The following is a 108,927-nucleotide window of genomic DNA, read 5'->3' as shown; positions in this document are numbered from 1 at the left end:
AATGTAGTTTATATAATTTAATTGAAGTAATAGGGATTTTAAAGGGGTATTTTTAGCCTGGGTGAAGATTACTAAGGGAGCTGCAGAAAGGAGGAGAGGAGAAAGAAACAGAAGATGAAAGGAGAAGAGAATGATGGAGGAGAGGATGGGCAGGGTGAAACTGGATTACACCCTTGTGCAGTGAAAGAGAGGGATTATCCAGCCTGTGAAAGAGGAGAGGAGTCAGCGGATTAAACAGATAACGAAGAGGAGTGGTGAGGGGATTACGCTGATGAGAGCTGGATTCACAATAATCCCTTCTGAAAACCAACATTTTATCAACTGCCAAACACACTAGCACTGATTGTTTAATATATTCCTCCATAACCTCATCCACTCTGTTTCTTCACCTGAAATTAATTTGCCATTAGATCATAATGCTCTTCTAATCTCACTCTACGATAACATTCTTGTCATGTTTTCCAGCAGACATTTAATAGAAATGATGCTTCATTCACTGTCTCTCCATGTGCCTCCATCTAATGTCAGCCTCCCTACCGTCTTGCTCTATTTTCTGAGCGAGCAAGCTCTAATTTAAGAGACTGTGGTTATATAAGACAGATGGTCAGAAGGTCAGTGATTGTGTGTGTGTGTGTGTGTGTGTGTGTGTGTGTGTGTATCACATAGAGAAGAATAAAAGATAGAAAAAGGGCTGCTTTTGAATGAAAATATGCAATTCAAGACTGCAGGAAGGTGAGGAACAGACTCTGAAACAGGAAAAGACATCTAAACAGAAGAATAATGAAAAGGGTAGCAATGCTTCTGGAGTGGAAACGTTCATATATATACCCCAAGGAGGTCTGTTTTGACAACGCTGCACAAACATTGAAAGGCTAATTTCCCCCCGTTCTCTAAAACAGGGAACTCAGTTTAATGCGTAAAAAAGTTGGAAACAAGACCGAGATAAAGTCTGAGAGAATCAAAATAGTTCATGATGGTATAGGAACAACAGTGTCATTCAAAATAAAGGGGCATAAGTCTAGAAAAAGAGAGTTATGAGAGATTAGAACAAAAGAAAGCAGAGGCTGGGAAGAAGGAGTGGCCGCGCAGGAGGGAGTGAAAAAACTTTCTGTCAGCTTCCGTGCATTTCCGCTGTTCTACTAACCTACATACTATAATCTCTTCTCTCCTCATTTCATAATGGAGACTCCCTGGTTACATCATGCCCTTTCCATCCTTTCCACTTTCGCACATCCTGTTATTTCATCCCACATAATTATTGTCATTGTAAGAGTAGCATCCTGAAGTAAACTCAGTCTCCCTGCCTTCTCTCAAACTTTGCTTCAACTCTCAGTCATCCTCACCTATACACAAGATGTTCACAGAAATTAGATTTATTTTTTGATAATGTTCTTTGAGATGTGAGAAGTGTTTTTATGCCATGCAAAAATATTTGTTCAGAACTCAAACACAACCTGTGCTGGTGTATCCAGTGGATAAGAGCTCAATATGCATGTCAACATTATGCATTTATCCAACATCAGATGAGTTTCTGATTCAAGATATAAAAGAAGATAATTGGCAAATCTGTATTTATAAACTTGTTTATATTTAAAAATAAAGGTTCTTTATTGGCATCTATGGTTCCATGATGAACCTTTAACATCCATAGAACCTTTCCATTGCGCAAAAGGTTCTTTATAGTGGAAAAGGATTCTTAAAAAAAAATTTGAAAGAAAAAAATTATTTGGGGAACCCAAAAATGGCAGTCTCTTTTTGGACCCTTCATTTGTAGAAGTGTCTATGTTTCTAATTTCAATGTTGTCTCCTTTGTCAACATTAAACACTGCATTTTTGCAGTGCTTATGATTAAATGCTATTTGAATAGAACAAGACCAGATTTAATTATTTGCATGCTTCTCTGAATAAAATTGGATGATAAAAGAATAAAGGTAATTGATTAATAGATTTGATTTCCATTTGGCTAACTTGGTATAATCCACACATAACTGAAAAATATCCACACCCTAAATAAATATATGTGCAGATTTGCTAAAATATTGTAAAACTATGGTATATTCATGCAATGTCTCAATTAATCAAAACCACCTAAAAGCACACAATAATACTGTTACTTAGATGCCTTTTTAAAATGGTTTTTAACCGTTTTTACTGTCTGTATGGAAGAAAGAAATACACGGGCACCTATATGATAACCCTCTGCTGGTCTAGTCTGTTTTAATTTGCACTTTCTCTAACCTTTTTGAATTAGCCTACTTGACTATTTATCACTAGGGAAAACTGTGTTGAAAGAGCCTCGGTAGCAGTCAAGCACATTTAGGTTTATGAGGAAGGATAAGAATTCTGTGATTGTTTAGTTTTTTTCAACGGGCGCTGTGCTGTAATCGCAAACAATCGCAGCCGCAGGAACCGCGAAAGATTCCCACGATTCTGTTGTGGTGACAAACTGCAACACTTTCCCACGCGCGCTCGAGCTCTGGCCTACAATCTATGGCTCTGGCACACGGATCCTCCTTAAAGCGCGTGGCCGAGTGCGAGAGCGCGCGCCGCTGCCTGAGGGCACGAGGCGGGCCAGTGGAGCTGGATCATGTGAGAGTCCACGCGCCGAAAGTAGGTTAGACTACAGAGAGAAGCGCAGACGCAGGGAGAGGGAAAGAGAAGAGGGCATCATTTTATTGCAAGTCTGACAGTGCGCACATTTACGCAGGAAAAAAGCTTATGATGGAGCGGAATTTATTCTGAACACCCGGATGAGAAGAGCAAGTAGACTGTGCAAGAACTTACGAGTTATAGCAACGTTAGTTGTTTTCTTACAACCGCTCTGTTTTGGAGTTTTCAAAAATTTACCTGAGTTTACCTTTCGGCGCAGTTCAAATGTACTGGAGTTTTATTATCGTTCGCAGATAATATAGCATCAAAATGAGAGGTAAGTTAAATGAAAAAAATAATCCATTTATATAAACAAAATAATATTGTCTAATTATGGAAACAGTACATTACTGTCACTTTGACAGCGGTATCGCGAATGGGTTTGCTTTGATGTTGCAGGAACTGCGCAAAGTCTTAACCGAAGTAAAGCGCGAAAAACTGTTTGGTTGTTTGTAACATATGTGTTTCTTTACTATTTGATCGTTTTCCGCCACTCAGACATATGCAGAAAATAACCAGTACACGGAAATGATAAACTTTGCATAGTTCTGTTTTGTTTCTTCGCTTGTAAACGTGAAAGGGAAGCGATTAGCGTCATGTAGGAAACGTCTCATGAGTTGCCATGTCCGCTTTTAATAAGCAAGTGAGAGATTTATTTATTAAGTACATATTGTACATTTTCATTATTTTTAAAGGGATATAATTATTGAAATGACGTACCTTGCAGCAAGTTACATTTTAGACGTTTTATATATTTTGCTAGAATAAGTTATTCAACTCTTTTCTACACTGCTTATTTTGAAAAAAGAAAAAAAAATCTTGCGATATTTGGCAACACTCCTCTAACTGTAGTTACTGTTAACTGCCACTAAGCCAAACCCATTATGTAAGAATCAAACAACGTGTTTAAAAATGCTTAAAATATATCCCTGGGTGCTGTCATTTGAACTGAATTAAATCATGGAAAGTTCAAAAACTGCATAATGGTCGAACGCAAAATTGATATGCGTCTGGTCACGTATGTAAGCCCTTAGCCGCCATGTTGAACTTGAGCTCCGCTGAATGTGTGTGTCTTTATCGTGATAAAGGTTATCAGTAAGTTGAGGGGAGACTCTCAGCTTGTCAGTAGGCTGTGTGAGCTGTTGGGGCACAGAGAGTGGTGTGTATCTGCAGCGCTCTGCGTGTTGTTGTTGTTGTTTTTCAGTCTCAGCATGGCCGCCGATGTGACAGAATCTACCTGCTCCATTAACCTACTTCTGTCATTGAGGATTACACAGCTTATTACAACACTGAGAGATCAGGAAGAAAATTGGTCCGTTTATTGTTTTCCTTATTGGCATCTTATTTTAACCTTTACCCAGTGCTGCATCTCTGCATAACAACCAGCGTGTTGGCAAAGCGAAGTTAAACCTGAAATGCCGTACAAAGGAAACAGCGCCTCCTTTGGTGCAAAGGCGTAACAACATGTGCTCAGTTGTTGTCAAGCTTAGTTGCCTGTGATTTCAGTTTTATATTAACTGTTTATATAATCATAACGTTATATTTTTTTCAGTTAGTTGCTATCTTTATGCGTTTTCCACTGAATGTTGCAGACTTTTGTAAGATTTTCATCACTGAAATTCATAGCATGTGCTAAACCGTCTACAGTAGCAGTAGAACTGACAATGTGTAGTAAACCAGAGGCATTGAAAAATGTAATTTTAATGAGCATTGGATATTCAGTATATTTCTTTTGACTTTGTCCATGATCCTGAGGAAAGGCACTCTTCTGTATGCCGAGAGCTATAGACTATAAGCCACCATGGCTTTAAAGACTTAAGCAATGAGCCGTCTATAAATGAATGCTGAGCAGCTTAATGCAGTGGCACTTTGACACCTGCCCATGAAGTTTCCATTCATGTAAACCACAATTTAAGCCCAGGCAGTGGGAGAATGTGACCATCCATTTGAACTGTGAGGGATTAAAATCTTCTTTCAACTATTCAATATCTTCATTTTTTCATTCAGTTTTTTTTTTCAGAGTAATCCTTAACAATAAATACATTATAATTGTTACACGCCTAAGGTGTTTTCTTATGTTTTTTGTTAGTTAATGCGTCTTAAACCCAGCCTTTTTGTAATATGAAGCTTAACTCTCACTTTTTTTTTTTTTTTTTTTTACATTTTTCCTTCGTGAATCATTGATAATGATAATGACCAAACAATTTTCATATTTTTAGTATTTTTATACAAATTTATCTTAAAATCAATCTTCTTTCAACCTGGATTTATTATTTATTTATTATAGATTCAACATATAAAACCACAAGATGGGAAAAATGACCGTATGCATGTATTTGTGGAGACTTTTATTGTTTCCTAATCCCAGCAGGCATCAAGATAATTAATGCCCATCAAGAGTCACCTTACACTCCCTATCAGCTCATGTTTTTTAACTTGGTGTTGTTACTTATACCAAAGAATTACTCAATCCCTCTGTACATATTTAAAGAGAGTCATGTGGTGTCATTCCACCATCTCAGTTTACTTAGTATAGGTAGGTCACTTTTAAGTGATGTGGGAGAGGAAAAATCATTACAGCTGAAATCTCAAGTAAAAGTAAGCGGATGCTAATTGAACCCTGTTTGTGAAATTCAAAGCAGATCTGCTGGTGAGGACACAGAGCAGACTCCAAAATTGGCTCTTATATGAACTGCACACACACTTATATCATACAAGTTAGGTGGTTATACACTGTCCTATGCAAATACAAGGTAAATGGGACCTTTGGACGTTGCTGAACAAAGTTGTTTGATTATGTGAGATAAAAGGGCAAAGTCTCTGAATTTGAGTTGGGTTTTTCTTTGAATCACTCTGTGAAACTGCTGACTGTTGTTTGATGGACTGACACACTGACTAACTGACATAGAGTGGCCTAGAGAAAGGAGATAAGAAGAGTTAGATTACTAACCCCAGCTTGCCCGATAAACATAGCACTCTAATAAATCTCCTCTTAATTAGTTTTCGGTAGTCTGACTGTGTTTGCCTCCGGTTTCAACAGCAGTGCTCGAATCGGTTAATCAAACAAGAGCTGTTTGCTATACTTTTGATTTGACTGAGTGTTTGTGGGAGATTGGCTTGATATGTTATGAATAATGGCTTTTAAAAGATGTATTAACTAATTAAACTTTTTTTTTTAAGTGATAAATGGAGATTTATCAGCCTAAATATCAGAGGTTCCTGACTTGAACAACAGTCGGACATCTTGGTAATTCTGTCAGCCCTTTTGTCCTCATAGTTTTAGTCAGTGAAATATTTATTCCCATTTTTCATTGATGAATTTACCATAATTCATTGATACTACTATGCCAAAAACCTGTAATGTGTCTGGCCTTTACTGTTTGGTGAGTCATACTGCCATGTAGTCAGTGCAGTTTGCTTTTACCTGATATTTTGCTCTGTGATATTCTCAATATGAAAGGTTTTGTTTAACTAACACACAGCACTGTAAAACCAAGGCTTTATAAAACTCAACCACCATGCACAGCAGTCAAAACTTAAAAATAGTTTTATGTGAGTGCTACGAGACAGCTGGGAGTGTGCTCAAATTCTTGACAGGCTGCCACATGTTGAGGGCAAGTGTAAGTTACAGAGCCCTTAACGAGTGTACTGTAGATATTTAAAATGTACAAAAGTCATATATCACTCCTATGCCATTACATAAAAAGCACCTCTTGATCATGTGTCTGTGATAAAAAAAAATGATCCAGAGTCACTTGTAGAGGCCTTAGATTTGTCTGAAACTGAAATGACAAGTTTTCCTGATAATATAATGGTCTTTGATTTCTGCGGTTCCTCCTTAAACATGCCAAGAAGGAAAAAAAAAAGAAAAAAAAAATTAATCAGATTACAGTGCTTGCGAGGCTACCGCACAAGCGCCTCCCTCGGCTCAGTAGGAAAGTGTGTCAGTAGAACAGCTCAGCCCCATAGCCTGACTGTGCTACGCAGGTGAGTGGCATGTGATCAGACGAGTCTGAATCAAAGCCACGCTGTCACGAGCCAATGGGAAGTCGGGAGGGGCGGGATGGAGGAATGCTCGTCACTGCGTTGCTAGGGTGATCTCCTCTGAATGAGTGTGTTCATGGAATGTAGCCAGACAGCAGTTATATAACATGGGGCGGGTGGGGGCCAGGGGCTCAGAATGGGGTAGAAGGAATGACAGCAAGTGAAAAAAGACAGAATATGTTCCACTGAGTAATTTCTCTGACTTATTGCATTATGGAATAAATGTTATTTTCTTGATGCTTTGAAAAGTGCTTTAGCAGATTTTGTTTATCAACCGAGCTTCTGGAAACATCAAGCAAACTTGTCTCATGTTGACTGTTTTTTTTGCCCCGCTCTCAGACTCCATTGCTCAAATTTGAGGCACACATCAACAAGCATTCGGGCCGAAGTGTGAGTCCTCATATCATTATCTCTGGAGGGCCGGTTCCTTGTCACAACACATTAGCTGTTACCTGAGATATTGCGTCATTGCACAAAACATGAATGACATTTCCTTCATCCACATCAATTGAGAGGACCATGTTTCCTGGAAATAACCTTTATTGGGATCCATCCTGTGCCATTTGGCTCATCTGCACTAGGTGAAACTTCCTTACCATAGGCCCCTCAAGAAAAATGATAGTGACCTGTGTTCAAGGATAGCGCTTCTGCTTGAAAGAACAGCTTGTTTTAATGGGATATAGAGGACTTACTTGTGCAAATGTAAGTGTGTATGCTGTTGTTTGGTTCTGAGGAACTCTTTGCACTCAAAGGTTCTATTCATGAACCTGCAGCTGTTTATAATTCCCATACAGAGCATCACAATCCGCTTAATTCCAGCTCAACTGTGCCAAGCAGAGAGCAAGCTTTGTTTATAAAGCTGTTTTTGATCCTGTGGTCCAAGGACTTGTGTTATTATGTCATCCTGAGTGGGTCAAAACCTTGAATCTTTGAATATGAGCTGTAGCGCTTAACCTATCTCTTTATGAATTAGCAGTGTATTGTTGCTGTCGAAGGAATATGACACTAGCAAAGTTTTCACATCCCTGTGAGAGTCAGACCAGACCTTCGGGCACTGCGCCAGCCTGTATTTCTTTTAGTTTTTGATTGATTGCTCAAAGATCAGTTGGTCAAACAAAGAACACTGTAGCTGTAGCTCACTTTAGAACTGTAAGTAGCGGATGGATTTCAGTGCTTTGTGTGCTTTGAGTCAGGACTTTTCTATAGGCTGTGTATGGGAGGTGCTGGATAAGTGTGTCAAACTTTAGCTAATGTTTCATGTTCCACTTCTCCCTCTCTTAGCACAAATCGAAGTAATCCCATGCAAGATTTGCGGGGACAAGTCATCGGGCATCCACTATGGGGTGATCACTTGTGAAGGCTGCAAGGTAAGAGAGCATCCTTTCAATCAATTCATCTTCAATTCTGCTCAAGGTTTAAAGGGATAGAGCACCCCAAAATGACAATTTCATAATCATTTACTTACCCTCATGTCAACTTGCACATTGTTCTGTTTCTCTGTGTAGTGCAAATTAAGATATTTTGACGAATGTTTCACTGTTTGTCCATACAGTGAAAGTCAAATGGGCCCAAAACTTTGAACCCCTGTTTATTGTATGGACAAAAACACTGAGACTTTTTAAAAAGATTGTTTTCTGCAGAAAAAGAACATCATACAGCTTTGTACAGCATGAGGGTGAGTAAATGATTATAGAATTTTCTTTTTGTCTTTAAAAGACCCACATTTCTTAGACTTGGTTTAAAGGTATCTGTCAAACTGTTTTCCCCAAAATGTTCCCTTTTCTTCAGATAAAAAAACTAGAATAAACAGTATTGAAGTATACAAGACTTGCAAGAAAGTTAGAGTACCTTGTAGTTACACCCTGATGACGTCTTCTGACTGTTCCTTGAAACGGTAAACAATTCAACCCCTTTATCTGATTGGCTCGCTGAGGAGTCAGAAATCTCAGTCAGCTTGTATTTGACCACAAGACACAAAATGTGTGCCAGATCTGATCTAACGTTTCATACTATCTGCCCGAAAGTCTTTGCCAGATGACATGTGATTTGTATTGAACCACATTACTTCACATGGATTGCACATGGTGTTAATAAATGATCATATGATTGCACTGGTGTCTGAAACCCATGCAGCTAGTCCTTGAGATTTTGATACTATGAAAACAGTGAGGTTTTAGAGTTAATTCAGGAACAAGGAGGAAATGCGGCCACTTCTTGACCTCGGTTTTCTTTTTTTTTCACATTTTCATTCATCGGGCTTCTTCCGCCGAAGTCAGCAGAACAATGCGATATACTCCTGCTCCAGGCAGAGGAACTGCCTTATTGACCGAACCAATCGCAACCGCTGCCAGCACTGCCGCCTGCAGAAGTGTCTGGCACTGGGCATGAGCCGTGATGGTGAGTCTAATCTTATGCAAGATCGCATTTCCTACTGGAAATGGAGTCTCCTGGAGTCATATTAAACACAGCTGTGGTGTTAGTGTGAATGTTAGGACTTCATATTGCCACTGGCTGAAGAAACACAGCCAGGCATGAAAGTAGTTTCAGTTTTGATCTCCCCTGTGTGGTATGATGTTGGCACGTTCCATGTTTTTTAGCTTGCTTTTCAGTTCTTATCTACAATCGAATGTAACTGTTGTCTTTCTTTCCACACCCTCCTTTTCTCTGCAGCGGTGAAGTTTGGACGCATGTCAAAAAAGCAGCGTGACAGCCTCTATGCCGAGGTTCAGAAGCACCAGCAGTCCCAGGAGCGAACAGGGGGTTTAGGCAATGGTGTACCCAGCCATGCTGGTGACGAGGTCGGGGAGAACGGCAGCAGCCACAGCCGGGCCTACAGCCGAGGCTCCAGCACCACACTAAGTGACCTGGATGACATAACCACGCTACCAGACGGTCTCTTCTTTGATCTGCCGCTCACACCGGAGGAAGCTGCTGACTACTGCAACCTAGAGCTGCTGGGAGGAAGCGGTGGGAGCAGTTCGTCCTCCCAGAGTTCTCCTGAGCCGAACAGACAGGAGTTTAGTGACACGACACGCATCAAACATGAGTACCAGACTGTGCACGAGACGGGACTTTACACTCGCTCATTACTTAACCCACCTGAAGGCTGTTCCTTGATGGAAATCGGTTAGTATATTGTGATAATAGAAATGTATGCATATTATATTATATTACTGTATATATAATATGTACCAGTATGCACTACCGTTCATAAGATTGGGGTTGGTAAGATTTTTTTATATTTCTGAAAGAAGTCTTTCAATCTCACCAAGGCTTTTGATCAAAAATACAGTAAAAACAGTAGTTCTGTGAACTGTTATTACAGTTTTATTCTGCAAAGCTGAATCCTTAGAAGCCATTACAACAGTCTTCAGATTCACATGATCCTTAGAAATCATTCCAATTGACTGATTTGGTGATCAAGAAACATTTATTATTGTTGAAAACAGTTTTGCTTAATATTTTTGTGAAAATCATAAAGAACAGCATTTATTTAGTTTGTAACATTATAAATGTCTTTGCTTTTACTTTTGATCAATTTAATGTGTCCTTGCTGAATAATAGTATTATTTTCTCCCCCCCACCCCAAAAAGGACTAACCCCAAACCTTTTAAACAGTAGTTTATGAATATTATTGAATATGTCTATTATTTATTATTTGTTTTGCATTAGAAATTGATATTTTCTCTAAATAAATCAAAAATAAGAACAATTGTTTTACATGCTAAAAATTCCATTTAACAGTGTTATTAAATTATTATTTTTTGTGTTTAAATGTTAACTTTAAGCAAGCAATTTGAAAATGAACATGTATCATTAGATATCCCATATCGACTGATACCGCTAAATAATAATAATAAAAAAAAATATCTGCCATGTATCTCTATGTGACATGCTTCCATAGTCTATATTCCTTCATCGTTCCTTTAGAACGGATTACACAGAATGTGGTAAAATCCCACATTGAGACAAGTCAGTATAGCACAGAAGAACTGAAAAGATTTGCTTGGACACTCTACACACCTGAGGAGATACGTGTCTACCAAAACAAGGTACCACATTGCCCAACCTTACATTCCATTTTAATGAATCACATAGAATACTTAATATTTTAGAGGCTAATTAAAAATAGATTAAAAAGTACGTCAAATGCACATCATAATTATGAATAATCAGAATATGGGTGGAAGAGTCTAAAATGTATTGCTTTATCCAAGTCCACAGAGATAATGTGGCAGCAGTGTGCTGTGTACATCACGAATGCCATCCAGTATGTGGTCGAGTTTGCCAAGCGCATCTCTGGATTCCTGGACTTGTGTCAAAATGACCAGATTATCCTTCTCAAAGCAGGTCAGCATCAACTCTGTGCAATACAGCAACCAAATCAGTTATGTGTTATCCACATTAGTGAATACCTGCAGTAAATACACTTAAGTGCCCAGTTTATATTTCTGGTTAAACCTTCTAATACAGCATATTTATTTATGGCATGATAGTTGTATATTTGAGTTTAAACTGTAGGTAGTCTTCATTTCTCAACTGTGTTCTGACAAAGGCTCTGTTGTCGTTTTCTCTCACCCTTTTTCCCCCGCTTGTGTCCACCCTTTGTCCATTGTGTGGTGTGCCTTTTACCCGATTTGTTATTTAAATGAAAACAAAAAACACTTCTGTCTTTTTTTTCTCTCTCTTTAAAACAACCATCATTGCCATTCGCTTGAATGTTGACATCACTATTTGTTTGTGAAAATGATGACTGTTTTAATGAATCCTCAATTTGAAAACATTTCGTAATTTGTGCAATTAAATCCTAATTGTTTTTTGTTTTCCTGTGTGTATGTGTGCATCGTGGAGCATTCGTTTGCCTATTTCTTCCCTCTGCCTCCCTCTTTCCTGCCTTTCCTTTCTATGTGGTGCTGCCCATCCAGGCTGCCTGGACGTGCTGTTGATCCGAATGTGTCGGGCCTACAACCCCATCAATAACACATTGTTGTTTGATGGAAAGTTCGCAAGCCCGCAACTCTTTAAAGCTCTCGGTGAGTCTCTTCCCTAGACCTTTCACATAATTTAGCACCCTGTGGCATTTCAAAGGGCATGTTGGCTACTTGTTTGCAATTAACCTGAGCAATGGTACACCTAGTGCTGTAAAGTCACATGATTAAGTCACGGTTACTCTTTATATAGACTTAAACATAAATTAAATTGAAAATAGGTGAATTAAAATCTTTCCAGGTCAATTGAAAGATTGCTAAAGTTGGCTGGGTACCCATCTGGTGACATGTTGTGACATTTTTACAGCTCTTGGTAAATTTTGCTCTATTATTTTTCAAATGTGTTTTCTGTCTTAATCCTGTCTGTAGGATGTGATGATCTGGTGGGTGCTGTGTTTGAGATGACTAAAACCCTGAGTCGGCTACAGCTGTCTGAAGAGGAGATGGCTCTGTTTTCCGCCACTGTGCTTCTGTCTCCAGGTGGTTTTACTATAACATTAGTTTAAAGTAATCTTTTACTCTTACTGTCTTTCCAAAAGATACATAGCCAGACATTAGAGTTTACTCTTCCACTAATTTATTTCACAGACCGACCATGGTTGACAGATGCTCAGAAGGTGCAGAAACTTCAGGAGAAGGTCTACGTTGCGTTACAGCACTGTCTTCGTAAAAGCGGTGCCCCTGAGGAAAAACTGGCAAAGGTACTTGGAAAAAATCTTAAGAATGAATGAAAAACAAGTTCATACTCTCACAGCTGTTAAATGTGAGAAAATCAGGGCTGTCAAAATAAACACATGCGATAAATAAATATATTTATGCCATTCTGATTTTTATGCTGTTCACACACTTAATCAATTTCACATTTTAACAGTTTTTATTATGATTTGTGTGAATTCTGAAAACTGATCCAAACCTCCTGAGTTGACTATGACAGATCTATGACACAAAAGTCCTGTTTGTCAGTGAATAATGGAGGCGGCTTCATTTTATTCTAAATATTATAATAATAGATGTAATGTGTCAGATTCTTTATTAATAAATAATATTCATCTTTGTATCGTGAAACACATTATTATTTTTTAATCGTTACACATTACTGTTCAAATGTTTGGGGTCAGTAAGATGTAAAAAGAAAGGAATACTTTTATTTTACAAGGATGCATGAAATGGATCAAAGACAGCAAAGACAATTATAATTATACAGAAGTTTTCTGTTTCAAGACTGCTGAAAGGTTAACCAAAAAACAAAATCAATGTTGCTGTTTTTACTGTATTTTTATCAAATAAATGCAGCTTGGTGAGCATAAGAGAGAGCTTAAGAGAAAAAAATATTACCGACCCCAAACTTTTGAATCATAGTGTATATTATTATTTTCCCTAAAATTCATTAAAAAAAGACCCAAATGCATTAACGTTTTACTACAAGAACATTTACATTAAAATATTGAATATTTGATAATTGTATCAATCATGTTAAATAATATTATACATATTTTTTGTCAAGTTATGTAGGAAAATGTTATAACTGCGTTTTCTTTTTTTCTTGACTCAATAGATGGTGTCCAAGTTGCCCATGATGAAGTCAATTTGCAACCTCCATATTGATAAGCTGGAGTTTTTCCGTCTCCTTCACCCAGAAACGGCCTACAACTTCCCTGCTCTCTACAGAGAGGTTTTCTGCAGCGAGATCTCCTTCCCAGACTCCACTGAGGGCTAACATTCATTAAAGTGTCATATTGGCTCTGATGAGAAACAGAGAGAGGAAGAGACAGGGAATGGAAATAGGAGGAGGTAGATGGATATGTGTTTGAGAAAAACCAGCAACACACTGACAATCTTGCACATTACACTTTAGGACTCCATCTATAACCTCCTTCCTGATGGAGTGATTCACTCCTCTATTTGAACAGGACCCACATTTCTTATAAGATGCTGTTGAATATCAGCAGTCTTTTAATGTGCTGGTTACTCATGCTACCTACATATAGTGACTCGAACAGAGTAAATGAAGTATATTTAATTAAAAAGAGTACTCGAAGTGCTTGAAAAGTGGATACTTCCCATTTTCAGAGTACATTTAGGAAGAGAACTATGAATGTAACCCAACTGACGTGCGGCAAAGCCTCAGGATTAAGACAGAATGTATAATTTATTCCTGCCCCATATATAAAACAAGCTTTTAAGGCTTGGTTTCTGTAGACAAACAGTTTTGAATCCATGCAAAACTGTTTAAAGGGACCAATGCATGTACACCTGAGTTTGTAAACGCCACATGAGCAGCTTCACTTTAACAGACTGAACACTAACGCACAGCACACTGCACAGGCCATACGTGCACATGGTGTGTTGTCATTTGAGCTCTTTATTTTTCCATATAAATTTAAAAGATGCAACTAAACTAACGAAAACCTCATCCTTATTACCCTTTCCCACGCAAATGCCACTTGGATAAAGATATCAGATGATATTTTGATATCCTCATTTGATCCGAAACCACATGTATGTAGAACGATATTATATTTATAAACCGAGCGTGTAGATAGCGTATGTAGGCAGAGATAGAAAGTTGGCACCTTAGATTGAATGTTCTCGAGCCCTTTCAAAGACTTCCCAACCATAGGAGTTGAATTCTGGGCTGGAGTTGGAATTGGCATGACATGCAGATTTTGAAAGCTTTAGATTTAGATGCAGGTGGACAGCACTTAAATACTCCACACACACACAAAAAAAGGACTTTGCAAGAGCAGGTCTTTGCAGTCGCCCCACATTAGATGGCGAAAAGACAATGCCACTATGAGACTTTCTGAAGCGCAGCAAACCACTCAAACGGCTGCCGGGAGCAAGAACTCGGGATAAAGCAAAGAACACAGAAGGAACCTTATATTTTTGGAGACAACGGACAACCTGAGCTCACCGTCAGTCATGAGGACACCACAGAAATGTCGTAACTCAGACTTTTCTGTTTCTACAGCTGTGAGGATAAGTGGATCCACAGACCATACCTCATGCTTTGCATTGTGTCCGATGTGGGGATCAGTGTTGTGTTCCTGTGTGATTATCTCCCCCTCCTATCATCCATTTACCCTTTGTGTTCACTTATAGCACAACTATTGGTTGACAGAACCATCAGCTACCCCCCTGAGTTAGGGAACACTGATTAGTTTATGTTCCAAAACTCAAACCAAAGGAGAAAGATCTACTATCTGTCCGTTCTTCTGAGGATTGGTCTCAGGGGAGATGTAGGAGTGGCCCAGAAACCGGAATACAAACTAAAGCCCAAAGGAGGGCTTTTCGAAACCCTTTAGTGCCCAGTTCTAGCTTTGTGAGATTACAGGGAATAAAAGATGTTTTGAATGATTGATAAGTATCAACGTCCAGTTTCCTGACAGATAAACTTAACAAGCTTGTCTGATGTTTTATTTTTTGCACTGCTGGACCAGTGCCTAACTGTATATTTTCTTGTAAGATTTTATATGGTTGGTATAATACACATTTTCTGGGTGTTTAACACAATATCATAGTGTCTGCCTGTGCAATAGTCAGTCTTTCCATTTTTAGTATTGACAGCCCTCACAAGCCGAGGGTCTCCTTGTATTTCATAAGCACTCCAGCTCAGATCGTTTGACACCCCCTTGCTAAGTTCTGTCTACACATTATTTTTTTACTCTTTTCTGTTAGCTTAACTTAAACTGACGTGTGAAGGTGGAGAAAGATTGTAACAAAGTGCAAATACTTAGTAAAAACCATTTAGAGTTTTAGACAATGTATATTTTGGAGTGTTATTCGCAGCCCTACAAACTGCCACAAGAGTCCAGTCTGTCCTTGAGGCTAGTTCTGGAAGTGTGCGTTTACATCTACACTCAGTCACTCAGGGAGATAGCTGGGTTCTCTGTCCAAAAATGTTTTCTGCAGTTAGCCTAGCAAGACACCTTGCACCAAATAGAAGACCTTAAACCTTGATCACTGTGTTCTTGTGAATGTTAATCGCAGAAGTATCAAAGAATTTTACCCCTGTCTTATATCAGTGCTACTGTTTGACTTGCTTAAAAAAATGAATAGGATCAAAACTATAAGGTATATTGATATATTTAAGGATGAATTTAATCTTTAAATCTGGTGTTGTGTTTATTTGTTTGTGATATTTTCTTTCGTCATTTCTGTCCTTTTCTGTAACATTTTCTCACTCGCGGTTACATCCATCCTCTTTAATAAATAAAAAAAAAATTATTTTAAATAAAAATCATAATCAAAAAGAAAATCCCCTACACGAGTCCCTTATGTGGTTGTTTCAAATAAATAAATCATATTATAGATTTTAAGGAATATAATTTATGGTGTATTATGGATACAGAGAATAAAACAACCCCATGAAGAGTTATTATTGTACAATAAGAATTATACACATGGATTCCAGAATGTAATAAAGGTCTTTTTACATTATACTGAGTGTTTTGTGGCTACTGAATTTTTTTATGTAAAATGCAATGCAAGACCGAATTCCCCAAAGTTCCCATATCTTATTCATGTCTAGATACAGGGGGAGAAAAGTGTGTAGATGGGTAAGTTAAACCAGTAGTGCTCACTTATTTGATAATAAACATATTTATATAGAGCCTGCTGTTCAATGTATTGGGCTTAGTAAGATTTTTATAATTTAAAAAAAAATAATGAAATTTTATTTAACAAAGAAGCATTAAATCAATCGAAAATGACTATTTAGACTTACATTGTTACTAAAAAAAAGTGAATTAAATGCTGTTCTTTTGAACGTTTCATTGAAGAAGAATAAATGTTAAGACGCACAACTGCTTAACTTTAATAAATATTTGAGTTCCAAATCAGCATATAAGACAAATTTTTAAAGATTTATGAAAAATCAGATGACATTAAAATATATTAAAAATATAGTCTATTTGCTATTTAAAAATATATTAAAATGGAAAACGTTTATTTTAATAATATTTTACAATATTATTGTATTTGTGATCAAATAAATGCAGACTTGGTGAGCATAAGATAATTATATACTATATAAAGGCCTAATAGTTGTAGTTCCATTATTGCTGTTAATCTAATAGCTTTAGTTCCAAAGACAAAATGCTGTGCTCAGAAACCACATGCTGCCAAGATCATCTCAGCATAGTATTTAATAACAATAACAAACTAGGAGTCTTTTTGTAGAGCTCCACTAAAATAGACATCTGGCTCTATCATCTGGTCAATAGAAGCTGTGGGTGCAGTGCATTTCCTGAGCGGTAGCGGGCGCTGCTGTCCCGCTTCCAGTCCCGCTTCCAGTCCCGCTTCCAGTCCCTTCTCCGCTCGCGCAAGGAATGTGCTTGCGTTGCGCAGGAAACCGCTAGTTTCTGAAGACAAATGCGGTGGCTGCATTGTGAACCGTATTAAAGTCACAATTTAATAGAAAGCCACCAGAAGATTTAAAAACATAGCTTTATAAAACCTTTCCCAGCAGCCACTTGGAGTATTTTTTGTGGAGCGGGGTCGTTTATCGTTTATCTGAGGACTTGGGTTTTATATTTCACTCAGCGACCGTTGACTTTTGTCACACTGTTGTGTCAGTATAAAAACCTACTTTGCAAGTCTTTTTTTTTTCGTCAGAAAAGAGGATAACGCATTGAAGATGTCCGTGGCGGGCTTAAAGAAACAGTTTTACAAAGCTAGCCAGGTTAGCGAGTTTTTTCCCTGTGTTTTCTTTCATTGAACCGCAATGCTGTGCCAATTAGCTTAGCCTGCTAACGCTGCGCTAAACTTCAGTCCTGCACTTTAAAACTATTTTGTGTGTGTTTCTTCTATCTGTACTTAACTCTTTCAGAATATTTACAATGTTAAACCATGTTGTTGTTTTACTGTCATATCTGCTTGCTTTATGTATTTATTGTCGGTCTTGTCCTAACTTGCAGTCATTGCAATATTTAATATTTTTAACAGCTTTCACTGGTCATAAATAGTCAGCGTCACCTTTTGGGTGCGTTCACACGTAATTTGAGGTTACAATGTGTTATAAATATGCATTAGAGTGTCTGTTTTCTTTTAGCTTGGTATTGCAATACAACGCCCACGTCCTTACTATATCACTTCATTTGCCACGTTTACTTCAGTAAAATGAACGATTTGGCTCTAGGCATATGCTCATGATCTACTCGTGAATTAGGGTCGTTTTAAAATGTAAGCATATATATGCAAATTCTGCATACAAAGAATATACTGCAGCATTAGGTTTACCCGAGATTACCGCAGTTTCCTTCAATGCATCTGTTGGACAATCAGGTTTTGTTTGTGTCTCTTGTTTCTATGGTTCACACTTTGTGCTGGCCATATGTAGTTGGAAAATGTGGCTTACAGCACTGGCTTTCGTTTTCAAAATGAGCAAAAACCAGTCATGTAACTTGTCAGTGGGTTAAAGAAACCTGCATCTGATTATTCATAATTTGGGTCAATCCTGCTATGCAGCAACTTTGAAGCTCTTTCAGAATTAAATATACAAGTGAATATCTTGCATATATCAATGTGTGATATTTCTATAGAAAAGTATGGCAGTGTTTCAGGCATTTTTGGGTCAAGATCAGGTAGTTAAAATGTATTAATTATATCTTATTATTTACACAATGGCCAGAATATTAATATGAAATACAGGGAATATTGAGGCAAAGCAACCAATACCACAAAACATCACTGAATTGATCACTGGTGTTTTTGAAATAATGGGATCTTACAAAAGGCTAACAGGATAGAAAGTGAAATTGAAAACACAAAACTAAACCTATAAAATTAGTTGCAAGAACACATTTTGATTAATACTTTGATTATAGCGAGAGAAAAAAACATTTTTTCTCATGTTAACCGTTAGTATGCTCTTGATCAAAGTAGTGAAATTATTTAAAGTTTGCTCCCATTTTCATGTAATTGTCATATTATGGTAAAAGAAAACTGACCAATGTGGTTTTCATTGGTTTCCAATTGTGAGTTTATTATATTAACCAATATATTATTACATCTGATTATAAAAACCAAACTAAAACCATCTAGTTTAGTTGAACATTATCATATTAACATGGTAGAAGTGAAACAGAATGATGCATGTTTGTGTGCTCGCAGCAAGCAATGTGTTGGCTTAAAATGTGAGACAATCAAATGTGTTATCATGAAAACCTCTCCCTGATTTTGGCTGCTCTTGAGTTGTTGTGGTGGTGTTGTGAGAAGGTTCTTTGTCTGTGGTTTATGGTGTAATTTACTAAAGACTTAAAGAGTTTTTTGTCAATTTGTTAGTTTCTTGTTGCCAGTTGGTAGTGTTTTCCAAAGGGCACATGAGCACAGATGTAGGGGAAGCAGCACATCTCTGTCCCTGTTCGATGATCTCAGCAGGAAGGGACAATCTGTTGCCCAGTTTCCTGTTAGGAATATGCTCAGATCCCTGGTGGGGGGTTTACACAAGTGGAAGAGTACAGCAGGGCAAAGGAAAATGGCCAGCGTTTGGGCCTGAGAGGCGGAGTATGAATCATGCAACACTAAGGGGGGTTGCTAGCTGTGCTCTCTCCTGCTCCTGCCTGGCTCTTTTTATTGGACTGCAGTGCTGCAGCAAACTCTCGACAGCATTCCACAGTAATCAATACTTGACACAGGCTGGACACCCTGCCAAAAGACAAACTCTGACACTAGTCACACCCTCAGTCCAGCCTTCCTCTCAGTGTGCTGTCCGGAAAACTGTTTGAGATACTGTGTGGTTGCTTTTTTAATGTACACACCAGGGAATGTTTTTCTATTTGCTTTTTTCTGAGCAGAAACAGTGCTTTTATGACCTGGCATTCTCCAGCCTTGTTTACAAATGGTAATGGTTAGAACAAAATAAAATCGTAAGAATTAGAATGACTGACATGTGATAGATGGATAGTTCACCCAAACAATAAATAAATTAATTAATTGATTTTAAAAAACCTTTAAATTGACTCACCCTGTTTGTTGCACATGAATCCAGTCCATCAATTAATGTCTTGTGAAGTGAAAAGCTTCATCGTTAAGATGTTTTAAACTTCAAACTGTTGCTTCTGGCTAAAATACGAGTACTGTATCCATAATATTGCTTTCTCCAGGGAAGAAGCCACCTTGTCAGAATCAGGAGAGAAGTACGCAAATCAAGTACCATTTATAAGCAAAAATAGTCCAAAACGGTTATAAACAAATATGTTGGTGGATTTTGATGTGACAGGACAACAGGAGAGGAAGCGTTATTATAGATTACAGCTTTAATGTAAAAAGTTGCTCTTTACATTTAAATTTTGGGCTCGTCTGTCTGCTGCAGACATTGAGTTATCAATATTTTTAATGACAATTTTCTGTTGACAAAAAACTTAATAGCATGTGATATTTATTTGGTTATGGTGTCATTGTTTTGAAAGTGGATACACTTATCAAGTCTGTATTTGGAAATTGGAAAGTGGACTGGCTCCTGTAAGCTGAAGTTTACAGCTCTGACCGACTGCAGTCAGTGGGGTCATGCCAGCATAAAAGGTAGTAATTTCTGCACCACTACAGTACAGTGAACTGCTTTTGTGAATGCTCCCTCTGTCTTCCACTGGTCAGACAAACAGATGCCATTGGTTGCTCCATTGTTGCTGTGTTAGGCTTGTTGGGATGCTTCAACAACCAGCAGTGTTTTAATTGCGCCTCATTGTTTACACACAGAGCTGTAGTTCACTGACAAGCTATGCAATATCGCGTTCATTATCGCAGGCATTACATTGGCGATAATGAACGCGATATTGCATAGCTTGTCAGTGAACTACGGCTCTGTGTAGTAAACGCCGCTCCATTTGAAAGCAGGTGATGGAGATTTACTACTAATCACAGAACCGGCTTTACTGACGAGATGCGCATGATCATCACATTCGATTTTTTGCACAGCCCTACTCGGCATAGTAAGGTGATATTGTAAAAAGTATTTGAACTGAAGATCAATCACCTTTAAGCAGGTGTCTACCTAGTAACACATTTGCTTGGCATTTGTTTTGTTGTGTGGGGATTGCAAAAGTGGTATTGTTCTGAAATTCCTGCATTGTCTCTGTGGCAGTTGAATCACAGTCATGCATTCTTCTCTTTATTAGATTCACAAGCACAGTATTATCTTGTATTATCAGTAGAGTCTGGTCTTGGTTTCACTCTTCTTCTGCTTGGTCTGCTTTGGATGTGTGGCTGCCTGTTTGTGTGTATGCATATTTGTGTCAAAGTTAGCCGTACTTTGCATACTTTATCAAGAGTGTGTGTCAGAGCCAAGCCTCTGTATTATCTTTATAGCTGCTGATAAGGCCTCTTTCACTCATAAATATAAATAATCATGTTGCTCGCTGTCTGAGCTGTACAGTTTCATTGCGGGACTGTCTGATTGAGTTCATTACTCTTGGAGAGAACAAATGGTCTTTTGGTGTTCTTGGGATTTCTTTTAACGTTTTTTTTCTGGAATATGCATCAGATATAGCTTGTTGATTATTCTATTTTTTATTTGTTAGTTAATACAAAGATGCATTAAACTGATCAAAAGTGACAGTACTGACGTTTATGTAATTGTTATTAATAATCTGTTTTAGTTGTTATTAAAAAATGCTCTTTTGAACACTCTATTCATCTAAGAAAAAATTTCATGATTTCCACAAAAACATTAATTCACACAACTGTTTTCAGTGTTGGTAATAATAAGAAATAATTAATAAGCACCACATCAGCATATTATGATTGCTGCAGGATTATGTGACACTGAAAAATATAGAGTAATGGCTGCTTAAAAATTTTAGCTTTACCATCACAGGAATAACTTACATTTTAAAATATATTAAAACAGAAAATATTACTTTTTTGCTGTAATTTTGATCAAATATGCAGCAATTGGTGAGGAAAAGAGACTTATTTTGAAAACATTAAAAGTATCAGAAAAATGTAAACATTTATATAAATTATTTTATTACCACAATATTGTTTGCAAAATTTGATTTTTGGGAAGGTGGCACTGATAATATTTCCTTTATTGGAATGTTAAATTAAAAGGAACTTGAACACGTCAGTCTTTATCTGTGGCCTTAATCTAAGCTGTATCATGTTTTCCACCCAGTTTATGGTGTTGACTCTATCCAGTGTCTTTCCCCAGCTCAACATATTGGAGATGTTTGGACACGCCGCTTGATTTGCCACAAAACACTGGTCAATTATTAATTATTTTCTTTGTGCCCTGATCTGCCAACAAACTGAATTGCACAAATATGCAAACATGCTTGGAGGAAATAGAGGACTGAAAAGGTCACTGCAAGCAGACACCTCTGTGCCAAACACAGCTACAGTTGTAACAGAGTGTTCTTGTGCTGATGTGTTTGGCTTAAAATAACTGTTATTCATCTTGATGCAAGTTGTTTAGGGATGCTTTTGTGCATGGTGGTGGTAACACATTATTTATTGTGATTTTTTTAAATTTTTTATATGACATCAATCTGCTTGTGTACATTACATTAACAACTCAAAATATTGCAGGTGAAATGTAAGAATTCAGTTTGAAAGGCTGCCACAGACATATTGCAAATGGATTGCTATGGACAGTCAGTGAAAAGCTTACATTCTCTTTATTGACCTCTAAAGACACTGTTTGTTTTATGTGTTCACTGATTCTGCCACAAGACATGACACTTTGAATTATCTTAATTTGGCGGCTTTAGTGAATAAATGTTATGCAAATAATTGTGATTTTTAATTAATATCATATCATGTCAATAATTCAATAGACAGCCCTAGTTTAAATAATATTTTTTTTTCAAACCTAGCAGCAAGAGATGTCTTTGTAATCTACACAGCAGATGTTGCAAGAACCTCCCTTCGTGGATTTTAAAATGTTTTAAGAAGAAGTATTTTTAAACTTTGGACAGATTTAAACGATCAGTTGGATTGTGTTGTTCACAAACAAGTCCTGGATGTTTACAGTTTGAGTAGACCATAGAAAGTGCCTACAGTATAAATTAGGAGAAAAATTCACAGAACCAGGTGGTTATAGATAAGTAATCTTTAACACATTCATAGAAACAGCAAAAACACAAAATGAACTTCTCAACATTGCAAGTAACCACCATAAAATGACATGTGTTTGTGATTAATGTTCTTATGACGTGATATGACAAACATCCAGCGCTTTCCATGTTAAAATATACGCTTCCTTCAGTTAGGGTCAAAAAAACCAATGAAACGAATAACACATGTAGGTGTGGATTGAGACTTAACATGTGGCTTTGTTTCAACAGTTGCACAGTCACTGTCTTTGGTTCTCTATTGCATGTTCAGGACATTAAAGGGATACTCCATCCCAAAATGAAAATTTTGTCATTGTTCACTTGCCCCATGTCGTTCCAAACCCTTAAAAGCTTTGTTCATCTTCGAAACACAATTTAAGATATTTTGGATGAAAACCGGTAGGCTTGAGACTGTCCCATAGACTGCCAAGTAAATAACAGTGTCAAGGTTCAGGAAAGTATTAAAAGTATCGTCAGAATAGTCCATCTGCCATCAGTGATTCAACCATAATGTTATGAAGCGACGAGAATACTTTTTGACCACGAAGAAAACAAAAATAATGACTTTATTCAACAATTACTCTCCTCTGTGTCTCTCCAAATCAGCGTAGCGCCATTTTGGCAAATCTGAGAAGTACGCAGGCGGAGTACGCTCTTCTGTGTCAGCCGCGTCAAAAGGATACAATTTTTACGTGTATTTACGCTTTGGTTTAAAAGAAAACAGCGCATCGGCACAAAATGGTGCTACGCTGATTGGCAGATGGAGTATTCTGACGATGATTTTCATACTTTCCTGGACCTTGACAGTGTTACTTGGCAGTCTACGGGACAGTCTCAAGCCTACCGGTTTTCATCCAAAATATCTTAAATTGTGCTCCAAAGACAAACAAAGCTTTTACGGGATTGTATCAACAGGGGGGTAAGTGATTAATGACAAAAATTTCATTTTGCGGTGGAGTAACCCTTTAAGAGGAGTGAGACGAGCATGTGTCCTGAGTCCTGAGAACAACAACTGTTGTGGCAGACACAGGTTCTCACACAGAGCTTTTTTTTTGTTGTTGTCACTTACACGTATAAAGTTGAGTCTTGATATAGCCAAGTAATGCAGGATGTGCTGTATAATATTCACATTGATTTATGAAGAAGAATTTGTCTTATTGGAGCCAGTCAAAGTTTTAAGAATGAACGGTATGGAAATACAGAGGGGAAAAATGGTCCCTCCTAAGTGACCGCAATTGGAATTGGGGTGAGGGGAGGGCTAATTGGATTTACATGTGTGCAGTGCTAAAATGAATGCCTTGAGGAAGATAGCTATTTTCTGTACAGTTTATATATGGTAGTGAGGAATCTAGAGGTGGAGGGAAAGTGTAAATTTATAAACGTGTGTCACAGAAGATCCTAAGGCACATTTTTGTGTGCGTCATGTTTGATCTTGCCTTGGGCCCCTTGTGAGTTAAAACTGCCGCTGTCCTTTCTTTTATTTATCGTCTGTTTGATTACGTCTTTAATTGATTTTTCCGTAAATTTCTGCCATATGCACATAAACTGACAGTCACCACTGATAAGCTACTAAATATTGTAGAAACGTAATTTTCTGTAAAGTTGCTTTGCAACGATTTGTATCGTATAATTGAATTGAATTTAATTATGTGTGGTTTAGACTTGAAAAATGAGCTTCTGACACCATACAGGTTTTCTTTTACATAACAAATGAGTGTTTTTGTGTGAGTGTTTTCTCTGCCTGACATTCAGGGAGGTTGTCAATGAATTATATAATCACTGACAGTTCTAAAAGTGAACTGGTTGAATCATATTGTATTTTTAAATCAGTTTTAGATACAGAATCAGACTAGTTTTTCTAAAGTATAAGTATGATTATTTTACACATTTATTTTTTAATCCATTGTCAAATGATTTCAAATTTCTTAAATATTAATTTATTTATATGGGCTTTATATCGGCTATCTTTTTAATTAACGTCATTATACTTTGGATAAAAGCGTCTGCTAAATGATTAAATGTAAATGTAAATGTATACTTTGCACAGTCTTTGATTACACAGTGTCATATGAAACTCCAGTGAGTAATGATTCCGATGCAGGTTTCAGGAACCTTAACACAAAAATTGTTTCATTTTGACATATATATCTGTTATAAGTTAGAGTCACTAACCACCCTGACAGATTTACATGGCTCAATGAGAGTTCATGAATTGAACTTGTCACACTATGTGTTTTGTGTCTTGGTTTGATTTTGGGTTATGAACAGTATAACCGTATGTAATTTGATTACATTTATCATATTTTACTGTCATTTTAATACAGTCATTATACTGGATTAAATTGGCTTCTTTCTCTGTTTGTGTCAGATGGTGAGTGAGAAGGTTGGTGGTGCTGAGGGAACTAAACTGGACGAGGAGTTCAAGGACCTCGAGAGAGTAAGTGGAGAGTATTTTCCCACACTTCAGCCAACAGTCTTTCTAAAAACATTGCTTTAAACATTAAGTAATTCAAAGGCTTGACCTCTGTCCCACACATCCATCAGTAAGATTTTCTATACCAGCTGTGTTTTTCTGGAAAGTTCTTTCACTTACAAAGTGAAATTGGTGTGGTTTTAGTGATCCAGGATTGTCTGTTTTTATAATTATCTGAAATGTTTATTCACTGCAGTGTCTTAGAATTGTTTTATTTTTTTTAAATTTAGTAATCCTGTCCTCTATACGTTAGTTATGTCATTTGGTCTCTTGAAAACACTGCTCGATATACGTTCAACTAACACTAAACATTAATGACTTCACAGATTTGATATTGCCACTTCATTCAGTTCCTCTGTAATTATTTTAATAAATGGTTTCATAGAATACTACCAAATAAAGATTAAATAAAGACCAGTGTTTTTATAGATCTTATGTAGGGATATTCAGTACAATAATTATATATGATAAAGTGTAGTCTGCTGGTCATTATTGCAAAATACACCTCATCTGGAATGTGATACTAATGTTATTACAGAGACATTTTGTTAGATTATTGTAGGGGTTCTCCGATCAGGATTTTTGAGGCCGATCACAGAAAGCAGTATCTGCCGATCCGATCACCAATACCGAACTTTTTAAAGCCTTCTTTTTATCATGTAGAATTATTTATAGTGATGATCCCATCAAGATTTTTAGACATTTATTCAGGGCCTGAATTTCATTTTTGAAAATTAATTACTCTCTTATGTGACTCTTGTGAGAGGATTATTATTATTTATTTTCATTTGATGGGTGGAGGGGCCATTTTTTTTAAAAATATATATTTATCTCACCTAAATGTTTGATTATGCACTGTATTTTTTTTTTTACAATCGTGTAATTGTTGCACAATAGCTTACACAGCGCAAGCCTGATTTTGTGAGCTGTATGTGAGGCGAGGTTCATACATACTCTGTTTGCAGTGCGTAATATAGTCCATGTGTGGTCCAGAAGCAGCACGGACTGCGCTTTCACACAGGAGTCTGCTCCTGATCCATGGCTGTTTACCACAAACACAACATCTATCCATTATTTTGATTTTAAATCCAAGCATTGTTACTTAAAATGGTTTTTAAATATTGTGATTCTTTTTTTTTTTACACAGTACAGTAATACAATCTTTCATCAATTATTCAATGCTTTTTACTTTTGCATTTACTTTTAGATTTATATATTAAGTTTCTAAAGCAAAACATTTAAACTACTTTTCTTACGTTATCACAAACATTGTAAATTAAAACTTACCATTGACAGAAACAGTCAGCTCTACTGCCTTTTCTTTTGCATTTAAATCTTTATTACAAGCAATCCTGCGGTTCATAAAGAACTTTAAGAACTTTAAAATTATTGCCTTATCTAAAAGTGCTCCTTTCCTTTAAACTTAGCCACAAAAAAAAAAAAAACCTTGCCTATGTGTTGGCTGTGAAACACAGTAGACTTTAATTATATGCATTTATTGTGTAATTACTACATTTTTGTGTCAATGCATGTTCATATTTACCGCAATCAATGCGCTGTTACTTTAATACAGTGTGCAGCATAGCAAAAAATAGACTTGGTGTGGAAACTATCTCTGCACTGCTGCAGACTCATCGCTCCTGAACGCACTGCCAGACCGCAACCGTGTGTGCAATGTGAACGCTTTCATTCACGCTGCTTGTGAAATTACAGAAACTTTTTCAAATTACTTTATCAGTTATTTAATGAAGAAATATGAATTATAACTCACCTAAAGCATTAGAATTATTTCACCCGCGCCGGACAGAGACTGAGACAGTGCCGCTGCATGTCATCAATCAATCATCCCAAAACGATTATCGGCCGATTGTGATCGGTAGCCGATCAATCGGAGCACCCCTGTATTATTGTGTTTTGCTTAATGTGTGACTTCCCTTCTGTGTTTCTATAGAAAGTAGATGTGACAAATAAAGCTGTGATAGAAGTCATCTCTAAAACATCAGAGTACCTGCAGCCTAATCCAGGTAAGACCAAAAACACTCCTGGAGCTTTTATTTTATCTTTGTGTCTGTTTAAGATTTGCACACATAGTACTTAAGCCCGCCAGTTGAATTGGGAAATGGGACAAGGGAGGTCACATACGGGACACATCAGTTAAGCCCAATATACGGGACATCCCGGCTAAAACGGGATAGTTGGCAACCCTAGTCTTAAGTCATCCCAACTTTTTGCCTACTGTTTTATGAGTACTGTGAATTTGGACCTATTACTCTGCTCTGCTCACTTACTGTTTTTCAGCTACCATATAGTATGAAAGTAGATATATCCAGACACAGGGAAACTGCTGTAAACAACAAGAACAATAGATGCCCATGTTGACGAGTGCTTGTTTAAGGGGATTAAAAGATACCTAGAACTATAGTTTTAATGAGTACAGAGACCTTTTATTGATGCTTACTTCTGGAGAGATATAGGACAGACACTGAACAAGGATGAAACTTTGTAACATGCATGTGTTAAGCCCCTATGTTCACGTACACTATCAAAAGGAGTATGCTTTGAAATCTGTGTGTTCAGCTGTACGCATGAGATAAGCTTTTGCATCAAATACATGTATACTATTTTCTGGCAAAACAGATGCTTACAATAAATGTTATTGATCATTACTGTAAAATATATTTTTTCTTCTGTTCCTTTCACACAGCATCTCGTGCAAAGCTCTCCATGTTGAACACCATGTCTAAGATTAGAGGGCAGGTGAAGAGTCCAGGTTATCCACAGGCAGAGGGGCTGCTGGGAGAATGCATGACGAAGTATGGCAGAGAACTTGGAGAGGACACAAACTTTGGTGGGTTTAGAAAATTAGTGCAGCTTTTAAATTCTCAGAGATTTTGTTTGTAATTCTCCCAATAACCAAATGTACAAAACAACCACTTATGTGTCTGTAGGTGGTGCTCTAGTTGATGTTGGTGAAAGTATTAAGAGGCTAGCAGAGGTGAAGGATTCATTAGACATTGATGTCAAACAGAATTTCATCGACCCTTTACAAGGCCTGGCTGACAAGGACTTGAGAGAAATACAGGTTTGCTTACATTCTCTGTCTGTCTCACACACATACAGGTGCTTCTCAATAAATTAGAATGTCATGGAAAAGTTAATTTATTTCAGTAATTCAACTCAAATTGTTAAACTTGTGTATTAAATAAATTCAATGCACACAGACTGAAGTAGTTTAAGTCTTTGGTTCTTTTAATTGTGATGATTTTGGCTCACATTTAACAAAAACCCACCAATTCACTATCTAAACAAATTAGAATACTTAATAAGACCAATAAAAAAAAAACGTTTTTAGCGAACTGTTGGCCTTCTGGAAAGTATGATCCTTTACTTTTGGTAGGGGCTCCTTTTGCTTTAATTACTGCCTCAATTCAGCGTGGCATGGAGGTGATCAGTTTGTGGCACTGCTGAGGTGGTATGAAAGCCCAGGCTTTGACAGTGGATATCAGCTCATCTGCATTGTTTGGTCTCTTGTTTCTCATTTTCCTCTTGACAAGACAAGATTCTCTATGGGGTTCAGGTCGGGTGAGTTTGCTGGCCAGTCAAGCACACCAACACCATGGTCATTTAACCAAATTTTGGTGCTTTTGGCAGTGTAGGCAGGTGCCAAATCCTGCTGGAAAATGAAATCAGCATCTTCAAAAAGCTGGTCAGCAGAAGGAAGCATGAAGTGCTCCAAAATTTCTTGGTAAACGGGTGCAAGATGACATTGCACCCCAAATCATCACAGGCTGGAAACTTAACACTGGACTTCAAGCAACTTGGGCTGTGAGCTTCTCCACCCTTCCTCCAGACTCTAGGACCTTGGTTTCCAAATGATATACAAAACTTGCTCTCATCTGAAAAGAGGACTTTGGACTACTGGGCAACAGTCCAGTTCTTCTTCTCCTTAGCTCAGGTAAGACGCCTCTGACATTGTCTGTGGTTCAGGAGTGGCTTAACAAGAGTAATACGACAACAGCAGCCAAATTCCTTGACACGGCTGTGTGTGGTGGCTCTTAATGCCTTGACCCCAGCCTCAGTCCATTCCTTGTGAAGTTCACTCAAATTCTTGAATCGATTTTGCTTGACAATCCTCATAAGGCTGCGGTTCTCAGTTGGTTGTGCATCATTTTCTTCCACACTTTTTCCTTCCGCTCAACCTTCTGTTAACATGCTTGGATACAGCACTCTGTGAACAGCCAGCTTCTTTGGCAATGAATGTTTGTGGCTTACCCTCCTAGTGAAGGGTGTCAATGATTGTCTTCTGGACAACTGTCAGATCAGCGGTCTTCCCCATGATTGTGTAGCCTAGTGAACCAAACTGAGAGACCATTTAGAAGGATCAGGAAACCTTTGCAGGTGTTTTGAGTTGATTAGCTGATTTGCATGTCACCATATTCTAATTTGTTGAGATAGTGAATTGGTGGGTTTTTGTTCAATGTGAGCCAAAATTATCACAATTAAAAGAACCAAAAACTACTTCAGTCTGTGTGCATTGAATTTATTTAATACACAAGTTTCACAATTTGAGTTGAATTACTGAAATAAATGAACTTTTCCACAACATTCTAATTTATTGAGAAGCACCTGTATATAATTTAAAGATACCTGTATAATTTTTATGTGATACCCACATTTTAAGAAAAAAATAGCAAAAATGTAGGGGTACAACAGCTTGTCATTGGGGCAGTACTCTCAGAGTAAGGTTCATCGTAGTACCTTAAGGGTACATATTACTGCAATAAGGTACAAAGATTTCCCTTCAAGGGTACGGCCTCAGTTACAAGCTGTTTTACCCTAAAGATGCATTTTATGCACATTTTTTCCCTGAAGGTGCAGATAAAATATGCTCAACCATTTACAAGAATTAAATATCTGCAGTTTGTTTTTAATTAATGATGAGCTGAAGAGTAATAACCTAATATGAGTAATAAGTAATATAAGTACTCCTTTTCCTTCTTGAAGAATGGATTTTATATTTAGAGTTCATTTCCTTTACTGTTTCATGTGGTCTGTTCCACACTGGTAATATTGAAATGGAGAGTTTCCCTCTTTCGCAGCACCATTTGAAAAAGCTTGAAGGACGCAGGCTGGATTATGACTATAAGAAGAAACGTCAGGGGAAAATTCCAGATGAAGAGGTCAGGCAGGCTCTGGAGAAGTTTCATGAATCTAAGGAGGTGGCTGAGATCAGCATGTACAATCTTCTGGAAACTGATGTAAGGATTTACCATCTGACAGCTTGATGCTTAATTTGGTGTGTTTTTGTGCTTTTGTTTCGTGGGGGGTTGTGCTAATCCTATTAGCAGCACTGAATAGTTCAGTGTATATCTGGAACACCTTGCCTTACTGATTTTGTACCAACTGTCTCTATCTTAAGTACTTGCAAAGATTGTCACTTTAGAATTAGCAGTGTGGAAGATGAACATTTTTCTGTCCCTTTTTGACTCTAGCCCATCACTGGGGTCAAGACCGGTAATCCAGTAAAGCTGTAGTGCAGCCAAAAGGATAAAAATCCTCTTGCTTCTTGGCTGTAGCTTTTATCTGATGTTTTAATGGAGATGTCAGAGCGCCATCTATTGGTTGAAAATGAAACTTGATGAGGGAATAAACATCTGCTGGTGGTGTCTATGTAAAAATACTATTTTAAAGTCATCAAGTGCTAGAAGTAAAGTAATACACTGAAGACAGTATGGTACAGCTTTAAACCACAGTAAACATTTAGTGTGAACAGATAGCAGAGCTTTCAGTGTAGATTCAGCAGTCGAGTGAGACCCATGTGAACTCCAGGCCTTAGGAATTACTCATTAACTAGGCTATTTGCTTATGAATGTCAAGTCAAGTCACCTTTATTTATATAGCACTTTATACAATATAGATTGTGTCAAAGCAGCTTTACAGTGTTAAACAGAAAAAATGTGTGCTGATAATGCAAGAGGACAATAAAAAACATTCAATTTATCAATTAAAGTCAGTTCATTGTTGATTCAGTGATGTCATCATCCAGCTCAGTTCAGTTCTCTTCAAAAGTTGCCAGAAATTATATCCCCTAATTGGATAATAAAGCATGCCAAAGGCGACAGTGGCAAGGAACCAAAACTGTGTTGTTGACAAATGGAGAAAAAAACCTTGGGAGAAACCAGGTTCAGTCGGGGGGCCAGTTCTCCTCTGGCCAGATGAAACCAGCGTGGCGTGGTTTAATTCCAGGCTGCAAGTCCAACGCATATCAGATTGAGGACTTGTCTGGTTCTTGTGGTCTAGTGCTGATGGCCAATGAGGAATGTTGTTGTGCTTTCTCAGTGTTGCCATAAATACATCTTTATATATTTCAGTGTTTCCCATTCATTAATTTATTTGTGGCCTGCCACAATATCAAAATTGACCACAAATAGATTTTGCAAAAAACTTTGACTTCTGAAAAGGTTCAATGTCATTGTCATTTCACCTTTCCTGTAATGCCTAAGTAGCGTTCATGAGCACAAGTGCTGCTTTGTGTACAGCCATTACCGGAGAAATTGCTATTTCTGCCACTCCAAAAGCGGCTCCTGCTGGCATAGAATGAATTTGCATTTTCAATAAGACCATATGCTGTTTTATATATTTCCCCCGGGGGTAGTGCTGCCACACACAGTGTGAGTCTATGGGAAACACTGTATTTAATGTGTGTGTTCCTGTGCAGATTGAGCAGGTGAGCCAGCTGTCGTCACTGGTTGAGTCTCAACTGCAGTACCACAGGCAGGCTGTTCAGGTCCTGGATGAGCTCTCTGACAAACTCCGAGACAGGTGTGTATGTGAGCACATATGTCTTAGCAAAGCATATGTGTTTGTTCTTTATTCTGTCGAAAGAAGCAATAAATGACTCTTGTTTAACCCACCAGGATGAAAGAAGCTCAGTCACGTCCTCGTAAAGAGTATGTGCCCAAGCCCAAACCTATAATTGACTTTGGAGACACCAACGAACAGTCAAATGGTGGCTTCGCCCCAACATCTTCTCCACCCATGCGCAATGCAGGTAAGACCAGACACTTTACCTGCTTAACATGGTCGTAAAATACCCATTTCACCAAATTAGCTGTTCCTGGATGAGGATAGATAATCTTCATTACATTTGAGGAAATGCCTTGGACTTGAGACTAGTGAGAGAAAGGCACATTGTGCGGCCTGGTGGCAGGGTGTGATGAGACTGCCTGTACATGTGGCGGGATAGACAAGACAAATGGTCAGCTGTCAGCCAGTGACCCTGTTCTGTGTTCTCTTCCCATTACGTCATCAGAGCCATACCACCAGTTTGGCAGAATATCCATGTGGAAACCCAGATTGCGTGAGTCAGAGAGTGTGTGGCTCTGTATGCTTGCATGGGAATGTTTGTGTGTTTATGTGTGTTTGGGTGAAGGAAAAGCTTGGGGGGAAGTTATTGGAAAGGTGCAAAAAAGTAAAGGAAGTAGGAATGTGCAAAACGGCACATTTTCTGGGTGTATAATCATTATATTTTACCAGATTTTGGATACTTAGTTGTGTATTGTCCAGTGTTTGTAGACTTAGATTTCCCCCATATAATGCTCATTTAAAGATAATTTAATAACACTGTGCAATTTAATCATTAGCTATGAATGTCTATTTTCCATACTGTACATTAAATTGTTGTATGCGATTAACTTAAAATTTTAAGCTAATTGTTTAATATCTAGTGATTAATTTTAAATTTTTCTGTAGGCAAGACTTTATAAAATTAAAATATATATGGGCCATTTATCAGCCATAAAATAATTATAGGCTTATCGTATTGTGCATCCCTGATAGTTTTATATGGGGGGGGGGGGGTAGTGGTAGTTGGTAGTTTATTGCACTGACACACAGCAAATTACAGGTTACATAGTGTTTTGTTGGGGGGGGGGGGGTATGTGTGCTTGATGCATATGTATGTAAGAGAAGAAGCCTGTATGCGTTATCTCTGTTTGTGTTTGTTTGTGTGTGCGTGTGCTTGTGCGTGTGTGTGTGTGTGTGTGTGTGTGTGTGTGTGTGTGTGTGTGTGTGTGTGTGTTTGTGTGTGTGTGTAAAAGTGCACTTGTGTGTTGGCCTCAAGCACAGAGTGCTGCTCCACATAACAGAGTGGTCCCCTGCTTCAGACTGAAACTGGAGATCTTGTGTCACATGACCACAGACCCAGGCTTTGGCACCCCACCCCTCACTAACACAGAGCATCTCATCCTAACCCAGACGGTTGTAGTGGGATTAAAACTGTGTGTTAAACATTAACACTATGGAACTCCATGACTTTGGTTTGTCAGACTGGTCTGGGAAAAGTTAACATTTTAATTTACTGCTATGAAACTCTTATTTAAGTATAATTTTATTTTTGTATTTTTTTTACTTTTATTTTAGAATTTTCAGTTTTCATTTTAATTTTAGTTTTAGTAATTTTATTACTAAATTGTATCTTTAATTTCTATATAGCTTAATTTCTGTTTTAGTTTTAGTCATTTTAGTATTTCAACCTAAACATATCTATTTCAGTCGGCTGCCATGGCAGCATTTCTGATTTTTGTTTAAGTTTTCATCTGATATTTTTATGTATTCAAATTTATTTGTTACCAAAAACAATTGTACATTTTTTGATAACAATACCAATACTGCTATGAAGTGTTAAAATGTTCAGAAAGCATTTTATTGGTTCTTTATTGCAATTCATTTCAAATTAATCTCATAATGTTATTTTATTTTATTTATTTTCCAAAATAGAAATTAGAAAATATTTTAAAAATGAATTATTTTTGTCTTTTTCATAAAGGGTCAAATTTGTATTTCTACAATTAATTTGGGGTGTGTATACACAAGCTGAATATGACATTTTAGTATAAATAATTACTTTAGCACTCTAAACCTTGTCTTATTTGTTTCTTGAGAATTCAGATATTGGTTTAAAACTTTTTTTTTTCAATGTTGTTTTGTCTTTAGAAATGTCATTTAATAAAAAAAAAGTTTCTCCAGACAAGAACAAAATGTCTTTAAAATACTTATATTATCTGACCCATGAGGATGTTTTAGTTAAAATACTGTTTTAAGTGGCAACAATATATTTCCTTTTTCAGTTTTTACTTCCTCCAATGTATACTAACATCCCTCAATCTCTACTTAATATCCCATTCTCATTAAATCTCTCCATCTCTCCTTCTAGCAGCTGAGCAGCCATGCTGTAAAGCGCTCTATGACTTCGAGCCGGAGAACGAAGGTGAATTGGGCTTCCACGAGGGTGACATCATCAATCTGACCAATCAGATTGATGAAAACTGGTATGAAGGCATGCTGCGTGGCCAATCAGGATTTTTCCCTCTCAACTACGTGGAGGTGATCGTTCCTCTGCCACACTAAGAAGTCTTCATTGAGGAAAAGAGGGGGAGAGAGAGAAAGAGCAATAAAAAAGTGAAAGGGAGAAAGCTGGAGGGAAGTGAGGTAGGGAGAAAGGAACCAGTTGAAGTCATCTTGGTCTTCATCCTCACCACATCGTTGCCGTTGATCCAAATGTACCTGTACTCTGGCACTTTTACACATTGATTTATTTTTTGAAGGAGGGAACTTTGGGAAATGATGACCTTTCACATTCCAGGACTGACTGACTGACCGGTTGACTGACATATGGAAGTATAACCTGGTGCTTAAGCTAAAATTTCAGACACACTAACTCACTTCATTGTCCAGGTCTTTCTAATAATGTCTCATACTGTTTGTGCTGCATTAACTGAAAAGAAATGACTACAGACTATGATGTGCCTGTGATAAAATTATCATACTTTTAAAGAGTAGACAGGCTATTCTTAATCAGTACAAATTCTCAATTGTTGGATTGTGAAAAGTTGCGTTTTGACTCGACTGGTCCCCTTACTGCCCCTGCTGGTCAGGCTGCAACATTGACCTTCTTCAGATTAAGGAGAAACTGCCTTGTATCTGTGATGAACACGTAAGCACTGTGGGACTGTGCGTACAGTGTCCCAATGTGCAGCAATCCTGAGCCACAGACCTGTAGAGAGGAATTAGTCCTTTTTTACGCTCCATAATTTTAACACTTTTCTATAGCTATTTGTCATCTAATATGTTTTCATGTATATTTTTTACAAGATAATAGAAATTAGACGCTGAATTGCACCTTGCATTATGTGGTAAAGGTGAGCTAAAACACCTAAGGCAGTGATTTTCAAACCGGTCCTGCGAGCATCCCCAGCACTGCACATTTTCGATGTCTCCCTTATCTATCACACCTGATTCAACTCATCAGCTCATTAGTAGAAACCGCAAGACCTGAAATGGGTGTGTCAGATATAAGGAAACATACAAAATGCAAGTTGCAACTAAACCCAGGAGGATACCTTCCAAAACCACTGACCTAAGGTATGTGTTGTGTCAGGTAGAGAGGGTTTTACTGCACTACAGCTGTTTTGAAACACTTTGCGCCCCTCTTACAACTTCTAGCTCACTAAGGGCGGCAGACAAACCATTTACACACTGTGTTCTGAAGGAAACACAGCCAAATAGTTCTTTAAAGACTGAATAATAGAGTCTTCCTCTCTCTTTCTCCTCTTTTGATGTCGGTTTACAGTAGTCTCTACATCTGATGCTGCTGGCAGTGTCCCATTATTTCAGGTGTGTATATGTGAGCGTGTTTAGGGTGGATGTTGGCTCATAAGCCCCACATTAAAGTCTAATTAACACAGAATATTTTGATATTAAAAAATAAATGTTCCCATCTTCAGAAATGAAGGGATGGTGCTACATCTCTTGCTCTCCTCCATCACTGGCAATGTATTTTTAGAGCTTTAAAAGTGGTTGAAGATCTATTATCTTCATTTTTCATCAGTTTCTTTAGGATTTTTTTTCAAATACTGTACCATCACACTCCATAAAAGCATGGACCTACACACCGTCCACCCCGACTCCGAGTCCTGTCTGGATAGAGCACCTCTGTGTCCTTTTCCTCTCAACATCTGTTTACATGTCTTGTCCATGGTATGTTTTGCTCACCGTAACAGACTGTTGTAGATGTGCTGAAGCAGACAGGCTACGATCACTGTTTCATTGTGAAAAGAGTTTTAGTGCCTTTTCGATGGCAAGAATGAATCTAGAAAACCAAACAAAATATTATGATTTTTGAGCTAATATGTAGTTTTTGTCTGTCCTTTTTCTTTGTTTACAAAGGGCTTGTTGGTTTCAGTATTTGGCATGAGCTGTGACCAGATGTACAAGCATGTGTACAGATGTGCCTTTGCAACACTACAACTTTAAAAAAAAAAAAACAACAACAAATGGGTTATTTTGATCTAATCGAATGAGGGTACCAGAATGATTTTCATGAAAATAAATCATTCCGGTACTGTTCTTTTTAGTATTATATTATTATTTTTTATATGCATACAAAACCATTCAACCTTTTTATTAATGATTTTTGCATGTTAGTTTAATAGCAGGCTGATGTATGTTGTAGTTTTAAAGTCTCTTCTTGTGTGTTTCAGATTTAACTGCATTATATTGTTATTCTTAAATATCCCAAACCCTAAATATTTGTATCTTATTGTCTCCACTCGTCTTTAAGTAAATAAATTCAAGAAAGTACTCCATTTGTTTTACTTGTGTATGAACTGTTTCTTTAATTGTATGGTAAGAAAAACATTGTTACGAGGTTAGAAGCCAGAAGCAAATTTCATTTGTTCCAGTGTATATTTTAAGGTATTCAGCAGGTAAAAGGCATTGTTCCCATATTGAGTAGTCAACTTGGCACAAACAGATAAATACTATCCAAAAGAGAAAGAAAGAACTGAGTTACCCATCTTCTTCTCTTTCCCTTACTACCCACCAAGCATTTCTACCACAGAGGAAGACAAGTTTCACAGCACAGATATGGCAGAATCATAAACCACAGCCAGTGATACAGACCTAACAGTCCTAAAGGCAACAGTTTGGACGGAAGCATATATGATATATCCTCCATGAAGGCATTTCATATAGAGTATAACAGTGCACAGGGCGGGAGGTCCCAAGTCAACAGTTCTAACTGCGCCGGTCACTGAGTGTTGCACAGTTGGTTGTACACATGCTCCAGGATCTGTGCGTAGGCCTGGTCTTTGGGTGCGTGGCCACTCAGAGAAGCCTGAGGATGAGAGAAAATGAGCATTGATAGTCAGACATATATGTCATATATATATATATATATATATATATATATATATATATATATATATATATATATATATATATATATATATAGTCATGCTTTGCTTTGAGATTATTGTTAAAGGCCCTAACTCTGCATAATAGGTATAGACAACTTTAAGACATCAAAATTCTTTTTTCTTGCAATTGCCGGTTTATGAGTGTAAATCTCACGATTCTGTTTTGTTTGTTTCTGCCACATAACAAAAAAACTAAAGTAATTCTGACTTCTTTTTTCTTGCAATTGCGGGTTTATGTATTTATATTCACAATTCTGAGTTTATATCTTGCAATTCTGCATTTGTATGTCTCAGTTCTGAGCTTATATCTCACTATTCTCACAATTCTCACTTTTGTCTCAGAACTGCAAGAAACAAGAATGAATTGTGAGATGAAATTGCAATTACCTTTTTATTTTTTTTATCCTGTAGCAAAATAAGCTTTCATAGCCAAGTCTGTGCATATGCACTTTAAATGTTTTATTTCAGTCAGACTAAAGCAGTAATTTCTTATTAAAATGCCAATGAAAAGCTTTAGTCCTTCTGAAATGATACTAGTCTGATTTTTGCGAAGCTGATGCTATCAAAACATGGTATCCTGACCAGTGTGACAGCAAGATTGGTTCTAATGTGAGTTTGGACAAATCCCCTTTGTTGACACAAGTGGAATTGTAATTGCACACTTTACCTATAAGAACATTCTTGATGTTAATTGTAAATCATGAAACAGATATTGTATTTTGTTTGCATGCATGAAGGAAAGAAATTATGGCAGACCTTGATTTTGTCGAGTATTGAGGTATTAGGACTCCACATCTGACTGAACTGCACAAGGTCAGGAGCAGACCGATAAAACTCCACCAACAGCATCTACACACATATAAAAATAAGCACATCAGCCTAAGCTTCTCACAAGACTTTACACATCATACTAATTCATTCTACAGGATGTAATTTAGACGTTGGTTTAATCTAATATAGATGTTATCTATAGCTGCAGGAAACTGAAGAGACAACTGATTTGCTTCAAAAACTACTGAGTCCGAATCACACTGAACTGTTAAAGAGATCAAAATCCCTGTTTTCCCAAGATAGACAAAAATTTGGCATGCTAGTTGTTATCATACCATCTCATTGAGCACGTCTGTAGTGAGGAAGTGGTCTTGCACGTATGTGACCTCTACCGCCACTGGGATGCCATAATCATTGGGTCGTTGCTAAGCGGAAGAAGAAAATAAGAGCAAGCTACTATTTTGGCATCAACAGCAAAAAAAATTCAATAAATGATTAAGAGCAGTTACCTCAGGAGGGGGAACTACCCAGAATGGCGTGATGGTGGAGGCCACACCTTGGTTGCCTTGGTAATAGGGCCCTATTAATGGTGGACAAAGAAGACAAAAGACAGAACACATCATTCAATAAAAGACGGGCTGTGTTGTGTAATAATTATCTGTGAAATCCATCACGCACCACAAATAATCCCCAGACAGGGCTGGAAGCCATTACTGCTGCCTTGTAGGCGGAGCTGGTGATCCATCTGTGAATCAATGTCCTGCAGAGTCGGAAGGGCGGCGCCTCGTGGGTGACTGTGATACCATCCCACCAATGACAGTCCCCGCATGAAGAGATTTTGGCAAATCTGCAACACAGTTAATAAGGTAAACTCAGACTATAGTACTTCACTTTGTTTTTACAACTAACAATGTTTTTTGCAGACTAACCTCTTCTTCGACAGCTGGGGCGGCGTCTTTATCTGCCAGCCGTGTACGGCAAGGGAACGCCCTCAAGACGGTAAGCACTGAGGAACATGAAATATACATTCTGAGTGTTTCTAACCTCCAATTTGCTGTTCGTTTTTATAGTAGTTACAAAAATGAGCACTCTTACACTGTGTGTTAGTGTCCCATCGGCCCCCCAGATACCCCACCACCTCACTTGTGGTCAGGTGACAGTGAAAATCCTGTGAATAGAGGTGGGTTAAAAGGTTTATATTGGCTTCAGCTGTTGAATCTAATTGTCATATCATCAGTATTGACTTTACTTTCTATTGTAAAATCATAAATCCATGAGCACTTCATACCATTAGCAGCAGAACGTTGCTGGACACTGCTACATTGAAAGGTTGGAAGCGGTTGATCGCAGAAAAGGCAGACAGTTCTATGAGAGTGTGAGGATCCCTGTCAAGACAAGCACAGAAACACTCAGGTACACTACCACTCAAACGTTTGGGGCCAGTTAGAATTCTTTTGTTTTTGAAGAAAGTGTCTTATGCTCGCAAGGCGGAAACTAAATACTTTTGTATGTCAGTATGCCTTTCTGAATAAAAGTATTAATTAAAAACGGTAGGGTATATCAGAGATCATAATTTCCATAATGCACTACGGTGCTTTCTGTTTCTATCAGCGTTTTTCTGCCTCAAAACTCAGTACTGAATAATTAAGCTTAACTCTATAACTACCATATAAAAAAAGAAACATTATGTTTGTAATATAATAATTACCTTGCAGCATCTCTGGTGCCAAGAGTGCAATACCTGACTGGAATTCTCTCTCTGTCTCTCCTCTGCATCAGGCTAATGTCTGGAGAAAAAAAACAGGAAACAACAAATAACATATATAAAGGCCAAGTTATCTTTACTAATGCCTTCTCAGCTGTCCTGTTTTGATGTGAGGAGTCTAGGTGATTGTGAAGATGTTTCCGTGTAATGTTTATGTACTGTAGATGACTACGACATGCCGTGCAGCTCAGGTTTGGACTTTTTATTCTTGTCCTCTACTGGCATGGCTGTTTTCCCTTCCTCTTCATCATCATCTCCCATCTCATCATCTTCTCCTTCACTTACCAGACTCTGAGGTAAACAAATCAAATCATACACAAATTGCTGGCTGTTTATATTTATTGTAAAATTGCTACATTTTGCAACCTCTTTCCTTTCTTTTGACTATTTCAGTATTCCTCCATTGCTCACCATGTCGGCACTGGGCTGGTATTTGTGTAGCCAGGTGGTTTTGTACTGGACCAGTTTCTGTCCCCGGTAGCGCACCGAGGCCCAGCCACAGCCAGACTTCTTGGCCGGGTTCACCAGACGCTTGCAATGTGTTGCCCAAGCACTTGGAGAGTTAAAGATCTGCCCAGTCTCCACCCAACGAATCTTTCCATCATTCAAAAGATCTCCAACAAACTTTTTACCCTGTGGAAAGACAGACAGAGCCCTTAAACCTGACCACAAAAGTATTAAAGGCATACTTCACCCAAAAATAAAAATTCTGGCATTATTATTTAACCCTAATGACAGTCATGTTTACTATTCAGTTTCATTTTATGTAAAATAGAAAGGCGCCCAGCTATGACATTCTATTAGATCAGGAGTTTTGTTTTAATCTTTTAGATGTAATGGGCCCCCAAATATGATTATCTTTGTGGTTGGGACCCCCATCCTAGAATTTAAAAGGAAGCTATATATTTTCATGCATAAAGACAATTTACAGTGTGAAAAATCAACATTATATGTAAAATTTTATTTGGAAAATATTTCTATTACATTCCTTTTTTTTTTTTTTTTTTCTTGTACACACTATATGGCACACTAGTCGTGGCCTAATGGTTAGAGATTTTGACTCCTAACCCTAAGGTTGTGGGTTCGAGTCTCGGGCCAGCAATACCACGACTGAGGTGCCCTTGAGCAAGGCACTGAACCCCCAATTGCTCCCCGGGCGCCGCAGCATAAATGGCTGCCCACTGCTCCGGGTGTGTTTTCACGGTGTGTGTGTGCACTTTGGTTGGGTTAAATGCAGAGCACGAATTCCAACCACTTTCAAAAACACTTTCCTGTATGTCACTTTCACTTTCACTTTTATGTAAATGCAATGTTTTAAAATGTAATAGTTTTGGGTGAACAGATTTTCATTTCTTTCTTTAATAATAGAAGATGTAAGTGGTAATGGCCCTAATGATGTCATTTCTGGACAGTACCAGGTAGTGTATGGACAGAACTCCGTCTCCAGGCTCCACAAGACCGTCCTTTAAGAGGACTCTCAGTGTGATGCCTCTCCTGGTCAGGAGGGAACCCCTCCCAGAGGAGGCCCTAAGGTCTGCATCTTCGGCCCCGCTCAACTCCTCATCCTCTTCATCCGCTCCTTCCTCAACCACCTGAGGAGATGAGGGTGGCTCTGAGCCTGAAGGCAATCAACAGACAGAAACACTGAGTCAAGAATACATCATGCATATTTATTAAAATGATATTAATATTAATGAGCTGAAGTCATATCTTCAAACCCTTGCAAAGAGAATAGATATCTATTCTTTTAATCAAAGAACTGAAATAAAAAGCACAGGTTAATTTTTTTTTTTTTTTAATGAAAGTTTTAAGTCCTTAGATCAAGTTAAAACAGTTTTCAAATGTAATCTCACAAACTTGTACATCGTAAAATTATAATGTCCTTTAAACAAAGACTTTACTCGGGACTCTGGACTCGTATGTAGGGAAAAAACGGCGTTTATTGTGGGACAGAAATGGTAAACACAGCGAAGCGCTCATCAGGGAATCAGCAAACGTCCACTGCCATCACCTGATAAGCTTTTTTTCAGAAATGAAGACAAAACGGATCAGAAAATGTGTCGAGAAAGGGTCCTTCCTGAGCGTGTTTTGTTCTCACTCCTCTCCGCAACCCCGCGGCCTAGTGATTGTTAATTTCATCCGCTTATTAAAAAAAAACACTATTTTTTATTCTCACCCATTTCGCGATAATCGACGGAAAATGCTCTGAAACTTCTCCACAGACTGATATGTTGTCTTTCTTTCCGCCAGTTCAGCGGTGTTAATGTAACACTTCTGTGCGGACACTCGCCACCAGGCTGTTATTCAAAAACATAAAATGAAGGCGCGTGTGTCTGCAGTGTAGTTTCCTTGTGTGGTGTTTCTTTAATGTCAGTTCCCCTCCCCTTTCTCCCTCCTACCCGTCCTTGTCATTTACTCCCCTTTATAAATTAGCGGTGTTTGTGGTGGCAGCCTCTCCAGCACTGAGGGGATGGAGGTGTTTTGCTTTGCAATTACAACGGAAGACATATTCGCGGAAATATTACAAGCAAATTGGCTGCCATTGTTTGCCATTTTTGTTTTTATATCAGTTTAGATACAGTTTTGTAATGGCCCACGACCACGGTCAAAAGAGCAGGCGACTGGGACCCGGCAGTGGACAGATGGTTTGAATGGGGAACATGCGTAAACATTATAGGGTTTACGGTAATGAATGGAACGCAGTGTCTAAATCTGACCGCTAGATGTCGTCGTTCTTTGAGTTTTTCAATATGCCATGTAATAATAGACTGCATAATTAAAAACTCAACACATATATGAAAATTATCAGCACAACAGCAAAATCACCATGGCATCAGCCCAAACCTGAAATGTTTAAGTAAAAAAGGATACTCTGAGCACATACTATATTTATTTTAAACAATATAATCATTATATTTAATGACATGAATCAGGTTTTCCAGAGCAACCCCAATGGTACATGATCTAGGCCTACATATATTAGGCTACAGTACAGTTTGACTTAACCTACTTTTGTCATTTTTATAAGATACAACTTTTAGCATAGTGTTTCAGAGTGACGTCTAACAGTTCTGAAGATAATGAAAAGCCAGCCGTAACCTGATTATACCTTCTGGAAGTTTCTTGTTAAAATCAAAAGGATGTAAAATTGGTGTTTTCAAAGCGTTCATTTACCGGAAGCGTTTTGGAAATTAGCGTTACTGTAAACCGGTATTCCCCCAAATGCTTTCTATAGCTATGCCTAGGGGGTGGTTATTTCTCTGCAGCCAGCTTTACGGTTCTTCTCAATAGGCGGGACTTTCGTGCCTCCCGGCAACCCTCGAGCACATCCGACTCACCTGTATTCAGGTAAGGGGTGGGGGATGATGACAGCACGTAGACCTCTTCAGATACAAAGGCAGCTGTGTTACTTTTAGTCCAAAAGCTTTCTGTTCGTCAGTAACTTTTTATAAAGCTTTAGCACGTGAGCTCTGGTATGAATTTGAAAGTTTAAGAACGCATTAAACGTGGACGTTGAGGCGAACATTGAAGTGTCTTCTTACAAATACTCAACTTGAACTGTTTTCTAAGAAGTTTGCAGTTGACAGGACTGTAACTTATGGCAGCACCAAATCGCTTTAGACGAGTGAGGTCTCAGCTTCCAACATGTTATTACGAAGGATTTCTGGAAAAGAAATCAATCAAAGACAAGGTGAGTCAGTGTGTGCACGATGTTTAAGCTACGATTTTATTAGGGACATTTGTGTTCATTTCTAGGGGAAAATCGCTTAAAGAAATGAACTCCTTTGGATGGTTTAACTAGGTCTTTAAAAAGTGCACCCCAAAACCCTTAGGTTTAAGTTGTCATCAACAGGATTATTTTCTTCTATTGCTGTTCCTGTATATTCGTCATTTAGCCTATAGTTTAAATGGTTGGGTTGTGTATATATATAGTGGAAAAAGTGGAAAGTATTTTCATTACGAAACGATACGGCCTACTCGAATTTGTTTAACCCATTCAAGTCAGTTGTATTCAGTCAAACAGTCATTTGAATTCTTTCATAGTTAATTTTCAACATATATTTCGTGTCTTTAACTTAGCCTATATATATATATATATATATATATATATATATATATATATATTCCTAAATAAATATAGTTGCATGTTGTACTTGGAAATATGCAATTTAATTTGTGGAAATAATAACACATTTATATAAAAAAAAATCCCTAAGTACCCACAACCCTGTCCCTGAACTTTGTACAAGGAACTGTGCATTTCTTGAGCAGTAGGCTGTTTATGGGCACAGCATGTTCTATGAAATGCTTTACATTTTAGTGTAAATAGTAAATACACCTAATATAAAGATGTGATCAGTCACAGTATGTTATATGAAATGCTTTACGTTTCAACGTAAGTAAATAGTAAAGACACCTAACATAAAGGTCAGTGATCCTGAAGAAAGCAGGATAAGTTTTCTGTGACCATCAAAGCAGTGTTACACAAGTCTCTGTCGCAACATGAAAACCCTTTTCCTACAAATGTGGAAATGTCCAAAAAATAAAAAAACTGGTTTGATAGCATACTTGCGTGTAGATCTGACGCTATAGATAAAAGATTTGCATTTAGTGACGATGGTTTTAGTAAAGATGGATTTCTTTCATTTTACATTTTAGGTCTTAGCTCTCATCCAGCTGGTAGAGGACATTGCCACTAACCCATTTGTGAAAATTTGGTCATTTATTTGTTCATTATTTATTGCAGGTCAGCACAGGATAAATATTTTGCATCATGACATGCACTTTAACGATACACATTCCTGATAGTTTAGGTTTATAACTAATATAAGTCTTATAACAATCTAATTTCATATCCACTGATTAAAATTATTATAAAATAATCATGCCTCTAGGTTAAGTCTTGTTTCTGAAGTGTTTATTGTGAAGAAAATAATTTTCCATTGCTTTCTTCATTCTTTTCATTCTTAAAAAACTGGTTCAGTCTTTTCACAGGTATGTATTTTATGAATAAACTCAACCATTGTCAATAATGACAAACATATGCAGTTTGTGAAAACACTATATATATATATATATATATATATATATATATATGTGTGTGTGTGTGTGTGTGTGTGTGTGAATATGTATGTATGTATGTATATGTACACAATCTGTGATTAAAAATCTAATTTAAACCTGGAAATACACAGAAATGTGATAAAGTAAAATGAATACAATTTTTATTTTTCAGAAGTTATTGGTTTTTAATATTTTTATTCAGAAAATGTATTTATTTTCAGTAAATGTTTATTTTTCTTTGCACAGATGGGTCGTACACTCTGGACCAGTTTATGTGGCAATGCTCTCTTTTTTTACAATAACACCAAAGACAGTGTTGTAAGTGATTTTTATAGCTGCCTTTTCAATTTAATTTGACTAGCTGCTAGAAAATAATTTCAATGTGTGTGTGCATTTGGTATATTTGCATAAATGTATTCAAATGCAAGCTTGCAGGCCTGAAGGCTGTTTGAGTCTGTATATGTTTGCCTACATATAAAACAGATTATTTGTGCGTCAACTGTTTGCTTGTGCTTGTGAACGCAGTATATAGAGAAGCTGGAGCTCTCTGATCTCGTCTCCGTGAATGATGACCGCTGTCGTGACCGAAACCTGGATGCTGCTAGATTCACTTTGCACATGAAAAATGAAGACATCAAGATGATTGTAGGGCTTATTCCATCTCTAATCCTTTTATGTAAAACTAACTCTTTGAAAAATAATCTTGACTTTGATTTTACTGCTATATACTTACAGCTGTTTAATCTTGAGTTATTTAAATCTGATAATGCACAGGTACCCATGATGCATTTTCTCTGTTTTCTCAGGCCCCAAGCCTTGAGGCCCGAGAACTGTGGAAAGGCTTCATGCTCTCAGTATCTAAGGTTAGTTGGGCTTCTGAAAGACATCTTTAATATATAATGGGGTCTAAAATCGGTTAAAAATAAAAGTAAATAAATAAATGAAGCCAAAAGAAAATTTGTAATTTCCCCTTTTTTCATGTAACAGAAAGCTTTTGCTAAGTAAACCCACTTTACCAAAGTAAAATTATAAAGACATCACTAGAAATATGAAGGTACAATATTTAGAGGATATCTCCTCATATGCATTTACACTATAATTATTAAATAACTAGTTTTCAAATAACGCTGCAGACTTTATCAGCGTTTGTTCAGACAAGGCACAATGGCTTGATCTTTTTCATGTTTAAAGGTAATTGTGCTGTGATTTCTGATTCTCATCCTTCTTGATCTCAAAGGCTAATGTTCACTAAACCAGAGAGTTTTTTATTTTTTTAACTTGAGTTCATCTATGTGATGAACTGTCAGCATATGCCACAAGAAACAGTCCTACGTCATACCTAAATTATATAAATACAAAATAATAATTCTCACTGTTTCTGTCCTTCAGCTGTCTGTGCCAAGTTCTCTAAACCTGCTGCCTGGCCAGATTCACATGATGAAGGAAATAATAGAGAAAGAGAAAATAAGACAGCGGCTTCTATCATCTCCTCCACAACCCTCGGCTTCTGCCAATTATGTTACTTTACAGTCAGACATGCCTTCGTAAGTTAAAACCACTTGCTACATTAAAAATAACATAAACATCAAACACCAAAAATATTACACACATCACCTTTAAACTTTGATGTTTAAGTACTTTCTCCCGGCTTAATAAGAAGAGACAACTATCTCAATGGATTGGGAGGGACACAAGTATCAGTTTGGCAGAGCAGTGGCAGATAGGGAGGATGTGGGAAAACGCAGTATTTTTGACTGCGGTACAGAAATTACCCACTTAACCTTTAATAATGACTGTTTTGTACATTTGCATGCACTCATACAGATGTCATTTTGCTTTCCCTTATGCCGTTTAGTAATAATAACAAACTTAACTTTTATATAGAGCCTTTATTGCAGCTTATCAAGGCACTTTATATTATAAAACAAACAGATAAAAATACAACACACGCAGAACAAAACAAATTAAAAGAGCAGACTAGAATATAACATTTAAGATAATCAAGTAAAAGCTAACCTAAGATTTAAAAGTACTTAGATTCTGTGAAACAGCCAGTAAACCAGCTTGTGAGGAGTGCAAATGACACTTGGGTGTATATAAAATTAAAAGTGCAGACAAATACTGATGCCTTATATGTGAGCATTAACATTAAAATCAACTCAGAACCTGACCGGAAGCCAGTGCAAGGACTTTAGAATTGGAATTGGTCTTCTCCTGTCTCCATTCAGGATCCTTGAAGCAGAATTTTGCACACATTGCAAATTGTTGAATGTAGTTTTAGGAACCCCTGCAAGAAGTGCATTACAGTAGTCAATCTGGAAAATACAAAAGTATTAATAAGCCTTTCAGTCACAGATAGGAAAACACAGGGTGGAATCTAGCAATATTTCTTAAAAAAAAAAAAAAAAAAATTTAACAGTGTATTTCACATGTTGGTCAAAAGACAGAATTTTTTAAATTCAGATTGTAACTCCAAAACAGATCCATTTACACTTAAAATAAGTGAGCCAGCTTTACAAAGCTGATGAGAAGTGCCAAAAAGCAAGACCTTTTTTTTTTTTTTTTTAAGACACAAAAGGTTTTGAGATATCCATGATAAGAAAAAAATCTGAGTGTTGTCTGCATAAAAATGATAATTAAGCCCAAGTGATCTCAAAAGCAAAAAAAGTAAGGGGCCTAAAATTGAACCCTGAGGAGCATCCGTAGGGAAAGAGCTGACCTAAGACCGCTCATACAGATAAAATGGAGAGAGAACAAGAATCTGAGGCTAATAACAGGTTGTTGGTGACCTCGACCAAGGCTGTCTCAGAACTATGAAATTTTCAAGGCCACAATATGTTCTAAGATTTTTGCAAGAAAATGAAGGTTTGATAAAGGGCGATAATTATTTAAGTTATCCAAATCAATATTATGCTTTTTTTGGAACAGGTGTTATGGCAGCAGTTTTCAATGCTGCAGATACAAAACCAATATGCAGAGAATCGTTAACAATGCTGAGAACAAGATTTACAGTAAAAAAGCTTGTATGGAGGGGATTAAGTTTGCAAGTGGTAACTTTCATATGTGATACCTCCCTAATAAGCAGCTCAGAGTCCATTTGAGAAAAGGTAATCTAGAGAAACTAGGTAATCAAAGTGAAAGGAAAGAGGAAACAGGTGTAGACCTTGTCAATTTTAGAACTGAAAAGATGAAGGAAGTCATAACACAATTGATTTGAAGCAGGCAGTGAGGTGTCAACATTAGCGTTTAGAAGTCTATTTATAGAATGAAAGCGATGCCAAGAATTACTTTAATTATTATCTATAATGTGAGAGAAGTAAGCAGATCTTGCAGACACAATTTCAGCTCTATATTTACCCAAGTTGTCTTTCCAGGCTTGGAAAAATACATTCAAGCCTGAGGCACGCCATTTTACGACAAGCTGCCTTGTTAGAGTGCAGGTCATCGTTATTCCAAGGAGCAGAATAAGCAAATGAGACACTGCGTGACTTCAAGGGAGCAAAAGAATACAAACTAGAGGCAAGAACAGTATTCAACTGTAAAATCTTATCTTCAAGAGGAGCTGACGGAAGACAACTTAGAGAAGAAACAACAGTCTGCAAAATCTGACAGACGTATTGATTTCCATTTACAGATATTAAGAGTGTGTGAAAATGATGTACAAGGAAGAGGCAATTCCAGATTTACAAAGATTGCCATATAGTCAGACAGACCGATATCAACAGAAGACAGCTGTGACAGAGTTGCATCATTTGCAATCACAAGGCCTAAAGTGTGCCCTTTGTTGTGTGTTAGGCCACTGGTAAACTGTGTAAGATTAAAACAGTCCAGTAAGAATAAAAAGTACTTCGTCATCTTACAGTCATTTTGGTCAATGTGTACAGTGTGTTGAAATCCCCTAAAATAAGGATTCTCTTGAATTTAAAAAACAACATTGACAGCAAATTAGCAAACTCAAACATAAAAGCATGTTTAAGGGATTAAAAGTGTAGGCACAATGCACATTTCATTCACATACATGTGAAAATGCAAATTATGATATAATGTTTTGTGCAGGTGTTATCATAATGTTAATCGAGTCGAAGCTGAATACTTGTTGGAAAGGAACACTGTTCGGGGAAACTTACTGCTGCGGCCTGGTCATGATGGGACGTCTTTTGCCCTCACTACACGCCAAGATATTAACGGGTATAACACATGCTCTCATCTGTAATCAGTACAACACCATGTTGAATGCTGGGTAGACAGCTTGCACATGCATTATCAGAGATTTCTGGATGCCCTGAAGAACTTAATTTATTGTAATTTATCTTGATCATCTGAATTGCTGGTTGAAGTGTCTTGAACGTTAGACCTTGATCCTTTGACTAAAGCATGTTACCCAATAGTCGGCATGTTCTGGGAAGTTAAGCTTTAATAAAACGGAATATAGCTGTATTAGTTAAGAATGAATAAATCCTAAAGACTCTTATCTTGTGCCCAGCAGACCAGTATTCAGACATTATCGTGTGTCTCGGAGGCATGAAGGAGGATTTGCCATTGCCCTTGAGACTCCTGTAAGTAATAGTTTACGTTCTTTGATTTTCAAATTATTTAAGATTAAAAGCATCTGATAAATAAATTACATTCACAATATGCTCAATAAAAGCTTTAGTCTAATAGGAAGACTCTCAGAACATCAAACTATTTTTTTAACCATCTGCAAACTGGTAATTTTGCGTGAATTCCGAGCTCTTGTGCAAGGCACTTTGTACTTTGTGTCTTAATGTGTGATTGCTCTAAAAGAGAAGAGGAAGTTCTGATAAGACAAAGTTTTATGGGTCAGTGTTGGGAATCAGATGCAGTGGATCAGTACAACTGATGTGTTATACATTAAACATTTCATGGGAGTCACCACAGGGCTTTAGAAACTTGTGATAATTTGTGTTTTGAGCAGCTCTATCTCTTGACTTTTATCTTAAACCACACCCTAGAATTTTGTTTTTGATTTAAAGTTTTTGATCTGAAGAAAAATGGCATTCGGTGGTGTCTCTGTGTAGTTTTCGCACATTACAGGATATGTGTGTTTTTGTGTAATTAGTGGCAAATGCTTCTCCAGTGAGCAAACATAAATTAAGTACTACTGTACTTAAGGCTTATTGCCACAATCAAATAATTTACTCTGGTATGTGAATCAGACAATGTGAGTGTGTTTACACACCATGTTCACAAACCCACAGATCACCTGTGAGACCCTGCATGATGTCATTAACTGCCTGCTGGAGAAGACCAATGGAGTTTTGGTGCCTCTTCTGATGGAGGAACACTATGAGAAAAATATCAGTAAGAAACTATTTTAGGACTATTAGGAAAAAACCTGTTTGTCAACCAGATTGACATATTTGTCGGTATGAATCATACATCTAGAAAGTGTTAACAAAACTATGAATGATGAATGACATGTAGGTTACAAAATAATGTCACCACTAAACGACTAAAAGAATGACTGACACACTGAGATGAACTATTCCACTGTTGCTCTGTTTTAATTCAAATTACCTAAAAAATTTAGACATGGGATTCCAGTTTGGCTGACTTTTTTTTTTTCTTTGATTGCTGTTTGAACATACAAAAATACATTGCACACAAAAAAAATTTTTTTTAAGAAACATAATTTTTAAATGTTTGCTTAAGTTCTTTTTGTTTGCTAAACATAATCCTTCACTCCATAAAACAAGCGTTTCAAGATTTAATTCAGAGAAAAGCAGTACATTAGAGACAAAAACATTTACAAAATAAATTCAAAAAGTGCTTGTGAAATTTCCACTTATGAAACAGTGCTCTTTATGAATATGGTTTGCATAAATAAACACATTGGTAGAGAACTAAGTTCGTTCAGTAGTGTGTAGTAATACTTGTCATTCCATTCTAGATGAAAATTGTGGTTTTGGTTCTCTCTTTTTCTAACTTAATGAATGCTGACATTGTTTGTTTGTATTGATTTTTAAAGTTGAATGTTACACAGTTGAGACATAATGATGAATATATAAAAATAACATTGAGTATTGTAACACATGGAAAGCAGTCTAAGAGAAATAACTGGCAACCTCATGGGCCAGTTTATAGGCCTTATTTCTACTATTCTTTTCTCTCTCTCAGCATTTATTGAGACCGATAAGGAGAATGGTGAGAGAAATGTGCTTTGTCCCAAAGTCCCTTCACCTGCTCCTCCAATGCCTCCCCCAAAACCAGGTAATACATCTGTAAATCATCTTTATGTACAAATACATATACTGTTACTTAAATTATTTGTCATTTTAAAAATATTGTATTGACTTTAATATGTCTAATTTAAACTGACAGCTCTACTCTTAGACGTAAATTATACTAATGCCAGAGCTGAAACAGTGAATGTGTCTCTTTGCATAACAAACACATTGGTTGAGAAGTAGTTTGTTTGGTAGCGTGATCTAACACTCATTCCATTATAGTTTAAACCTGTGGTTTTGGTTCTCTTTTTCTGACTTAATGAATGCTGGTATTGTTTGATTGTATTGCTTTTAGAGTTGAATGTTAGACAATTGAGACACACATTCTCCACAGAACAGGGCAGACATTAGAGATTTGCAAGGAAAACCGGGAATAAGTGGCAACCTCATGTGGGCTAGTTTAATAGGCCTGATTTATACTATACCTATTTTTTTCACTCTTTCAGCATTTGTCGAGACCGAAAAAGACCATGTTGATACAAGTGTGGATTATCCAAAATGCCCTTCGCCTACTCCTCCAATGCCACCCCCAAAACCAGGTAATACATCTATAAATCATCTCCAAGCTCAAGTACATACTGTCACTTATCTATCAATTTCAACATACTCTATAGGGTTTAATGAGTGTCTTAAACTGAACTTAAACTGACAGCTTTACTTTTAGAAAACATGCAAAGTAATGTAACTCTTTTGATTAGCATGTTTAGCCCCAAGGAATCAAAGATCTCAGTCAGAAACAAACACACATGAACGAACCTACCTCAACGTCTCAAGTGAGTCCTTATACACTTCAAAGTATCTGTGAATTTAGGGTTTTGCAGTTTTTTAGCTTTTTAAAATGTTTTGTGTTTCTAATGCATGTTGTTGATCCTCAGTTACTGTATGTTTGTGTTTTCCAGATGTTGGAGAGTATGAGGTGGATCAGGCAGCATGTCCTCCACCTCCTGTCCTGCCACGTCTTCAAGGTAACAACAATAGCCCAATATCCCATATTTCTAAATGAAGACTTATTACATGAATTTTCCATTCTAGCATTTTTTGTTAATTTACACTTCATTTCATTCATTCTTGTTTACATTAACAAGAGTAACAAATGCTGTAAAAATATTGTTGATTACAATATTTATTTCATTCTGATGAGGGTATTTTGTTTTAGCAGGGCGATATTTACCACATCAGAATTCAGTCCCTCCAGAAATTAATCTGAGGATTTTGTTACTAATAATTTCAATGAAAAGCAGAGGCGTCTTAATGTTTTCTGTTTTAATGTAGATGCTGAAAGAAAAGCTTTGGTACCTCCTGGCTACTCTAAAACAACTTCCCGAAGCAACAGTTTGTCAAGCACGCCTAAGAACGTTCCCAAGCGGCAACATGTTGACATACGTAAGAATAAGTTCTTGTTTTTGTGCCACTATTTCACTCTAAATCTTTTACTTTCAAATCAGAACATTATTACCTGCTTCTGATATCCATAATTACTCCAAAAAATTCATAACTCACTGTGGTTTTGTGCTTAACAGATGAGCTCCAGGAGGTTCTTAATAGGAGACGAAACCAGGATTAAAAGTAATCTCTCTAAGATGATGATAATAATGGTTTCATTGTGGAACGAGGAAAAATTCCTTAGTATTAAGCTTGTCTTAAGTCTATACCAGCAGATATGTGGATATACAGCTTTACTCGCCAGGACACTGTATCTGTGATATTTGCCCACTGCTGTTCAGTTGGATCCACAAATAGGCCCTTGAATCAAATTTTCTTGAGTGATTCTTTCAGCGTTATGATGTATTAGTTCTCACAATCATTTATTAGACCAACATATGTGTCGTGTTGCATAGCTGCTGACTGTAAATCACTACTGCTGTTTGTGTATTTGATCTCACTGACGTACTGTTGATTTATCACAAGTTTGTCAGATGAAAAGTCACATTTAAATATATTGTCTTGAATTCCTATGTGTCAGATAGCTGGTCTACGTCTCTTTTCTCTGTCTCTGATCATAAAATATCAGGCTTGCTATAATAAGCACAAATGGTTGTTATTAATATGTTTATCTATATTGTGACTTTACTATGTGGGGAAGTTGCAGGTCTTCTTTCTCCAGATAGAGAAACAAGTCAAACAAATGTTGTTTTTCTGTTCCTGTTAAAACATGTTTTATACTATATATATTTTGAGAACAATACACTGATCATAGAAAATACGTACCGTGTGTCACACTTTCTTCCTTGTGTGGATGTGCGAGACAATAAGTATGTTTGGCATTTGTTTTATTGAGTAACAGGTAGTGTTATAGCACAATTTTACAGGTTGACAGTAATGTTTAAAATGTTCAGGTGTTTGACTAAAAGCATTGCAGATTATCTTAGATTAGCCAAAATAAAAATTCTGTCATTAATTACACACACTCATGTAGTTCTAAAACTGTGTAACTTTGTTTTCCAATTCAAGTACCATGTAGAGCTTTCAAGCTTTAAAAATAATTCAAAAGCAGCATAAAAACAGTCCATACATCTTGTTCGTTATATTTTAAGTGTTTTGAAGTCATTTGATAGCTTTGTGTGATATACAGTATGAAAAAATCTTGCTCTCTTAATGAAAGTAGTAGCGATGTCTGATTCATGAATGAATCGTTCTTTTGAGTTGTCTCTTTTCAATGAATCAGTCAATCCAATTCGGCCATGAATCAGACTGATTTGGTTCTGGAGTTCAAGTGTCTCACTGACTATTTGCAATGGTTTGAATGAACAGTTCACTGGAAGAGAAGATTTTCAATATCTATTGACTTAAATTGCAGTTTTTTACCCAAAACTACCAACTGACTTCAAAAACTTTGGAATATATGGAGGACTTTTATGACAATTGACAAGTTTTATGTCCTTTATTAAGCTTGAAAGCTCTAGCATTTTTAAAAATTTATTTTGTGTTCCACAGAAACAGAGTCAGTTTTGGAAAAACATAAGACAGAATTTTCAGTTTTGGGTGAACTATCCCTCAGCAATGTGGCAACAAAAAAAAATCACTGTCTTCTGTGTTCTGTAATATGTAATTGCAGCAGGTGTACAAAAAAAGTCAAGTTGGGTAAATATTTGCATTAAGAACACTGAAAAGTACCTTTCTGGGTGACAGATTATGAACATGGACACACGCACACACACACACCATTGACCGTGCACAACCAAATGGTTCCTTCCACCTCAGATGTTAGAACTGCTGAATTAATACAGTCTATAAAAGGCATTTGATTTCTATGATTAAGCTTAAGATTATTGTGCTATTCTGATACTGTACGCTTAAAAAGCTTACGGAAGCAGCTACTGTAGCAGAATTCGAGGCATATAATTAAAGACATTCAGTGTGTAAATATAATACAGTTTCGTTTGAGATTTCAAACAATAACACCAACATGCTGCTGTTGCGCTGAAATAACTTCAAATGTGGCTCAAACACTGTGATTTGAATGAACAAATGCTACAAAAAAAAAAAAACTTTTGGCCCTAGTGATATACACATGAACTCAAGGCTATTAAAGCTGTTAGCATGTTGAAATCGAGTAATACCTCATGATGTCAGGCACAGGATCCAGATCAGTAAGCTAAAAGGAATGAGGAAAGCAAACTAGAGCCGCTCTCCCCCTGGGCTGGGAAGACATACTAATCATAGGAAGAGCCTCCGGGCTTTGTTGTACCATTGTTATGTCAGGGTTGCCAGATGTTCCCCAAACCTGTGTACGTGTAGCAGTTCTAGAGTGAAGTGTGATTTAAGTAAGGCTGGCATTAGAGCTGCTTGTATTACTGTTTCGCTTCTGACCGCACAGCACAATGCTGGGTACCTGAAGGCCCGTCTGCACTGAGAAACTCCCATTCCACACCTATAGGGGGCGAAAGAGAATTTCAGCGTCACCACCATTAAACTCTTGCAGTCTTATTTACAAACCTTTTTTTTTTTTTTTTCTGAAAGTTTGAGTAAGAATTATTTGTAAGTGGGAAACCATACAGAGCTTGTGGTAACCACAAAACTTGTTTCAGGCTTTTAGCCAAAAACGGTTTTCAGGTTTTGGCCTACAAAAAATATCATCCTAACAGAACTCTACTCACATGAAAGTCTCAGCAGTGTCAAAATAAATGTCCCGTTTCTGACACTTATCACCCAAACAGAAAAACATATCAATCAGTAAGGCAGATTGTATGTTAGTCTAACTTGGTACTGTGTAAGTTTGTGTCACTTTGGATAAAAATGTCTGGTATACGAATAAATGTAGACTTTTTTTTGTACATTTTTTTTTATTTGTTTTAGTAAGTTAGTTAAAGTTGCACTGCATTTGAAGCACCGCTCTTACAACCACGCATATCCAGACACACATGTTGTAACTAGTGTTTTTTTTTGCAGCAACTTGTGCCATGACTGTGCATTTTTATGATGGTGCCAAGTTAAAAATAGACCTGCATTCTGTTCCATTCCATTGCACTCCACCTAGATGTTTTGGAATGCAAGAATGCATCTTACACAAAGGACTATGAAACACATCTGTTTAGCTTAATTATAGCCGACTAGCATGTTCAAAATATCCCTAATTTATGTGTGATTAAATTGGTAAATACAAAGTGAGCTGTATTATTTCTTACCATAAAAGCTGGTATAACAGGCTGCTGGAACTTTGTTCTGAAGGTATGAAGGAGAGTTTTGGTTCTAGAGTTGTAAAAAGACAATGTGCCTGAAAGGGGAGAGGAAAAACAAGAACAAACTAGTTAACAAGTAACTAATTAGTGTTTGACCGATATTTATTTTTTTGATGGCTGATGATATCTTAAAGAGCAGGCTGATTGATGGCCAATGTAAAGATATACAATATCATACAATTTAATTTAATTTAAAGATACAAATGACACATGCTGCAATTAAATTTGTTTACATATTTGCTAAATATAAAAAAAGTGAAAAATAAATATGAAAAACATGACGGGGAAAAAATTTTAAAATAAACACATTTATACTTTATAGAGCAACTAATTGATTCTATGATTCTATTGATTGTCCTGGCACTGTCAAAATAAAAGTCCAACTTCTGACACAAACAATAATTAAAAAAAGACAAATACTGCCCATAGTAATATATCTGTCAACCACTATATTAAATATACAATCTGTGACTGCTGCAACCATTCGGTTCTCACACAGCCAACATCATCCATTTGCTTTTACCATAGCTAACAAGTTAGCTTCAGCATTACTGTGGCACTATTTTACTAATTTTTTCATATTTATAGTTTAACTCACCTTCTTCGTAGTTGCAGTAAATGCCGATGCGGTCGGGAATAGGGCAATCTAGTGTTCTGGCTTTATTATTGTGCTTGGCTGTGAGGCTCTGCTGAAGCCAGTTGTTAAGGTGGATGCACCAGGAAGCGTTACTCTTCCCCAGCTGATCAAAGCGACCTAGAGACCGCAAAGCGACTCCTGCAGCAAACACCTTACTCTCCTTATCAAACCGTACCTCCCAGTAATGCTGCCCTGCATCGATCATGGTGTCTCCTAGACATTGGAGAGAATTTGGGGAGTTTTTGAATGAACACTCTCAAAGTTGAGGGTTCTTCAGTGTCTTGCAGCTCAATGCAATATGTTTGTGTTGACTCACCTAAGACAGTGTAGGACTCTGCTGTGAAGCGGTCCCGGCCCACTCTAGCAGATGGAGCTCTTTTGGGGGACATCATGGCTGTCCTGAGGGAGAAAAAAAATGATTAGCTTGGACAAGCAGGGCAGTTTTTGGCATAGAATTTAGCCAGTGACAGCATATGTAAAGAGGCCATGCTGAACATCTGCTTTCTGTCTACTATAGTCAGCTATGAGAAGCATTCAACAAATGTATTTAATGGAAACAGGTGTTTAGGGACAATCCTGTCTGTGTACAGCACTTTGTAAGGTGTGACTCTGACCTGGCAGGAGAATGCATAGGAGAGCTGGTCCTGTTCTTCTCCTTACGGATGTCCTGGACAGCTACCTTCCCACCGCTGCTGTCCCACTCCACGCTGAGATCCTCCACCTTCAGGTTCTGATGGGCTGAACCTGCGTCCAGTTTAAAGACGAATGCTGGAAGCAAATGACAGGGAGACTTAAAGGTAAGAGGTTAAGTTTATTTTTCTAAAAAAATAAAATGTTATTTTTCATGTTTTCCATGTTTTCAGCACTTCCCAAATAATCTCCTAGGCCTGCATGAAGTAAAAAATAATATGTATATACATATATATATATATATATATATATATAGTGATTGTTTTTACATATAAAAAACAAAAAATACAGGTTTTCTGTGCTTGTTTTGTGATAACATATCAATATATTTCTAAATAAGAATAATATTAATTATTATTATTTCTATTATTTTACCAAATATAAATATTAAACAAAATAAGAAAGATTACTTTTGTAATATTTTACTGTAAAATAAGTACGGTATTTTAGAAAATAAAAAAAGGAGAAAAATTGTAATTATAATTTCAGTTCAATATAACTTATATACTGAATTGTAATTGTAGTGTTGAACTGTAAAAGAAAATTATTATTATATTATTTTCCATAAGTAACTACTTGCACGTAAAAGAACACAGTGCTGTGCTTTAATTTGAACCATGCAGCGCTTATATTTATTCAATTAAATAACAGCCTTTGCTATTTGATAATCGTGTATTGCATTTTCACTTTATTTTATTTAATTGTGCAGCCCTATATATTCCCATAATTAAAAAAATTTAAATTGCATGATCGGCCAAATAATCAAATTAAATCACGATTATTGATCACATAATCTAAATATAGACAATTCAAAAAAATTATTACGCACTGAATAGGCATTCAATGGATAGGTAAGGAGGCATTATTACTTGCTTATATTTTTACTGTTATTTTAGAATTAATTACACTAAATTAACATTAACATATTAATAAAAAAAACACTTGACCCTCTAACACTTGCACTCTTCTATTGTCCTCATTTGTAAGTTGCTTTGGATAAAGTATCTGCTAAATGACTAAATGTAATGTAATGTAATTAACAAAGATTAACATTAAATTGACAGCCCTAACTTTTATTTCACTGAAGGGCAGATGTACTGCAGCAGTGGTCTCTAAATCAGGCTTTAACAGACTGTTTAGTACTGTAGGTGCTTTTAAAGTGCTTTAGAACTTCTGTTAGACTCTTCTCTCTGTGCAGAGAAGAAACTTCATGCCTCATTACCTTCTGTGTGTGTGTGTGTGTGTGTAAGCGCAACTTACCATGTGTTTCTAGAGTAACCAGCTCTGAGAATTCACCCGCCACAGCTTTATTGCATGCCATCACTCTAAAGGTCATGTAACGCGTGTCAAAACGAAGCCCTGAAAAACAAATGACATCATGGTCACAACTTTATCTAAAACTACTAAGGAAAAGATCACTTGCAAAACAAATATCAACACTTACCCGTGAGTGTGTACTCGGTCTCTTTTATCCCTTCCACCACCATCCAGGGGTAGTCTTCTCGAGCCCGAGGAGAACCTTCATGATTTGTTTTCCGATATTCCAGGATGTAGTGGTCGATTTTGGAGTCAGGTTCAGGTAAGGTCCACACCACTGTGATTGTGTTATCAAACACCTGGCATTCAGCCACATTAATTTCTGGTGTAGCAGGCACTAAAGGTGAGAGGAACAGAGATTTCGGATACCAGAGACCTTTATTCAGAGATACTAGCCAAAGCCTAAAATTTTCATGAGTCCCAATAATCCTAAACATGAGATAAAATTATCGTCATTTAAAATGTAAATAATGTGTATATAATTTTATTATTTTATATTATTATAACTTTTTGTCATTTGATCCAGTAAAAGAGAGATAATGAAGTTATGTATTCTATGTAAATTAATTCAGACACATTATAATCAACCTACACTGGAAGCACACACTCGTGACACACTTGTTTTTTGTTTATTGTCAGATTTTCTTAAAATTGTGCCATTGTTAATTGATATATATGGGAATTCTGAAATTATTATAGTTATTAAACGTGAATAATGTTTATAAATTAATATATTAATTTTAATACAATTATTATAATTTATAATTTAAATTTGATTTAATTTAATCATTAATGCCATTCTTTTACAGAGCCTCAGGCTGAATTTAGGGATTACTTGCACAATGTTTAGTTAAAAACATTCATTCATTTACATGTACAACTAAAAAAACCAGTTTGAACAGCTTACAAGAAAATGTGTCAGCATTTATGTGAAATTTTGGAAGTTTTGTATTTTTCTGTTCTTGACGTCAAAGCTGTTACACAATCAGATATATTGACACTCTACACACTGGCATGACACCAATAAAACCGGTTACATGCTAAGTAGGCAGAAATCTATCATTTGGGCTGTGCTTAAACCGTTCATGACATTTCCTTGTTGATGATACACCGACCTGGAAGAAATGTGATGGCCTGTAGCATTTTTCTTTCCTGAGTGAAGTCCACCATCATGTGATTCATACTGTCACTGGCCTTTGCTTTCAGAGACAGACGAAATGCTGGAGCCATAGTCACACTGCAGACACACGGACCCACAATAAACATTCACAATGAGTTTACAAAGACAAAAAAACTCATCTGACAGACTGAGAACAGGAATGTGGGAATGTCATGAAGGACACATCAATGAGAGCACAGAAAATCACTCCATGCATATACACACACACACACACACACACACACACACACACACACCTGGGGAATCAGACGAAATGAAAATGAGCCAAATATCACTAATAAAATTACTAGAATTTTGCTAAAAAAAAAAGATTAAATGAGTTAATGATAAAATGAATGAACTTTCAGGAGGAGTGTTTGAAGATGTTCTACACTGTGCATTGAACTCAATCAAAGATCTAAGTATGGACATCTGTACAGTACCTATCCTTTATCTCTTTGGCAGCCTGCAGCAGAGAGGAAAGAGAAAAAGAAGAAGGGACAGAGAGAGATAGGGAGCAAGAGAACTGAGTCTCAACAAAACACAATACATCAGTCATACCAGCACGTGTTAGCACGAAAAGCCAGCAGCATCTGACACAATTTGCCACTTTGTTAGAGAAAGCAACAGCAGTGACAAAAGATTGTAAACAAACAATCAAATAATTATCATTAAGTCAATTTTTGAGGACAAGTCTCCTAAAAGCAATTGTAAAAATATAATTTCATTCAAATATGTATCAAAAAAGATAATTGCTTGAAACACCATATAGCCATTAAAGGGGTCCTATTATGCTTTTAACACTTTCAACTTCCTTTAGTGCATTATGTTGCTATTTGAGCATGAGAAAGATCTGCAAAGTCCACTCTTTAGGGAGTTATTTTCTATATCAGTAAGCACTGTTTCTGAACTCCCTCAAATGCCTCAATTGTAATGGTTTCTGGGAACATACATGTCACAATATTCCTAATTTAAATAAATCCTGCCCAAGGCATAAACAGAAAAATATGAAGGGACGAGGCCTGGTTGAGATGCGATAGTAGTGTGTTGTCGCCATATGTAAGAGACACCATAACACCGATCAAATACAACGTGTGATTTCTTCCCCAACTGTTTACATTCACAGACATTACCAACATTAAGTAAACTTGTGTGCTTTTTTTATGTGACAGTTGATGCGAAAGAGTACTCACGCAACGTGCCGTCTGAACAGCTCACTCAGAAAACTGTATATTGGGAGTTTAAACTGACAAGGCTTTAAACGCATGAAGATGTTTTGTTTGTTTTTGCTGATGTATCCAATGCATGAGCTGTAAAGACACTACCCTCTTCTGAAAAGGGGGCAGGGAGCAGCAGCATGGAATAATGAATGATCCGTGAGGCATTTGAAGCTGAAACTTCACAGACACATTCTAGGGACACGTGAGACTTACGGTATATCTTGTAAAAAGGAGCATAATAGGAGTCCTTTAAGTGTAAATAGATGAGTCATTTAGTTGTAATAGTGTTGTAAAGATTCCAAGTGGGCGGTACCTGAGTGAAGCTGTCATTCTCAGATGAGCAGAGCGTCTGATTGGCTAATTCCAGCAGCTCCTCTGAGCTCTCTAGGGCTTTGGTGCATGCACTCAGCTGACTCTGAAAAGACCATCACAACAATAATAATATCACTGGACAGTTACATAATCTGGTTGAAGTTTAATAAATAATTACATAACTCTACTCATCTATAGTAACTATATCAACTTTCTGACTTTTGGTAGTCTTATAAACTTATCTAGCAGTGTGCTAAATTGTTGTAGCTTTGTTTTATTTTGCATACTGCTGTTTTTCTCAGTACTAGAGGCTTAACTTTATTTGAATTTGATTTGAATACTTTGCTACACTACTACAATTGCTTTGCCACCTGTTCAAGTAATTGCCATTTAGTCAAAATGTGTTTTCATGTAAGCAATGTACACTACTGTTCAAAAGTCAGGGGTCTGAAAGATTTATAAAAAAATTTTTAAAGAATACTTTTATTCAGCAAGGATGCAATAAAAATGTATCAAAACTGACAGTAAAGAAATTTATGCTACAAAACTTTCTATTCATCAAAGAATCCTTAAAAAATGTATAATTTTCACAAAAATATTAAACAGCACAACTGTTTTCAACATTGATAATAAGAAATGTTTCTTAAGCACCAAATCAGCATTTTAGAATGATTTCTAATAGACCATGTGACACTGAAGACTGGAGTAATGGCTGCTGAAAATCTAGCTTTGCCATCATAAGAAAAAATAACATTTTAAAATATATTAAAATCGACAGGTATTTTAATAATATTGTACAATACTACAGTATTTTTTATCAAATTAATGCAACCTTGGGGAGCATAAGAGATAGACTTTTTTCAAAAGCATTAAAAAAAATTACATATCCCAAACTTTTGAAAGGCAGTGTAAATGCAAAAAAAAAAAAAAAAAATTCTGAAAGGTAATCATATCATGTACAATAGTATATAATAACTACAAACAGAAGGAAAAAACATGAGTGGATAATGAAAATAGAAAAAAGTCAGCACACCAAGTCTTCAAAAATGCAAAAATTTAATAACAGCCTATCACACAGGTGATGTTTTGAGCATGCAGGCTCTTCATCAGGATTTTGTTTTTGCACAAACATGCAGATAAAATGGTTAACATAAATATTGTCACACTGTTACTTCAGGGTCACACACTTAGTCACGAGGAAGTGCTTTGAAATCATATTCTTCCAAAGAAACAAAGATTGTAATGACCGATGTCACTCAGTGACAGAGATAATGATAGGAGGAATGTGTGCTTTGTTTCAGATGTACATTACAGAGATTAAAGATGCAATCTGGATTATTCACACACACACACACACACACACACACACACACACACACACACACAGACACTGTAATCCTCAAGGATTTCTTATTATCCTTCTCTTAACATGACACATCTAAGTCATCTAAAGCTGTCTCACTCTGCCTATTACTGATATATGTGATCAATTAGTTTAGCAAATATAAAACATTTGAATTAATTTCGGAAGAATGTGTTAACCTGTATTATGGCTAGGGATCCTCACAGCACTCTCACCTGAAGCTCATATGTGCGACTGGCTCTTTCCTGTTTGATTCGTGTGACCATGCCCTCTTTCAGTTCATCCAGGACAGCATGCAGAGAACTGAACTCTGACTCCAGATCCTCCTGCACTCGGTTTGAATTCGCCTGCAAACACCATGAATGCAGAGTTAAAGCTGGATTGTCTTTTCATGCTTAAAATGGTATTGCTGTTGCAAATTGCTAGTTTAGTGAAACGTGTCTGGACAAACACTGTGCTTGCAACGTATTTGGGCCATCTGAGACCTGACAAAGACATTACCTCATTCATCAAACAGTTCAATACGTAAATGTGAGTAAAAAGAGCAGAAGGTGTTTACCTCTAGGTTCTCTAGATTCTGCTTTAGACAGCAGATGAAATTCTGAATTTCCTCATTCTTCAGAGCCAACGTAGTGATAATTTTCCTCAGTGACTCCTGAAACAGTGTATGAATGAATTTCACATGCATGAGTCATATAAAAACAAAACTTAATCAAAACAATAAGAGGTTGACAATGGGCACACGAGCAGGGCGGAGGCCTGTCTCACAAAGCAGATTCATTATACTGATAGATAGTTATATTAGAATTGTATAATTACCTTGTGTTAGCTTTTATTATACCACATAAAGTTCAGTTATATGTTTACAATGTTGCCTTTAAATTAAAATAGTATAAATATATTATAAATACTAGAAGTAATATAACACTTTTTAAATCTTTTATTACTCTGCTTACTGCACATGTTTTTTAAGCTCATCACATATAAAGATCACATATGAACGATTATATATATATTTAATTGTATGCTTTAGAATTAATATAACAAATTTTAAAATTGTATTACTATGCTATTACTGTACATGGTTTCTGAGCTAATAGTGTAACTACATATATGGAAAATATATTTGTTATATTATTTGGTTTGTTGAATTATTAGTAAATGAACAATTGCATGATGGCTGGTCATGTGATCTTGACCCTGCTTCATGAAGAATAAACAGGTTTTTTTTTAAAAGACTGATATGACTGGAATCATTTTCATATTTCTCAAAAGTGCTATTTTTTCACAACAGATAACAAATACAATTTAATTAGCAATAAATGACTTAGTGAACCTTTAACACAATTTGTTAGATGTCATTCAGATGATACTTTCCCATCGACGTCATTGTTCTCTTGTCTTTCATGGAGAGACAAGTGCAGACTAGTAAAGCACGTTAGACAGATGGAGAGTGAGCTGATATTACTGTAGCTCACATAGGGTTGACCAGAAATGTCATGTTTCATTCTCCTCTCATCCATGCCACTTGCTCTAGATCAAGTCCCTGATGATGAGCCACTCAGAAGCGGGTTTATATCCGGGGCGCCTCCCTGAAGCCAGAAGCTTGTAACAATACAGGCCGGTTTGGGGTTCCCCCGCACCAAATGTTTTTTCTGACCTGTGGGTATTCATCTATGACTATACTGAAATATCATTTCCTCCCTTCAGAGCATTTCCTGTAATGAATATTTGAAAACAATACTCGTTTCGCGTTAAAACAGAGCTGCAAGAACCGGGGCGGTTTCTGGTGATTCACATTTGCTGTTGTTAATCAACTTGAGGAAATCTTCACATACAGGACTAACTTACATCATGCATTTAAATACCGTGCATACCCTAAACGTGCGAAGTTGTTACTTTCAGACTGTTCTTTATAAGGACACATATCCACTAACACAATGGGCGGAGGACGTGACAAATGAAGCTACAAGCTAACGGTATTTCGGATTTAGTATCTCTTTTCACGCAGCATCCTCTTTCTTTTTCATCAGAAGCGCGTCATTCGTAATATTCTCTATAACGGCGGTTGCTTCTTACCTTCTGGTCGTCCATGTTGTCCGCATGCAGCACCTGTTTCAGATAGTCACAGGATATTTATCCCAGAGTCGTCCGCTACAGCGCTCCTCCGCTGGTACTGATGTTGCTATGGAGCGTTGCATCCCTCAACAACTCCTTAGCGGCAAAGTGAGCTCTGCGCAGGCGCACGACAAGGATGCTGGGTAATGTGGTTTCCTAATTTATCTCCAACAAAAACTGTTCACTGTTATTAATTATGTCATGTAAATTTTTTAAACAAAAAATGAACCTTAAATGTGAACTTTTGTTGCCAGTAAACACTTGTATGTGTCATATGTTGAACATATATTTGTCTCAATATGCTGAACAATAATAGCCTACCTGTCAAAAGTTTGGAATAATTGCAATAATTTTAAAAAGAGTCTCTTAAGCTTAAGGCTGCATTTATTTGCTGGAAAAAAAGCAACTTAAGTATCATGAGACACTAAAGACTCCAGGAATGGCTGTTAAAAATCAGCTTTGTTATCACAGAAATAAATGGCATTCTTTTAAATTGTAATATTGCTGTTTTTACTGTATTTTTCAGCAAATAAATGCAGCTTTGGTGAGCATAAGAGACTTCTTTCAGAAACATTAAAAAAATCTTAATTATTCCAAACCTTTGATTGGTAGTGTACATATGATGTTTCAAGGCTTTTTTGTTTTGTTTTTATTTTAAAAAATATATATATTTATTTTTATATTTTAAAGAGGGTTTTGAGACTGTTGTGGAATTAATGATCATGTGCAAAACTATTTTTATTTTTAGATGTCTTGATTTCATTAAAAATGTGAAACATTTAACTTAAGTAAAATATCACAAAAAAACAACAAAAAAAAACAATTCACAAACACAAGATGATACACATTAGACCAGATCCAACTATTTATAATGCCTGTAGCACATGGATACTTGATGCATAACATGCCTATTAACTTTTTTCTTTAACATTCAGATTATGGTTTAATTTGGTATATATGTATATGTAAATGTAAACACACTTTTACCATCCCTAGATTTTATTTTAATGATCCTGCAATTATTATAATATTTTAAAAGTACATATATTCCATATGGTTTCTCAGTTAATATAAAGTCATAAAGATGCATGCAGAAATAATGATAAAAGGAATGCCATTTAAAATAGTTTTAGCTGAAGTATAAACATTTTCCAAAGCATTTTATGTCAGCTGCCCACATACAAATCATTGATCTGCAGCTTTAGGCCTGAACTGCTGCTTTAATATTGTTCCTGCAGACTGCAGTAGCTGTGTAGCACACTGCCCGCAGTGGACACGTGGCAAATCTACAGGATAGCCAGCTATACAAAAAATTAGAATATCTGGTGACTCAGCAGTTTCGCAAAACTTTATTAAATCATCATGGAGTAGCAATTATTTTAAGTGCCTAAAGCTGTTGGGATATCCACTCAATCACCTGTTCGATCTTATTTTGAAAAAGGATGAATGTAAAATTTATAAAAGAAAGCTCCTGTTTGTGTTCCCAACCACATGTTCTTCCGTCCACTGTATCATGGAGATGAGACAACGGAACTTTAAGAAGTTCAATAGAAAAGTATCCATAGATACAGATGAATGGATGACTCTTGAAGCAGTAATCACAGTGATTGCTGAATTGGAAGAACTTCAGATCCTGGTTGTAACAATGGTCAAGTGTGCATTATAAGCTGATCAGTAGCAGTATCCATAGGGGTCACTGAATCGGAAGGGTTTGATCTCATTGACAGTGCAGTGGAGGTCATGCATGCGTCTTGCTCTGCACTCTTCCAGCATGAGTCTGCGTGAGCGCTCTCGAGCTGCCTGCTGTTTCTGCTCTTTTCTCTGTATGCTTTCATTTCAGCCCCCTATTTTACAACAGAGCAAGAGGGAAATGCTTTCACAATGGTTTTAAATAAAATTCTCCCTCTGTTTCCTGATTTTAGAATAATAATATATGGTGGTGAACTTACTGTCTGAAGGCCTTCTCACTCTCCTCTTGGTAGTACACAAAAAACACGCCACTCTCCCACTCCACTCACCTCATCTATCCTATCTTCTTTTAATTGAAGTTCTGTCCCTGTTTCTTTTGGAGCCAATTTTAAAACGACAAAAGCAATTAAAGTGATTGTCTGTGTAATGCCATTAAGTCAATAAGAAATTAAACACACACACACACACATATATATATATATATTCCAGTATTTCACACAGACTTACACTCTACATGTTTCCACAAACTATTTAGACACACACACACACACATATATATATATATATTCCAGTATTTCACACAGACTTACACTCTACATGTTTCCACAAACTATTTAGGGGCACAATGTTTTCAACACTGATAATAATAAGGAATATTATTATTATAAAAAGAAGAAATATGTGACATTGAAGTCTTGAGTAATGGCTGCTGAAAATTCAGCTATGCCATCACAAGAATAAATTACATTTTAAAATATATAAAATCAGAAAACTATTCTTTTAAACTGTAATAATTTTTCACAATATTAGTATTTAACTTTATTTTTAATCAAATAATGAAAATGTAAAAATATAATAATAAAAATATAAAATTAGATTTTATAATGAAATAATTACAGTGTAGAAGGTATTTATATCATTGGCAATTATGTCTTTATAATAATGAAATATAATTATTAATTATCTTTTAAAATAATAATATATATATTTCCTTCATGTTTTATGCCAGTGATCCTTAAATCTGGCTCGCGAGATCCACTTTCCTGCAGAATTTAGCTCTAACCCTAATCAAACACACCTGAGTTTGCTAATAAGTGTCTTCAGGATCATTAGAAAATCACAGGTACTGTAGGTTTGTTTGATTAGAGATGGAGCTAAACTCTGAAGGAAAGTGGATATCGGGAGCCAGGTTTGAGGATCACAGTTTTATTCAGAGGGGGTCCTGGCATCACAATTTCTGGTTAAACGGCTCCCCCTGGTGGACATACCCTGCAGCTCATCCTTTCCATTTCCTGGGCTTTCTGACCTCTTCTTTTCTCCTGCAGCTGCTCTCTCTTCCGCATAAACCACAATCGGAAGGCTAACTCATTCTCCAGACGCTTCTATTCCTCTTCCTCTTTTTTCCTCAGCTCATCCTGAAAAGGAACCAGAAGAAGCAGAAAGGAGAACAGAACAAAAACAGGAAATTAAATCAGTTTTTTATATTAGATTATGGGAGAAATTGGTCTTAAAACCACATCACACCTCTTTTGCTTGCCTCTCTCTCTGCTGCTGAAGTTTGACAAGAAATTCTTTCTGCTGTGTGGCAGAGTGAAAGTGGCATGTGAAGGAGCTCCATTTGCAGACTGGACCCTGTGCTCGTTGCCCTGATCCCATGCTCCCCTTTGGGATGGCCTGGCCTAACTGGGCCTGTTTCGGTGCTTTGGTGGAGGTTTGGGCATGTATACAGACTCAGTGCCAAGGTGGAAAAGATGAGGTAGAATTTTGCCTCGGTGAGGAGACAGGACTCTTGCAGAGATGGAGGCCAGAATCACTTTGCCGTGAAGATGCTCGCTGATTGCCACTGTGAGAAAAACAGGCAAGGGAGGAAGCAATCCTTGACTCTCCACCTCCTTTAGACTCACCAGATCAAACTTTCCATCTTTTTCAACCAAAACCCGTCCTTCCTTTGCTCCCTCATTGTGCTCATTGTCAGGATCTCCTATCTCGCTCTCCTCTCTTGGAGTGATCTTCAGTCTCAGCATTTGTCCGGATAACTCTTACTCTTCCTCTACGTCCCTATAGGAAGCGCCGTTGCTCTCTTGAGCATCAAACTGGCACAGGCACCAGGCACCATCAGGTCAACCAGAGTGTCTTTAAACTGCAGGCGTCTGTGCCGGCTCTGGTCTGGAGGATCCTGGTCTGGAGTTGTTTGTTAGCCTATTGAATCGTATCCAAAATATATTTCTTATCTTCATCAAGCTCTCAAGAAATTAATGGCTCCACGGGCGTTGGCCACCTTTCATCCTCTTCTGAAATAACAATAAATAATGGCTCCACGGGCGTTGGCCACCTTTCATCCTCTTCTGCAAGATCTTTGTCTATCTGAGCTTCAATGTCATTGTCATCAGTTTTCTTTGTTGGAGAAAATAATGTGTTCAGTTTGGGAAAACTCACAATAAAAGGAGTTTGGCATTGTGTGAGTTAAAGGGATAGTTTACCCAAAAAAGAAAATTCTGACCAGAGACTGTTTGGTTTCCCACATTCTTCAAAATATCTTCTTTTGTATTCAGCAAAAGAAATAAACTGAGCGCGAGTAAACAATGACAGAATTTTCATTTTTGGATGAACTATCCCTTTAAGGAGATCATACTTTCTGAAGGGTGAATCAGATACATAAAACATATGTGTTGAATAATGCAGTGCCATGAGACAGTTCTCTGGGTGAGTGAAAGTGTGTATGGATCTGTGTCAGTGGGGCAGAGTAATGCACACACACACACACGGTACAGCATCTGTGTAATGGAATACCACACACAAGAAGACTCTCAGAGACCAGAAGTCTCAGAGATATGAACCGGTTTCTGCCATCATTGCACATTCAATCACTTACCTGTTCCTCACACTTGCTCTCCTCACTGATAAGCCAGTCCAGGTCTTTCTCAAAGTCATCCTCAAAGTCATCTGGAGTGTTCAGGACTGCAGAATCATTCATTGTCTCTTCACTTTCTCACAATAGAAGGATCCTTAGACAAAGCAAATGAAAAATGGAGCACACAGGGAAAAAAAAACCTTCTCCCTTCTGTTTCCAACTGATTTTAGGTGTAAAGAAATTATTATAAATATGTATAATTATTTGAAATAATTATTTGGCCATTTATTAATGAATGTTAGATTTTATTGACAAATTTATATATGCCACCTATATAATTAATTACAATTATATAGGTGGCATATCACATAAATATACAACACATTTGGTAGGCTTGTTGACATGAATGTAGCTAGGGTTATGGAATAAATAAAGCCCAAATGCATTAGTCTCAAAAATTAGATGTCAGAGAGTTTCAGAAAGTGAAACACAGGTGTGTAGACATGGCAACTGATCTATAATGAGCAGAGGTTATTATAGTTAACTAAAACTAAAACCTTTAAAAATGTATATATCGTTTATTAAAATATAACTTGATTTAACTTCATGAATTTAAAAGAACTAAAACTGAATAAAAAACGAACTTAATTAAAAAACACAAAATTACAAAACTTTGATACGCAAAATGTAATAAAAATAAGAACTATTTCTAAATATTAATAAAATTATAATAATATCTCAATGATACTAAAATAACAATGGTCCACACACAGTGGCAATAAAACTAACAATATTCTCCATTGCTGTCCAATGAAAAATATCTTATTTGTAATTCTAAATTGTTATTCATTCGTCTTTTTTATTTTTTTAACCTTAGACTTTGCAGACGCAGTTTATATATTTGAAGGGAAGCTTTATATTTCACGTTGTAAATGCCACATATGGTCATTCCACTAAATGCACTGCAATGCCTAAATAATTATAATTATAATATGAAATTCCCGTGATAAAATAACAATTTGACGAGCATTGAGGCTAATATTACTACACAAAACCTGGTGGTCTTGTCATTGCATTAGATAGTTTACCTATCATCTGCTTTTAGAATACAGTTTTATTACTTTCCATGCCTGAAAATGTATGGAGCTTACCTACAGAACTTAAATTTACATTTAGTCATTTAGCAGACGCTTTTATCCAAAGCGACTTACAAATGAGGACAATGGAAGCAATCAAAATCAACAAAAGAGCAATGATATATAACAAGTCTCACTCAGATTAGTTAGCTTAAACGCAGTACACATAGCAAGGGCTTTTAAATAATATAATAATAAAAAAAAGAATAGAAAAAGAATAGAGCAAGCTAGTGTTGGTAGGTCTTTTTTTTTTTTTTTGCTAATTGTTATAATAAATGAAAAGAAAACCAGATAGAATACAAAAAGATTAGAAATCTAGTTAGATTTTTTTTTTTTTTTTTAAGAATAGAATTAGAATAGTGAGTGCTAAAGTTAGAGGGTCAAATAAAGATGGAAGAGATGTGTTTTTATTAAGAACTGGAAGAGCCGATTCTTGAAGATGGCTAAGGACTCATTCCACTTGCAGAAAACATTTAATTTAAAAGTCCGTAAAAGTGACTTTGTGCTTCATTGGGATGTCACAATCAAGCAACATTCACTTGCAGAACACAAGCTTCTGGGCACATAAGTAATGAAATAATGAATTTAGGTAAAGGGGTGCAGAGCCAGTGGTGGTTTTGTATGCAAACATTAATGCCTTGAATTTTATGCGAGCAGCTATTAGTAGCCAGTGCAAATTGATAAACCGAGGTGTGACGTGTAATCTTTTCGGCTCATTAAAAATTAAATTGTAACTGGATTAATTGTAAAGGTTTTGATAGAACTGGCTGGAAGACCTGACAAGAGAGCATTGCAACAGTCCAGCCTGGACATAACAAGAGCTTGGAACAAGGAGTTGTGCAGCATGTTCTGAAAGAAAGGGCCTGATCTTCTTGATGTTGAATAAAGCAAATCTGCAGGACCGGACAGTTTTAGCAATGTGGTCTGAGAAAGTCAGCTGATCATCAATCATAACTCCAAGGCTTCTGGCTGTCTTTGAAGGAGTTATGTTTGATGTGCCTAACTTGATGGTGAAATTGTGATGAAACAATGGGTTTGCTGGAACCACAAGCAGTTCAGTCTTGGCAAGGTTGAGTTGAAGGTGATGGTCCTTCATCCAACAAGAAATGTCTGTTAGACAAGCTGAGATGCGAGCAGCTACCGATGGATCATCAGGATGGAATGAGAGGTGAGTTGAGTGTCATCAGAATAGCAGTGGTATGAAAAGCCATGTTTCTGAATGACAGAAGATAATGATGCCATGTGGACAGAGAAGAGAAGTGGTCCAAGAACTGAGCCCTGAGGCACCCCAGTAGCTAGATGTTGCGACTTAGACACCTCGCCTCTCCAAGATACTTTGAAGGACCTATCTGATAGGTAAGACTCAAACCACTGGAGTGCGGTTCCTGAGATGCCCTTTGCCAGTAGGGTTGACAGGAGGAGTGGTTAACTGTAGTGTCAAAAGCAGCGGACAGATCCAGCAAGATAAGTATTGAAGATTTGGATTCTGCTTTTTTGAGTGTTAGGGCTTCAACAACTGAGAGCAAGGCAGTCTCAGTTGAATTTCGTCCTGTTTTACTTCCTGAAGCCAGATTGGTTGCTGTCAAGGAGGTTGTTGTGTGAGAAAGGCAGAGACTTTTAAAAGATGAACAGGCTCGTTCAAGTGTTTTTGCAATGAAAAGAAAGAAGGGAAAAGCAGGTCGCTCTAATACTAAAACAACCCTATATATTCGCTTCACGTTAAGAGCAAAAATAATAAATGATAATTCATTAACCGGCCTATATATTCCAGAGATCTGGTCTGTACGCACACCTGTATATTACAGAGCAGGTCGCTCTAATACTCTGCTGGCCTCAGCTTCAAAGTAGCGGGTAACAGGTGTTGCCGTAGAGACGCACAACACGGCGTGTCGTGGGCGCACGCGCATGTTCTTTGTAAATGTAGACGGAAGATCCAGCCAGATTTTATCTGTGATACAGTTAGTGGGAAAATAAGAAAAAAAAAAGTACAGCAAAGGATACTTTGGTTTGTTTGGCAAATTCGTTATGAATAAAAAATAAACTAAGTTTATTTCCTTAATTTCTTTATTTACGTCACCTTATTTATTTTCTACATTGTCTATTCACATATGCTTTTGGCAATATTATAATTTTTAACACCCATACCAAAAAGGTTTTTCTGACCCTGACACTTTTCTAGATTTCGCTTTCTTGTAAAAATCTTGCACTACATTATGAAAAGTTTTTAGAGAATTTACAAGAATTTCCATTTTTCTGCATTAATAGGTATTATACTATTAATACTCTTTTTATTAACTTGGAAGTACATATAACGATTACTATATAAAATAAAGCGCACTACATTATGAAAAGATTTCTTCTTTTTCTTTTTATTAACTTGGAAGTACATATTACGATTAGTTTATACTTTCACGTTTATGGTATATGTAGTGCGTACTAGATTAAATAAAGCACAGGTCATAAGGGGGAAAACTCAATTTCCCACAATACACCTCGAAAAGCCAAGACACGCCTCCGCGGGCGGAACTGTTTGAGGAGCTACGTGCAAAACTGCATATAGTAACTTTTCACCCATTTATGATCCTCTTATCAATTGGCAGCTTGTGGACCGATACAGTTGTTGTCGCTCAGTAGACAAAATGACTTCTGTAGCTTTGTGCACAATAAACAAATCAGCGAGATCAATCGCAAGACTGTGCCAAGCGTCCCGCTCTGCGCATGGCACAGCTGATTTCCACTCTTTCGTAGCCCGTTACTCTACCCTCCGTAAATGTGCCTTTCTTCCGGGAGGAAAATGGTCATTCATAAGAGCAGGAACGAGACAGATGTCTCAAGGGTCGCCGGGGAGGATCTCACTCGGACGGTACGGTAAAGGTGTATTTCTGGCTGCTGGGGCAGCAGCTGTCACCGGGGTCCTGACGGCAGGTGTGAGTCACTTTCAGCGGGCCGAGATGGCAACGAAGGTATCCAAGGTTGAAGAAGAAGAGGGGGACATGAAGTCGTTCATGTCTGTACCAGTCACTGACATCAAGGTCTTAGAGCAGAGGAAAGACGCGATGTGTACGAGAATGGAGATGCTCATCATGGAGACACAGGCTGCATTCTGTAGAGCCCTTGAGGAGGTGGATGGAGGCACGTTCAGGGTGGACAGATGGAGTAGAAAGGAAGGTTAGATCATTTCTGCTGCCCTGGATAAGTCATTTATCATATTAAAAAGTTTTATTTATGAAATAAAAAGACATTTTTGGTTAAATTATAACTTGTGTCGTAACTTTGACTTTATATCTCATAATTTTGACTATATCCTATAATTTCTACTTTTTTATAAATGACTTCCTGTGTAATAATTATGGCTGTTTGTCTCATAATTGAAAATGTGTCATAATGTTTTTTTTTTTGTTGTTGTTGTAATTTCGACTTTTTGTCTCATTATTTCTTATGTCGTAATACTTTCTACTTTACGTTCTACTTTTTATTTCATGATTATGGAGTTTAAGTTGTCCCAGATGACACTATACACTTACACAGTGCACTATGTACTCTACCATCTAGTGGATGAATTTTATAAAAAAAAAAATTTGTCATCCAACATCAAAAGTCGGAAAGCCTTTCTAAATGTTCCTTTTAAAACCATAATGTAATTGGTAAAGTGTCAGGTTTAAATGGCAAAATCTTCTTTTAAATTTTAAAACATTTCATTTTGTTTTAATTGACTTCAAATTAAAATATGATTATTATTAATCATATATATATTATATATATATATATATATATTTGTAATGCATCTTTTTAATGTTGCATTCTAAAGATTATTTAGATATTATTGTTGCAAAAATGTGTGCTTAATTATATAAAAATTTGCTATATTAAAAAGTTAATTGTTCAGAGCATTGGTGTTACACTCTAACAAAACCGACTGCATGTTTCTCATGTCTAATAAAGGTGGTGGTGGCATCAGCTGTGTGATGCAAGATGGGAAGGTTTTCGAGAAAGCGGGTGTGAACGTGTCCGTGGTGTTTGGGAACCTCACTGAAGAGGCCGCCAAGCAAATGCGCAGCCGTGGAAAAGTTCTGAAAGGGAAAGATGGTGAGAGACTGACTTCTCATTTCGCAGTGAATGGAGAGTGTGACAGAAATCAGTTCCGTATATGTTCAGTTCTACTTCTAGTTTTGAATTTTGAAATAAGTTTGAATTTTTGATTTTGAAGTAAGCTTTAGATGACGTGACTTGAAGCTGTTTAATTATTGTCTTTACCGTTTAGCAATATCTCTGTGTTCCAGGGAAGCTGCCGTTCTGTGCCATGGGCGTGAGTTCAGTCATTCACCCAAAAAACCCCCACATTCCCACAGTGCACTTTAACTACAGATACTTTGAGATTGAGGAAGCAGATGGTGAATGTTCTTGCCAAATCATTCAAGGCTTTGAGAAGAGAAATGCTGTTATCTGTGACCACCACCCATCACATTCACTATCCATCTCCCTCCTTGTCACAGGCACAAAGCAGTGGTGGTTTGGTGGAGGAACGGATCTCACTCCTGTTTATATTGATTTGGAAGATGCTGCCCATTTCCACAAGACTCTGAAGAAAGCATGTGACAAGCACCATCCTAAGTATTACCCAGACTTCAAAAAGTGGTAGGAATCTCATTGCTGTTGTGTGTAGTTTGAATGGGGTGTGTTACAGCTGTTACGGGTGTGAGGATGTGTGTGCTGTATGAGCGTTTTATCTTCTGGGTGGATTTTAACTGTTCAGCAGTGATAAGATTTCTCATTATTTACAGCAGTCATTGTTTTGTTTTGTTTGTTGAGTCAACACTTTCATTTCAAGGCATACCTTTAATTTTTTTTTTTTAAATCATGAATGAGACAGATTCTCATTTAAAAGACAGTCATTAAAATCTTTGATTGTTAGTACTTCATTTTTGTATTTTATAGTTTTGTTACATTTAATTTTATTTGTAATTAACTAGATTTGTAACTACATTTTTATTTTCAATATTAGGTTAAAGTCAGTATTTTTATTTTTTTTCTCTCAAGGTGTGACAATTACTTCTACATCCGTCACCGAGCCGAGACGAGAGGCATTGGTGGGATCTTTTTTGATGATTTGGATTCCCCCAATCAGGAGGAGGTCTTTAATTTTGTGAAGAGCTGCGCTAAAACTGTGGTGCCTTGTTACCTGCCCATTGTATACAAACATCTAAATGACTCCTTTACCCCTGAGGAGAAGGACTGGCAGCAAGTCAGGAGAGGCAGGTTGGTTAAAGAAGGAGTCTATGCTGGTGAAGAGTGATTTTTTTTATAAACTACAGGTCAAAAATTTAGGTTCAGTAGTATTTGTTTGGAGAAAATAATAGCAAGGATTGCATCAAAATGATCAAAAGTGATAATAAAGACGAAAAGTTCCATTTCTTTTTAACTTTCTATTAATCAATAAATCCTGAAAAAAATTAATCATTAATTCCACAAAAATATTGAGCAGTGCAACGGTTTTCAACATTGATAATAATAAGAAAAGTTTCATGAGCATGAGCAAGAATCATGTGACACTGAAGACTGGAGTATTGGAAATGAAAATTCAGATTTGCAATTATCACATTTAAAAATATATCAAAAACAATAAAATTTAAATTGTAAAAATAGTTCACAATTGTATTGTTTTACTGTATTTTGATCAAATAAATGCAGCCTTGGTGAACATAAAACTTTCAAACACATTTTAAAAAAACCTACTGACCCCAAACTTTTGAAGAGTAACAGTAAATATTAAATTGCCAGCAACATACAAAAAATATCTTAAAAATATATACAAACAATTAAAATAGTATCTTATGCAAATTCAGTCTATTTTAGTTTCTGTTAAAATAACTCAATATTAATAACGTTAATTAACGTTAATAATCATCATTCAATATTTTATAGTAGTATGATAATATAGCACAGTTATGGCTATATTTATAATTGTCTTTTGAATTGAATTTGATGTTGTTTGTCATATAATATACATGTCATATATAAATGTTCAGCAGCTAACCAAACTCTCTGTGTTTACTAGATATGTCGAATTTAACTTAGTGTATGACAGAGGGGTGAAATTCGGCCTGGCCACACCTGGGTCACGCATCGAGAGCATCCTGATGTCCCTACCACTTACTGCTAGGTAAAGGATTTTGTATTTAGTAAACTTTGTCACATCTCCTACTGCCTGTTACCATGGATCATCCTCTTGAGCTTTTATTTTTCAATATTTTATAGCATTCACTCATAGAATTTAAAGAAATTGACTTTTTTTTTTCATGTTTCCCCTGAGGTCCACTTATAACACAAGTTTTTTCCACACCAAACAACCATTTCTGAAAATGAGCTCATATGATAACCTCAAACAATAAAGGAAAATGGGATTCCTCATGATATGACCCTTTTAAAAACTCAAAGTAATGTTTTAAAGTAAACTTATTTCTTTAGTGTCATTTGAACTGACTTTATTGTATTAATTAATCTATCATTTAATATTACTAACTCACTAGCCATAAATGTTTCATTTCAGGTGGGAGTACATGCATGAGCCCACAAAAGGCAGCAAGGAAGCAGAGATGCTGGAAGTCTTACGAAACCCTAAAGAATGGATCTGATTGAGAGGAAGACCAATTTAACCAGTCATCAATATTGCCATTATTGGGTGAGAACTGTGAAAATGGGGGGGTGGGTTTGTCTCGGGATTAGCTCAGTGATACTAAACATATTTCATACAACTTCTCAGACAGGACACATTCTCATCCTTTGACTTACTGATTGTCTATGCTGTCTGACTGCAGCACTGCACAATTACTGGCTTGGCTGTAATGAACTTTCTATCACTGCCACTGGCTGTATGGATCCACTGGAAATGCAGTGTTTACTCCTGTGACAGTGTTACAGCTTTGTTTCTGCTTGCACTGTTTTAATCATGACTGCTGGTGTATTCGAAACCTGTAATGACTTTGGTATGCTGTTTTTGAATGGATGTGTTAATCACTTATGTCTAAATCTCATGTCATGTTTACCGCGTGCTGATGTAAGCGTCATGCCATTATTGCTTTTCTTACCCTGTTCATTTTCTTAATGCCTCACTTCAAGGCTGTTTTATTTCCTGCCATGTGCTAATACATATCTATTTCTGTACTGCCTTTTTTTCTTTTTCTTTTTTTTAAAAGGAATATTAAAACATGCATTATAATTAGTTGTATTCTCAGGACATTATAATGTTGATATTCTGTGTATTACAAAATAATAAAGTGTTTTTATATACTATTCTGTATATCTGGTCAATAAAGTAGTCAAGTTGTTTACCTAAAAAAAAAAATCAGTTCTGACATGCCATTCATAAATTTTACAAATAAAAAAACTGCATGATATGCATTCAAGTTCACATTTGGCATGGTTAAACAATATTCATCAGATGTCTCTAAAGCAACAGAGCAAACAAACAAACAGCAAGTCACTTTAGCATGCAAATCTACTCAATCTAAGTTCTAAGTAATCTAAGTTACTACCTCTGTGTGCTTGTAAATGTGGTGCATTTTAACATTGATATGTTGAAATGAATTTTAAAGGAAGAACATTAACTGAAGTTGATTAATTTGCATTTATAAAACCTAAAATGAAGTACTTAAACATCCAATACATTGTACATTATGCTATTTTGGTTTCAAAAATTTGTTTAAAAAAAAAAAAGTACAGTAAAACAGTTTTTAAAAACAGCAATAATGTGAATTAAAACAATTCAAAATAATTGTTATCGATTTTAATATATTTTAAAATAAATATATTTATTCCTGTGATTGCAAAGCTGAATTTTCAGCAGCCATTTCTATCATTATGTTATGATTATGTTGATTTGGCACTCAGGAAATTCTCCCTATTATCAATGTTGAGAATAGTACATGAAGAGTAACATCAGAAACTCAGTCAAACTTGCAAACATCATCAGCCTGTATTTCGAAAGATGGCAGTCTTATTTCACATTACCTTTAAAAACATCTAATTTTAGGCAAAGTGAGACTGTTTTGAAGGTTTCTTGAGATAGTGCTGGTGATGTATTTTATTGCATATTTATGTCAGCTGAGCATGTTGTCGATGAACTGAGAATATAAACTGTAGAAAGCCAAAAGGATAAACCAAACAGCATTTGCCATTTTTTATAGTAATTTATCACATCTTACACATGAATTAATATTCCTTTACACATCAATTAATATTTCTTTACAAAGAGCATTGCCCTAAAAAAGTGCATTCACTCATAGTTACTGAATAAGTACATATGCGTTGACTTTTCCAGTATGTTCTCTTTCTTCTTCATAACCCCCACCCCCCCACACCCCCTCCCAACACAAACACACACACACCCATAAGCACACACTTTCCTGATATTTAATACTGAATATTTCCTTGTTGAGTTTTTTCTTCTAATTTTTTTAGGGGACTAAGACTGCTTGTTCCCATAATTTGATCCTAACCTGAAATTCTCTTGGTTTTTGTCTAGTGTAGCTGGGCCTGAGGTGAAAACTAGACTGCGAGTAAGAAATCAGTAATAAATGCGGTAAACGGTGTAAAACACACAGACAAGCCCAACCTAACAGTGTCAAATATCCAAAATTGTTTTTCAACAGTCTGAAGAGACATTTCAGGAAGTAAAATCAGTAACACTTTACCTGAAGCGCATATATGTACACCTTAAAATGCATTGTATGATCTCATGAATAATTGTAACCACAATACTTGCCTTTTCTCTGTTACACTTTTTTTTTTCTTTTTTTTCTTTTTGAAATATTATGTATTAAAACATGATTATTAATTTTAGATGTAACAAGGAATCTGCCAATATTATAACTCATTTTAATTTTGGTTACAATTATTTATAAAAATACAGAATGCTTTACAATGTACATTATAAAACCCTTTATAATATATAAAGGTGTCAGGTTAAAGTGTTACCAAAAAAGTCATTTGTCATGGGTTAAGAGTGATTCTTTGTAGCACACTCTATTTATAGTGGTACACAGCTGCCGCTAACACTTGCATTGTAAATGCAAACATACCACGATTCTGACCCAAAACTATAGTGTGAAAGCAGAAAGCTTGAATCAAACTACTGTTTCAAACAATCAAACCGAGTGTGAAAACAGCCTTCAACACATTCAGATAAAAACAACCAGCATGGTCAAGGTAGTCATAATTGTTATTTTACAACATTCTCTAAGAGGTTAGAGAAAAAAGCAAGTTATTTACCCTAAAACAAATCTAAAAGAGAGTCTGCACACAGCTCATAACAAACAAAAAGCATGCTTCTCGCTCCTTTCTAATTACCTCCATTATAGACAATTCATCTTGCTTTTCCTAGAATTCCCAGCTTGGGATGATTAATATGCCTGTTTAATCCTTGGCCACAATAAAGAATCAATTTCACAAGGCTGTGAACATGTGAACTGCTCCAAAGCTATGGAGAGAAAAGAAAGCACAGTTTGCATAGACCATTTAGTCCACCACGTTTTGCCATTGAACTCACTGTGGCTTGACTGAAACGGCAAACCTCAAACCACACTTGCACAATACAACAGTTCAAGGAAAAGTTCACCCAAAAATGAAAATTTGCTGAAAATGTACTCACTCTCAATCCATCCAAGACACAGATTAGTTTGTTTCTTCATCGCAACAGATTGGGAGAAATTTAGCATTACATCACTTGCTCATCAATTGATATAGCGTTCAGTCACGTGAACAGCTCGAACAGCAAAACATCCATAGAACTGCACCACAAGCCTGTCAATTTTTTCAACTGTTTCACAGCCGCAAATATTTAGATCACCTCTCAAAAGAATAAAACAATGGTATGTGAACAAAATGCAAGTTTTGGCCATTTGCAATCCATTTTAACCACAAGCAGCAATATTCCAATCATTAAACAGTGCTGTTTCTATGCAGTTTCTATATATACAGTTTCTATGGGAAACCATTTAATGTGAAACTTTGCACATTGTGTTTATATAAAATATAAATATATAGCAAAATGGCTACCCACTGCTCCGGGTGTGTGTTCACGGTGTGTGTATGTGTGTGTGTGTGTGTGTGTGTGTGTGTGTTCCCTACGCACTGCTGTGTGTGCACTTGGATGGGTTAAATGCAGAGCACCAATTCTGAGTATGGGTTACCATACCTTACATTCAAATTCATCTACATCTTGGATGGCCTGAGGGTGAGTAAATTTTCAGCAAATTTCTATTTTTGGGTGAACGACTCCACGCAGTATTGTATTTTCCCAGATCCAAATAGGAGTCAAAACCTCACATATGTTGACTTGGTGCCCAGTGAGGCTGATTCAGCATTAACAACCATGATGCTACATAAAATCAGGATTGAATTTGTTTGGTCAATGTTATCAGCAATGTATTATCAGCAAATTCACACTGTTAACTTGTTATCCATTCATCTGAAATGTTTCCAATAGGCTAACTAAATCTAACACACAGTGTTTAACGCCTCAACTAATGAATTTTTTTTTTTTTTTAAATCAACCCAATATCAGCATGTCATTGAGGCTGCGAGTCCAGTGCATAGTCTATGCAATTAAACAGAGATAGTCCAAGTTTAAGTGGCTACTAATAAAGGTTACAATGAACCTTGAATGTCAGTAAACAATACAATTTAAACTTCCTGAAAATATTGTGCATTTTTTTTCCTCTGAATCTGATTATTTACAAGTATATGTTTTAATTGTCCCATGAGAAGCCACAACTGACCAAATGTTCAGTTCATTTCTAAGATGTCCTGACATTCATAGGACTTACTAACTCGAAAGAATGGCTGATGACATTACAGTACTTTGTCATTGGATTTGGGCTTGGATCAGGATTCATGTTGTTACGAGTTCTACGAACATCTCTGAAATCAAAGCAATTCAATGTTTATCAGTATCTGAGTAATAGTACTGAGAATAATGTTAGTGCATTAGTTGTTTTCTCTTCACATTAAGTAAAGAAGTTTAGCTGTTTTGCTAGTGCTGGAGTTGAAAAGCCTGTCACTGAAGTAGTGATGTTGTTAAAAAAATATTTCTAGGATGAGGCTGGATAACATTCCTGGAAGATCTGTCACTTTCCCTGGGAGATGATAACTGTGTTACCGTGGTTACTGATGATGTCTTCATATTGTGGTGGAGGCTCCGCTTCAATCTGTATATCTGTATGGCCCACAGCTTCCTCGTATGAAGGGGGCGGGTCACCCCGACTGCCCCGCCCAGGTGTGAGGTCAGCACCAGGGTAGGCGGGGCTACTGTGGGCACTGATCTCTGAGTGAGGACTGATGTCAGGATGGTAGTCCCGACCCCACTGGTCCATGGACACCACTGATAGGGTTGTGTCTCTTTGTGGACGCCCAATGGCAGGGCTTTGCTGGTATCTTTTGCGTGAGTGGCATCTCCAAACCGTGATGGAAACCACAGCAATGAGCAGCAAAACCAGCAGCAGGGGTAAGATCAGGTACAGAGAATGAATGCCACCGGCGATGGATTCCAGTCCGCCAGGCCTGGGGCTGCTCTCACGCTGGTACTCCTCCCAGAATCGCCTCTGAAAGAGAGAAAAAATAAAAATAAATAAGGATAGTGTCTGCATAAATGTAAATAATAAGCAAAACAAACTTGTTTGTATTGAAAACAAAAACCACACCCTCTTCATTCATCGAGACCAATCACCAAACTTTGCAAACTAACATAAAGCAACGACTGTGCACCATACAGATCTGAACTGAGAACTCCTTTTGCATTTCAGTTAAGTTCCTGAATTTGAATTGAGGGAGCAAAAATGATGTAGAATCTACAATTAAATGAATTAATTTCAAAACGAGATTATGGAGAAAATAAATGTGTAACTAGTAAAGCCTTCCAGTTCAAGTCGAGATTCAAAAAGAAGGCAATTATTAAATTCTGAACTTTGCAAAATTTATCGGATTAAAACTGAAATAGCGATTAGATTAGCAATATGAAGTGCTCAGTTACAAACCATCTGTTGTCAACAAAAAAGAAGCTAAAAGGCTCTCTGAGGTTTTATAACAAAATAAAAACTTGATTGTTTAATATTTGAAAATGAAGAAATAAAGAATGTCATATATATGAGTCTTGTAATTTTAAAGTTTTACTGTTAAATAAAATTATTATTGTATTTTTTTCATAAATTCTTGGTTTTCTTTATTTCTTTTAATATTTGTATTAAGTACAAATAATAATAATCACAATATTAATAATTATATTCACAGTTATCATCAAAAATATTTTTGGCTAAACATGCATGTATGCATATCTACAAACAAGCACATCAAACCTGTACTGATATTTTTTTGTGTGTGTCACAATGATCGGAGAAAAAAATAAATAAATAAAATCCATTATATTTTCCCCCCCAAATCATCCAGCCCTACCCTGGACTCGACAAGAGCACACACTGGGTAAAAACATACTAACTTTATATTGTTCTGTTATTTTGTATAAACAGTGTAAACGCCCACAAGTACATAACTCAAACATCCTTAATTAGAATGATGCATAATTAACCATCCTGAGAAAATGTGCACCCACTGAGCCTTTTCCTGTCTATAATGCTCACTTCCTGCCGATTTTATACAGACTATGTTCCAGCCTAGAGGAAATGCCATGGAGTGTAATGACGGAGAGGACATTGTGTTCAAGTTCATGCAAAAACATAAGCACGCATCTACCCCAAACTCACAGTTTTTTCGTCATTCTCAAACGCCTCCCTGGCTTCTTCATAATTGCAGATTTCCTCCCTGCATTCTCGCTGGATGTTCCCTTGTTTCATCTCCTCCAAGAAGAAGTTTGCTCTCGGGAGCCTCCGCAGCACCGAGTGCGCGGCATCTGCTGGCAGGAACACTGGCAGAGATACAAACAATAAGCACACAGCACAGAAACAAGGAGGGGGGGCTATGACCAACAAAGTGATTTCTTTGAAATGCAGGTTCCTCCCAAGCACAGGGAGCTTGTGAATGAGTAGCCTACTGTTCTTCAGCAATGAGAGTGGCAGAAATAAATCAGATGCTATATTGTGATCCACAATTATCTGATTAGGCATGGATTGAATATTAGAGGCGCTATGTAGGCCAAGACCCCTGTTGATAATCTGTGACTAATACCAATCGGAAATTACAGACAGAAAGATGCATCACCTTCACGTGACAGCCATGAGATCACAAGCTGGCTCAGCATACACACCCACTACATATCTTAGCAACAAAAAACACAAAACGGCATCCTTGAAAATATCACATAGTCTCTAGCAGAACTAAAGTATAAAAAGACTCACCGGCTCCCATAATTCCTGCAGCTCTTCAAAGAAGGAAACTGAACCTAGGGGACAACAGAACAGACGCACAGATTTAATCAACGACCACCCATCTACAGTACATCACTTGTGTTCATGCATTTTCAGTTTCTCAAAGTCAAAACAACAGCAATATTCTCGATGGAATTCGGCATAAAACTCTACAGATCGGTGTCCATATGTTAAGTCACAATAAAACAACAAAAATCTGTCCAAAAACATAAATCATTTTGTATGGCTCAAGGACTGTTAGCTCACTAGCATGGACAGGACACAGTCAATCATTGTCAGCACACGAATAAAAACAGGTAACGTTACGTATACAAAACGACTGTTATTTCACTATACAGAAACGTACAGCTGCCGCCAAGAGACGTTAAAAAAACATGACAGGCATACAAAATTGTGTCACTAATGCAATCTATATACGTGATGACTATCGCCTGAAGCTTGTCGACGCGGTTTTATACATAAAAACGACACAAATTAATATAGCCATCGACGCGCCCGAAGCTTTATGTTTTGTATATACTAATTAGAAAAGGCTGCGACTTTAAATCACATTAATAAAATAAACAAAAACTGTGTTTACCCGCTCCTCCCAAACGCGCCGGACACAGTCCCACTATCCTGATTTGGCGCATGCGCAGTGAGGAGCCAGAATTAACTGGATAGTAAAGAACATGATAGTAAGTTGATGACGCGGGTTGTGGGATATTATGGGATGTAATTACAGAACAAGATTCGTTCTTTTGTAAATCCCTTTTTGTAGCTATTTGAGACAGGAAGGAATTCGTAATGTTTATATCGGATTTTCGGTTATAATGGCTTGCCAGAAAACACTGTGAATATGAGAAACAAGTGACCTACATTATTGCATTAAATAAATCTTAATTAGTTGTGATCAGGTTGTGATAAATAATTTATTCCTGTCATAAATAAATAGTCTTAACTGTTGCTTTTCATCTCATCCTTTTTCTTTTCTTTTCTTTTTTTCTTCTCCATGTTACTCTCTAAAAAAATGGATTTGAATTTAAATGTCACAGTTTTTTTGGCAAAGCAAAAACTGTACATTAGGCTATAGCCTAATCAAATTGTATTAGGGAACAATTTTCGTGTAAAAAATGTAAAACAAAAATGTACAAATAAACAAGCAGCCTAAAAGCAATAAATAAAATGAAATATAAGTAGGCCTAGTTCAAAATAACACTGCTATCACAGTAATCTCGCTCATTTTCTCTGATGTGTGTATTAATCAGCATGAACTCAATTTGTGTCTTGCTACACTATTAACTTGAATAATGTCTTTTTGGGGCTATAGGATTTTTATTTTTCTTCTGTCTCTGATTAGAATTGGCAGTTGCTCCAAGAATTGATGTTTGATTTTTGAATACCTAACCTTGAAAGGCAGTATACGGACATAACACTGTCCAGTTTTTTTTTTTTTTTTTTTTTTTTTTTAAATGTATTCTAGCTAAGCATTTAATGTGTTATGAGATTGTGTGCTTTATTTACAGCTACCTCTCTTGATTTAATGTTTGCTTATATTGTTAGACAAAAATGCACTTATAATGATAACAAAAAATGGCCTTTAAAATCAGTTCAATACACATTCATTTCTGAAACAGGCAGAAGAATGCAATACGCACACACACACACACACACACACACACACACACACACACACACACACACACACACACACACACACACACACACACACAGTATCTCATATTATTCCTGTCTCTTTTACAAAACCCTTGATAAAAAAATAAAAAATAAAATAAAAACTTACTGTTACAGGTCCCGGGCAGTCGGGAAGACTGTAAGCAGTAATCAACTTGACATTAAATGAGAGAGAGAGACAAGAGTTAGTTGTTTCCTTAATGGTCCTCTTTGTTGTCTTTTAATACCCATACACGTTTGCATTTCAGAGTCAGTAAGACACTTTGAATCACAAAATGATTCATAAACATGTTGGTACAAAATAATACACACTGTATAGATCAAATAAACAATAAATAAATAAATAAATAAATAAATGATAACAACCTTAACCAAATGTACAGGAATGCCCTAATTCTTACAACTGGCCTGAATTCAGGTAATGTTAAGTATCTTAAGTAAACAACTCAAGTGAGTAACTTATTTCAGGTAAGTGATAATGTTACATGAGTAAACTTTTCTATGACATACTGTAAGTGTCTTAAAATCATTAATAAAATAAATAATCAATTGAAACAAATTATTTGGACATTTAAACATGTAAATTACAGTTTGGTATGAATTTTAATTAATTTAACTAACCTTGACATTAAATGAGAGAGAGAGACAAGAGTTAGTTGTTTCCTTAACGGTCCTCTTTGTTGTCTGAGGATGAGCTGCAGTCGTCATGGTAACTCTACTCTCTCAACTGCCACCCAGAGTTCAGAAAATGCAGCTGAACTATTCAGTGCAAACTTATCATATATTTAAGTAATTAAAATAAAACTTATATATACATGTAAATAGAAATGAACATATGTAAAAATAAAAAGGAAATATATATAAATAATTTAATATGTGACCCAAACTATATGTAGGGTGGTCACACTCTCCCCAACAAAGAAGCTAATGCCTCCAAATATTCTTTAAATAACCATATTAACTTGTCAGTTCCTTTTCTCAATAGGCAAATAATGGTGTCATTGTCTGATATGGTATGAAAGGAGAAGTTATGTAGAATGATGGTATGTATATTGGTGTTGGAGAACTGTAGTATTGTGAATAACTGCTTGCTGGCATGGCTGGTGTCCCATAAAACCCTAAAGTGTTAACTGCTGTGTGTGTCTGTAATGATGGCTGACCTAAATGTGAGTAGGTAAGTCTCTGTGCTGGTCTTTGCTGTCTTGTAGATCTTCTGGGTTGTATTGAAGGGGGATTTTGTATAGTTGTGTGAGAGTTAGTTTGGACAACAGGAATGCCTCCATTTTCATGGATGCTCTCTAGTATGATTGTATCCTCATCTACAGGTAAGTATTCTTCATCTGCTTGTGTTTCTGCAGGTAGATTTTCCTCATCTTTTTATGTTTCTGTAGATTGCTCTTTTTGTTTGCTTTGTCTCTTTCCACTTATAGGTCCTCTGAGACTGGGAAGTGTAAGTCTTTCAGACGATCCTTGGTAAGTTGGCTCTCTCTCCTTTGACAACATAGGTTGTACATTTTTATCTCTTTTTGGTGTACTCTCTGGTATCCTTATCCAGTAGTATGTATTTTCTTCTTCAGAATCAGTCATATCACTGTTTGATGAAGTATCTCTATTTGTTTTAGACCTCGTCTTTCTGTTGTTCCCCCTTTCTTGCTGCAGCTGGCATCTCCAATACAGGTGACGGAACAGGTAGGTCAACAGGTAAGTCATTTACAAGGTGTAGCAGATTTCTGTGTAGAGTACGAATTTTTGACGTATCATTTTCTGGACTGACTCTATATACTGGGCTGTTATTTAGTTGTTCTTTAACGATGTAGATTTGTTTCTCCCAGTAAGACTTAAGTTTTTCTGGTCCACCTTTTCTCATCATATTTCTGGACAAGAACTCTGTCTCCAGGGTGCAGAGTGATTCCCCTTGACTGACGGTCATAATATTTTTTTCCTTTTTCACTAGACAGTTTACTGTTTCCACTTGCAATTCTGTATGCTTCTTTCATTCGTGCAGCCCATTTATCCGCATGTCTTGTTGGAGACTCATCTGTTTCTTCTGAGTTCAATCCAAACAGTAAATCGACTGGCAGACGAGGAGATCGACCAAACATTAAGTAGAAGGGTGAAAATCCAGTTGCCTCATGTCTCGTGCAGTTAGTTATAAGCATGGACAACACATGCTAGATGTTCTTTCCAGTTCTCCTTTTCCTTCTCTTGGAGTGTTCTCAGCATTTGTAAGAGAGTCCTATTGAATCGCTCAGCTGGGTTACCTTGGGGGTGATAGGGTGTGGTCCTTGAATGTCCAACTCCAGACAGTCTATTCAAGGTCTTGAACAGTTCATTCTCAAACTCTCTTCCTTGGTCATGATGTAATTTATTTGGATATCCAAAGCGTGGAATAAAATCATTGAATATCTTTTCTGCTGCTGTTCTTCCAGCCTTGTTCTTGGTTGCATAGGCTTGAGCATACCTGGTAAAGTGATCAACTACAACCAGTATGTACTCAAAACCACCTTTACTTCTCTCCAAGTGTAGATAATCTATGGAAACGAGTTCAAGAGGAAAAGTAGTTGTAATGCTTCCCATTGGAGCTCTCTCATGGGTAACAGGCTTCTTTTGCTTAATGCATGAACATCTTCTGGTAACATAATGTTCAATGTCCATTTTCATATGTGGCCAATAAAATCTCTCTCTTGCCAGATGTATCACCCTTTCTGTGCCCACGTGACCCATGTCATCATGAAGATGCTTCAGGACCTTCTTTTTAAATTCGGCAGGTAAGACCAGTTGTTTCTGATGAGTGGTCCTTCGATACAGCAAGCCATTTTCAATGTGCAGTTTTTGCCACTCATGTAATAATTTCTTGGCTGGGCCCTGTAACCCTCTTCTGACTTCACTGGTGAGAGTTTGGTAGTTTTCTTTAAGTTTGAATATGTCCCCAATAGCAGGATCTTCTTTCTGTGCTCTCTGTAACTCACTTTGATGTATTGTTGACAGTAAACCATGGTGTGACGATTCTAGGCATGTGTTGATGTCAGAGTTCTGAGCTGTAATGAGAGTAGCTATCCAGGCTACATCCTTTTTATTTGCTACCTGGCTCCCTTCCCAAGTTGCACGAACTGCATCAACTGACATTTCCCCTGAACATGAGGCCACATACCATTCTATGTCCAGAGGACAACGAGAGAGAGTGTCAGCATCTATATTTTCCTTTCCTGATCTGTACTTGATGTCAAAATGGAAATCGGACAATTCTCCGACCCAACGGTGGCCCACAGCATTGAGCTTGGCGGTGCTCATCACATAGGTCAGGGGGTTATTATCAGTGTACACAGTGAAGTGAGGCGCATAAAACAGATAATCCCGGAATTTCTCACATATAGCCCACTTCAAGGCTAGGAATTCAAGCTTGCCAGAGTGAAGATTGTAATTTTTTCTTCCATAAGCAATGACCCGTAACTTTCCGTTCTGCCATTGATAGAGAACTGCCCCCAAACCCTTCTGAGATGCATCAGTATGGAGAGTGAAGGGAGAGTTGAAATCAGGATAAGCCAGCACAGGTGGATGGGTAAGAATGTCAATCAATGTTCCCAGGGTGTTCTTGTGTTCTTCAGTCCAAACCACTGGTGTTTTTAGAAGGAAGCTGGTTACCTTTCCCTTTGGTTTTGTTGTTTCTTTCCATCAGTCTGTCTGTATTATTGTTCTTTACTTGCAAAAGATCATAGATGGGTTTGGCAATTCTAGAGAAGTCCTGGATGTATGTTCTGTAATAGCTTAGGAATCCCAGCAATCTTCGCACTTCTCTAATGGTACTTGGTGACTTTTCTCCCAGTGACAAAATGGCGTTGAGGTCTTTGGGGTCAATGCGGACACCTTCAGCAGTAATGAGTCGTCCCACATAGCGAACCTCTCTTTTGAAGAACTCACATTTTTTTGGTCTGAGTTTCACCCCATGCTGTTGTAGTGCTTTTAAGACCCTTCTAAGTCTTTCAAGGTGGTCTTCAAAAGTCTTTGCATAACAGAGTATGTCATCCAGGTAAGGTATGCAACAATCATCTCGAAGGGAGTCCAGCATCTCTTCCATGCTTCTCTGGAATGCAGCAGGTGCATTGGTCAGCCCAAAAGGAATCCTTAACCACTCATATAACCCCCATGGTGTAATGAAAGCCGTCAGATGTCTGGATCCCTAAGCCATAAACCCTTGGTGGTATGCCTTCCCTTGGTCAAGGATGGAAAACCAGCTGTAACCCCCTAAAGTATCTGTAATATCTTGTATACGAGGCAAAGGATGTCTGTCTGGTACTGTCTTCTTATTAAGTGAACGGTAGTCAATGCAAAGTCTAAGTGAACCATCTTTCTTTCTTACGCATACAACAGGAGCAGAGTATGGTGACTTGGACTCAACAATCCAACCTCTAGCCAACAAGTCTTGAATGTACTCCTTGACTTCCTGATAGAGTGGTTTAGGTACAGAGGCGTACGTTCTTTGCACAGGTATGTCATCCTTCAACGTAATAGCCATCTGCAGACTAGGAATGCATCCTATGTCATCATCGTCACGTGCAAAAGCTGCTGACTCTTCATAAAGCAGTTCTTTCACTTGTTCTTGCTGTTCTTTACTGAGGTGGCTAAGATCAACTGGAGGATGCCAAAGTGTTGAAGGATTTCTTCCTTCATCCTTGGTACCAGCCAGGGAGTCTAAGCTGTTTACTTCCACATATAAAGGTTGAAAATCTGCTTGATCAGTTTCAATTACTTTTCTGACTGCCTGAATGCTCCCAAGTGTGGTCTTCCGGGGCAGTGTGATGCTATGCATAGTTTGATTGCCAATAGGTATTTGAACATATGGATTCTGTGGATTTTGAATTTTCAAAAGTCCCTCACCAACAATCAACTGGTCAAACTGTGGACACCCCATGACAGGTTCAAACAGCACCATTGGGCTGGTGAGATCGAAGTTGTTTGGAACACGACACTTAAACATGAGTGACACAACCTGAGTGGATAACAATATCCTGCGGTCCAACATTAATTGAAACCTGGAAATCCAAATCTAGCTCATTTGAAGTTTCCTGATATTGAATGAGATTGACAAGAGCATTGGCCTTATCATCTTCAATTTCCATTGCTGTGCTGAGGAGGTTGGCTAGGGTGAACAAGGCTTGTGATCGACTTTCTCCAGCTCTTAAAATCTCTTGGACAACATTAAAGCCCAGAATTGGTCTTTCTAACCCAATCCTGCTTACAAGAAAAGGAACCTGTAAAGCCAGTCTAGGGTCTTCACTCCCTAGAAGGTTAAGAGAAATCTCCACCCAACCATGAAAGGGTATTAGGTCCTTTTTTACATCTCTGACCTCCAGTTCCTGTGGGTCAATAATCTCTGTGAGTGGGCGAATCTTTACGTGAGGTAAGTAAATTTCTTTCCAATTATAATCCATAATGCTCACCTGAGCTCCTGTGTCTAATAAAACACTGACAGTATAACCATTCATAGTACATTTCAACAGACACTTTTCTCCTACAAGCTGAGCAACTCTCATTTGATTGGACTGGTGTGGTAAGTATGGAGATGTAATGTTATGGATTTGTTTTGACAAAGTCGAAGTGGTTGTGCGAGCTTGTAACATTTCATACTGGGACGAACACTTTACTTCGATCACTGGTTGTCCCTCTGCAGTGATCGTTCCCCATTTCCCTGCTCTTTTGGCTTCCTAAGGCAACCTACAGCTCTGTGTCCCTCTACACCGCATATAAAACAATGATTGCAAGTAGTAAAATTTTTATCTGTGCATTCGTGGCATCTTGACTGTTGTTGTCTTTGAAGAGAACCTCTGCTTGAAAAGAATTGAGTTTTGGGTCTTGACCTGTATTGATGTTGTGATTGATACTGGGTCTGAGAATGCACCTCTGTATCCGGGTTGTACAATGGCATGGCAGATGGTGGGAACAGTGTCGGATGCTGAAAGTCGAAAGCGGGCTGTTGGGGTGGTTGCTGTAGTTGCTGACGTCTTTGAGGTTGTGTCTCGTTGTGCTCGTACCATGAATTAGAAGGTTTTGGCATTCCAGACTGTTTCAGTGAATTCACTGCAGTAGTTAAAGCTTCTATTTGTACCTTCAGCTCCTGAATGGTCTTATCTTTTGCCGTCTCAGCCACTCCCACCATTTCTTTACCCCCACTGTAAGACTCAAACTGTGCGCTGTGTGCATGCACCACCTTATGGCGAGTAGACTGACCCAGCCGGCGTTGCCTCTCACTTTCATCACTTGTAATTCTTATTACATGCCTCGGCAGGGTTTCATCAGAAACATTATGGTCTGAGAGGAAAGGTCTCAACTCTCGCCGAATGGTCACTGTGCTTTAGGCCGATGCCTTGTGAAACAGTATGGAGAAACACACTCTGAACTGTCTGAATTCACCTGTCTAGAGCAGAACAATATCTTCTGCTTTAGGCTTATCATGCGGTACAGGAACTGCTGTGGCGTCTCATGGTCCTGCTGCTTGGCAGTCATAAGTTCCTGGAAAAGTTCAGTACTGCTTCTTTCACCTAAATGAGACTGGAGAAAACTCTTCAATCCCACAACAGTCATGTCATCCTTGGTTATTAACATATCTTTAAAATGTCCAGGTTTAATCATGCGGAACACCCCCCGGATTATATCGCTTTCAGTGCAGCCTTCCTTAATGCCTTCGTCTATTTGCTTGCACAGGTTGCTGAAAATTATGTCAGACACACTGTCTCCTATTTGTCCCCCATGGATCTTGAATTCTCGACTTTGCAACATTGCAATGTCTCTGATGGAGACCATGGTCTCAGGTGCAGAATGAGATGTACTGTGATTATTTAATTCATGCCTTGGAATGCTGGAATATGCGGGATTATTATTGTTTGGAAGATGTGTGTGTGATGTGACTGTGGCTGTAGGAAGTGTGGTAGGTATCGTTCTACAGGCTAAAAGTTTTCTACCTAAATCCTCATAGTTTGATAACATTCTCTGGTACTCATCCTCTGATATGTCTGTGTTATGAGGTGCAATAGATGGCTGGGTAACCATTTCAGTCCTAGTAGCACATTGCTCTACAATTTCATCAATACAATCATTTAAATTCAACAACACAGTCATCCCTTGATCAGGTAGCCTAGACAATTCACAGCCGTTCATGTAAGTGACAATATAATTAATGTAGCTCTCTTCATCACCATTCTTTAATTGTGTAACATCTGCATCTGATGCTGAGTTAATGTCTTTTGCCAGCTGGAAGAGTTCACCTGTCTTCAAAGTGTAGACTTTCTTCTTGATGTTCCAGACAAGTCTCTTTCTTTCTTCGTCGGACATGATGCACTTCCAGGTAGATCTGGTTATGTGGTGATGAGCCTGGTCAGGATGATGCTGGTCACCTGCTCCCCTTATCCTCTCACACACACGTTGCTCCCTTCCTGAAGAATGTGCTTTGCTGTCCCTAGGTTCAAAAATCACTGGACCAGGCGTCTTCAGAGTAACGCTGATCCCGGACGACGAGCCCCTTTCAGACTGTTACAGGTCCCGGGCAGTCGGGAAGACTGTAAGCAGTAATCAACTTGACATTAAATGAGAGAGAGAGACAAGAGTTAGTTGTTTCCTTAATGGTCCTCTTTGTTGTCTTTTAATACCCATACACGTTTGCATTTCAGAGTCAGTAAGACACTTTGAATCACAAAATGATTCATAAACATGTTGGTACAAAATAATACACACTGTGTAGATCAAATAAACAATAAATAAATAAAAAATAAATAAATAAATGATAACAACCTTAACCAAATGTACAGGAATGCCCTAATTCTTACAACTGGCCTGAATTCAGGTAATGTTAAGTATCTTAAGTAAACAACTCCAGTGAGTAACTTATTTCAGGTAAGTGATAATGTTACATGAGTAAACTTTTCTATGACATACTGTAAGTGTCTTAAAATTATTAATAAAATAAATAATCAATTGAAACAAATTATTTGGACATTTAAAACATGTAAATTACAGTTTGGTATGAATTTTAATTAATTTAACTAACCTTGACAATTAAATGAGAGAGAGAGACAAGAGTTAGTTGTTTCCTTAACGTACCTCTTTGTTGTCTGAGGATGCGCTGCAGTCGTCATGGTAACTCTACTCTCTCAACTGCCACCCAGAGTTCAGAAAATGCAGCTGAACTATTCAGTGCAAACTCATCATATATTTAATTAGCCTAATTAAAATAAAACTTATATATACACGTAAATAGAAATGAACATATGTAAAAATAAAAAGGAAATATATATAAATAATTTAATATGTGACCCAAACTATATGTAGGGTGGTCACACTTACTGACCTGAATAGATGAGAGAAAAAAGACTTGGTCTCATCTTTACAGGGTGGGGGTATTGCCACAACTAGAGACTGCCAATCTGTTACATTCTGTATGTATTCTACCTTCAAGGCAAAACAGTATTTTTGACCTGTTAAACAACAATCAATTAATTTTAATTATAATTATTCATTACTCCACATGAAAAGCTCATTCGTGATGAACTGAAAACAGTAATAGAATTTGATGTTTAATCTTGCTGTGGAGTTAAGGAAGACTGTGAGTGTAAATCTTGTGAACTGAACAAAGAATGTATTGAGGGTGTTATCTTTTTCTGTTAGATACTTTTGTTAGCAAGGCCAAGCTGTTGATGGTGTAATGAAATTTCAGGTGTCCTTTGTTGACAGACTTTCCAGTCATGAACAATGTACCCTACAGCTTTTCAGGCTGAATGCATGTTGACCATAACCTTACATATCACAACACTAAAAGGGAGGATACTGATTCATATGTCTTTTGACTTAAATGTAAGTGAATTTCATGTAGCATGCTTCTGTACTATTGATATACTTACAAAAAAAATAATAGGCCTACTTTTTAAATGAACAGTTTTAGATAGGCTACATTAAGCACCAGATATTTTTTGATGAAATAATATTTTCCCTTTCCCACAAAACGTCTGGATAGCATTCATATCTATCAGCACTCATGTGTCTCTAATTATTCTGAGAAAGAGGATTCATTATCTGTTTGAAATAAGACACATTGCTCTATGTGAGTGTTTGTGAGAGCACACAGCACACATAAATGAAGAGGGAGAATGAGAGAAAATAGTAAATGACGCAAAACCATCCTATAAAAAAGCCATAATCAAAAAACCAGGGCTGAGAAAACGACCGAACGAACGTTTCAAAACGTCAAGTAAACACGATCCATAACGTGTTATAAACCAAAACCTGGGCTGCGTTCAGCCCCGACAAAACGTTGCAAAACGTTTTTTAAACGGAAACGGTGGCGTGTTGAACACCCTGTTGTGATGACGCAAGCGTTGCAACTATGGCAGCTGAGAAGGCCATTCTCTGTGTTCTTTTTGAAGAATTTTCGGAGCCTGATGATATTGATATAAATACTTGTAGATAAGTACCCTCGATGTTACAGTCACTGCCCTTGCCGTCCAGAATGAAAGAGAACATCTTACCAAATTCTGACTGAAAACACATCTATTTTATCTCCTGGTAGCTAATCAATTCTAATTTAAATTATTATTTTATTTCTAGTTCTTAATTTTTAAATACCTTGTATTAATTATCATTCTCATTTTTTGTAAAGCACTTCATTACCACTGTGTATGAAATTTGGTATATAAATAAACTTGCCTTGCAATGAAGTTAAAAATATAAACAACTACATCATCATGGTGATATGCTATATTTTACTATAAAACTCTTTACGGCAAACATGTCTTCTAATGTCTTCAATTGTTGCATATACCGAGCTGCAGCGGACACATTTGTAAAACTACTTTACTAGGACCCATTGTGCGAGGGTGTCTCTTTAATACCGCGTGGTTTATATACATGCTGCCGCTGATTGGGCCGACATTTCTGACACACCCACCAAACAAGAGAAACACGCATCTCAAACCCGTTGCACACCGTTGCACACCGTTTCCAGGAAACGTGTCGTTCAACCCGGAAAACGTAGCAAAACGTTGTGCACCGGTGTGAGCTTGAACGTGCCCCTGGTTAAAGAAAACGATTCAGCGATTCTTTTTAAAGGTCAAGTGATCACGGTTCCTTCCATGTTATAGGCTTATTAACATGCTAAACCGCAGCTATCTCTCATCACATGTGTATTATGTTTTTATAGCCTACTATTAAGTATTATTAATAAGCGTATTTATTTTCTTTTAATGTCCCAATTTGTTTAGCTGCAGCCATGATTCACCTCATAAAAAGCATGCATTAACCTAAAAAATAATTTGTACATACAATAATGCAGGCTATCTCTTCTTGAGTGAAAAAAGCAGTGTTTGCTTTGATAAGTGTCAATTAATAGCCTAAATGAAAAATAAATAAATAAACGAAAAACATTTTTTTTAACCACATATAGGCTACATATTCTATTTCTATAATTTATATTGTTTTGCCTTTAAAGCAATTTATGTTTTGCTCTATCAATCAAATCCTCAGGCATTTGCGTCTCGGAAGACTCGGTTCAAATATGTTGATGAATGGTTCACTCCGCTTGGAGCGTTTCATTTCTGTTCGTAAACCAGTCGTTCAGACCTGGTTTGTGAACAGGAGTTCTAGCTAGGCACTAGGACCCTGCAGGTGCAGCAGATATTTTCAGTAATGTGCAGTGCAGGCGCGTTCACAGGAGCTCGAGGGCAGCTGCTACAGCGTCCCTCTCGCGCAGCTGCTCCACAATCTTCAAAACACTGATCGTGCATACGGATCCAAAAACATAGTCTGGGATCATCGTTCCTGGCTTCGCGACGCAGCGCAACATCGCTCCACATCACCGGCGCATCCAGCCGACATGGCCTCATCCGTGAGCGGAGCGGAGGACGGGCGCGTGTCGGCGTTGACGCCCCTGAAGTTGGTGGGTCTGGTGTGTATTTTCCTCGCGCTGTGCCTGGATGTTGGGGCCGTGCTGAGTCCGGCGTGGGTCACCGCGGATGACCAGTACCACCTGTCCCTGTGGGAGTCGTGCAGGAAGCACGCTGCCTCCGTGGACTGGCAGTGCGACAGCACGCTGGGGCAGAAAGGGACCGGTGAGAGCCGCTACTTTTGTAACTTTGCAATAAATATTGCAAATGTTCAACCAGGATGAGCTGCACATGCATATTTTAAGATGCGCGGGGGGGGGGGGGGGGGGGAAGGACGCAGTCTCTTTAACTTCAGTGAGCTCTGCAACATGGCCCTGGAGGCACATATTTGATTTATGAGATAACAAAAGGGGCCCTTCATTATCACTCATTGTTCAGCTCATGCTTAACCAGCTCTTTCTAAATACCGAGAAAACATTTCTTTGTCAGATTCAAACAGAGATGACATGCTGTTTTTCTTTTGTTTTTTTTTTACACATCTAGTCCTTTAATTAGTATATATTTTAATGTTGCTTGTATCTATTTCAACTTTAGTAGCCTACTTTTTAAATAGCCTATATCCTACGTAATTCGAGATCTGTCCCAATTGTTACTAGTTACAATCTTTATTTCAGTTTTTTTTTTCTAGTTAAATTAAAAATATGAATAGGTTAGCAACTATTGGAATAATAAATTCTAATAGTTAATAGTTACTATATATAATGAGTAAGCACATATAATATATAGGTAAAATTATACTACTGTTGGATTATTTGCTAAATAGTATCACTAGGACTTTTTTTTAGGGACTATACTTAAAAATAAGTGCCAGTGATACTAGTTAGCATGACTTGAATTCGTCCTGTTTAAAAAAAGACTCTCCAGCCTACAGCAAGTCTGGATTAATCTAATTACAGAGACAATGTTTGTGAAGAAAGCTTCATTAATTAACTGATATCGATCCTTAACATTTACTAGGACGCTGTATTTTATTCACAGCTTGTTTGGTGGAAAGGCTTTTGGATGATGTGGGAATGTGTGATCCAGCTGGGGTTTCATTCTGCTTTTGTTGTCTACAAAATGAGCCTTTGTTAGGGTCTCCTCACCGGCCAAGGAGTGAGGTTAAGTTTGAGAGGAGAGCTCCCTAGAGGCCCTAATGTGGACAGATTAGTTACCAAGGAAACAAGTGCGGCATTCTAGAAATGTCATTTGGCCCTGAAAAGAAACTTCCTTTTTTGGCATCTGTGAAGGTTTGCTAGCGAATAAACCACAGTTTGGGGGCACTTTCCCCTCCATATTCTTGTATGTTGGTAGAGCTATTTGGTGCCACACTTTTTTTTTAATAGTTTAGTCTCGGATAGCCATAAGCAGTTAAGATTTAAGATATTATTTTAGCTCTGGTTTGCAATGATAACTTATTTGGCTCTGGACCTTGTCCCATCATTTTTAAGAGGCACAGTTTGACTCCTTATAAAGTCATGAAGCTCTAGTCGAAATACCAAAGGAGCGGCCTGGGTGAATGGCTTCCCTCTGCAGTGCATTATTGATTTTGGGTTTTCTGTAATCAGCCACTCCATTTCGTCTGTGTTTCCTCTGTGTCATGCACTGTGCATTAAACTAAATCTCATTAGCTTCGCAATTACCGGCTGACTCCACAGCCTGCTATATACAGGCATATTTGCTTGCTAACCTTTCATCGACTCCAGGGTATAACTTTAAGTTTATCACTGTCAATTTAGCAGCATAGATATGTTAACATAAACACACTCCCTTTTACATGTACACATTCAGCAGAAATCTGAGGTTGTGAAAGCTCTTGGGAGAGATATTCGCGAACAACAGGAATGTGGCGAAAGTGTGTGAGTCTTTTTGTGCTGATGTTATGCTCGACTGGAGAAGAGGCAGCGGTTCAATGTGGAGTCCGCGGCGCAAAGTATATACCGGTTTCTCTTCCCGTCTGTGGATGGCGAGGTGTGTACAGGCACTGTGTCTTATTGACGTAATTCAGTCTATGTGATTGGACTTCTTTCTCCCCTCTTCACAGTATCAGATTGAAAGAACTAGCCAAGAGGCACTTGCTTGCTGAAAAATAGATTACAGTAATGAATGTTTTGATTTTTATCTCGTATCCTCATTTCCATCTGTCATCCTGGAGGGTTTTTTTTAAGCTGCATTCTGCCGGAGACCTCTCAGATGTAGACCTCAAGGTTACATGAAGTCAAAATCTTTTTCCCAGATGGCAGAGAGACATTTTCGTTGATGATTTGCAGGCTTTTGGTGGCTCTCCAGAGGGGTCGGAGGTCGAGGTGTCAGAATTTAATTTTTATATGGAAGCAAATATCAGCAGCTCTGTTTCTCTCTCTAACTTCCTGCGGTGACAGACATCGTTATTATGCTGGATCATAAACTTTATTTGATAAAAAGGCTTTATGTTTGAAACTATAGTACGGTGGAATGGAGCTGAAGTGGCCCAGAGCAGCTCTCAGCCATTTCTGAAAATGATGTTTTGACATGATTTAGTGCTAGAAATGATTATTTTCCAGCAGAGAAAATTATAGATCATTTTCCCAAGCTGATGAAAATGTTTCTATTTACAGATAGCACTGTGTAATAACGAAACCCTGCAACAGGATCCAGGGCTTTTTTGGGTTTATTTAAACAAACAGCCATCAGTGTCTTATGAAATGTTTTGAGTCCTTTCTCAGGTTCAGTAATTGAATCATTTATCACATGATGACTAAAAAAAACATTATCATGGCCATTTGTTTCTAATGTATATAATATAATTTCTCTAACTTTCTGAAGTAACTCTTGAGAAACTTGTTTGTGAGCATAAAACAGGAGGTGCTCAGTCAAAATGTCATAGTTTGTTGTTGTTGGCCTCTTTTATATAGTAATAAAAGACCGGTCAGATTTTTTTCAAATCTAAAACAACGAACCTTTTACATTATTAATGACCAGTGGTTCCTGTAATGTTCTTGGTTGTGTAACTTGTGTAACAGTACAAACACATTGTGTCTATGATTTTTTTTTATTTTTATAATGGGTGGTTGCAATAGATTGTTTGCTTGCCCCTGAATAACAGAAAGTGAATGAAACCTTTGAGATTTTTAGATGTATGTTAGCACTGAGTAAACACAGATATCATATTCTTTTTGTTGTTGTTGTTTAATAGTCATCTTTAAAATTCCCCATACTGAGGGAAAAAATAGACATGCTGGAAGTAAAATGTTTGTTTGTGCTTTCAGTAAGCCTTTCTGCAAGTTACAATGATGCACCAATCTTCATGAGTCACTGTTCATTCAACTGACTTGTTAAAAACAATGTTTCATTTAGAAACGTAACAAATTGCTGTCCTTACAAGTGAGTCATTGAATTATTTACTTAACCGATTCATTCAGATCAATTAATTTATGATTCAAAACAGATGACTGACTGGCCTTTTAAGGGAGTCACTGAATCATTAACTCAACTGATTTGTTCATGAACACTGATTGATTCGGGAATGGAATAAGTGACCGTCTTTATTGAGTGAGTCATTGAATCATTTATTCAACCAATATGTTCACAAACACTGGTTGGCACTGTCCCAAATGGCCCCAAAATCCTTGGGTCTTCCTCTGAGTCCACACTTTTGTGACATAACACTGCTTTGACTGTCGGGTAGGAATCTGTAACACCAATTTGACTGTTGGCCCCCCGGCCATTGTAAGTCCACATTTGGGACAGTGCCATTCATTTATGATTCAACACAAGTGACAGACCTTGAAGTCGTTGTATCATTCACTTAACTGATTTGTTCACAAATGATGAATCATTCATGATTCAAAACAAATAACTGCCCTTATGATTGAGTCATTGAATTATTCACTCAATTGATCCATGCAAACACTGATTCATTCTTGATTCAAAACAAGTCATTTAAATCTTTCATTTTGATTCATACAAAAATGAAAATGTGGCTTTGTTTTTTTTTTTTTGAGGAACCATATTTGTCTCTAAATGTAAGCTACTCACTATTAAATAATTTGAAGAATTGAAATGCTGAGTTAGTAATAATTAATATGACAAATTAGGGGAAAAAAATTACTCCCTCAGCCTCCGTAGCTTAAAAAAAACTTGGCCAGTCAGTCCTCAGAGATCATCTGCTCATAATGCGTTTCCCCTTTTGCCTACCTAATGAGATTCCTCAGGAGCCGTCCCAAAGTGCATGTGAGATTCCACACATATACTCTCATGTCTTCAGATATGGAAGCAGGCATACTGTGTCAGACAGGCACCTCCTCTCTGTCTCTTTCTCTTTGTCCCCTCCCTCACTCCCGCGTTCCATAGAGGATTCAGTGCTATTTCTGGGCCCTACTCAAGCTTAGTTTCTCAGAGTGTTTGAATGAGAAGCAGAAATAAGAGGGACTGAAGAAGAGAGAAAGAGAGGGAGGAATACATTACATGATGCCCCATTTAGCCCACCAGAATTGTCGATAAGCTCTCTGCTGCCCGTAGAGGTTCATTCTTTCAGTTATGCAAACCCAAGATGTGAGTGTTCGTGTCAGCTATTCTGTAGGCATGTGTGTATTGACTTTTCAGTGTGTTAAGAGTCTGTTAAAGGAATCGTTTACAAAAATATGATAATTCTGTAATTATTTACTGGTCTGGTAACACTTTAAAATAAGGCTCAATTTCTTAACATTAGTTAACTACATAGGTTAATGTAAACTAAGAATGAAAATGACTTGTAAAGTATTTATTAATCTTAAAACCAGAAGTCTGATAATATTATTTAAAAGACCAGATTAAACATTTTAGTGCATTAATTAAGGATAACTAATGGGACCTTATTGTAAAGTATTACCACTCATCCTTAATCTATTTTATTGGCTTTTAAGGAACACAAAATGAGAATTTCTGAATACTATGTTCATTGCTGTTTTCCATGCAATTACAGTGAATGGAGACTGAAGCTTTCAAACATAAAAAGGACAAAAAGTAAAAATGGTCATTTTGGATGGTTAAGTCTTAAAGGTTTCTTTAGCATGAGGCATATATCCCATGAATTTACTTTTATTAGATCAAATGTGATGATTATGAATATAATGCATGCAGTGTAATACGATGTATTGATTTAATGCAGACTGGCAGATCGCCACATTGGCCTTGTTGTTGGGTGGAGCATTCCTTATCCTCCTTTCCTTCCTGGTGGCCCTGGTGTCTGTCTGCATTCGCTCCAGGAGACGCTTCTACCGACCGGTCGCTGTTATGCTCTTTGCTGCAGGTGAAATACACACACACTTACATTGAAGACATTAACGAGTTGGCTTCCTGTTTCTGTTTTCCATGCACATTAAATTAGGGTTCGTGTATTATGAATTTAAAATGTGTTGTTGGCTCCAAGACGCAACTGCTGCAGCTAATGGACCAGGAAACAGCAAATGCATTATTTTCCAAGCCACATCACACAGCTGCTTCAGTAATCAGTTGTTCTCAATATGAACGCATCACAGGGAAAAGATGTAAGGTATTTCGGAACCAGACATTTTTACATCGCTTTGAAGTCGCTCACTTTGTTGAGGAGCTTATCAAGGAATAAACCCCATTGAGGTTTCAGAATACTTTTAATGTTCTTAACCTACTTTTGTCTCTTTGATGATTGCAAATTTCATTGCCAGCGCTCTTCTGTTTCTCACAGTGGTCCTACAGGCCTGCTGTTTGGTGCTGTATCCCATCAAGTTCATCGAGACCATCAGTTTGAGAATATACCACGAGTTTAACTGGGGCTACGGTCTGGCTTGGGGAGCCACCATCTTCTCCTTCGGAGGAGCGATTCTCTACTGCCTGAACCCTAAGAACTACGAAGATTACTACTAAACATGCTACAACACCGACAATGCACTTCAATGTCCTCTTCACTGTTGTGATAGCAGCTCATGCACTGAACGTTCATTCGGAACTGACCCTTGACTTTGCAAACACACAAAGACCCTTAAAATGCAGGGCAATGCCGAGCTGCTAGATGCATAGATTTTGATCCCTTTTCCCTCAGATTACTCTTTCACGCAATTAAACGCTATCATCAAACTCTCATTCTTTTTCCATGTCATCTCTCTCTCTTCTCATGTCATTCTAACACCTCTGATCTTCTTCTGACTGTCAGATGAGCATCTGACTCCAGATGTCAGCCTATGTTCACAGAAATACTGTCAGTCTGTGAAGTAATCAGTGGGGAAACCTCCATCTGTGGTGGGATCTGAAACAAAGCAGACAGAACTCTACAAATCTGACAGAATAAAACTGTGCCATTAGACACATTTGTTTTAATACAAGATACAAGACAGGTTTAAAGACAAAATTAAACTGTTTAGACTGCACCTGAGAACATAAAATTGAAAAATCATTTAACTGGAAATAAGAAACCATGTTATTAGTACAGTGAAGTACTAATCACCCAAAGTAAAGTCATCAGTGTAATTATGAACTGGTCAAAGAACTTACCCTTAAGGGGCAGGCAAGTTCGTGAAATTTTGCGCATAAAAAAGATCCATTGTCAATAGCTTTAAGTCACTTTCAAACCATGCAGCTTTTTGTTTGTCAGCGTGGGGAATTTGTGTCACCAACTTGAATACGAGTGAAATCTGCCTGGGCAACTGATGTAAAATTCCTGATCTCACAGATTTCTATTGGAATGTCTGGATTTCGCCACAAAATTTCACTGATCAACGGTAAATATTAGTAATTGTAAAAAAAAAAATAGAGAACTTTCAAAGGTCCATGGTCAGTTGACAATAGTGAAGTGATATATGGAGCACAACTTACACAGAAGTCACTTAAACCAAGCAAATTTATCGGTCAATATGATGAATTCACGTGACTAATTTAAACATATTCAGAAAATTTTCATCCTCGCATGAAATTCCTCTTTGCTTGGATCCTTACTGAAACGACTATTTTTATTGCGACAACTTTATTGGTCAACACGGTGAAATCACATGACCAGTTTGAACCCATTGCAAAATCTTTTACACTCCCGTGAAATTCCCCTTCGCACAGATTCCTATTGAAATGGAAATTTGCCATACAACAGTAAATGTGACCACCTTTATCAATAGATGTGCATCAAAGCATAATTGCTCTCATAAAATTCTAAGAAATGGAGACAGATGTTACTTTAAGCACAGATCATGTACATAGCACATGAATTGTCACCACTGTTACTTTGTACACATCGAAAAATCTGCATATTCAGTTTAAAAGGAATTTGGTAGAAGAAACTTTGCATTGTAGAAAACCTAGGTCTTGTGGTGTAACCAAGGCTTGCATATAGACTAGTTTGTTGACTGGTATCTGGAGTGATTATTAGTCTTTTGCACAAATATCAATACAGGTAGTTAAAGGCAGACTGTAGGGTTGTTTTTTAGCACTGTGAGTCTGTTGTGCGCATGTTGGTGTGTCCGAATGAGGGCACATGTATCATTTGAGTGGGTGTTTGAGAGATTGTGTGCTTTCTGTTGGGATTTTTCTGTCCTCAATGCAGTTGTGACATACTGTACTAATTTATATACTAACCAAATAAATATATAAAAAGAACAATGTGGTATGCTCATGGTTTTTACATCTGAAAGGTCTCAACATCAGCATATAATCACATAGAATCAGATCCTTTATTAAGTACAGCAATTTGAGGCATCTGCACAGGAAATCAACATCTTAAACAGAATACAGTGTGGAATATGCATAAAAGTACCAGTTAAAGGTTCATATGCAGGTCTTGTAGTGTTCTTCATTCATGAGAAGAGCTCATAGTGAGCACATACAGTGTAAAGTCTACATTAAAATTATTCAGTCCCTGCTTATCTCAATACACTGAACGTGTTGCAAGAGAAGCCCTGCACGCAGGATTGTTTGGGCTTTTTCTGTGTAAACACCACAGTCATATTCTGCTTGGAATGGTAGCTTGGTAAACCACACCTCCGCCACATCTGGAAGCTCCACCCTCTTCTAAAACCACACCTTCTTGGTCCACTCCAGCGCCAATCAATCAATCCATCTCTTGTTTCTGTGAAGTCAAGTCACCCTACTTCCTCTTTTAAAGCAACTTTCAGTAGAAAAAAAGTAAATACAAGTGCAGGAAGCTCCTCAAGAGGAACCACAGGGATGGGTCTGATTGGATAATATTTAACTAGAGTAGTTGTCTCTTCTTCTGTGGGGTACGGCTCAGTTATTGCTGGATCTAGCTGAGGGCACAAGGGACAAAAATCGTCGAATGATAGGTGGGACTTGAACATTGCGTGACGGAACAGAAGATTAGTAGGAAGAGTGAGGTTCATGTCCTGTTGGAAGGGTTGCGGTGAAGCAGGCTCAAGTGTTGCGTGGCATTTCACACTGTTCACAGCGGTGCAGCGCAGGGTGGTTAAGAAAAGTGCAGCTTTCACAGTTCCACTGAGCGCCCTCAAAATCCTCGTCCCTTTGCACGACCGGAGGCTTAACTAGAGAGAGGAGACAAAACATTATGAAACGGCATACACACACTTATTTATTGCTGCTGTGAGCTAAATTTGAAGGCTTGAGGAAGATTTAGCATTCTGCCACACCCATTGACATATGGGCCACTGGACCCGCATAGCAACAAAAGAGCGATGAAAATAGAACCAGGGTGCAAGAAACACTATATCATAACAAGCAACCTAATACCCTCCACTCCACTGGAGTAGTCAGAGGTCAGGACAAATCTGACAGGATATTCAGAGAGCAAAGGGCTAATTTTAGCTCAGTGGAGGTTACTCTAGAAATACAATGAGATTTTTAATGAAAACCACATCTAGGATACATTCTAGCATAGCAAAGGAACAAAACTTGTAACAATGTTCAATCGGTTAACATTAGTTAATGTACATATATATATTAAAAAAAAAATTATATATTTTAGTGCGTCACTATTTACTATGATGAATAAACATTAAAATGGTATATAAAAGATATATATGTATATATATATCTTTTATATACCATTTTAATGTTTATTCATCATAGTAAATAGTGACGCACTAAAATATATAATTTTTTTTTTTTTTTTTTTTACTTTTTAGGACAAATATTTTCTCTTGCTGAAATGAAGCATATTTAAATAAGATTTTTTGGAGAGCTCTAACTTTTACCACCTGACTGCTGTAACAACATGTGGAAACCCTCAAAATGACAGCGCTTTAATGTAACGTCCTGGTTGCCATCTAACAATTATGGTAATTATGACACTGCATGAACACAGCATTCATTTGAAATCTTGAAAATGTATTAACATATGTAGAAAATAATAACCAAAATTAATAAATGCTTTACAAGTATTTTTTATTGTTAGTTCATAATACCTAATGCATTTACTAATATTAATGAATTGAACCTTATTGTACAGAATTAACAAAAAAAATTATTAATGAAATGTTTAAATATGCAACATTGTGACAGTTGACTCAAAATTCAAAAATAATTGAATTCCCACCTCTTGGGGGTACAACAGGACCAGGCTGAATATTATCATAAAAGTTGTTCATGGTTCTCACGTCAAACTTGCCTAAAAAAAAAAAATGATAATAAAAAAAAAAAAAAAAAAAGAGTGATGAAGCAAATGGAAGTCATAATTATCAGCACAATTTCCAACAATCTGTGCAATCGTGATAATGTTGAGTTCACACTTTTACCTCGAGACTGCAGCAGGTCTGTCTCCTTCAAGGAGCAATCAATGTCAATCTGGAGCTGTCTGTTTTGTGACCGAATTCTGGTCATATCTTCAGGCTAGGAAATGTGAACACACACAAAGTACATGACCTTTTTACATTAACTGCACACATAAAAGCAGTTTATCACGGTTACTCTCTTCACAGTAGTGTGTTAAACTCAGAGGAAAGAGATGACGGTTGCACTGGATGGGTACATTATGTACAGCAGTTTAACCTTTGAGAAGAGATTCATTCAGTCTGTGAAGCATGCAGAATGAGCGAGAACCTGAATAAACAGATGTGAATCATTTCCACCCCATAGTATTTGCACATTCTGCACGTAGATTCTAGGTGTGCATGTTTTTTTTATATGCAAGGCTCATTTGGAAAATTTGATGAGGATTCATTTATTCCCTTTATTAGTGATGTAAAACAAGTGGGTGTGTGTTCCGTACTCGTTTAAAAAGATGCATTCACACACTATAAAAGCCTTGTTTTTTTTGTCTCTCTCTCTTACCCGAGGGATCAGGCTGGTGCTGTTCACCCGTCTGAAGCGTCTCTGCAGGGCGTCAAATTCCATTTCATTCACTTCCGCCTTCAGCTGCTCCAGTTTCTGCCGCTCCAGCATGAGTTCTTTCATCAGACGCTCCATCCGAGCACGCTGGTGCAGGAGCAGTGCTGAGGAGGAGACATACAGCATTAGACACAAGCAAACAAGACTGAACACTTCCCCACATACACCCAACCCTGATGCATACAAGCACCATAAACAGATGCAAAGGAGTTGCATAAACAGCTTATCCTGGACAGGAAATTACCACTTTAGCAGGAAAGAGTTATTTGCTCATCCCAAGCATTGTTTTGTTTCTTCTAATTCCATGAATGATGTATAAAGAAACATCTGCTTCACTAGATATTAACTGCCTAAAACTATACATAGTAAACCACAATACTATAAAACTATGTATATACACAGTTTAAATATCATCAAAATTTGGGAACAAAAAAGAAGTAAATATTTATTTGCTATATTTATTTGCTAATTTGCTATATCACACAGTCTTAGTATGTATGCATATGTATGAATAAATATAATAAAATATGTAATTATTGGGGCTGGTTTATTTATGTCTGGCTTTTTCTAGGAGTCAAGGAACACATTTTTAACTGAATGCTGAGAATCTTGATAAAGTCATGTTTAAAATTATCAGTAAAATAAAATATAGTAACTAGTTCTCACGTTATAAGCTTCTTTTTTTAGCTTAATATATACTGATAATTGCATTTTCGCTCAAAAAAAGTTACAAATATACACAATATTCACTAATTTTATATATTCAACAAAGATACTGCAATAATATTGCTAATATTTACAGTATCGCCAAGCCCTCATACACATACATGCATATATACATACATACAGCGGTGTGAAAAATTGTTGACCCCCCCTCCTGATTTCTTATTTTTTTGCATGTTTGTCACACTTTAATGTTTCAGATCATAAACAAATTTAAATATAAGTAAAAGATAACAAGTGAACACAACAAACAGTTTTTAAATGAAGGTTTTTATTATTAAGAGAAAACAAAATCCAAAACTACATTTTTCACACCACTGTATACACACACACACACACACACACAAACTCTACAGTTTAAAAGTTTGGTGTTGGCAAGATTTTGGATTGTGTAATGTTTTTGAAAGAAGTATCTTATGCTCACCAAGGCTGTATTTATTTGATCAAAAAAAGTGATATATTGTAAAATATTATAAAAATGGCAAAACTTAATTTTCAGCAGCCTAATATACTGGCTTGGTTCTCAAGAAAAAAATCTGTTATTAATGCTGAAAAGAGTTGTGCTGCTCAATATTTTCTGGAAACCCTGGATACTTTTTTTTCTGGAATATTTGATGAATAGAAGATTGAAAAGAACAGCATTTATTTAAAATAAATCTTTTGTAACATTACACATGCGTTTACTGTAATTTTTTTATGCATCCTTGCTGAATAAAAGTATATATATATATATATATACACAAACACACACTTAATTATGTGTGTAATTTATATACATACACATGAGGTGTTACATAAGCAGATTCATACCTTGAGTATACGCATAGTCATCCGAGCCGGAGCTGAATCGTCTAGGCATGCGGTTGATCTGACTGGAGATGTTCCCTGGCAGGGCAGAGATGGGCAGGATCGGAGGAGGTGCACCGTGGCGCTCGCCCTGGTCCACTATATTGAGGAGGGATTCTGTCTCAACTGGTGGAGAACTTGAGGAACGCTGTGCCTGTCCAGGGGACACTTTGATCTTGATGAACGCAGAGCTGGCTGGCTGAGGAGAGGATGCGGGCCGGGGCCTTGCCACACCCTGGTGGACATACATTCCTTGATGAATAGAGGCCCCGGGGGGTCCGGTCATACTAATGGCCCGGGACGGGGAGCTTGGGGAAGGGCTGGTGGCCATATAGAGCGTTCCCTGTGGAGCATGTACAGGGGAGTTGCTCCGTGGTCGTTGTCCCTCCAGTGTGATCTCTATATGGTTCTTCATAGGGCCTTTGGATGACATAAAAGGCCTGTGGGAAACTGGCGTCTGCTGGTAGGACAGCCCAGGGAGGGTGGGGGGACTTATGGGCAGAAACACCTGGGGTGGCTGCTGGACCTGATGTTGGGGAGAGCTGTAAGGAGATGGGTATGTTGGAGTAGCGTAAGGAGACTGCTGGTACACAGATGTCCCAGATGAGGACCAGGGAGTGGGTTGAGGACTTTGAGACGGTGAGG

At 37.2% G+C, this 108,927-nt stretch overlaps 9 protein-coding genes, 1 long non-coding RNA gene and 1 pseudogene across 19 annotated transcripts in view; 5 read left to right on the top strand and 6 right to left on the bottom strand.

Annotated features, from left to right (window-relative positions):
* Positions 1–2,557: 2,557 nt before the first annotated feature.
* LOC109053275 (nuclear receptor ROR-beta-like) lies at positions 2,558–15,416 on the top strand. Its single transcript, XM_042762022.1, has 10 exons — positions 2,558–2,926; positions 7,975–8,059; positions 8,948–9,090; positions 9,364–9,819; positions 10,624–10,745; positions 10,911–11,043; positions 11,619–11,726; positions 12,051–12,161; positions 12,270–12,382; positions 13,237–15,416. Exons 1-10 carry the CDS (start codon positions 2,920–2,922, stop codon positions 13,396–13,398), a joined length of 1,440 nt encoding a protein of 479 aa, XP_042617956.1. The 5' UTR covers positions 2,558–2,919; the 3' UTR covers positions 13,399–15,416.
* A 1,571-nt stretch (positions 15,417–16,987) lies between these two features.
* Positions 16,988–35,557, top strand: LOC109053277 (endophilin-A2-like). 4 transcript variants are annotated; one of them, XM_042762021.1, is made up of 10 exons: positions 16,988–17,364; positions 25,104–25,172; positions 27,160–27,232; positions 27,913–28,056; positions 28,157–28,290; positions 30,308–30,466; positions 31,927–32,030; positions 32,126–32,259; positions 32,521–32,568; positions 34,426–35,557. In XM_042762021.1, exons 1-10 carry the CDS (start codon positions 17,320–17,322, stop codon positions 34,614–34,616), a joined length of 1,101 nt encoding a protein of 366 aa, XP_042617955.1. In that variant the 5' UTR covers positions 16,988–17,319; the 3' UTR covers positions 34,617–35,557. The 4 variants fall into 4 exon arrangements, with proteins under 4 accessions (XP_042617955.1, XP_018926239.1, XP_018926238.1 ...); XM_019070694.2 differs by having other exon boundaries at positions 34,423–35,557; XM_019070693.2 differs by lacking the exon at positions 32,521–32,568 and having other exon boundaries at positions 16,989–17,364.
* Positions 35,558–36,124: 567 nt separating this feature from the next.
* LOC109053276 (MPN domain-containing protein) lies at positions 36,125–42,386 on the bottom strand. The gene is made up of 13 exons (XM_019070691.2): positions 42,178–42,386; positions 41,417–41,619; positions 40,413–40,634; positions 40,181–40,292; positions 39,945–40,023; positions 39,525–39,621; positions 39,332–39,404; positions 39,166–39,242; positions 38,915–39,083; positions 38,746–38,816; positions 38,572–38,661; positions 38,222–38,314; positions 36,125–37,383 (listed from the first exon to the last, which is right to left on the bottom strand). The coding sequence occupies exons 1-13, from the start codon at positions 42,179–42,181 to the stop codon at positions 37,297–37,299; spliced, it is 1,377 nt and encodes a 458-aa protein (XP_018926236.1). The 5' UTR covers positions 42,182–42,386; the 3' UTR covers positions 36,125–37,296.
* Positions 42,387–43,060: 674 nt separating this feature from the next.
* LOC109059889 (signal-transducing adaptor protein 1-like) lies at positions 43,061–53,516 on the top strand. Of its 2 annotated transcripts, none has more exons than XM_042762019.1 (14): positions 43,061–43,692; positions 45,312–45,383; positions 45,591–45,710; positions 45,872–45,928; positions 46,455–46,609; positions 49,122–49,253; positions 49,549–49,621; positions 50,285–50,387; positions 51,204–51,296; positions 51,760–51,852; positions 52,012–52,086; positions 52,213–52,278; positions 52,586–52,696; positions 52,834–53,516. In XM_042762019.1, exons 1-14 carry the CDS (start codon positions 43,600–43,602, stop codon positions 52,875–52,877), a joined length of 1,287 nt encoding a protein of 428 aa, XP_042617953.1. In that variant the 5' UTR covers positions 43,061–43,599; the 3' UTR covers positions 52,878–53,516. The 2 variants fall into 2 exon arrangements, with proteins under 2 accessions (XP_042617953.1, XP_042617954.1); XM_042762020.1 differs by having other exon boundaries at positions 43,064–43,692; positions 49,552–49,621.
* Positions 53,517–53,566: 50 nt separating this feature from the next.
* On the bottom strand, positions 53,567–65,033 carry LOC109059888 (fibronectin type III and SPRY domain-containing protein 1). Its single transcript, XM_042762018.1, has 13 exons — positions 64,770–65,033; positions 63,250–63,345; positions 62,906–63,037; positions 61,329–61,430; positions 60,239–60,261; positions 59,752–59,873; positions 58,764–58,973; positions 58,580–58,678; positions 57,244–57,397; positions 56,946–57,028; positions 56,591–56,842; positions 55,939–56,027; positions 53,567–55,184 (listed from the first exon to the last, which is right to left on the bottom strand). Exons 1-13 carry the CDS (start codon positions 64,782–64,784, stop codon positions 55,074–55,076), a joined length of 1,488 nt encoding a protein of 495 aa, XP_042617952.1. The 5' UTR covers positions 64,785–65,033; the 3' UTR covers positions 53,567–55,073.
* Positions 65,034–66,142: 1,109 nt separating this feature from the next.
* LOC122145914 lies at positions 66,143–66,799 on the bottom strand. Its single transcript, XR_006160639.1, has 2 exons — positions 66,758–66,799; positions 66,143–66,652 (listed from the first exon to the last, which is right to left on the bottom strand). It is a non-coding gene; the product is annotated as an uncharacterized LOC122145914 (long non-coding RNA).
* A 695-nt stretch (positions 66,800–67,494) lies between these two features.
* LOC109059886 lies at positions 67,495–69,999 on the bottom strand (annotated as a pseudogene).
* A 2,927-nt stretch (positions 70,000–72,926) lies between these two features.
* LOC109085797 (oxygen-dependent coproporphyrinogen-III oxidase, mitochondrial-like) lies at positions 72,927–77,774 on the top strand. Of its 3 annotated transcripts, none has more exons than XM_042762017.1 (8): positions 72,927–73,652; positions 74,427–74,570; positions 74,765–74,875; positions 74,978–75,119; positions 75,522–75,740; positions 76,540–76,644; positions 76,795–76,918; positions 77,032–77,774. In XM_042762017.1, the coding sequence occupies exons 1-7, from the start codon at positions 73,124–73,126 to the stop codon at positions 76,871–76,873; spliced, it is 1,329 nt and encodes a 442-aa protein (XP_042617951.1). In that variant the 5' UTR covers positions 72,927–73,123; the 3' UTR covers positions 76,874–76,918; positions 77,032–77,774. The 3 variants fall into 3 exon arrangements, with proteins under 3 accessions (XP_042617951.1, XP_042617949.1, XP_042617948.1); XM_042762015.1 differs by lacking the exon at positions 76,795–76,918 and having other exon boundaries at positions 72,934–73,652; positions 77,032–77,163; positions 77,245–77,774; XM_042762014.1 differs by lacking the exon at positions 76,795–76,918 and having other exon boundaries at positions 72,935–73,652.
* Positions 77,775–80,632: 2,858 nt separating this feature from the next.
* Positions 80,633–84,521, bottom strand: LOC109085802 (transmembrane gamma-carboxyglutamic acid protein 1-like). Of its 3 annotated transcripts, none has more exons than XM_019100297.2 (4): positions 84,438–84,521; positions 83,828–83,871; positions 83,237–83,397; positions 80,633–82,081 (listed from the first exon to the last, which is right to left on the bottom strand). In XM_019100297.2, exons 2-4 carry the CDS (start codon positions 83,835–83,837, stop codon positions 81,608–81,610), a joined length of 645 nt encoding a protein of 214 aa, XP_018955842.1. In that variant the 5' UTR covers positions 83,838–83,871; positions 84,438–84,521; the 3' UTR covers positions 80,633–81,607. The 3 variants fall into 3 exon arrangements, with proteins under 3 accessions (XP_018955842.1, XP_042617947.1, XP_042617946.1); XM_042762013.1 differs by lacking the exons at positions 83,828–83,871; positions 84,438–84,521 and adding an exon at positions 83,691–83,816 and having other exon boundaries at positions 80,633–81,401; positions 81,640–82,081; XM_042762012.1 differs by lacking the exons at positions 83,828–83,871; positions 84,438–84,521 and adding an exon at positions 83,691–83,812.
* Positions 84,522–96,139: 11,618 nt separating this feature from the next.
* On the top strand, positions 96,140–102,513 carry LOC109085800 (transmembrane protein 47). Its single transcript, XM_042762011.1, has 3 exons — positions 96,140–96,621; positions 101,564–101,704; positions 102,119–102,513. The coding sequence occupies exons 1-3, from the start codon at positions 96,387–96,389 to the stop codon at positions 102,295–102,297; spliced, it is 555 nt and encodes a 184-aa protein (XP_042617945.1). The 5' UTR covers positions 96,140–96,386; the 3' UTR covers positions 102,298–102,513.
* A 1,552-nt stretch (positions 102,514–104,065) lies between these two features.
* Positions 104,066–108,927, bottom strand: part of LOC109085801 (TGF-beta-activated kinase 1 and MAP3K7-binding protein 3-like) — an 18,182-nt gene continuing 13,320 nt past the window's right edge. For both annotated transcript variants that reach the window (XM_042762009.1, XM_042762010.1), the window contains exons 3-7: positions 108,247–108,927; positions 106,657–106,817; positions 106,122–106,215; positions 105,923–105,994; positions 104,066–104,912 (exon numbers count right to left, since the gene is read on the bottom strand). The exon at positions 108,247–108,927 is cut by the window's right edge and continues 481 nt beyond it. In XM_042762009.1, the coding sequence (XP_042617943.1) occupies positions 104,785–104,912; positions 105,923–105,994; positions 106,122–106,215; positions 106,657–106,817; positions 108,247–108,927 (1,136 nt within the window). In that variant the 3' untranslated portion in view covers positions 104,066–104,784. The remainder of the gene's footprint in view (positions 104,913–105,922; positions 105,995–106,121; positions 106,216–106,656; positions 106,818–108,246) is intronic.

This window comes from Cyprinus carpio, chromosome A8 (assembly GCF_018340385.1).
Source record: "Cyprinus carpio isolate SPL01 chromosome A8, ASM1834038v1, whole genome shotgun sequence".
Taxonomy (NCBI): Eukaryota; Metazoa; Chordata; class Actinopteri; order Cypriniformes; family Cyprinidae; genus Cyprinus; species Cyprinus carpio.
This window is presented reverse-complemented; position numbering and strand designations above follow the sequence as displayed.

What these genes read in the sequence shown, in the direction of transcription:
- LOC109053275 (XM_042762022.1), top strand. An exon ending in ATCACTTGTGAAGGCTGCAA is followed by an intron (nt 8,060 to 8,947) that starts GGTAAGAGAGCA and finishes TTTTCATTCATC; the next exon opens with GGGCTTCTTCCGCCGAAGTC. An exon ending in GCAACTCTTTAAAGCTCTCG is followed by an intron (nt 11,727 to 12,050) that starts GTGAGTCTCTTC and finishes TCCTGTCTGTAG; the next exon opens with GATGTGATGATCTGGTGGGT.
- LOC109053276 (XM_019070691.2), bottom strand. An exon ending in CTGTCTGGGGATTATTTGTG is followed by an intron (nt 38,817 to 38,914) that starts GTGCGTGATGGA and finishes CACCATTAATAG; the next exon opens with GGCCCTATTACCAAGGCAAC. An exon ending in CAATACTCGACAAAATCAAG is followed by an intron (nt 37,384 to 38,221) that starts GTCTGCCATAAT and finishes TCTCATCCTCAG; the next exon opens with GCTTCTCTGAGTGGCCACGC.
- LOC109085797 (XM_042762015.1), top strand. Translation starts at nt 73,124, where the DNA reads ATGACTTCTGTAGCTTTGTGCACAATAAACAAATCAGCGAGATCAATC. An exon ending in CAGATGGAGTAGAAAGGAAG is followed by an intron (nt 73,653 to 74,426) that starts GTTAGATCATTT and finishes TGTCTAATAAAG; the next exon opens with GTGGTGGTGGCATCAGCTGT. An exon ending in AGTTCTGAAAGGGAAAGATG is followed by an intron (nt 74,571 to 74,764) that starts GTGAGAGACTGA and finishes TCTGTGTTCCAG; the next exon opens with GGAAGCTGCCGTTCTGTGCC.
- LOC109059888 (XM_042762018.1), bottom strand. An exon ending in GTCGCACATATGAGCTTCAG is followed by an intron (nt 61,431 to 62,905) that starts GTGAGAGTGCTG and finishes TGGTCTTTTCAG; the next exon opens with AGTCAGCTGAGTGCATGCAC. An exon ending in GGCCATCACATTTCTTCCAG is followed by an intron (nt 58,974 to 59,751) that starts GTCGGTGTATCA and finishes TCTCACCTTTAG; the next exon opens with TGCCTGCTACACCAGAAATT.
- LOC109085800 (XM_042762011.1), top strand. Translation starts at nt 96,387, where the DNA reads ATGGCCTCATCCGTGAGCGGAGCGGAGGACGGGCGCGTGTCGGCGTTG. An exon ending in GCTGGGGCAGAAAGGGACCG is followed by an intron (nt 96,622 to 101,563) that starts GTGAGAGCCGCT and finishes GATTTAATGCAG; the next exon opens with ACTGGCAGATCGCCACATTG. An exon ending in TGTTATGCTCTTTGCTGCAG is followed by an intron (nt 101,705 to 102,118) that starts GTGAAATACACA and finishes TGTTTCTCACAG; the next exon opens with TGGTCCTACAGGCCTGCTGT.
- LOC109085802 (XM_042762012.1), bottom strand. Translation starts at nt 83,730, where the DNA reads ATGCTGAGCCAGCTTGTGATCTCATGGCTGTCACGTGAAG. An exon ending in CTCATGGCTGTCACGTGAAG is followed by an intron (nt 83,398 to 83,690) that starts GTGATGCATCTT and finishes TATCTCTGCCAG; the next exon opens with TGTTCCTGCCAGCAGATGCC. An exon ending in TTGAGAATGACGAAAAAACT is followed by an intron (nt 82,082 to 83,236) that starts GTGAGTTTGGGG and finishes TCTCTCTTTCAG; the next exon opens with AGGCGATTCTGGGAGGAGTA.
- LOC109059889 (XM_042762019.1), top strand. Translation starts at nt 43,600, where the DNA reads ATGGCAGCACCAAATCGCTTTAGACGAGTGAGGTCTCAGCTTCCAACA. An exon ending in AGAAATCAATCAAAGACAAG is followed by an intron (nt 43,693 to 45,311) that starts GTGAGTCAGTGT and finishes TTCTTTGCACAG; the next exon opens with ATGGGTCGTACACTCTGGAC. An exon ending in AATGCCTCCCCCAAAACCAG is followed by an intron (nt 51,297 to 51,759) that starts GTAATACATCTG and finishes TCACTCTTTCAG; the next exon opens with CATTTGTCGAGACCGAAAAA.
- LOC109053277 (XM_019070694.2), top strand. Translation starts at nt 17,320, where the DNA reads ATGTCCGTGGCGGGCTTAAAGAAACAGTTTTACAAAGCTAGCCAG. An exon ending in AGTTCAAGGACCTCGAGAGA is followed by an intron (nt 25,173 to 27,159) that starts GTAAGTGGAGAG and finishes GTGTTTCTATAG; the next exon opens with AAAGTAGATGTGACAAATAA. An exon ending in ACAATCTTCTGGAAACTGAT is followed by an intron (nt 30,467 to 31,926) that starts GTAAGGATTTAC and finishes GTTCCTGTGCAG; the next exon opens with ATTGAGCAGGTGAGCCAGCT.